This window comes from Sinohyriopsis cumingii, chromosome 6, assembly GCF_028554795.1.
Source record: "Sinohyriopsis cumingii isolate HCF-2022 chromosome 6, ASM2855479v2, whole genome shotgun sequence".
In the NCBI taxonomy this organism is placed as follows: Eukaryota; Metazoa; Mollusca; class Bivalvia; order Unionida; family Unionidae; genus Sinohyriopsis; species Sinohyriopsis cumingii.
In genome coordinates, this window is record NC_142966.1 from 37168299 (window position 1) to 37312477 (window position 144179).

Sequence of the window (144179 nt, forward strand, 5' to 3'; positions counted from 1 at the left end):
TATCCGAGAAAACGCTAAAATATTTTTGTTCTTCTGTGAAAGATTTTAAAATGAAAAATATTTAAATTAGTATCATTAGTAACTTTATACAACGTTAAATATATATGTTTCATGTTTCAAATTTAACCCAACTTAAAATTATTTTCCCATGCATGGCGTGCCTTAGAATGAATATTAGCAATCATATTGTGAGGATCAATTATCGCGACTAGTACTTCAACACCAAATCACTCCTGTGGGGATATGACATCACTCAAATGTTTTATCTTATTTTTTAAATCATAATGATACTTCGAGCAAATAGTAATGTTATATACCAGCCACTCGTGAATGGATTGGTTCATTCTTTGCTCAAAGCCATTCGCGTATACACACGGCAACACCAAATTAAAAAACTAGTTTCCGCGGCAGCAAGACCCAGGCATTTCTTTTTAAATTTTACTCCGACAAAAGATTCTCGATCTCATCGAACAAGGTGGCGCTATGTAAAGTTGTATACTATTTCTCAACCTATGGGATTAGTGACGCGTCACATTCCAGGAACTTTCTGACCAATAATACACAGCTATTGCATCAGCATATAATATGGAATCCTAGCAACAGCCAAGCTAGAAAGGATTCTTCTGGAGTATACATTCAAAACACAGTACAAAATATACGTTTCTGTATCAGTTATTTGTCAGTTAGCTTGGATCGGATTGTTGCGAACTGTATCGAATTCCGGCGTAGAATTTCTGAATCGATATTGCATTGAGTGAGTAATAGATTTTTTATCTTTTTTGAGATAGATGCAATGTGATTGATATTACTGAAAATACAGTGAAGAAATATTGATGCTTTTAAAGTATCAAAGAACAATATTTTACAACGCAGCGGAGTTTTCTGTGTAAATTGTTACATCATCACCCACCGGAAAAATCTATTGGAAAGTAGGTTATGTATTGACATATCGATGGCATGCGATTATTATTTGGCGCAAGAGTGTTTGGGTACACGTTAGAGAGAGAATGTGTGAGCCAATTTTAAGCTTGGTAAACAAGAGTTCACACAAAAAACAAAAAATGTTTGGTTTATCAAACAGTATAAATTCAATGCGTACGCTTAAACTATTTTGGGAGATAATAATCTCTTCAGCCATGCCAACATTCTAGCCTGGACACCTGATCATAACGGACACATGTTGTATAAATCTGACTGATATAATCTGCATGTTCCCGAGGTGTAGCGTGTGCAGCTGAACATCATTTTCTATAAAAGTTTTTTTATCTATCGATTGGCGTTAAATTTGTTGAGAGGTTCAAAGAAACAAATAAAGAAACCAAAATATCAGAACGTTCCAAATACCCATTACAAAATGCAACAGCTCAACAAAAAAATTATTCTGAATGAACTTCAGGCGCAATTGGACTAAAATGTAATAACCGTTGAAGCATTCAAGTTACTTTCAACTGAATCAGCACTGCTGCGAGAAAATTTGACACATTGTTCACAAACTATATAAGTAAGAGTCGGATTTGAACACATCTTTTGCTTTGAAACCAATCCAACAGAAAGGTATTAGAGCAAATTAATAATGATTTACAGCAAGTGTGGAAAGCATGGAAAGGAATTAGAAATCAAAGCAACAGAAAGGCCGAAATAGATTTCTGTTTTGGTGCGTTATAAATCGAAAACGTGTTGTCTGTTGGTATAACATACGCCATCCAGAAAGACAAAACTTCAGAAAATCTCAGTAACGCAGTGAAGACAAAAATAAATGAAATGATTAAGTCAGACACTTGTACTAATTAAGCCGACTGTGAAACCTAGTCTCGACTATTACATCTGGAAATCTCGTAAACTTCGCATGCATGGTTTACGTATGTTAGATAGCCTCGTGCTTACTCGATGTACCCTCAGTTACATTGTTCAAATCTTTTGATTTCTTGAAAAACGTATGTTATGTACATTAACTCGTGTGTGAATTAATTTCTTCTTAATTGCGATGTCGTTCCTATACCGAATGATACAATTGTATTTCTGTCCAATTTGGTGCAGAAGATAAGTGTTGTCTTGTGCAACCTATCCAGGAAAGCCTTTTGAATGACATGAAAATCACGAAACAGAAATGCCACAGCTAGCACTTGTATGTTACCTGTCTGGTAACCAATGACTTCCGACAGCTAACATTTGCATATTAACAATCGGTATGGTATGAAAATCTGGTCAAATCACCTATCACAGATAGCACTTCTATGTTAACTATCCGGTAATGCAATTATTCCACAGGGCCTGTCACACTAACATATGTGTGTGTGTGTGTGTGTATTTTTAACGTAGCTTTAACGGTCTCTCAGTCATATCGTTGCGAATGTCTGCAGTGTGGCAGTTGATAGCACTGGGGCATCATGGCGCAGACATGAAGCATGATGTCCCACCAAGTCACAGTGTCCTGACACCAGGCCGACCAGTCCTAACACAAAACTTTTAATGCGGAGTGCCTAGCGAGGCAGTTGTTAGTACCATTTTTACAAGTCTTTGGTATGATTCGGCCGGGGTTCGAATCTACGACATCCCGCGTCCGAGGTGAACGCTTTACCACTAGACCACCGGAGCGGTCCTAACGTTTGTAACAAACTAATATAAAAGTCATGTCATAGGGCTTTCCCCAGATGGCACTTATATGTTAACAATCCAGTGTGACAATCATGTCATAAGACCTGGAACAACTGGCACTTGTATATTAACTATTTTGTTTTCCATGACACCACGTTCCGGGCAATCATGCCAGTTGACTTCCACAACTAGAACGTTAGCTATTTTGTTTTGTCTCTGTCAACACATTCCGGCATGACAATCCTGCCAACTGTCTTCCCATAGCTGGTAATTGTATGTTAACTACTTTGTTTTGTCTCTGTCAAAAACTTTTGGGCATGACATTCATGCCAAATGATGTGCCACAACTTTCACTTGTATGGCCAACATGTTTCAAAACCAAGAATGGGCAACCATAATAGGTTTTCTATAGAGAAATTGTTATCGATGGTGCCAGTGATGCAAATAAAGACGATTACAACGATAAGTTTTAAGGGCTGCAGGAAAATACGTTAGAGAAACTTCTTAGGATCAAAGGTATCCGTGCATTACATTTACAGTGGATAATGCAAAACCAGCATTTTTAAGTGCATAACATAACCAAATGTGTCTAATCAAAGATACATCAAGAAACAAAAATGAAAATGCCAATAATTTTCACAAAATGACCACCTCAGTACCATAAGCCTTTGCCCCTGGACGTAATACATATGAAATAGACTACTTACCACCCACTGGGGGAAATCACATTTCCTTGTGCTGATTTTTTATTCCTACGCTGTTGCACTTCGTCCTCTCAATTAGGACTTTATATGTTGCTGGTTACACGCGGCTCTTAGTGCAAGTTACAGAGGAGACCAGCTCGTTGTCAGCGCCTTTCCGTATAACCTGTATATGTCATATCTCGCCTGGTGAATTTGAACCACCATAGTTGTAGCATTGTGTCAGTTCCATTTATCTCGGTAGCGATATTTCAAATTAAACGATAGTATGGTGTATTTCCTTAACAGACATTTTTTCAGGACCATATCTCAGAGAATCCATTAGTAAGGAAAGTGAGGCAACCATGAGTGCGTGTTTTTGCTTGTTATGCAGTAGCTGACAGTGCTGCGTATGCGGTACGGTTTACGAATGAGACAGTTGCCCTGGGCGCCAAGTTAAATGAGGCGCCAACTTTGAGGACAAATTGGGGGGGGGGGGGCAGCGTGCCCATTGCATGGTTCACCTGGTTGCTCGCAGCTATTCTAGGGCCGCCCTTGGAGAGATGTCTTTATAAATCAGTTTCACTGGAGGTAATAATTAAACAAAGGAAAGTAATTCGCAGAAAAGGGTCAATATAATAATTTATGAAAAAAATATTATTAACTTCATTCTACATATATAAGGTCCTCTTATAATTTCCATCCACATTTGTTTTTAATGCTTATTCCAGAATTAGTAGCAGTAGTAGTAACATACATACATACATACATACATACATATATGCATACATGCATACATACACACACACACACACACACACACACACACACACACACACACACACACACACATACATACATACATACATACATACATACAGTGGATCGGTGGTTCTTTCCGGGGTTTTCCCGGGTTCTTCCTCCACCATTGATACTGGCCGCCATGCATAGCCTATCGTGTGCTGAAAAATGGCGTTAAACCCTACACCAACAACATACATACATACACACACACACACACAAACACACATATACATACATACATACATACATACATACATATACATACATACATACATACATACACACAGTGATATATATATCCATACATACATCCATACAGACAGACAGACATACATACAGACATACATACATACATACATACAGACATACATACATACATACATACATACATACATACGTACACATATTTTTCTAAAACCTACAAAACGGGGACAATATGATTTTTACCATCAAAACGGGGACATTTTTATTTTAACAAATTGTGAGTGATACAGATCTATTTTAATATGCATTTGATTTATACATGTCATTTATAATTGATTTGTGGTTGATTTCCAATATACCCTGTATGAGAATCTTTACCATCAGAACAGGGACACACACATATACACAGTGTTAGAAATTATACAAGCAAATAAGGGACATTCAATAAGCATGTATTTTGATTCTAAATGGAAATCAATTCAATCTAAATACTGCAGTAATCTCACCTGATACACATAGTTCCCATCCATATTAATAAACTAAATTAAACTTATCATCATCTCTCAATTTGCTTGATTTGTTTACTGTTTAAAACTGGCTTGGTGTATAATTTTAAAAGTTCTACTGAGTGTGGCCACCACCATCACCAATTAAAATAGAAGAAAGGAACAGGAAAACAAGAGCAAAGAAATAATACCAAGAAGAGGAAACGATTAGCAAACCGCCAAGCCGTGAACTAAGAAACTGCACAGAACAAAGGAACTCTCAAACAAAGGAACGATAGGAACAAGTAACAGAAAACAAAGGAACAAAGGAGAGACTTCTAGCGGAGGAGCAGACTGGTTTAGGACAAAAACAAAAGATAAGTCATCATTCAATGCTATACGCAATTTAAATAGAAGAATGCAAACTAGGTCCAAACAAATGGCTCTATTCAATCCAAACACGCAAACACACAAACCATCAAACAACCCTCTCAATAAATCAGTAACAATATTGGATGTATCACAACTCCAAACAGCACCAATAAAGCATGTAAAACAAGCAAGATTAACGCAAGTCGTACCAACCACAGCAAACTCGAATTCAACCAACATCACACTGGGACCCCAAATTCTGGTCACAAACACAGACCAAACAAGCCACAAACCAGCAGACATAACTAACGCACCCCCACCCCACCAACAGAAACTACTAGAAATACAAAACTACACTCCAGGGAACAATATAAATACAATGCCAATACTATCGCCAATCCTCTTCAAGGAGCGGAAGAACCACACACAAATGAAGATATAGACACCACTATTCCAAACCTAACAAATGAATTTGACAGTAACCGACATACCTTAAACTCCCCACAATTAGACCACATAACCATAACCAGCACCCCAATATTCACCAAAAATGAAATAACCAATTCTAGAAACAAGCAAACAAACCAACAACAGGAAATCAAGCAAACAACAATAAATCAAAACATTAGGAAAGAAACTATACACTCAAGCCAAACTCCTGGACCATCTGGGATAATAACAGCAAGGGAACCACAAACCTATGGGAACAAATCCAATGAATTAGACACTACAAAACTACCCAGCAGCATCACTAATATGGCAACCCAAAGACCCCAAACAACCCAAAACACCCAAAACACATACCTAGGTAATGGCAATGGCCCGCTAAAACCACAAAAAAACCACAAGTAAGGTTAACTCAAAACAGGAAATAAAACAACAACATAACCCCCAAAACAAAATTTACAATTATCATTCCATCGAACACACCATATACATAAGCAGCAGGTGCAACAGAATTACTAGTCTAAGTACCAACAGTATTATGACAGCACTGGCCAAAATTCACACTGGACAATTCAAACTGATAAGACCATGGCGAAACTACCTGACTGTCCAATGCAGCACAATTCAACAGGTGGAAAAATTCATCCAAATTGAAACTATAGGCCCAATAAAGATCAAAGTAGAGAGACACCATATCACTCAGAGGAAAACACGAGTCACTTCGAACTCCAAACACAGTGAAACCACAACTAATCTGGCTGAACCCACTAAAACCACTATCTTTAAAACAGTAATAGCACTAAACGGATACAACAAGGACATAAGCAATGAACTCCTACTTCATAAACTCACAGCAAATGGAACACAGACCACCAAAGTATATCGTCCTAAAAATTACAAGGGACAAGGAACAAACAAAGCAGTTATAGAGGCTACCGAGCCAATACCCTCAATAATAAAACTAGGACAGTCAGGAGTGTGCCATAAGCTGGAAAACTACATAAATAGGCCAAGATTTTGCACCAAATGCCTGCACTGGGGACACTATGCCCTCAGATGTAGATTCAAACCAAGATGTAAGTACTGCGGAGGTCAACACAAAGGAGAATGCCACACAATTAAACAAAAATGTGCTTACTGTAAAGAAAACCATTATCCTAGATCGGCAGAATGCAGATTTGCAATAAAAGAGAAACAAATAGTGGACTTAATGAACGAAAAACACCTCACCTACCATTCTGCCGAAAACATTATTTGTAAAAACAACCCCAACACACCAAAATCTACCTCTGAAACAATCAATGAGCACCAAAACTCTCCACGCAGAATCAGAAGGGAAAACATTGCACCCCAAAACATACCCTCGAATCAAGAAACAAAAGAACCAAAAACTACAACCCACATCGTAACAAACCAAGACCACCCTGATAACACTCCAGATACAAACAAAACTGTCACCCCAAACATCCCGAAACCTAACACACACCCCAACACAGAATTAATACAGGAAGTAATGAACCTAACAACAGGAACCCTAATGCAAGATCTCAGTAGCATAATGAGAACCCTCAAAACCATTTTCACCATACTAGCTGATTGGACCACAAGACTAACAGATAAAGACAACGTCAAAAATGAATAGTACAAAAAATAATAAAATCACCATCTGGCAATGGAACTGCAGAGGACTCTTTAAAAACCTATCAGAACTGCAGAACAAACTGAATAATACGGCCGTAAAACCAGACGTAATCTGCCTACAGGAAACCCTCATAACACAAGAACACAAACGCCTGCCCAAACTACAAGGCTATACCCAGGGAATCTTAAAAACAGACCCATGGGGCAGAAAGGGGGTGGACTAGCAATTCTTTTAATAGATACACTAATCTACTGTGAAGTAATAGAAGTACCCCCTAACCTAAACATCAATAATAGCATCGAAATAATGTCAGTAATGATAAATATAGGAACCACAAACATTCAAATAATAAATGCATACGACCCAGGGGGTACCTTCTGCCCTACCATCCTAATCTCACTAAAGGCAATCACTAATAACAACAACAACAATCAAATGATCTGTGGCGACTTCAACGCACACAATGAATTATGGGGAGGTAAAAAGAAAGATCAAAGAGGGAAAATGGTTGAAAAATGGATAACTGAGAACAATCTGGTCATCTTAAATGACGGGTCGAACACTAGATTAAACCCTGAGGATGGCACTCTCTCAGCCATAGACCTAACCATCACTACCCTAAAATTGGCTCAAATCACAAATTGGTGGGTGGATCAGAAAGATACGTTAGGAAGTGACCATTTTCCCATCACAATCAATATTCAAACAAAAACTCAACACATTCCAAACGAAACCCCACCTTAATGGAGGTACCAACAGGCAGACTGGGACCAATTCCAATTATTACTGCTAGAGTAAATCCAGATAACTTAGAAACCCCAAGTATTGACATGTATTATGATAACATAACAGACACAACTATAGAAGCAGCTAACTGATGCATACCAAAGACAACTAATATCCAAAATAAAAACCCTGTACTATGGTGGACTCAACAGTGCACTATAGCACATAAAGACAAAAAAGGGCCTTAAATAAATATAAACGCACCACAAATTCTATCTACTTCCAGCAATATAAAGATAAAGAAAAAGCACTAAAACAAACTATAAAAACTGCTAAAATTAATCTATGGCAAACCTTTTGCTCTAAACTGAGTCTAAAATCAAACTCAAAACAAATATGGGACAAGATAAAAGCCATCAAAGGGAAAGCAACTACCTCAGCCCCAAAAATTAAAAATGCCATAACAAATAAAGATAAGGCAGACCTCCTAGCGAAGCATTTTTTGAACATGAGTAGCAACAATAATGACACCAAAAACTTTTAAGAACACAAAAAACTAATGGAGGGAACCCAACCTCAAATGTTTCAAGACCAAGGAACAAAAGAATCTCACCTAAATAGCGACATCACAGTACATGAATGGAAGATAGCCCTACGATCTAAAAACGAAACATCTCCTGGTAAGGATCAGTTAGGTTACATTATCTACAAAAAACTACCTATCAATATAACAATAGCCATAATCAAACTCTTTAATAGGATATGGGATAAATGCCAACTACCCACCAAATGGAAACAGGCCATAGTAATACCAATCCCCAAGCTAGGTAAAGATCCCAACAACATAAATTCGTACCGACCCATCTCCCTTACAAACAATATTTGCAAAATAATGGAGACAATAATCGCAAATAGGTTAAAACACCACCTAGAAACCAATAACCTACTCTCCATAAATCAATGTGGCTTTCGGAACAAACGGTCCACCACTGACCAACTTCTCAGATTAGAAACAGACATCAAACTCGCTTTTAACGCACATAGGAAAACCGATCGCAACCTCACAGCGGTTTTTTAGACCTAGAAAAAGCTTTCGACCTAGTATGGACCAATGGACTAATGGCCAAATTAAACCAATTTGGAATAACTCGACGCTTGTTCAACTGGATTGGCGATTTCCTCACAGGCCGGAAAATTACCACAAGAATAGGCAACACCCATTCGGAAGAATTTTCACTTGAAAATGGAACACCGCAAGGCAGCGTAATAAGTCCCTTACTATTTAACCTAATGGTAAACGACCTTGACCTCAATGCAGCCTCCACAAAAATAAACTTGTCACAATTTGCAGATGATAGTGGCATATGGAGGAATGGAAATCCTGCCAGTAACACAGTAGTTAAAGAAATCCAGCAGAGCCTAGACAACATAGGGAGATGGGCGGACAAATGGGGTTTCAAAATATCTCATGAAAAAACTGTGGCAATCATATTCACCCCCAAACGAAATAACAACCTAGTCTATCCAAACTTCTATATACAAAATCAATTAATCAAATACGTGACAGTAGTAAAATTCCTAGGAATGTTTTTTGACAACCACCTCACATGGAAACAGCACATTGAACAACTCACCCAGAATTGTAACAAAGATCTCAATTTACTCAGCAACATCACAGGGACTAACTGGGGATCCAACCAGGAAACCCTCCTCACGATATATAAAAGCCTAAATAGATCAAAACTGGATTACGGTTGCCAAGCATATAACTCGGCTAAGCAACCTGTACTATAAAAACTTGACACTATCCAGAGAAAAGCCTTACTATTATGCACAGGAACACTCCCCTCAACATCATTAGAAGAACTACAAACGCTAACAGGAGAACTACCCTTAAAATTACGTCGGCAAGAATTGCTCCTCCGATACTCCATTCGATTAGATACCCACCCAGACAACCATCCCACCAAAATAGCTATAAATAAGTGTAAAGTTGTCTTCAAACCCAAAATCATACCCATCACACCAAGTGGAAAAGTAATCCTTGAACTAAGAGAAAAGATACCTCTACTAAAAAAACAGGTAACAAACAATACAGACCAGAACAAATCACCATGGTTACAAAAACCACCAAGGATTAACATTGAAGCTACCAAATTAGGCAATAAAGAAGGACAAGAAAACTTACTAAAACCTGTACTGGTAATCGAAATCAACCAAAAATACCCAGACTATGTTAAAATATATACCGATGGATCAAAAACAAACAACCCACCAAGAACAGCAGCAGCAATAGTCATCCCTGAATTCAATATACAAACGGGATCCAGATTACCTGACTATTGTTCCATTTACACCACTGAATTCTGGGCTATACTTGAATCACTACAATGGATCAAAGACAACCAAATACCTAAAGCAGTCATTATAATCGATTCCCTAAGCGTTATCAAATCGATCCAAAATCGCAATACACACTCTAGGGAACAATTCCTCGAGAGAGCATGCCAATTAATCGACGATATCACCACAGCACATCAATTAGTCGAGCTCATGTGGATACCGTCGCACACTGGAATCTCTGGCAACGAAACAGCAGACAAAGTTGCAAAAACCAAACTAGGAGATCAAAACTCTATCAAGCTTAACTATAGCTCTACAGAAGCAATAAGCTTCGCACAAACATATATAGACCAAGCATGGCAAGAGTTTTGGAACTCCTCCACAAAAGGTAAAAAGCACCATGAAACCCCAAAAAACGTAGATAGGAACATACAGCTACCTAAGGGTACCTATTTAGAACAGAAAACCATAAACAGGATAATAACTGGAAAAACTAAACTGGCAAGCAGTTTTGGAAGGTTTACCCAAACCAGCAACCATTAACTGCTTTAATTGCCACACCACCGAAGATCTACACCACGTATTCAATATATGCCCAAAATATCAACCCGCTCGGAAAATATTTATCAAAAACCAAAAAGAGATTGGATCACCACACACATACCCAGAGTTACTTATGGACTTTAATAAAAATAAACAATCAGCATATAAAAATATAAATCAATTCATAGACTCAGCAGGACTTAGGAACAAAATATAATTACTATCCCCACAAAACCAAAAGACCCAGTAACTAGCTAAATAAATTTAGAAGCCACCACATAAAAACCCATAACATATCATTCAATTTTATAAAAGTATTAATAAATAATTCACTTACGAAGTACCTATAAAAAACTAAGGAAACAGCAAAATCGGATGTCCTAGATGTCCTAAACGAACCGTGTAATCAGCTAGGACTCCGGTCTCTTGCTAAATAAAGTATAAATAACATTCAATCTCTAAAAGCATTAATTAATAAATAACTTAAAGAGGTAATATCTAAAAACTTATAAATAACATAACGTAGGAAACACACCCTAAACACCTCGACTAGTAATACCATAATAACCTTGAAAATCTCTCTTCATACATGATTTCTACTAAGAACCTCTATAAACAGCATAGAACACCCCCCCCCTTTTAGAACATTTTGAAGAAAGAAAAAAAAACGAAATTTTTTTTTAAAAAATCAAAAAAAATCAAAAAAAATTTTAAAAAATCGCAAGAAACACCAGGCAAATGCAACAAGAAACCAGCGATGTAAAGCAAGCAGGACCGTTCCCGAGCTCTCCTTCCCACTAATGACAGCCAACCATTCAACTGTAGGGACCTTTATGAACCCACAGATTGAGGCCAAACTATCAGGGTTCCTTGAATCCATAAAAGCCTGGGGGAGGTGGCACCATCCCCTTCCCCAGGAACAGCTAGCAGACTGCAGTGCAGTCAGAAAAAAGTGGCACATGCACAATTGTGCGCACGCCACTATAATTAAACTCAACAACAACAACAAACTTATCATGTTGAATCTTTATATAACGTGTGTTGTATATATAAGTAAAAATGGTGTCCAGGAGTTTGAAGAAGTTGAATTGTCAGAATTGTGTGAAAATACAGAGAATGTGTTGCTTTTTCTAAAATGAAATAATCAAAGATCTGCTTGCCAATCATCAGTTAAAATAATTTTATTGGCAAGACTACGGATTGGAATTGACAATGTCCCACACAATAACACATTTTTAACTTTGGTGTACAAAAATTTGCCACTTTAGTCCACTCCCCTTCATTAATAAGCCAATGCATGATAAGATCTCTTCAATATAAAGCACACCAAAAGTTTATTTTGTATTATGGCATGGTTTAGTTTTAGTGAGCTCAGGTCAGAGCCGCATAAGTGTCCCTATCACCAAATAGTCCCTATTAAAATATAACTGTGTGGATTGATTGTGTGACGCCATGTGTAGTATTCATGATATAGTCTGGTAAATCGTACAGATGTATGATCGAGAAGGGACTGTCCCGTTATCTGGAGACGCCGTTTATTCTTATTATGATGGTAAATATTGTGTAGAGTTAGAGGCCAAATGAGGCTTAAAATCATAGTCTGACTGACTTCGGGGGTGCTCACCAGTTATAATGTACTTTTGAGAGAGTGACGTGTATAAGGTGAAGTTGTTTCCATTTAAAACATGCATCATGGAGAGAATGTTGGCACACCTCTATGCTACATTAATGTAGTGTGGATGATATTTCTTTGGATATTGTATTTTTGGAAGTTGTACATGGTCTAAGTACACTGCTAACTAAAATGACTGCTCCCTTTTGCTAAAAAATCAGCCTGAATTAGTCTAAAGTACACTATCCATATCAGCTATTAAAATAGGGAAAATGAATTTTTCCAGACTAGGCAATACCAGCTTCTGAAAGTGCAATGAATGAATTACCAAATATACAAAATGTAAAAAAAGTTATCGGCTCTTTTTTTATACAATTTACGTCTGAAGTTCAGGAAGTGAAAATGACCAAGTGGAGCTAGCACTTTTTGAAAGGTGCACATCTGGAGTAAGGCCAAGCTGTATATTCTATAACCCATATTACACCCATCAATCATACACCATAATAAAGGGAATTAAAGGTTCTTTGAACTATACCCAAGATATACAAGGTCTTTTTTAAATAGCCAGTATAACCAGTGAGGAAAGCCGGGATAAATTTTATCTTTAAAATGTTAAGCCCTATGTAAAATACGAAACTGTAGAGCGCCACCTTAAGGCAGCGTAGGACAAATCGTTCCCGGTATTTGGTGTTTGACTTGTGATTTGTATTTTATGGTAGTTAAGTACCGGCGCAACGTTACGGAAATGTATTAAGGAGAAACAATGCATTTTTTTAGGTAGGCAGGCAATTGTAATGTAAATGTGTAGTTGTGATATTGGTGGTCATGCATTAATTAGAGGAAAATTATTATAGTTTGTTTCATTCGTTCACTTAAAGAAACCTCTTGCATGTAACATTATTAATGTTTTGCCTTTCGCTTAATGAAATCAGTTGTGAATTTAAATGATTTAAATCTTGTTAGTTCTCCTTGATGTCATCTTCGGTCAGTAATTCGGAAGCAACGTGTGCAAGCCGACAGCACAACTGAATTTTTACCGCGTAAACGGGGACGCAGTTTTCCTACTGATACACACGGGGTTTTGAATCGAGTGGGACGTGTGTATTGTTGTGTGTAGCATGCTCAGATACGTTTATGTTAAGGTTTGTATCATTAAATAAGGCATTGGCATTCCATTTAAGCCGACATGACAAAACAGGGACGTGCCTCTTTAGAGGTGTGTCCCCGGTCTGTTGGTGTGTATTCACAGTGATGTCTCCGTTTCGCGCCTTTTACAAACGCATACATACATACATACATACATACATACATACATACATACATACCGTAAGATACACTATTGCATCACACGGATGAAACATATATTATACAAAATAGCAACTCGTGGCTTGCGGTTTTGTGGGCTTTACGCTATTGTTCAGCACATGGTACCCAGTATATTTCGTGGAAGAAGAACACGAGAAGACCGAATCTCATTTAACTGTAATAGGCATTTCATAAATAAGGACAACGATTTGCACCGCCATTTAACTTGGGACATTATAAACACTAACCACAACCGTTTCAATATTATTATTATTATTAGTAGTAGTAGTATTTAAGTGTTGTTGTTATCATTGTCCGAGCAGTCTATTGCTTGATTTCCATTTGTTAGCCTTATGCTTGCATTTGAAACTAAACATAAATAATGACTGTCCCAATATTTGTGTGTGTTTCTTTTTAATGTAGTCTTGGTTACAATAACCTTGTTACACGATATAAATGTGTCTTGTGTGACTACAAAAGGCTTGAAATAGTATCCTCTAGTACATCCCGTATTAGATCGCAACTTGCGTTTTACCTGATGCTAGTAACCTAATAGTTACAAATCTCACTCACAATTAACAGGTAAACAGTTGTAACATTATCACGGTCATATTCGAGTACACATTGCCATGATGTGCGCTGGAGCTTAGACTGTGAATAAAAGCCTGTTGAAATTCGTTCATGGTATATGGGGCAATGTACATGGCATACAGTATTCATCTGCATTATTCAGACCGTGTATTTGTAAGATAAATCGAGTCCAATGTCTTGAGAAGCTTCAGCGATTAACAAGTGCTGTGTTTACCTCATGGGCACAGACCATTACTTGGACCAAAGTGTAAGCATCCGGGCATTATTCTGCATTTAACAAGGTTAAACGAGGATCAACAAAATTCACTCACCATTGGACGTGAGGTAAGATTTGTAAACAATTATTAATAGTTCAAATGATTGTATTTATAGCATGCTGATTTTATTCTTTATCTCTTCTTTAATTTATAAGAATTGGTAATAAATTCACTGTCATTCAAAGATGTTTTCATAATATATCAGAGTGGATATAAGATACATTTCAGTTTATCATGTTAACATTGTTCTAAATGTGACTTCGTTTTCACTGTCAAGCTACAATTCATGTTGAAATGTTAAAACAAAATAAATCTTCTCTGTCTGTAGGTAAAATAGTGTCCACTATTAAATCATTTGGATTCATTACAACATTTATGTTTTTGGAAACCAATTAATTATTTGTTCAGTGTTTTATTTTGTTCTTTAATGCTTGGGTCTTTATGGTCATTTCAACATTTACAGATGCCCGAGAATGTACTGCGGAAGCATATGTAGCAGATAATATCACATTTGAAAATACATTTGAAAAATGTCATTCATTTGTTGTTTGAGTTGAGTACTGGGCCTTATGTAGGGTTTTAATGAAATCTCCTTGGAGTGGTCAGACGTTATGTGCCCAGCGGGAAGGTTGGCATCTATCATTGTATTCAATGCTGTGGGTTGAAAAGAGTGGGCAGTTTATCATGCAGAAATAAAGGCATTTCTGCATATGTCAGGCGTAACATTGCTAAATTGTCTCTGTCCAACACTTCTAGTGTTGTACAATATTTAACACAAATGGAAGTTTTCCAAAGCATTTTTATCGACGGGACAAAAGCGCGATTCCCCTTTGGAATTAATGCGTGTGATGTACTTCACTGAATTTACTGGACAGTTTTGACTTAATGCGTGTGAGGTAGTATTTCACTGACTTCACTGGGCAGTTTTGACTTAATGCGTGTGAGGTAGTATTTCACTGACTTCACTGGGCAGTTTTTACTTAATGCGTGTGAGGTAGCATTTCACTGACTTCACTGAGCAGTTTTGACTTAATGCGTGTCAGGTAGCATTTCACTGACTTCACTAGGCAGTTTTGACTTAATGCGTGTGAAGTAGTATTTCACTGACTTCACTGGGCAGTTGTGACTTAATGCGTGTGAGGTACCATTTCACTGACTTCACTGGGCAGTTTTTAATCAATGCGTGTGAGGTAGCATTTCACTGACTTCACTAGGCAGTTTTGACTTAATGCGTGTGAGGTAGCATTTCACTGACTTTACTGGGCAGTTTCGAATTAATGCGTGTGAGGTAGGATTTCACTGAATTCACCGGGCAGTTTTGACTTAATGCGTGTGAGGTAGCATTTCAATGACTTTACTGGGAAGTTTTGACTTTATGCGTGTGAGGTAGTATTTCACTGACTTCACTGGGCAGTTTTGATTTAATGCGTGTGAGGTAGCATTTCATTGACTTCACTGGGCAGTTTTGACTTAATGCGTGTGAGGTAGCATTTCACTGACTTCACTGGGCAGTTTTGACTTAATGCGTTTGAGGTAGCGTTTCACTGACTTCACTGGGCAGTTGTGACTTAATGCGTGTGAGGTAGCATTTCACTGACCTCACTAGGCAGTTTTGACTTAATGCGTGTGAGGTAGTATTTCATTGACTTCACTGGGCAGTTTTGACTTAATGCGTGTGAGGTAGCATTTCACTGACTTCACTGGGCAGTTTTGATTTAATGCGTGTGAGATAGCATTTCAATGACTTCACTGGGCAGTTTTGACTTAATGCGTGTGAGGTAGCATTTCACTGACTTCACTGGGCAGTTTTGAGTTAATGCGTGTGAGGTAGCATTTCACTGACTTCACTGGGCAGTTTTGACTTAATGCGTGTGAGGTAGCATTTCACTGACCTCACTAGGCAGTTTTGACTTAATGCGTGTGAGGTAGTATTTCACTAAATTCACTGGGCAGTTTTGAGTTAATGCGTGTGAGGTAGCTTTTCACTGACTTCACTGGGCAGTTTTGACTTAATGCATGTGAGGTAGCATTTGACTGACTTTACCAGGCAGTTTTGACTTAATGCGTGTGAAGTAGCATTTCAATGACTTCACTAGGCAGTTTTGACTTAATGCGTGTGAGTTAGTATTTCACTGACTTCACTGGGCAGTTTTGACTTAATGCGTGTGAGGTAGCTTTCAATGACTTTACTGGACAGTTTTGAAATAATGCGTGTGAGGTAGCATTTCACTGACTTTACTGGGCAGTTTTGACTTAATGCGTGTGAGGTAGTATTTCACTGACTTCACTGGGCAGTTTTTAATTAATGCGTGTGAGTTAACATTTGATTGACTTCACTGGGCAGTTGTGACTTAATGCGTGTGAGGTAGCATTTGACTGACTTTACCAGGCAGTTTCGACTTAATGCGTGTGAGGTTGCATTTCACTCACTTTAATGGGCAGTTTTGACTTAATGCGTGTGAGGTAGCATTTCACTGACTTCTGTGGGCAGTTTTTATTTGATGCGTGGTGTGAGGTAGCATTTCACTGACCTCACTGGGCAGTTTTGACTTAATGCGTGTGAGGTAGTATTTCACTGACTTCACTGAACAGTTTTGACTTAATGCGTGTGAGGTAGCATTTCACTAAATTCACTGGGCAGTTTTTAGTTAATACGTGTGAGGTAGCTTTTCACTGACTTCACTGGGCAGTTTTGACGTAATGCGTGTGAGGTAGCATTTCACTGACTTTACTGGGCAGTTTTGACTTAATGCGTGTGAGGTAGCATTTCATTAACTTCACTGAGCAGTTTTGTCTTAATGCGTGGTGTGAGGTAGCATTTTACTGACCTCACTAGACAGTTTTGACTTAATGCGTGTGAGGTAGTATTTCACTGACCTCACTGAACAGTTTTGACTTAATGCGTGTGAGGTAGCATTTCACTGACCTCACTGGGCAGTTTTGACTTAATGCGTGTGAGGTAGTATTTCACTGACCTCACTGAACAGTTTTGACTTAATGCGTGTGAGGCAGTACTTCACTGACTTCACTGGGCAGTTTTGACTTAATGCGTGTGAGGTAGCATTTCACTGACTTCACTGGGCAGTGTTGACTTAATGCGTGTGAGGTAGTATTTCACTGACCTGACTGGACAGTTTTGACCACCACTTACATGCACTCTCTTGCTAGATTTTTCCTCCATAGGGTTTAAGTCCCTCTTCCCCCACTACGATGATTTTGCTGCATAGTTTAATGGGTTAGTATGACATATTCAGCCTCTGTTTCATCAAACCTGAATTCAAGACTGATTGTGGAATTCTGATCCGCTAGCAAAATGGTGGCTAAACTCTATCTGAATGTGATAGGACGATCTTGCATCAGGTACCAGTTGATTCGCATGCATGTCAGATTGAGGAATAATGGCCCTGTGTTACGTTGATCTTGGCAAACCATTTATAGAGTTAAACTTTATTTTCCCATTTAAGGTGGAATTTGTCTTTCAAACTCGGGGTCTGTAAGATATATGATTAATGTTTAAAAAAAATGATAATTAAAAGCAAATTATGAAACAATGATATAAATTCTAAGATTAATTAGCTTTTTATTTGTATTACTATAAATAATTTTAAATGATTTCTGAATGAATATGAAAGAATGAATCTGCCTGTGAAAAGTGTTGTAGCCCTACTGCATGTTTTCTTGCTAGATTTTGAGAACCTCTGCTCAAAGATCAGAGGTGCTTAATATATCTTCCTCGTTCAGTGGGTTTTAAAGCGTTTTGGTTTGTGGTCATCCTATGATCAACTGGGAACTGAACTAGTATTGGCTCATTCAAGCTGCTTGACAACTCAGTTCGTGGTCATCATGATGATCAACTGGGAACTGAACTGGTGTTGGCTCATTCAAGCTGCTTGATAACTCAGTTTGTGGTCATCCTGGTGATCAACTGGGAACTGAACTGGTGTTGGCTCATTCAAGCTGCTTGATAACTCAGTTTGTGGTCATCCTGATGATCAACTGGGAACTGAACTGGTGTTGGCTCATTCAAGCTGCTTGATAACTCAGTTTGTGGTCATCCTGGTGATCAACTGGGAACTGAACAGGTGTTGGCTCATTCAAGCTGCTTGATAACTCAGTTTGTGATACTTATTCGACTTAAAAATGCTCGTCAATAATGGATTGGTCAACATTTTTAATATTCGTGCAGGAAATCTATCAGATAAGGCAAATTTAGCAAAAATTCTCAAAATTCTGATATTTCGTTTGCATCAGTTGGATAGCTATGAGACTGGAAACCTCCGACCTTGACCTAGCGCACTTCCAAGATTTTTGTTCAAATATTTTAAGAATGTCGATAAGGAAAGAATAAAATTGTTTCTCAAAAAAAAATTGAAAAGATTTGTTGCATTGGTTTTTCAAATTCAATTTATTCAATTTGTTCAAAATAACTGTACAATATTTCTTATGTTTTGAAGAATACAATATTTCTTATGTTTTGAAGAATACTCATTGTCTGTCTTCACTGACGTGGTTTACATGTAGTTTTACAGATTACTATTGATATTGTTGGTAATTTTAGAAAAGTAGTTCTCACAGTTTAGACAGAAATAAACACATCTCAACATGATTATATATATATATATATATATATATATATATATATATATATATATATATATATATATATATATATATATATATATATTTATATATATATATATATATATATATATATATATATATATATATATATATATATATATATATATATATATATATATATATATATATATATATATATATATATAATTTTTAACTGGACACGGATTCATTTGACAAAAAATCCGGATCTCGAGCATGAAATACAGAGGGAACAGAGGGATAACATTGCGCCTGCGTGCAAAAAGACAAACACAAAACAACCATTACCCCATCCCCACCCCCTTAAAAATATAATTTCGTTATCATTTCTACATCAGTAGTAGGTGCTGGTTGACAGATTTGAAAACAGCTGGTGCTGTCATTGAATTTTCAGGGAGTTGGTTTAGTGATACTAAACTCCGTCTGCTTAGTGTGACCCCATTGGATCAAAGTGTCAATATCCTTCAATTGGAACAGGTGATAATAGTGCATGTTGATCTATTGGTATATTACAGTCATCAGCGAAGGGCAGGAAGTTGCATATAGGTTGTCGACAATGTTATTAATGTAGTTCAGTTGAGCCAAGTGCGTTCCCTTGATAATACCATAAAGATCATGAATCGAGCTGGGCCACGTACTTTCCCCCGGGGAATATCATATGATACGCGAGCAGTTATAGATGTGGCTCAGTCTAATACGAACTGTTGCTTTCGGCCTGGTAGGGAAGAACCAATCACCTGTGAATGTTTTTTTTACGACTCCATAGTATGATAACTACATGTGTGACAATCTATGTTGTGGGACATTGTCAAAGGCGGCTTTGGGGAATATGGTCATAAAGACTTTGCTGCCATCATCTAAGTTTCTGGCAGTGACATTAGTGATCATGACGTGTATTTCACATGACCCTTGGCTCTGTATCCACTCTGGTTTTCATGCAAGGGGTTCTGGTGGTCTAGATAGTCCATTATATCAGAGACTATGGTGTGTTTCAGCATGTTTGATGCAGCTGCAGATAGTGATAAGGGGCCATCATTTTCTGGTTTCGATCTATCTCCTTTCTTGGTGATATTAACGATTTTAACATTGTTCCAGTCACATGGTGCCTCTCCGGTGTCAAAATACCACTTGCCGTTTTGTGAGTTCCACTCATGAAATATAAATATGAATCTTTGGAATGAACTCATATGGGGAATTACCTTTACTTGAGATGTTACGCATGCCCCATTGCAAAACCAGATGCAGATTGTTTATTCAACATTTTTGTCCTGTGCAGCTTCCGCTACTCTACCATTGGATTTTAAAGTTCATACGCTCATGTTGTCTAGCTTTCTGGATTGCATGTATTTTCCACCACCATTCTTCGAGTTACTGTCTAATTGGGGATCCAGTAGTTTATTTAGATACCTAAATTTAAATCACACACACACACACACACACACACACACACACACACACACCATCCATGAGACTCAAAATCAGCCTCGACCTAGATAATAACACCTCTACCACCATTATTCACCATCTCCTTTCTAAATTTCCATAATAATTAAACGTGTTCACTTGGGTTGTTGCTAAGAAAAATGTCAGCATCAAGATTATTTTTTATTAATGTGTGTTTCACACCCAATAATCACGTCCGATGACTTTAAGGCTTGTTATTCTTGTTACATTGAAAATGTCACCTAACAGCTGACGTTTTTGATGCCATATTACCGGAGGAATTGTTTATTCTTGGACAAGGCCATATTAGGGATGGCGGCATGGGTGGGTGGGTAGGGGCACGTACCCTTCCCCGCCCCGTCCCCAGTCACGGAGTCCTCTCTGACTGCCGTAGATGACATTACGTGCTAAATCAACCATATATAGGTCTAAACCATGTAATAATTAACCTAATATATCTGTAATAATTATACACATAAAGGACATATTAAGGACTGCTTTTAGTGTGTATTTGTATATCTAGAAGTCCCGCTCTATAGTAAGTGGTAAGTGCCCCCCCCCCTCCACCCCTAAAGCGCTAAAGGACTCACGGTACTAATTTATTTCCCATAGTAAACATATGCAAACACCATGATATTACAAATTCAACAACTTATAATTTCTGAGTGCTCATGATCAAACCTATATTTATCAGTATGGATGAAACCTGGATGTCAGCTTTTGTGTAGAGGAAAGAATACGAACCGCGGTATTTTCTGGACCTGCATGTGTTCGAAACACGGGCATTCACTTCCGCACCAAAACTCAGGTGCTAAATTTAGTAATGAGTGTTCCAAACTCAAGACTGTTAAAAGACTGAGATTCCATCAATAAAACAATGTCTCTATTTTGTTTTCACTTACAACTAGGATATGCTCTCAAATGATTATTTTCCCTAAAACATAACTTATCCTGAGCCACCTAACCTATATATATCCTACCAGGCTGGTTCCCGTTTTTCCATACAATTAGTACCGTGTGACCTAAATCAGCCCCGTCTGGCTGAGCTTGTGGATGTATTGTTGTTATGTTGCGTAATTCTTCAAGGTGGTTAGTTTAAGAGTATACACTGCTGACAGTTCATATGCGTTCACTGGCTGGACTAAATTCTTTGAATGAAAGTTATATATAGTTCGTGTCCTAGTGTTCCCGCATTCAAACCACAACTGTTGTTTGAACTTTAGCAACATGTACATATATGCCATAAACTGCACACACAGACACACACACACACACATATAGATATGTGTGTGTACAGACAATACTGTTCTCTATCCTTACCTACCTCGTTTTGTCTGTATGTTCCAGTTCTCTTATATATATATATATATATATATATATATATATATATATATATATATATATATATATATATATATATATATCGTTTAACATATACGCATTCAGCCCAATGACAGATTGTTGAGTTTTAAAATAATGTACGCTGAATCGAAGAGACACAGGAATAATAAATAAGTAATTTTTTTATCATCATCGTTGTTATTATTATTATTATTATTATTATTGTCCTCTCTCTTGATCCTTAAGTATGTGGACATAGTATGATAAAATGTATCATGTATATATCTGTCCGGCGATTAAAACAGCTTCTGTGTCACCTCTGAGTAGAAATGCTCAAAATTTTATATTTAAGTGGCATCAGTCTGCCTAAGGGGAGATATTTTTGGTTCCCTCCCTATATAACTAGGAGGGGGTTGAAAGTTAAAATTATGTAATTGATAATTACAAATATGTTGTAACCAAATTTCACTCCTGCAGTAGCAGTATGGAGACCCATCTGATATACAGCGTATTTTTCTCAATACAGTCTGGGTCATTATTTGGTAGGCATAATCGCCTTATTTTAAGGGAGGGTGGGAGTCAAAATACGCTGTAAAATGCGTTTGGATTTTCTATTGTGAGTTTTGGAAGTTTTATTAACGATTATTATTGTAATTCTTATTAGTAGTAGTAGTAGTAGTAGTAGTGGTAGTGGTAGTATTAGTAGTAGCAGTATTGGAAAGAACAAGACCGTAAAACAGTTACTATTTGCCGAAACAGTGATGGTGGCATAGTCAGTATTTAAGGTCATTATAAACATTTTTTATTGACATATGTTTAAATGAGAAATCTGGTTACAAAGTCAATTCATTCAGCGGCATGCTCCTCTTCTTGCTGGCATTGAGGTCATAGAATAGTTGTATTATCGTATTTGGCTTATGATTTTAATTTACTAAAATTTCTTTAATCTTTTTTCGAACTCTGTTGTTGCTTCATTCATTCTGCAACATACTTGTCCGTACCGCTCCGGTGAATTAAGTGGTTAGAGCGTCTGCCTCAGATGTTGGAGTTCGCGGATTCTAACTAGTGCCGAGTCAACCGAAACCTTATAAAATAGTACTAACAGCTGCCTCGCTAGGCGCTCATCATTAAGAGGTTAGTGTTCGGACTGGTCGGACTGGTTTCAGGATAATGTGACTGGGTGGGACCTGATGCTATATGCCTGCGGCATGATGCTCCAGTGCTAGACATCACTATAAACTGCCACAAAATCCAAATTGCAAACACAAACATACCAGTCCCGTTAGGTGTACAAAACGTAAGTTGGAAAACAACTTGTGCTTCGAAGACACTAAATGTTCAGTTCTGTATTCTTTGAGCTGGCAAAGATTTTCTCAATTTTTGTTTACACATGTACATACTTACACGCATACATATATGAGCCGGTATATGCGTGATCATAAACCCAGGTTTTTTTGTGCATAAAATCGTAAGTGATACCTACTTTACTTATGCGTGAGAAAATACATATACAACGTACTCGCCATATCGTGCCTTTATATGGGTTCTTACTGCGTACATTTTCGAGCAGGATAATTTAACCCCTTCTGTGCGTGTCTTTGTTAAATTTACCACATTACATTGAGAACTTATGATACGAAAAAAATCATGTACGAACAGGATGGAAACTTCCAATATTTTTTGTTTTGCATTAATATTTGAAGAAAAAACACCACACCTAATAACAGGTGCAAAGAGAAAACCGAAATTAAAATTTAACATTTAAAAGGGAGATAAATCAATATGTAATGGTTTCTTAACTATTAAAGTCTTCAATCAATGCTTACTGGTTGCTTAAATAGTAAGGTCTTAAATCAATACGTAATGGTTCCTTAAACAGTAAGGTCTTTAATCAATAGGTATATTTTGCTTAAATAGAAAAGTCTTTAATCTATATGTAATGGTTGCTTAAATATTAAGATCTTTAATCAATCTGTAATGGTTCCTTAAACAATAGTCTTTAATCGATACGTAATGGTTACTTAAATAGAAAGGCCTGTACTATATACATATATGCTGCTTAAATAGAAATGTATTCAGTCAATATATAGTGGTTGCTTAAACGATAAGGTATTCAATTAATGCGTAATGGTTGCTTAAATACAAAGGTCTTTAATCGATACGTAATGGTTGCTTAAATACAAAGGTCTTTAATCGATACGTAATGGTTGCTTAAATACAAAGGTCTTTAATCGATACGTAATGGTTGCTTAAACATTAAGGTCGTCACTCTCCACCAAATTCAGATATTTAATATTTTACACTAATTTCAGGCGTTGAATACATCTGTACATCCGCAGGTATATTTTGAGTTACGTGCCCGTCCGCACGTCCTTATGTTTGTGCATTCGTCCGTCTACACTTTTTAAGTTCAATCTATATCGATTACGAGGGCATGATCGTATTATGTACCCTTGGAGTGGAAAATGTGTGGGTCATTGATACCTTGGAGTGGAAAAAAGTATGGGTTAGTGGTAACTTTTCATAGTTAATGTAGACTAACTTATTACGTGTACTTGGTCTACACCGACTGAGGAAATGTAATCCGATCCGGTATGGTCTTCTAGGAATATCAGTATATGACACAAGCTTTCGAATCCTGAATGGAGAAGTGATGTGGGTGTAATGAACTGCGAAGGGAAACATAAATGAGATGTGCGAATGCATGCAATGGGTTTCTTCTCTAGTTAATTACTAAAACGTTTCATTCATTAAAAAATACAAATATCATTTCCAGATTTAAAAGGGCGCCATTGAGCAAGAAAAATGGGTGACACTGATACTACCAGCCCAAAAAAGAATGACCTTCCGTTGACATATTCAGAATTTTTAAAGGTATACGTAATATTTGTGGACTGAATTCTGTGTTTAATTTCCTGATTTGTCATTTGCATGCACTCGATGCAGTACATAACTGAGTTTTTTACTCGTATATGATTATCATATACGTATGAAAAAGCATAACCGATGCAGTCAATGTTAGTTTATAAGTGTTGGTGATTAAATTTTAATGCGCTATACTTAGTTAAGTAATGATCAGTATTACAATATTTATTTCGTATTAAGACATTAATCCAATTTAAATTATCTAACTGCTGACTCTAAATTTAATTGTTTTATTCGATACCGTTAGAAGGCGTACATGTTTATTCGATATCGTTAGAAGGCGTACATGTTTATTCGATATCGTTAGAAGGCGTACATGTTTATTCGATATCGTTAGAAGGCGTCCATGTTAACACTTTTGCACTGTTTGTATAGATTTTTCTTGAACACGAACTATTTTAGAACTCTGAAAATTGTTTTTCTAGCATATCGTTTTTGAATACCTATTTACCTGCTTGAAACTCCAACACAAGATCCTACTCTGTGATCAATAATTAATAAAGATTCCCTTCTGCTCATAATGCTGTCTGAAAACAAAAAATATTTGGACAAGGAGGCATTTGGTGCACGTAGCAAACTGATAGTTTTCAAGCTATTATTACAGACTTGTATTAATTAAATAACTGATTTCATACTACACTGTTAGAAGATATATTTATTTGTTGATTCATTGAATTATTCATTCATTTCAGCTTCAAGAGCTGTTGAAATGTCAGCGTATGTCAAGCGCCATGCACGGGACACCCGTACACGATGAACATCTATTCATCGTTACACATCAAGGTAACAATACGTAGACTGAGCATCAAAGAGAACGTTTTATAAAGCTTACTTAATCTTTTTACAGATCATATATGTTATATTTAAATCAGTTGGAGAAGTTAATATACGTATGATGCTTACAATTATATGGCATTTACTTTCTTCCAAATTTACTCCATATCTCTTGCATTTACCGCTTTGGTGGCCTAGTAGTTAGTGTCCGCCTCGGATGCGAGAGGTCTCGGGTTCGAACTCCGGCCGAGTCATACCAAGGACTTATACAATTGGTAGTAACAGCTGCCTTGCAAGCCGCTCAGTATTAAGTGGTTAGTGTTAGGACTGGTCGGCTTGGTGTCAGGATAATGTAGTGCTAGACATCACTATAAACTGCCACACTGCATACATCGTAGCGATATGACTAAAAATTATTTAAAGCTACGTTAAATCTCTCTCTCTCTCTCTCTCTCTCTCTCTCTCGCATGTAAAGGAGAACCCACATGCTTTCAATTGCATTTCATAAATCCGGTAAATTCTAGACATATGCCCCAAATAAACATTGTCTAAACATAGCAGCGACTGGCCACTTGTACCGAAATCTTCATTTCCCGAGACATACGGTTATCCCTGGGCAGTGAATGAAAACGTGTTTTATTATTTTTCAACAAACCGTCCCAATAATACATAAGGTCCAAAGTCTAACGTCACCGGCATGAGCAAATTGTACTTTACATGTCCCATCAAACGCTGAACACATGCTTACGCACGAACGAAAGGTTAAATAGAACCCCTATTCTTTTTGAAAAACTCGAGGAGAAAAATAATTAATAAATCGAGACATAAATTCACTATTAAAAGGATTTTTTGTTATAAATATGTGACTCATGGAATTTTTCCAATGATGCATTTCAGAGGAATACAAATATAGTCAAATACAAAATGCATGAAAGATAAATACTATGTCACTTAAACAAAATAAAACTTAAAACTGAGAAATTTTAACCATATCAAACCATATGTTTGACAAACATATTAAAAGCTATCATATGCTTTTCTGAACCATTCGAATAAAACATTTTTAGAAGAAAGAAAAAAAAACTTATTCATTGAAATTACAGATTTGTGATTTTTGTCTACATCGAACTAATATGAAAGTGTTGGATTCTTAATTAGTCCGTAAATCCGAATTGTAATACTAGACACATGCACTAAATTTATTCGAACCTTAAACGTTTGTTAACACGAAGCATATTTAAGCAACATAATGTTTCCTCTTCATTGAACATTTTAGAGGATTGTATTTCTTGATAAATTCTTCCAAACTCCATGGGTGTTGTTTCTTCTTCTCTTCCAGCTTACGAACTATGGTTTAAGCAAATTTTATTCGAGGTCGACTCTGTTCGAGAACTTTTCAGATCTCTGGTAAGTATCCCATCTGTTAGAGGTACAAAGTGTCTGGTAAGCGTCTATTAGAGGTACAAAGTGTATGGTAGGTGTCCCATCTATTAGAGGTACAAAGTTGGTAAGTGTCCCGTCTATTGGAGGTACAAAGTGTATGGTAAGTGTCCCATCTATTAGAGGTACAAAGTGTCTGGTAAGTGTCCCATCTATTAGAGGTACAAAGTGTCTGGTAGGAGTCTATTAGAGGTACAAAGTGTCTGGTAAGTGTCCCATCTATCAGAGGTACAAAGCTGTTTAGCAAACACTCTTTAGATATTGTAGTCTATATCCTTGTAGGGGCGTGATTCTGTTTAAACTGCAACGTTTTAAAGGTCAGTTTTTACAAAGTGAACTATGTTGACGTAACCTCCTGCTTTGTTCACTTGACGGTCAGTTAAATTTTCTTTGTAGTAATTGATGTATTGTTGTTAGGCCTTCGACCGATTGTGTAGTTAGATACGATTATTGCTTAATAGCGATTTGAAGTACAACAATGGAAAGGATAACTGCGTATGTAGCAATAATTCAAATAAGAACCTCTGTACCAGGGGTCGACAACCTATTTTGCATAGCGTGCCACTTTTTTCGAATTAATTACAAAATGAACGTGGGTCGGTGGTTCTTCCCGGTTTTTTTCCGGGTTCCGGGTTCTTCCTCCACCAATAATACTGGCCACCATGCATAGCCTATCATGTGCTGAAAAATGGCGTTAAACCCCACAACAACAACAACAACAATCAAACCTTTTGACGTGCTGTAGGTTGTCGACACCTGCTCTATACCGTCCAAAATTGAAATCCATTTGAGATTAGGTAGGATATGTATACAAGTGTAAATATGTCTTTGTTTACTCCAATAAGATATCAATGGGCAAAAAGGACAGCCTAATTTGAACTAATCACACGCTTTTTATGTCCAGCCACAAACAAAACATGTCGTTCAGTGTTTTTCTTCTTGTTATATTTGTCTTAATTCGTCACTATAGACTCGTGTTCCTTGAAAACAATTTGTTGTTGTTGTTGTTGTGGGGTTTAACGCCATTTTTCAGCACACGATAGGCTATGCATGGCGGCCAGTAATAATGGTGGAGGAAGAACCCGGGAAAACCCCGGAAAGAACCACCGACCCACGAGAAGCTACTGAAAAGCTTTCTCACATACCCACATTGGCCGAATCCTAGACTCGAACCGCTGTAGACAGAGGTGAGATGGCAGTGATCCGTAACGGAGAGCGCTTTAGACCACTCGGCCACTCGGGGCCCATGAAAACAATTTGTAATTAAGTTAGCTACCTTATAATATGCACTAATAATGGAGGAGGGTTGTTGTTGTTGTTGTTGTGGGGTTTAACGCCATTTTTCAGCACGATAGGCTATACATGGCAGCCAGTATTAATGGTGGAAGAAGAACCCGGGAAAACCCCTCAGAAAGAACCACCGACCCACGAGAAGCTACTGGCAAGCTTTCTCACATTCCCACATTGGCTGAATCCGAGACTCGAACCGCCGCAGACAGAGGTGATATGGCAGTGATCCGTAACGGAGAGCGCTTTAGACCACTCGGCCACTCGGGGCCCCCATGGAGGAGGGTAAGGGAGGACATATTTTCTATAAGACGAATATGGAAGCACATATTTAGAGTTCCAAAGCTTTCATAAATTCTATCTGCATCGTAGAAACAGAACGGATGAAGCATCTAGTGGCGACCCAGTCTCATTTTGTTGGATTCAGTTTCTAAATATTCAGGATTATCCACTACTAAAAAGCCATTTATGAGTCAAACGTATATGAACGGTCAGAGGTGCATCAAAGCCAAATTTGTAACTGAAATAAAATAAAAATTAGAAACAAACTTTAACTGATTGATATAAAAGTAATATCTAGTCTTAGATGTAAATGCAGCATTCTTAGTTGTCCTTTACATAGCACTTAATGATTCTTGTTTACTTTGTACATAAGGCATAGGTACAGAGACGTAGAAAAAAATTATGGGGCCCACCCTTGCACAAAAAAACTTAATTATGGACTATGAGACACCCTCCTCATCACAAATTTGTTTTTCGGTAATGGTGGTTCCCAAAGGGATAATATTATTTACTGACATAAATATGTATGGATGGATGGATGGATGAATGGATGGATGGATGGATGGATGGACGGACGGGTGGATGGATGGATGCATGTATGTTTGTAGTTTCTCACATACACAAAGAATTTGCATACAAGTTGAACTTGAACAGATTTCAGTTTTAAGGATTGCTTAAATGGTTGCTACGCCACTGCATAAGTACATAACATTTTCGATTGCTACTTTTGGTACATAGATAATATCATTGTAATTTGCTTGTAATAGCGAGATCATATCGACTTGTCAGCATCAGAAACTCCTGGTCATAACTTATATGCCTTTAAATTTTCATTTACTTTAATAAAATTCGTACACTTAACTGAAAATTGCTTCTCATTCAATGCGAACTATATTTTAAATTATTAACGGAATTATATTTTAATCAGCTGTGTATTTTAATATCAGTTTCTTTAATGCGATGCCTGAAAGAAGTCACTCGTTTCACTACTAACATTGTCAGTAACACGATTTTTTTCGATGTATGGGGGCAACAGACTCATATATTGTTTACATTTATTTTTGCAATTGTCAAATGGTTGCGGAAGATTTCACTAACTGAATGGGGGCCCCGAGTGGCCGAGTGGTCTAAAGCGTTCTCCGTTACGGATCACTGCCATCTCACCTCTGTCTGCGCCGGTTCGAGTCTCGGATTCAGCCAATGTGGGTATGTGAGAAAGCATGCCAGTAGCTTCTCGTGGATCGGTGGTTCTTTCTGGGGTTTTCCCGGGTTCTTCCTCCACCATTAATACTGGCCGCCATATATAGCCTATCGTGTGCTGAAAAATGGCGTTAAAACCCCATATCAACAACAACAACACTAACTGAATGACTTGAAATTCTCACTGTGGCCAGGCTGACAGGGAAAGAACTGTTTCTAGCGGAACATTGTGACGGGCCCCAGTGAGGACAGGGCATTGGAATGATAGACTTATTTCGACCATTATTCACAGCGGGATTGAACAAATTGTTGAAACATGATTATACATTTTTGCTGCAGAAAATGTCACTCGTTTCTATTTACGTGTCAAGAGAGGGTACGCCATAGTTCTTAACGCTTTTTGCATATTTTAGGGGCGCTGCTAAAGCAACGAGGAAGCCTCTAGAGAAAGCAGTATTAGTCTCGTTTGAGAGTATATTGATACGGAATCAGAAAGCGTCAGTATCGTTTTCATACTTTTAGAAAATGATGAAAACATGCTAAGTCTTTCTTGAGTAAAAAGCTGTTAGGTACAAAATAACAAAGAAATTAATTCAAAATGAAATCACCTTTTATTGTTGCAAACACATCATTTTTTTACAAGAAAGACCATTGGCCACAATTGCAACGAAAGTTATCAGAGGGTTACACATTTGTATTCACACAAATCTTTTTACACTACAACATTTATTTTCATTGTTTCAGGTTTTGGATGAAAGCAGGACCCTTTCCATTCTCAGCAGACTGAACCGTGTTGTTCTCATTTTTAAGGTAGGTTAGTTTTTTCCAATCTTTTTTATTTACTGAATTATTCTTCAATTATCAAACTATATGATGTTTCCAGTACCGGATCTATGTTGGAGGGGAGAGGGGGACAATGGAACCCAATTTTTAATTCAGAGAAGAACAAACGGACTATGTCATTATAGTCCAATAAAAACCCTGTGAAGTAATCACTGACCCGCCCTTGGCTTGTTTGAAAGATGATGTATTATAATTTATGGCTTTCCGAAGTTATCAACCCAATTGCAATGACAGCAGTTTAGCAGATAAACTAATTAAAGCGATGAACATCAATTTCTAGCTAGAAACTGTTTTCTTTTCTAAATTATTAATGTAGCTCCGTATATATTTCTTTAATGTTTCTACATTTTTAAATAAGTAATGCAGTAAATTAGTCGCCAGTTCAGAAGCAACTATCGTGCTTATGTTTGTCTCATGCCTGGACACAATATACGTACTTATGTTTGTCTCATACCTGGACACAATGTACGTACTTTGTCGTCCTACATACCTGGACACAATATACGTACTTTGTCGTCCAACATACCTGGACATACCTGGACACAATATACGTACTTTGTCGTCCTACATACCTGGACACAATATACGTACTTTGTCGTCCTACATACCTGGACATATCTGGACACAATATACGTACTTATGTTCGTCTCATACCTGGACACAATATACGTACTTATTATGTTCGCCTCATACCTGGACACAATATACGTACTTATGTTCGTCTCATACCTGGACACAATATACGTACTTATGTTCGTCTCATACCTGGACACAATATACGTACTTATGTTCGTCTCATACCTGGACACAATATACGTACTTTGTCGTCCTACATACCACGAGTGTCTTACTCATGCTAGTCAATAATAAACATTTTATTTTCTGTTTAGACTTTTATCCAGTTTTCAATTTATCTCAAGTAAAATCATCACTGGTTAGCAAATGTACTTGACAAAATCAGTGAACAAATTTTCATGAGGATGTAACAACAGTTGATAGGGTCTATAAGGGTAGTGGTATATTAATGGCCCTATAAGGGGAGTGATACACTCATGGCCCTATTAGGGGAGTGATACACTCATGGCCCTATAAGGGGAGTGATACACTCATGGCCCTATAAGGGTAGTGATACATCCATGGTTCTATAAGGATAGTGATACATTCATGTCCCTATATGAGGAGTGATACACTCATGGTCCTATAAGGGTAGTGATACACTCATGGCCCTATAAGGGTAGTGATACACTCATGGCCCTATAAGGGTAGTGATACATTCATGTCCCTATATGGTATATTAATGGCCCTATAAGAGTAGTGGTACACTCATGGCCCTATAAGGGTAGTGATACACGCATGGCCCTATAAGGGTAGTGATACACTCATGGCCCTATAAGAGTAGTGCTACACTCATGGCCCTATAAGAGTAGTGGTACACTCATGGCCCTATAAGGGTAGTGATACACTCATGGCCCTATAAGGGTAGTGATACACTCATGGCCCTATAAGGGTAGTGATACACTGATGGCCCTATAAGGGGAGTGACACACTCATGGCCCTATAAGAGTAGTGGTACACTCATGGCCCTATAAGGGTAGTGATGATACATCCATGGCTCTATAAGGATAGTGATACATTCATGTCCCTATATGGGGAGTGATACACTCATGGCCCTATAAGGGTAGTGATACATTCATGGCCCTATAAGGGTAGTGAAACATCCATGACCCTACAAGGGTAGTGATACATTCATGTCCCTATATGGATAGTGATACATTTATGTTCTTATAAGGGTAGTGATACATTCATGACCATTTGAGGTTAGTGATGCATCCATGGCCCTATATGGTTAGTGGTACATTCATGGCCCTATAAGGGTAGTAATACATCCATGGTCCTATAAGGGTAGTGATACACTCATGGCCCTATAAGGGTAGTCATACACTCATGGCCCTATAAGGGTAGTGATACATTCATGGCCCTATAAGGGTAGTGATACATCAATGACCCTATAAGGGTAGTGACACATTCATGGCCCTATAAGGGTAGTGAAACATCCATGACCCTACAAGGGTAGTGATACATTCATGTCCCTATATGGATAGTGATACATTTATGTTCTTATAAGGGTAGTGATACATTCATGACCATTTGAGGTTAGTGATGCATCCATGGCCCTATATGGTTAGTGGTACATCCATGGCCCTATAAGGGTAGTAATACATCCATGGCCCTATAAGGGTAGTGATACACTCATGGCCCTATAAGGGTAGTCATACACTCATGGCCCTATAAGGGTAGTGATACATTCATGGCCCTATAAGGGAAGTGATACATCAATGACCCTGTAAGGGTAGTGACACATTCATGGCCCTATAAGGGTAGTGAAACATCCATGACCCTACAAGGGTAGTGATACATTCATGTCCCTATATGGATAGTGATACATTTATGTTCTTATAAGGGTAGTGATACATTCATGACCATTTGAGGTTAGTGATGCATCCATGGCCCTATATGGTTAGTGGTACATCCATGGCCCTATAAGGGTAGTAATACATCCATGGCCCTATAAGGGTAGTGATACACTCATGGCCCTATAAGGGTAGTCATACACTCATGGCCCTATAAGGGTAGTGATACATTCATGGCCCTATAAGGGTAGTGATACATCAATGACCCTATAAGGGTAGTGACACATTCATGGCCCTATAAGGGTAGTGAAACATCCATGACCCTACAAGGGTAGTGATACATTCATGTCCCTATATGGATAGTGATACATTTATGTTCTTATAAGGGTAGTGATACATTCATGACCATTTGAGGTTAGTGATGCATCCATGGCCCTATATGGTTAGTGGTACATCCATGGCCCTATAAGGGTAGTAATACATCCATGGCCCTATAAGGGTAGTGATACACTCATGGCCCTATAAGGGTAGTCATACACTCATGGCCCTATAAGGGTAGTGATACATTCATGGCCCTATAAGGGTAGTGATACATTCATGGCCCTATAAGGGAAGTGATACATCAATGACCCTATAAGGGTAGTGACACATTCATGGCCCTATAAGGGTAGTGAAACATCCATGACCCTACAAGGCTAGTGATATATTCATGTCCCTATATGGATAGTGATACATTTATGTTCTTATAAGGGTAGTGATACATTCATGACCATATGAGGGTAGTGATGCGTCCATGGCCCTATAATGGTATTTATACATTCATGGCCCTACAAGTGTAGTGATACATTAATGGTCCTAAAAGGGTAGTGCTATATTCATGGCCCTACATGGATAATGATACATTCTTGGCCGTATATAGGTATTATATATATATATATATATATATATATATATATATATATATATATATATATATATATATATATATATATATATATATATATATATATATATATATATTGTGAAGTGGCAAATTTTATGTCCATCTAACAAGAATACATTAGTTGAGACCAGACAACCATTAATTAGATTTATTGAGACAGGCGCGTATCATATCGCCATACTACCGTGTACGGTAATGTCCTTTAGAGGGAGAATTCTGTTCCTAATTAAACATTTGTTTATACAGCAGCCAGGCGGACAATTTAGGACAAGGAAAACTTTATTTTTCATGGTAAAGTTGTCACAATTGAGAGAACGCAGAAACTCTGTTACTCAAACTACCAGGTCAAGCTGACCCTGACTTTGGCGTCTCTGGAAAAAGGCGGCAGAGATATTTGATTCTGATTGGTACGTTAAATGAGAGGGCGTGTTCCAACACAAAATTTCATAGGTTTTAATATCGCCCGCATCGAATTTTAATCAGTCTTAACTTTTCCTACGAGAGGAGACCCAAAAAGTACGACTCCGGAAATTTGCAAGAAATTTCCGTAAAACAACTGTTGTCCAAAAAGGGGACGATTGTCGAAAGGAACCGACGAACTAATTTACCGATTAGAGGGAGGAACGTTGAAAGCAAAGGTAGTGTGACAATTCCATGTAATTTGTTGATGCCATATGTAATGCTTTGCTGAAGTTATTTATTTGTATCTGCATGAGTCTTTTTTCTACATTCGTGTAATAATTTGCTTTATGAAGTATAACTGTGTTGAGTTTATGCATAGGAAGTTGTACATTAATCTTCTTTAGATAAGTTTGACGAATTGTTTGAATTTGTCGTCTTGTTTGCATAAGAATTATGTTCTAAGAATTTAATGCATTATATTAGTTAATATGATTACAAGAATCCGTGTGAATTTGCCGAATTTAGAAGATTTCACGTATGATTAAGAATAAGTGTGTATTGACGGAAATGATCTAGTAATTGATTGACGTGATGTATTCTATTTATTCGCTGTGTAAAAATTGAGGCTGGCTCAGAACCCCAGGCCTCGCGTATGTAGTAATGTGTAAGGTCAAGGCGTAACGAATTAGCCATTTGACTAACTAGGGTCATTATAGGACATGTGGAGTCGATTGATAGCCTTAGCATCTGTTTAGCACTGATAGTGAAATCTGATAACGAGGGAGAATAATGAAGAATTAACCGTTTCATAAATAACGGGAAATTTAGGTTGTCTCTATTTATATTTATCTAAAAGGGAGAAAATAGCTCCAGAGACGTATGGAACGAATGAGGGATGTTATTCTGAGACCTATACGGAGAAGCATAGAGAAGAGTGCAGTGAGACGTATAATCCTGTGACGCAATCCTGCGACGTATTAATTTCTGAAGACTTATTCTGAGTGTCCTGAGACGGATGGTAGAAAGTATCATCCTGAGATCCAAGGGTCTGAACAGCGACAGAGGAAGCAAAAACAGACTGAGGACGAGCAGGTTATGAAATCGTACAAGACGTTGACTTCGATTGTTCACTCGATCCTATGATGAACCAAATCTATCAGTAAACAGATCGGCTATTATATTTAAATCTATTTGCGTTTTCTTTGTATTTCGGTGAAAGTTAAATTTCTAAAAGCAGAGTACATTCCTGATGTAATGAATTTTCACAGTGTTTGTATGTAATTGATTAAATTGTTTGTTTACATTTACGGGGGCTCGTGTTGGTTTGTTTAATTTAATTTAATTTAATTTGGTTTGAGTAATTTACAATTACTCGATCCGGGCAATGACATCGAGGGCGGTCAACCCCTAGATAACGAAAACCAAATACGGAGGGATAATCACTCCCCCCCCGTGTAACATATATATATATATATATATATATATATATATATATATATATATATATATATGGCCATACAATGGTACTGATACATTCATGGTCCTAGAAGGGTAGTGATACATTCATGGCCTTGCAAGGGCAATGATACATTCATGGCCATATAAGGGTATGATACATATATTGCCTTATAAGGGTAGTGATACATTCATGACTCTAAAAAAGGTAGTGACACACTCATGGCCCTACAAGGGTAGTGATACATTCATGGCCCTACAAGGTTGCGATACATTCATGGCCCTATATGAATAGTGATACATTCATGGCCTTAGAAGGGTAGTGATACATCTATGGCCCTATTAGAGTAGTATACATTTATTCCCTTAAAAGGGTAGTATACATTCATGACTCTACAAGGGTAGTGATAGATTCATCGTCTTTTGAGTGTAGTGATACATGGAAGAGATGACAAAAGTACGGCTTTTTCAATAATTTTCCTTTTCCTCTGCCAGTAGCAACACTGATGAATACTTGTCAAGTTTGGTTGCATTTATTACAGTGTGTTTTCCCGAAAGTATAAATTATTTTTGAAGAAATGGGTTTGAGTGGAGGGTCAAGGGCGACAAAACGTGAGGTCCAAACGCATATTCGTTTATCGTCACCAGTTTTATTGATTTATAATTATGATGACCCCACCCGAAAGTTCAATATGGCAATTCTGATCTCACAGTGGAAGAATCTGAAGAATGTGAAGAATGTCAGTCACCTAAAATAAAGTATAAGAGTTATGCAGATCATGGATCATAGTGTAAAATACAAAGTGTTTAAATTTTAGTGACCTTTACGTTAGTATAAACACTTTGAAAGCAAAAGGTGCATCGTAAATTCATTTATGTGACTGTTAATTTCGATCTTTCAGAAGATATTTACGCTGTTGAAGATGGTAAATTTAAAACTCAAATGCCTATAGAGCTTTACGAGCTTATTTGCGTTCTCTTCCCAGCTTCTCGTAGATCAATTCCAGATACTAGAGACCATGACGCCTCTCGACTTCCTAGAATTTAGGTAAGTGTTTGACCGTCCTGTTACAGCAGTTTTGTATATATATATATATATATATATATATATATATATATATATATATATACTGTAAGACAGTGCACCCAATAAGATGTCTCATTTGGGATACACTTAGTATCTCTGTATACCAGGCAAAGGAACAACTCAGATGCAGATTTGAACGTTTTTTCTTTCTTTTCTTTTCTATCGTTCTTGTTTCGTTTTGGTTTGGTTTGGTTTTGTGCTCTGCTTCGTTCTTCCTTTGTTGTGGGGGTGATGGTGCACAGAAAGCCCAAGTTATTCAGGATTCGAGGTATCTACAGCCTTACAACTTTGATGTTATCCCTAAAGTCTTTCTATCATTAAAATTAGCTTTGTTTTCTCCTTTGCGAAAGCAAGTGGGACATATGTATCACTTCATCGTCAACGTCGTCAGCGTCGTCGGCATCATATCAAATCAGATTTGTGGTAACGTATTACGAACAAATTGTACTAATTTTGTTTTCGTAATCGAGATTATGGGAATCTGGAACTGTGACGTCAGAGCATATTGTCATGTCAGAGTATGATGTAATGTCAGGGTATATTGTCATGTCAGAGTATGATGTCGTGTCAGGGTATATTGTCATGTCAGAGTATGATGTCTTAACAGTATATTTATCAGTGTAGAGAAATAAATGCTCTAGACATGGAATCTTAATCAGAAATTAAACTGAATTAATGAAAGTTAGCGTGTCATAGTACTTACTCATCAACTAATAAGAACACAATATCATTCTTGGAAAATCAAATATGTACATGTTTAACTTTTAAAAAGATGTATTTGGAACAACAGGTTCCTGGCATCTGAGTCTTAAATAAATTACGCCTACAATGTCCCAAACCTATTTATTATCCTTATAATATGCCAATAGAGCGTGATATTTCTTATTAGCCGCATAACGAATGTGAACGCAACATGAAGCGTTTCATCGTCTATTCGAACGCGTATCACACATTGGTTAAATTGTGCTGTTATCTTTGTTTTGAACGTTTTGATGACGTAATGCTCAAGCAGAGAGGTAGTAGTGAGAATTTATGATCTATTAATACATCTCTGTTTTCATACTACAAGTTTGAAAATATAATGAAATATTGCTGTATGTCGATACTTTCTCAGGAATCATTTGGCCACAGCGTCTGGGTTTCAAAGTCTACAGTTTCGTCTGATTGAAAACATGCTTGGTCTGCAAGAGGTATGACTGGGGCAGAATTGCAAGGATTGTCTGAGATATGTATTTGTATATCATATAGTCTAAATCTCGACTCAAAATAATGCCATATTTATTCGATCATATTACAAACAGTAAAAAGAGTGATCTCATTTCTATGTGCATAATGTACAATTCAATTTTTATGTTTTGAGATGGACTGTGAAAAAAATTGTAATGGGTTCATCAGGTTTTCAAATGTGTTTTGTGAACAAGTTGAGTACGTAGATATTACGTTTTTCACATTTCGTCCCATAAAAATGACGTAAATTACAATAATGACTTAATCACAAAGTGTTGAGTTACAAAGATATTTTGAAAGCATAATTTATCCAGCTGAAGAACATCTATGATGATGATGCAAAAGCTCTTGAAATAATTAATGATGAAAATAACTGATATTATGCTGGATTTACAAATTTATTGTATATAAGATGCTATTCACTGATATATATATATATATATATAGGACCAGAGGGTGAAGTACAATCAACAACACTACATGAAGGTATTCAACGACCCAGAATCCATACAGCTATTGAAGGACTCGCTCATTCAACCGTCACTATTCTCGTTAATTGAGGTATGACTATGTTTATAATGTAGATGAAGTTTGTGGCAGCTTTTAAATCAGTAGTTCTAGGTCATGGGTGGCACTCTGGTCTAAGGCGCTCGCCTTTAAGTTTGCCTGTAGCTTCCCGTGCCGGTGGTTGTTCGCGGATTGTTCTTTAACCAGATACACTGGCATCCATGTATAGCTTATCATGTGCTGAAAAATGGCGTCCCACCCACAATGACAATATCATTAGCGCTAATAAAATATATCATTCGACATTCTATTATCTGGGTTTTGAGATCATTTGACGTAAGGATCATTCCCTATGAAACGAAGAAGAATAAGTCATTTGCAAACGTGAGATTTACCAAGAGCCAAAACAATATAAGCTCATCATGCTGTGCTTTATGTTACACAAGATATTACAAATCGTACGTAATGTAATCAAGTACTAGATATTACAAATCGTACGTTAGGTAATCAAGTACTAGATATTACAAATCGTATGTAATGTAATCAAGTACTAGATATCACAAAGCGTATGTAATGTAATCAAGTACTAGATATTACAAATCGTATGTAATGTAATCAAGTACTAGATATTACACATTGTATGTAATGTAATCAATTACTAGATATTACAAATCGTATGTAATGTAATAAATTACTAGATGTTATAAATCGTATGTAATGTAATCAAGTACTAGATATTACAAATCGTATGTAATGTAAGCATGTACTAGATATTACAGATCGTATGTAATGTAATCAAGTACTAGATATTACAAATCGTATGTAATGTAATCAAGTACTAGATATTACAAATCGTATGTAATGTAAGCAAGTACTAGATATTAAAAATCGTATGTAATGTAATCAAGTACTAGATATTACAAATCGTATGTAATGTAATCAAGTACTAGATATTACAAATCGTATGTAATGTAATCAAGTACTAGATATTACAAATCGTATGTAATGTGATCAACTGAAACAAGAGGACTGATTTACAGCAGATGAATTTTAGTGACGTTTTCATTTGTATTTTGTACATTTAAAGTTCTGTCGGTTGATGTCGTTTACAATAATTTAATTCCATATTTTGTCCTTATTTTATGTGTTTATTTGATATTTTTTAATAATAATAATAATAATAATAATAATAATAATAATAATAATAATAATAATGATAATAATAATAATAATAATAATAATAATAATGAGGACTTTGTATAGCACCTAATCTTTAGAAGCTCTAAGCACTTTACAACATTAGACAACACCTATAACATTAAAACATATATAATGATATGTTTACAAAACACAAACACCATGAAATTAGAAAACATAAAAACAAACTGAAAATATTTAAGGTAGGAAACATTATTAGGTCTTTAAATTTGTTCTTGCAGTCAAAATAGGTGAGTTTTAAGAGCACTCTTGAATGGGATGGCTGTGTCTTTGTGTCTACGTTCAGTGGGCAATTCATTCCACGTTGCTGGGCCCTGGTATGCAAAAGAACGCTGTCCATATGACTTCGTTTTCATAGTGGGAATAATGAGTATACGATTGTCAGAAGAGGAGCGTAAGTATCTTGCTGGTGTGTACACAATGGTGAGGTCGGATAGGTGTGTTGGAATGGAGTCCGTCCTTGATGTGAAGCACAGAGAACACACTTTGTGTTTGATTCTGGATCTAATGGATAGTCAGTGTAGGGTACAGAGCAGCGGGGAGGTGTGCTCTGATCGTGGTACTCTAAGTATGATCCGAGCAGCTGTGTTTTGAACTTTTAGAACCTTTGGAGTAGATATTGAGATGAACCGGACAGAACTGAGTTACAATAGTCCAGTCTTGAAAGTACTAATGAACACAAAAGTGTTTTAGTGGCATCAACTGAAAGATATTTGCGAATGGAGCTGATGCGTCTCGGCTCAAGATATGCAGCCTTGCATATGTTCATGATATGCTGGTGCAGTGTGAGAGTGCTGTCAAGTGTAACACCTAGGTTTCGTTCTGATTGTGTGAGTTTAATGTTGGTATTACTGATATTTATCGTTTGAGGTAAAGGATGTGAATGAGAAAGTCTTTGTGTGTTAATCAGAATGGCCTCCGTTTTATCATGATTCATCTGCAGCTTGTTACATGTCATCCATGAATTCACATCAGAAATGCACCTCTCAACACCTTGGATGGTAGCATCAACCTCTGTTGGGTGGCTAGATTTGTATATTTGGGTGACATCAGCGTACAATTGGTGAGACACTGGATGATGATCTATAACACGTGCCAGCGGTTGAGTGTATAGAATGAAGAGAACAGACCCCTGTGTGATCAACTGGGCTATAGTGTATTCCATTAGCAGACACAATTTGCGTCATGTTGACCAAGTAGGACTTAAACCACAGTAAGGCTGTATCATGAATGCCAGATACATGCTGGAGACGGTGAAGCAATATATTATAGACTATTGTGTCAAACGCTGCAGACAAGTCAAGGAGGGTGAGGATTGTAATCTTTCCGCTATCCAAAGCCGACAGAATGTCATTACTTACTTTTAGAAGAGTAGTTTTAGTACTGTGGCATGGGCGATAAGCAGACTGTACATTGCTAAAAAGACTGTTTGAATGCAGATGAGATAAAAGTTGGGATAAAACAACTTTTTTCTAAGATTAGAAACTGGGCGGTATTTCTTTAAATCGTTATGGTCGAGTGTTGATTTCTTCAGCAGAGGCTTTACAATGGCAGTTTTGAAAAGTGATGGGAATTCCCCGGATGTGAGAGGCATGAATAACATCATTTAGTGTAGGCAATACTGGATCTAAGCACTCAAGCAGCAGTGATGTTGGAATTGGATCAAGTTCACATGACTTTGGTGCACTCTTCATCACGACTGTACGTACTAAATCCATAGAGATAGGTTCAAATGGTGCTAACGGTTGCCGCTGAAATTCTGTATCGCAACTGTATGGTGACGACGAGTCAATTGAAATTGTGTTGTCAAACTTATCTCTAATGGTTTGTACTTTGTCACGGAAGAAATCTGCAAACAGGTCCTGAAGGTCGACTGGAGAGAAGGTACTTGGAAGTGGTGTACATTTGTTCCTTGACATTAGCTTGTTAGTAATCTCGAAGAGCTCTTTGCAGCTGGAACTTTCCATGATCTTAGTAGCGTAGTGGGCTGATTTCGCTGCATGGACTATATTTGTGACGTTCTTCTTATCGGCTTCATAGATTTGCTTATTAATAGTGAGTCTGGTGGAAAGCCAAAGCCTCTCAGCTTTACGGCGATCTCTTTTAGCGGTGCGAAGCTAGTCCCTAACACTCTTAAATTGATACTCTTCGCTTGGTGGCTGGAGCATGTTTATCGAGGAATGAACGCAGGCAGTTATCGAGTTGTTCTGCTGTAGGAGGTAAGCAAGTAGTTGGCTTTGCTTGGATGTCATGCATTAGTTTGGTTCTTTTTACCATACGGAGGTTTCTCTTAGTAGCAAATAAAAGTGGAGAGTTAGAGACTGATACGTCAAGGTGGCATATAATGCAGAGGTGATTTGAAGCAAGTTCGTGGGATACCAGGGAGGACCGTATAATATTATCATCAGGTCTGTGAATAATCCAGTCTAAAATGTGACCTTGTTTATGGGTGGATTGGTTAACAGATTGTTTGAGTTTGAAAACATTAATGGAATCTATGAGTTTTGATGTGTACAGATTTTCAGAGAAGTCAAAGTGAAAGTTGAAATCTATCGAATTTCCTTATGGCTTCCGTTTACATTTAAGAAATGATGAATGTAGTCCCAGTTCGTTTAGTCTAGAGCACAATGTAGTGTGGAGAGCCAATGAGTGTTCATTTCAAGCAATTAATGAGGGTCCATCATAGCATAAACGGGTTGACTGGCGAGTATCACGTGATGGCGGTTTGTTCAACAACAAAGGACGCTGAAGCAGTGGAGCAATACAGCTGAGAAATTGTCTAATTGTTCTCGGTTTCAAAACAAGGAGATGAAGAAACACATAAAAACTGAACAGCCAATGCATGCTGTACACAATAGCATAGACGAAGACATACAACAAGCACGTATATCTTGAAAAACGGCCCCCCAAAAAAACGGAACAGCTGCTACAAGCGGGTTAAGCTATAGCGGCCATCTTAACAAATAGCAGAACAATGTTGTCACTGCGTCAAAACGATGTCCATCATCTCCCACAGCCAGTAGTCCTAACTGTAATGAAGAGTAATAACTTTGTCGCAAGAACGGATTGATAAAGTGATCGCGAGCGGTTCAGTAAGCATGATATTGCCATCCGCAAATATCCTTAAGTTCAATTCTAATGCAATAAAATAGACAAACACGATGAAAGTCTTTGCAGTTGGTAAAGCACAAATGGACTTACAGTAAACGTATTATAACCTTTAAACTGTACATGTTTTCATTTAAAATACTATATTATATCTACAACAAAATAAGCATGATAAAAATGTATTCATGAAAAAGGCGAGGTTTCTTTTTTAAATAATTACCTATCATAACAAGTTATAATACACACTTCCTCGTAATTACAACCCTCTCAAGGTAAAAGGGATAAACGCCAGATATTTAGGCTTTATTTAGCAATAAATGTGATAAATGTTGTCTGCTTGCCGCGACGGAAATCATTGGAGAGTAATCACCTCTTGTACAGACGGATTGGCTCCACGTCGTGTCGACGGCCAGTTAATCCTACTGCTCGTGCTTGGTTAGTACGCTCTCGTAGAAGGCCTTGCAAATACCGCCCAGACTGCACTTTTTCACTAGTGTGAGAGACTCTTCCGAGTTGTTTTCATTACGAAAACTTGTTCCATCTATTTTCTTAAATTTCTCCGTACCATCACTGTAAACTAAACCGCTCCGATGGCCTAGTGGTTAGAGCATACGCTTCGGATGATGGAGGTCGCGGGTTCTATTCCCGGTCGTATCATACCAAAGACCTATACCGCTTCGGTGGCCTAGTGGTTATAGTGTCCGCCTCAGATACGGAAGCTCGTGGGTTCGATCCCCGGCCGAGTCATACTAAAGACTTACAACAATGTTACTAACAGCTTCCTCGCTTGGCGCTCAACATTACGAGGTTAGTGTTAGGACTGGTCGGCCTGGTGTCAGGATAATGTGACAGGCTGGGACATCACGCTACATGTCTGCGACATGATGCCGCAGTGCTAGACATCACTATAAACTGCCACCCTGCAGACATCGTAGTGATATGACTGAATTTTTTTTAAAACTACGTTAAAAAGTCCAAATCACACACACACACACACACACACACACACACCCCCACCCCAAAGACCTATACAAATGGTACTAACAGCTCTCATTTTGGCGCTCAGCATTAAGGGGTTAGCGTTAGGACTGGTCGACCTGGTGTCAGGATAATGTGGCTGGGTGTGACATCATGCTACATGTCTGCGGCATAATGCCCCAATGCTAGACATCACTATAAACTGCCACACTGCTGACATTGTAGTATGAATGACAAATTGTTAAAGCTACGTTAACAATCCAAATCAAACACATACAAACACCACACACACAGACACACACACACACACACACACACACACTGTAAACTAACATATATGCACGTCAATTGTCTCCTTCGTCGTACGAGAGGTTAATCGGCGTAATCTGAAACTGTCTGCCCTCCTATTTATTCATTACTCAAACATTTTGGATATTATATCGAACACATTATCATGTATTCTTAGAAATAGATAATTTCAGTATTTGTTTAGCATTCATCTTAAATAAAAGGGTCCACATGACAGTAAGCTTAGCGCAACCTTTGACATATTTTTGTTACCTTTATAAGTCTCTTTTGCTCTCTCTATCCAGTTGTAATAATGGGCACAGTTAAGCGTGTGATCTGTAAGGAATTCAAGATTGTTGAAGAATCATCTCATATGTCTCAGATATATATATATATATATATATATATATATATATATATATATATATATATATATATATATATATATATATATATATATATATATATATATATATATATATATATATATATGTATACGGGGTATCGATCGAGCAGTGCTTGTGATATGATCTCAAGATAAATGGTTACGATCAAACAGATCACCAGGGCAATTGAGAGCGCCAAACAATTTGAACTATTCGTGTAAAATTCTGACCATTATCGGACTACATTATTTTCCAAAACCACAAATGTTTATTCACAGAAACGACTGTGCGACTTATTCTTTCTTCGTGGAGAGATCAGACATGACCCATCATGAGAATACTAACAGATAATGAACTTTAATGTTGATTGAGAAGAAAAACAAATTGGAAGAAAAAGATTAGGGAAACATTCGTCATCGCAGGTAGTTTGATTCCCATACACTCTCTATTAATCGGAGGTGACTATGATTAAGGGAGTGCTCTGGAGCAGAAATATTTTGAATTGTTGATTTATTGTGCATTGGTTCACTTGGTTATTATGAAAAGAAAAATATTCAAGTTTAGAAGTTATCGGAACCAAGGTGATCAGAACAGTTTAATGGTAATATATATATATATATATATATATATATATATATATATATATATATATATATATATATATATATATATATATATATATATATATATATATATATATATATATATATATATATATATATGTATATATATATATATATGTATGTATATATATATATATATATATATATATATATATATATATATATATATATATATATATATATATATATATATATATATATATATATCCGAGCTGAACTCCAGTGTCATTATATCATATTACATAAAACAAGATTTGACAGCACTTTTCCAGCATAATTACGATTAATATACCGGGGTCAACATTTTCGTTCGGGGTCAATGAAAATATAGTTCGTGACTATATCTTACACCAACTTTACATGTGCACTTCCGACCACACAACTTTTACACCGATAATAAAATAAATTTGAAGAAAAAGTTCGTTTCCAATCATTCCATGGTAAAAATCAGTAATTAATGTTTGACAATGAAAGGCACAGCTAAATAAAACGTTTACATTTAGATTTGAGCCACTTAGTTAGGTACTGACCTGGAAGCCTTTTACCCTAGTATGACCACAAATAACATAGCATAGTGCACATCCACCATAAGCTATACAAAAGGACAAATAACCCTATTATACCTGTTGCTAAAAGACCTCCGTCTTAGGAGGTCACCCTTTCTTCCTGCAAATATGTTACATCACCAGTTTTATGAAAATTACTGAGCCTAGCACTATTCGAGATTCTTTAAAATTTTTAGAAAGAGACGTGTATGCTCGAGTTACATGATTGAAAAAGAGACAGGTATAGTCCTCTTAAATTGGAAAGATGCCTGGGTGTTTATAATCGAAATTAGCCATAATCAGTAAAGAAAGCGCGAGGAAAAGAAATTTTTAAAAAATCCGATATGGTCAGTCTTTGACGTACTATAAAATATTACTAATTGTATATGCCATTAATATGGCATTTAACCACCTCTATCCATAGTATGTTGTTGATAGTGTATGCATGTAATCGAACATTTGAATGCATGATATTCCTCTTGTATTTCGAACATTCTGTACATGATTTAAATAATGTGTGAAACTCACACACATACACACACATCCTTAATCTTCAGAATGTATGTTTAATCGGAAATTATGTTGTTTATTGTAGAAATGGTTAGAACGGACGCCTGGACTTCAGGTCAACGAGTTCAACTTCTGGCCAAAATACCAGGTGGCTGTGAGCATTTACCTGAACGAAAATTATCTCTATCCAGCTCAGGTATTCCTCCTCTTCCTCCTGCACGATGTTCATTTCTTACTATATTCTTTTCTTCCGTCATTTCTTGATTAATTGATTGATCAATTGATTACTCTATCCCTATTTTCGTGTATTACATTGATTTAAATATTGTTCACCTTCCATCCCCTATGTGCAGACTAATCATAATTGATCTTGAATGATGTTATGCGGCAAAATAACGTTTTTAAATTAATATTTCAAGCACTTAGAACCTTTTATTTTCATGTAATTTGCTTAATGTACGCTTTCATAGATTTTAAAAACGTTTTGCCACTAGTCTTACCAAAACTCATTGTTCATTTTTAATCACCTTTACTTCTGTTACAAGCCATTTTTTGTGATCTTTGAAAATTGCAGGCTTTTCTGTTCTTCATATCAAATTGGGTGTGTTGTAGTCGTTACTGTCAATTGAGTATCACGGGGTTTGAAATTACATTGATTAAGAAACAGCTGAATTAATTTCAGAAGAGCTTTTCATAGTCTTATTTTACGAGTATGTGAAGGGAAATAACTCTTACTTCTAAAATCAAATCCGCAGTTCTTATGCTCTTTATTACGACGTGACACCAGGCTTCGATGGCGAGTCTCTTTAGGACATACTTAACAAAGAGACATATGCAAATGTATACCATTAAGACATTTTAGAGGTTGTCTTCTTTGAATTATTTTCTCCAGTGTATATACAACTGTGAGAATGGGTTTTCACTTTTGGAATTAATTATGAAGTTTAATAGACGATTCGTCGAATATTTTTTTATTTCTTTACAGAAGGAAACCGATAAAACGCAACAAGAAACAATGATGGCAGAATACCAGAAGTTGGTGGTATGCATTCTTCATGTATATCGCTTCTACTAAATATTATTAGTTAGGAATACCGTATTCACTACGTGTATAACGTGTTCCTAACTACGACTAACTTGAATCCAGATGTAAACTCATGATATGTTGGAGATTAGAATTTTCAGTTCATTTGTTTGAATTATCAGTATAGAAAACAATGTACACCTTGATCTGCTGGCTCATTATGCTACGGAAGATCTCGATTATTATCTCTAAGCCAAATCTCCCGCGTAGTTCCATTAAACGAGTTTCGGCCAAACGAGGGTCTTGTAAACAAAGATAAATGTTTCCCGTATAATGCCTGGACGAGACTTTTGAACATGGAAATAAGATTTCATTGGCTGATGAGATGAAATGACGTAATATGTCATGATGATAATGGCATGATGTAATAGATAGTTTTATTGCCTGTGTGAGATACATATGCATCGGCGTCTGTTTACAAGTGATGCGTAATATTGTACTTTTAAAATCATGTCAATTTGACTAGAAAGATTGCGAAAAGTATTCCTTATAAATGTTTAGAAATATAATTTTAGTTTCGTTTCGACAAGTTTTAACTGAAGCATCTTCTATCGGTAACCGCGATCAAATAAAGTATTTTTGTAGACTCAAGTATGATTGGTAACCCACAAAGCCATGCGCGAGTCTGGTTGAAAGAGACTAGCAAGGATAACGTCAAACTGCTCTCCGGTGACGTTGGTAAACAAAGCCATTGCCTGCACAGACCATTGACCCGTGGGTCAGTCTCGTTTTTATGTGTCATTTCAGTAATTTTTTCGTCGCTTTTTGTCGTAAAATAATTATTAACAATAACAGACTCGATGAGCTGGTTAAAATTTGGAAATTTCTGTATTTTCCATTAATTTGTGATAATCCTTTGCAAAATGAGATAAAAGCAAGTGCAATCGTATCTGATAGTATCTGGCCGATTTCAGCTCTAGAAGACCGTGGCATTTGGAGATAAGCAAGAAGTCTGCAATGGGAGCAGTTTAGTTTAATATTGTTTACACGATCCTTCTTGCATTTCTTCATGTCGTGAAATATCCTCGGAAGTACTTCTAAAATAAGACATTAGTGGAATGTGTCGGTGATTCACTTACGGCTGAGTCCACCACATATGTTATGACACCAAAAGCTAAGAATATTCCGACTGTGACATGTCTCCTTCCGCCGCCATTCTGTTGCATGTGAACGAAAGTAGTACAGAATATAGCTCTCAAAAACAACAAAGATATGCCCGAGCCTTAATTCTCCGTATAACGGAAAAGGTCGCGAATGATCCAACTAGCTTCTGACAGTACATCAGAACGTACTTGTCTCGTTCCGGCGCGAGTCGCATAACTGAGTTGGCTAACTTCAGCTCTATGAAAGAAACTCGGACGAAAACGTAGTGATACATCCCAAATTTAGCCCTTTTGGGGCGGATGAACATCCAGTTAAATGTGTGTGGAATAAATAAATCATCAGCAAAGAATTTATGTTTAAATTAACACTTTACAGTGTCTTTTTCTCAATCTAAACTTGCTTGAACTTTTCAGTTGCATGTTGTCCCTCGAGTACCTTTCTGGGAGTCGAAGTTACTTGACTCGCTTCGGAGAAATATGAGATCTTTCAAAATAGTCTTTCTTTTCTAGCAAGTTTTAAAAACAATGCCAGAGAACGGTTTTTGTTTGTTTGTCTGCGTGTGTGTGTGTGTGTGTGAGAGAGAGAGAGAGAGAGAGAGAGAGAGAGAGAGAGGTTTCCTTCACACACAAAATTCAAAATAGTTTATAGAATGAGTTTCATCTTTATGTGGGTTGTTATACGCAATTGTGAATTTTCTCCGTTTCGCCTTAAATGTTGACTCAAGATCGATAGTTATACTCAACCATTAAGTTTTCTCTGCATCGCCCGGACGTGGATAAATGCAATCACACTGGATTATCTCGATATCGGGGAGTGGGAATGGAACATAAATATTACCATGCCTTAAATATTTTGTTCTTAAATGAATACAAGCCTTAAAAGACTCCTTCCGTCAACAACACTATCGATGGCCACAGAAACCAGCACATCCTTAAAAGTGTATGATGTTGCCTTGAAGTCTTGCAGACAAATACTTATAACAAGTGAATCACATGACAGCTGAAATTCAGTTTCTAGAGTCACAGATGAAACGAAAACCGCTTAGCCTCATTTCAAACTTAATAAGACCCAAAATAGAATTAAAATGGTGTGTGGTTTTGAAGATATAGCAAGAATAGATTGAATAAGGTAAAACCTTTTACTGATTTAAATGAACAGGGTAATGATAACATCCACTGAATCTTGAACATATTGAATCTTTTCAATGTGATATTAATATAACAACTCCAAATCTGCTGTAATGTCTTTCTCCTTCATTCTTTTTCAGGACACTTTTCAATCTGTATTTAACCCTGCAACCCACCAGACATTCCTAGATAGAGGTAAGCCTAGAGTAGGTAAAACAACGTATGACGTACGAAATGTATGTGATAATCAGGCTTTTGTTATCTTTAATATCGTCCCTTATATCGTCCGTGTTTATGTGCGTGCAGATAATAGTGTGTGCGTTGGATTTTTCTACATAAAGAGTATAGATTTAAAACTGAAGATTCATTTGTAAACGTATACAACGGTTTTAAAATCTAAATCCTCTTTGTAGAATTTTATGTGGGATTAGGCCAGGGATGTGGAGGTCCTAAGCACAGCGAATTGGTCCAGCGATTTTAAAGTCCAATGTTAAGGATTCGGGGGATGGGCCCAGGGATGTTCCGACCAGCATTGCATGGGAAATTCCTAATGTTCTGGACTCAGATTGATATAAATATGTTGTTTACAAAGCCAAAATCAATTAGTCAGGTCCAGTAGAAAATGAGCATGATTTTGGATAAGGTAAAGCCAAAAATACAATTATCCATAGCATATAACGAATACAAAACTAACAAACAATGCAAATTAAACATACATTACATTCGTAATGACGGAGGATTTGGGGTCAGATGGGGCCTAAGATGTTAGAGTCCTAATGTTAAGGAGAAAATAAGTAACTTATACAAACGTTTAGTTTATACTCATTTGTTGCAGGTTTTGTGTTTCGTGTCGTTTTCTCTGTTATAAAAATTTCCACGTTTACGCTTAATCCGGTTGTGTATATTTGTGTTTATCAGTTGATTTACTGTTTCACGTACTTTCTCTTCAACCATTTTTCTTAAATTTACCATTACATAGATCAATTTTTTATAACATTTATCTGCCTTAGATAAACCGCTTCGAAAAGACTTAACGTATATTCGAATAGCACTGCTCCATCATGTCACGACGATAAAATAAAACGTAAATCACTGTGTCTGTTACACCAGGTGAGCGTCGCCTTAGCCACAAAGCGTTCCAGGGACTGCTGATGATTTCGTTGTACAGGGACGAGCCTCGTTTTAACCAGCCCTTCCAGCTGCTGACCCTACTCATGGACATTGAGTCTCTCATGACTAAGTGGAGATGCAAGTTACATACTGAATATTTGTATAGTGTTACCCTTGTCCATGCATATGTTTCAATTGTGCATATCTATCATATATTGTCAGGCACTGGGGCGGTACATCCATGTTCCATGAGCACATTTCTAGTTCCTCTTTCTGATATTAGTAACTGCTTCTTCTGTTTTCTATAATCATAAACCTTACAAATTTTGTTTATATGGGACTCGGAAATCATCCTATCGCTTGAGAATGAATATTTCCTTCCATTTTTTATGTGTTTTAGTCTTTGAAAAAAATTATATCTGCCTAGTAACCGTAATATTCATTTCATCTTTCTCTAGTTAAAGTAAATGTTATATATATATATATATATATATATATATATATATATATATATATATATATATATATATATATATATATATATATATATATATATATATATATATATATTGGAAAGTCTGCCATATTTCTCAAAGTAACTTGCTGCGTGACAGTCGCCTTGTACACTTTGAGACCTTCGTAACACATGCCTAGCTGTTATCTTTTGATGTCTCTTTCTTGTTCTTTTATCTTCTCATACGACATCAAATGCTAATAATATTTATTATCAACTGACGTTTAGGAGAAGTTTATTTTACAAAATATAGAAAATTATTAGAAAGAAATCGTGCCGTTTCTTAGAAATTTAATCTTTGGTAAGAAAAAGGACATTGCATTATATCGAAATGTAATATAGTTGTTCTGGAAAAAATATTACCATAGTTCAATGTGTAATTATTTCTTCATTTCTGGGGCAGGCGTAGAAGTATACATGGGTGGTTGGATTATCTAAAATACTTTAGTTTTGTTAAAAGAAAGCAACCCAATATTCATCGAGCTCACAGTTTATTAATATTTTTCTGAACCATTTTTTTTAGCGCTTCACAAGTTTTTAAATGGTTCAGGATGCAAAAGATATTTCACTTTAAATGTATCTGTTAACGGTGCGTTTCGCTAAACACAGACTGAGGTTTAAACGTTTTATAAAGCGCCAAGCTTTCTAGTTACTTGTGTACAGGTCATTTCATGAAGCATTATGAAGTTCCTTGTCTTTCATACCACATAGACTCTTCATAACGAATTATTGTTACCTATTAATTTGATAAATACTTAACCCACCCATATATATACACACATACATGCATATATTCTTTTTAATCCTTTTTGTGTTGAGTCCGAGGTTAAGCAGGAATGAAAATTACATCTGCAATCTAGTTTAGTTATTTAATTTTGATGGCTCCAGTATCCTTTGAGAGTTAACTTCATTACACGTTGCATAAGCGACTTTATATCTGTCTATTACTAAACATAACACTTTCTTTGTGAAGATAACCATGTCCAGATGGTACAGCGCATGATCGGAGGTAAAGTGGGCACAGGAGGATCTTCCGGTTACCAGTATTTGAGATCCACCATAAGGTAGGATTTTATCTTTCCTCTAACAGTTTCGCCACCTTATGATTATTGCTTGGATATACAATTCCTTCCTTGTTTATGAACTGCATCCATTAAACCACTGTGATAATAATGTTTAAAGTTATACAAGTCTACTTCCTGCTAGTCACCTTTTATACAATTTATAGCTTAGTATATCATAATGTTGTATTATTAGATGCTAAAGTGTCCGCTTTATTAAATTTCCTTGTAGGCGGATGTGTGTTTTGGGACTGCGTTTTCTTTATGTAGAAGAGTATTTCCTTTGTTGATCTGTCTTTCTATTACTTTCATGAAGGAAAATCAAGGGAGCCCACAGAATTTTTCTTGGGGAGGGTGGGGGCAGACATGTAGTTGTCAGCTATTAAGTTTAACGGATACAGGCCAAAACATGTTTAGAGGGGAAATCGGTGTGGGGGGTGTGGCATGTTCCCCCACACACTTGCCCCTATGTGCGGCACATATGAAAAGAATATAATATAATAAATGCACTCACTAACCGTCGCACACCCCGTAAATTGAATAGAGTATCCTACAGATATAGAATAATTCATATCCCAGTGTGTGAAACAACGGGATTTCTTTTCGGAATGCCAATTTTCATGCATGCGCTTAACTGCATTAAGTGAGCTAAGACGTTTCGTGCAAAGTGAAAGTAAAATTATAGACGCCAGTGGAAGCGATATACGTAAATACGAGTTCTTTCTTATTTACTGGTGGAACATACATAAAAAATAGAGACGACAGTGTTATTTCCATTTAAATATTGATAATCGATTTAATATAGTGAAAGGAAAATTATATAATTAGAAACTGTCAGAAATGTATGACAGTATCCAAACGATTAATCTATATATTCCATTACGGAATAAATATTGAATTATGCACCTTTTGTAAAATTATTTACAAAGTTTTAAGATTGTAAAGTTTTAAAACACCAGATTTTAACATTTATAATTGTGAGGTTATTTGGATAAATAATTAGTTTAAAATAAAGACCAATGATCTGACGATATATGTTTAAGTTGCACAATACTTTTGTTTCATATTTTTGTCTTTTTTGCGAATAATAAATACAATTATAAAATTTAAGTTCCATCGTGATTTGTGAGGCTGTTTTCATTATATTGTAACAAGCAAAAGGGGTTACTTGACCGAGCGATGTCAAACCCTGGACGATTCTGCTAGAAGTCATAAGTTTCCCTTAATTCCAGAGACCCATATACAGCTACTGCTATAAACTGGAAAGTCCAACGTGTCCATTCTGACAATAATTTTACTCTAATTAATACAAGATAACAGATCTCACAACTTCCCAATTGTCTATGAACCGCACAACTGCTTGGTTTCTCTTCATTAACTTTCCGTAACGTACTGTCAGCATTTCACGCACTAAAACTATACTTTTGAAGCCACCGAATACAGGGAACTACTTTTACTACGCCACCTTAGGCCAGTCAAATCATGGTTTCCAGCCACATTTCGCCCATAACTTTGATTACATTTACCACCATGGCAACAATAAACGGTTCCTGCCGACGAAGGAACAGTCCCTTCTCGTTTATTCAGTTATGTAATTTACAGTTATGTAATTTACCAGTTTCTGATCATAAATACTGCACCTGGAGTTACACGATTAATGTACACAATTAGATTTTAATATGGACTATTGAGCTACAGGGATACTCGTGCGGCTTTTACCTGAATTCATCAGCTGTTAACGATGGCATCATAGAAACTCACTAATACTTCACTCCGGGACGTTTTCTCGTAGTAATTGGCTGATTATTTGGGTCTGATGAATATTTCCCCAGGACCGACTTCCCATAATCAAACATGTAATCACAAACATCATAAAATTCCTTAAAACGAAGCGCTACAAACGAATGCACATGCTCCAACTTTGTTGTAACATAAACAGCAGCTGGGGAAAAGAAAAAAGGCTGCTGTATGTATGAAGAAAGTTGCCGTTGAGAGATAGAAGGGGGCGCTCATCAGTTGTTATGTACTTTTGAGAGAGTGACGTATGTGAAGTGAAGTTGTTTGCATTTAAAACATGCATAATGGAGAGAATGTTGATATACCTCTATGCTACATTAATGTAATGTGGATGATATTTCTTTGGATATTGTACTTTTGGAAATTGTACTCGATCTAAGCACACTGGTAACTAAATAGACTGCTCCCTTGTGCTAAAAAATCAGCCTGAATTAGTATAAAGTACACTATGTATAGCAGCTATTAAAATATGGAAAATGAATTTTGCCAGACTAGACAATACCAGCTTCTGAAAGTACAATGAATGAATTACCAAATATATAAAATGTAAAAACGTTATCGACTCTTTTCTATACAATTTACCTCTGACGTTCAGGAAATGAAAATTACCAAGTGGAGCTAGCAATATTTTTTGAAAGGTGCATATCTGGAGTAAGGCCAAGCTAAATACTCTATAACCCATGTTACACCCATCAATCATATACCAAACTAAAGGGAAGTAAATGTTTTTTGAATTATGCCTAAGATATACAAGGTTTTTTTTTTTTAAATAGCCAGTATAACCAATGAGGAAAGCCGGAGAAATTACTTGTCTTTCAAATTATAACCCCCATATGCAAAATGCGAAACTGTAGAGCGCCACCGAAATGACGAAATTACCAAAAAATATGTAAGCAAAAGACTTTATGCCTTGCCCAAAGTAAACAATATTTTGAGAGTGTTTCTCTGACTAAAGAAGGTGGTGGTTTTGTTTTAAACATATCGATATTATGTGTATATTATTGAAGATATACGTAAATATGACCAAAACATTATGCAACCCCTCCCCAGTAACAAAACAGCGGAGTTGTAAGTTCCCGTTGAGAAGTAGAAATATCCCTAAAATAGTGTAGGCAAAACACTTTAAAGCGGGTTCAAGCCAACCAAACCAGCTACTGATAATGTTTCTGACCCACACCATAACGATAGAAGTGACGAAGTACAATAAAATTTGTCGGACGTGTTCATATATACCTATAGAATTCAAACCTATTGGATAGGTGGTGGAATCTTATAACAGACGTTCCATTTCCAAATTAACAGCGTCAGTTAACCTTAAATGAAAAATCATCTAAATTATGGAATCCGTCATTAAGGTGTTTAGAGACGTGATATTAAGATCATTAATCAATACATTTACTTATGTCAAATCATGTATATTCATGCGTTGTGATACTAGCTGACAAGTTATCAAATAAATAATATTAGATGTCAGAGTTAGTATTATAATGTAACACCGGTGTATTTTGTTTACTTCTGCTTCTATCATACATTTTTGATGCGAGTATAAAACTTTCTCGTATACGCTGTCACATATAAGACTTTTCTGTCCTATACAAAACAGCGCCATTACTTTGTTTACAAAAGAATGTTAAAAACTGTCAAACAAACATGTAACAGAAAATTATATACATCAGACAAACAAAATTCCTTCCTCTTCACACATTTCATGCAAAAATGACCGCAGTTACAATTTTTTTTACGTGTCATCACTTTTGTCTTCTTCTAATGTACCAACCGTATTCTTGTTCGCTTTAAAAAAAAAAGTAGGTTATATATTATTTCCTTTCATCTTATCAGACTTAATTTTCAATTTCCATATATATTAAGACTTGTACATCAGATACCCCTTTATCACTTAAATTTTACTGTTATGTTATCATCTTGAACTTAAGCAAGCGTTGTGTATTTTTCAATACTCCAGCTGGCAACATGAAATAATTGTTAGCCCTCGATTTAGTTGTTTGCTTACAAGCCTTATAAAACTGAAACAACTTAATCATATTGATTTGGGCCCGATACACTAATGTGTTTTAATAGTTTGTAGAACTTAAATGATAAATATAAAAAACATCATATGAATCGGTCGAAAAAATATTATTTTCAAAATGATTGTACTGTTCCAATGGAATTTTATCATTCTGAAATAAAAGGTTGTTTTAAAGTTTAAAACTTTCAAAACCTTTGTTTGTTGGGGGGGGGGGAGCTGGGGGGGGGGGGAATAAAAATCATAAGATTATTTTTCAAGTAATTACGACTACTATATGAAAACCGTATGCAAACGTTACTAACAGCTGCCTCGCTTGGTTCTCATCATTAAGAGGTTAGTGTTAGAACCGGTCGGTCTGGTGTCAGGATAATGTGACTGGGTGGGACATCGTGCTACATGTCTGCGGCATGATGTCTCGGTGCTAGACATCACTATAAACTGCCACACTGCAGACATCGTAGCGACATGACTGATATATTGTTAAAGCTACGTTAAAAATCCTAATCACACACACGCAATTACTGTTCATTTAATTGAAATGGAGCAAGACATTTCATTAAAAGAAGTTGTCCAGGTTTAGCTTGCAGAGGAATTCTGAAAATTTACAAATTATCAGCAAAAGGAAAAGAGACTGACATGCCTCAGTAATTGACATTCGATAATTTTCATGGTTTTATGTTTTTCTTAAAAATGTAAAATGTACTTACTATAAAATAATATTTTGATGAGAAAAATTCGTTGATGTGTATGTTAACTTGTATTATTCGTAAAATAAGCAATTTGTGAAAAGAAACATTTTTATTTGAGACTGTTTATGCCAAGTTAAGGTGTTTTCACCTTTATAATTGCTAATTGAATATATTAATTCTATTGCAAAAGAGGGAAGGGTCCTACAGATGTAAACGAAGTCTTTGAAAGTCTCTTCGTTTGTTGCTTAAGTATTTCTGGCATTTGCAAATTTAACATCAACACAGACAATATAATTTAATTTATTGATCATTTAATGAAAGTTGTTTTGCTTAAATTAATAATTATTTAATTCATTAATCTGTGTGTTTATTTGTTGGTATATTTAATTTAGTTATGCACATACAGATGTGATATTCTCACAAACGTATGAGAATAAGGGAACCAAAACAAAGTATACGAGTGACAGTGAAGGTATTAAAATTGTTACCTGTTTTAATTAATGTGTTTGATAAGGACCAAAAAATTAAAATGAAAAAGAGTTTTCTTAAAAACAATTTGATAAAATAATTCAAACAATGAAATAAAAAACTGACAAACAAAAATTATACCATGAATTACAATATTTGGATAAACATAAACTAAAAATAAAATTGCACAGGAAATGTTAAAAATTAAAACAGAAATTAAAACTTTGGGCCATCAATTCGCTAAATATTTTTCTCACTGGGATGCACTGTCAACCTAAATGCTTGAGCAAGTAAATGATATTTGCAGTAAATGTATGAATAAAGCTTCCACAGTCAAGAACACTGGGCTTTATCAGCACTGTGAATGCGGGAATGTCACGTGCTACTCATTAACACTAAAAAGGGAAAGGTGTACTAGTTTATTGCTTACAATTGCGGCTGTTATAATATTCAGAGGTGGCCAGCTAGAGAAGAATTTTAAGAGTGATCAAATCCTTTATGTAACTGTGAAATAGTTGACAGATTGATACTTCACTGATCAAAGTTTTGCTGTATTATTATTATTATTATTATTATTGCTATTATCGTTCAGTGACCGCTACAAGGTTTTCCTGGACCTGTTCAACCTTTCCACGTTCCTGATTCCTCGAAAATACATCCCTCCTCTGACAACATCCATGAAAAGAACGCTCAGTGTCCTCTCCAACGAACAGAACACCACGTGTGACGATGGCACCAGCACGGAAGAAGAAAACGAACATCCACCAAAACCAAATGGGGAGCAGGAGAAAGAAAATGTCTTATTTACGTGAAAGAGGAAATAATCCCTGATCGTAAAAGACGGCTATTAGAATTTTTTTTTCTTTTTTTGCCATTGTAAAGTTGCTGTCTGCTAAAGCATTATAAGTTCATTTTAGATTTGGCCAACCTGAAGAAAACAACAACATTGTTCACCATCTATTTTGAAACCTTCTATATCATTATGGATTCCAATGATGTTTCATATTATTAGCTTGTTATTCTAGATCCACATATATACTCATTATACTGTATTATGCTATATTTGGAGTAAACACTTTTGTAAAGAACTTGTATAGAATTCATACAGGTTTGATTGACTCTCTTCAGGGTGCATTGTTAACAGGACGATATATAAAGTAATTTTGTCCAGTGGATTCTTGGTTTTGTCATCATGTTGAATTGTTTTGTCATCACGTTGAAACAGAGTACGATACTTAAAATGAACTACATTGTTTGCATCCAGTATAATTACGGGCTGAATATATATATATATATATATATATATATATATATATATATATATATATATATATATATATATATATATATATATATATATATATATATATATATATATATATATATATATATTTGCATTCACCGTTCCTGTGGTCTAGTGGTTAGAGCGTCCTTCTCGGAAGCGGGAGGTCGAGGGTTCGAACCCCGGCCGAGTCATACCAGACTTACAAAAATGGTACCCACAGCTGCCTCGCTAGGCGCTCAGCATTAAGAGCTAGTGTTAAGACTGGTCGGCCTGGTGTCAGGATAATTTTACTGGGTGGGACATCATGCTACATGTCTGCGGCATGATGCCCCACTGCTAGACACCACTATAAACTGCCACACTGCAGATAGCGATATGACTGAAAAATAGCGACCGATTATGGTACGTGTTGTGTTGTATTTGACCAACGCGTTGACCCGCATTCGACCGAAATGGCGGTAAACATTCCATCGAAAGCTACACCGCTAAGTAAAACCAGGGTTGGCGCGTACTTTTAGTTAATGAATGCGATATATCGCATTAATACCGTCTTAGTCAAATAGCAGTCTCCTGTTAATAATTTCTGGGTCGAATGTGAAATTTTCATATTGACATACAGTGGCGTCGCTGGGGGGGAGGGGGGGGTGCGGACCGCACCGGGTGACATCATCTCAGAGGGGTGACACCAAAAAGAAAAGTTGCAAATTTTACAGAGCACACACTGCTCGGTCTAGTCGGATTTCATAAGCGGATAACCGATCATAGTTAAATACATGACTAGCAGGCACAGGGTGCCACTATGCAGTCTGCAGAGCGTCTGGTGCCTATTTTTATATTATACTATGGACTTATTTTAAGAAGAAATCCATGGTGGAAGTCTGGAGGGGTGACACCATGAGTTTACCGCGCTGGGTGACAGCAACCCAGTGACGCCGCTGTTAAGATATACTCCCTAATGATCATCGATGCATAACACTGCCATATACCGTATGTAATCTCTTATAAGTAAAGTTCAACTGCAAAGTTTACGTACCCATATATTCGTCGCATAATGCGCTGACGGATCTGGATACGCAGTTCGTTAGATGTGTTCACTAAAACAAACAGCATTGACCCGGATCTGATGCGATGGCAGATCGGAGAGTATGTTATTTGCAGTTGGACTGGACTTACACGAGAGTATATTCGGTAGCCTTTGATGTATGATGAATATATCACCTTTGCCTTGCTTTAATTTAAGCTACATAAAGGCATTCAGATTTTTAGAAAGTAAATCTACGCTTGAGGCACAGCCGTCCTTGCTCTACAGTTTGGACGCTAACTGTGACGTTTAGCAAAATGACACATCATTCCTTCCTCTACATTTCGCGGACTACGTGTGACGTTTAGCAGAACAGCACATGATTCGTACCTCCACATTTCGTACAGTACGTGTGGCGTTTAGCAAAATGACACATGTGTCCTACCTCTACAGCACGGACACTACGTGTGACTTTACGCAAAATGACACATTATTCCTTCCTCTACAGTTCCGGGACGACGTGTGACGTTTAGCAGAACAGCACATGATTCCTACCTCCACATTTCGGACAGTACGTGTGGCGTTTAGCAAAATGACACATGATTCCTACCTCTACAGCACGGGCACTACATGTGACTTTACGCAAAATGACACATTATTCCTTCCTTTACAGTACGGGCACTACGTGTGACTTTCAGCAAAATGACACATGATTCCTACCTCCACAGTTTGGACACAACGTGTGACGTTTAGCAGAATAGCACATGACTCCTACCTCCACAGTTCGGACACTACATCTGACGTTTAGCACACTGACACGTGATTCCTACCTTTATAGTTCGGACATTAAAAGAATTATCTTGAAGTTATTGAACATTAATCGACCACCTAAACATTTTCCTTAAAAATGTGATCATGGGGTCATTAAGCATTAATCGACCCATCGAAACAATTTCCTTAAGAATGTGATCTGAGGTTATTTAGGATTAATCCATGATCGAAACATATTCTTTAAAAATGTGGTCTTCAGGTTATTGAGCATTAATCGACACACCCAAAGGGGATGTCCATTAATTATGTCAACAATTTTTAGGCAATTTTTTACCCCCCTCCTCGCCCCCCCCCCCTTGTCAAAAACTGTCAAACTTTCAGTGACCACCCTAATAAAATTTTACCACCACCCCCCAAACTAACAATATTTTATACGGCTGGCTTTTATGCTAAAAATAGAATTATAGAAATTAAAAGGTCTACAAATAAATTTTAATACATTGTTTTTTACTTGTTTAACAGATTTCAAATTGACTATAACACTTTGAATTCATGAAAAATCGAGAGTTTATATTCTAGCTTATATCATCTTCCCATGGGGAAGCCAAATGTTCCTCAATTGTTATAATGGGCATAGTGGCTGATTCATTAATTTCTTGTGGACCCGATACACCCGACAAGTCAACATCATCTTCATCTAACCATTCTGCGCTTAACATCTCTCCATGAGCAATAATTGCCATCAGCTCTCTCTGTCTTTTGGCAGCCACTCGTATTGGCCGACTTCTTTGCGGTTGAGGAGCATGTGGTAATTGTCTAGGCCCAAGATCGCGTTGTCGGTGCTGTTGAACATGCTTCTTCAACATGACTTGCGAAGCAACATAGAGGTGACAGATTCTGCAGATCCGTTCAAGCAACGACAAATGAATGGAAGGACAATATAGATCATAGGGAAGAATTTTGAATGCCTTTGCCGATCGAGGTAGCATGTTATCAACTTTCAAAGACTGACTGAAGAAAAGAGATGGAAATCTGTTTTAGTCGCTCTCAGATGCATCTGGTGCTTTAAGGCCTTCACTAGTTTGGCAGACTGGAATTGGTGGTGGAATGAATCTATCAGCGATAATCTCAAAGTACGAGCTTCGAATCGGTTGGCAACAATTTACATCATGGTATTTTACAATTTGCAAAAATTATTGACTTGTTCTTACTTTTTTTTCGGGGGTGGGGCAATGTTAATTTTTGTATATAGGCTACAGCAATTTTACAGCACATGCAAATGGGGGGGGGGGGGGGGGCATTTGCCTGAAATGAACAAGAGTCTGTTTATCAAAGTGTACAATATTTGTAAGGCATTAAGGTTACTGCATCTGGTTGAAGAAGTTGTATGCTTGTGTAGGCTACATAATTTATTTTATGTATTATGTTAAAGATGACTGTATAATAGTCAAGCTCTCATGTTTCCTAGGCTCAGTTATCCATCCTTGGAGGGATAGCTCATGGACTTCAAAATACATAGCATCTATACATATAACATAGATGCTATTTAATAGAAGTCCATAGATAGCTATACTATTTAGATGGCTATGGCTCAGTGCAGTCTTTGAATTTAGCAACAGCTTCCCTTAAAAATCTGTCTACAGTCTACAATCTACATTGAATAAAAACAAATATGATGATGCAAGACTATGACTTCCTTGGCAAGAGCTCAACCGGTTTAGGATTAAACTGGTGGACTGTTGACGGGCGAGCGAGTGTGTGCCATACCAACGCACCGACTAATTTCCTATTTTTTGATTTATTAAATTTATTGTAAAAAATAACATCGTTGACGTCAATTTATCTTGAACTCCCCCCTCCCCCATGTCAACAATTGTCAAACTTCTTCAACCCCACCCCCATTTTGTTGACATAATTAATGGACGACCCCAAACATATTTCTTGGAAATGTGGTCTTCAGGTTATTGAGTATTAATCGACACACCCAAACATATTACTTGGAAATGTGGTCTTCAGGTTATTGAGTATTAATCGACACACCCAAACATATTACTTGGAAATGTGGTCTTCATGTTATTGAGCATTAATCGACACACCCAAGCATATTACTTGGAAATGTGGTCTTCATGTTATTGAGCATTAATCGACACACCCAAGCACATTACTTGGAAATGTGGTCTTCATGTTATTGAGCATTAATCGACACACCCAAACATATTACTTGGAAAGGTCTTCAGGTTATTGAGCATTAATCGACACACCCAAGCACATTACTTGGAAATGTGGTCTTCATGTTATTGAGCATTAATCGACACACCCAAACATATTACTTGGAAAGATCTTCAGGTTATTGAGCATTAATCGACACACCCAAACATATTACTTGGAAATGTGGTCTTCATGTTATTGAGCATTAATCGACACACCCAAACATATTACTTGGAAATGTGGTCTTCATGTTATTGGGCATTAATCGACACACCCAAACATATTACTTGGAAATGTGGTCTTCAGGTTATTGAGCATTAATCGACACACCCAAGCACATTACTTGGAAATGTGGTCTTCATGTCATTGAGCATTAATCGACACACCCAAACATATTACTTGGAAATGTGGTCTTCATGTTATTGAGCATTAATCGACACACCCAAACATATTACTTGGAAATGTGGTCTTCATGTTATTGAGCATTAATCGACACACCCAAACATATTACTTGGAAATGTGGTCTTCAGGTTATTGAGTATTAATCGACACACCCAAACATATTACTTGGAAATGTGGTCTTCATGTTATTGAGCATTAATCGACACACCCAAGCATATTGCTTGGAAATGTGGTCTTCATGTTATTGAGCATTAATCGACACACCCAAGCACATTACTTGGAAATGTGGTCTTCATGTTATTGAGCATTAATCGACACACCCAAACATATTACTTGGAAATGTGGTCTTCATGTTATTGATCATTAATCGACACACCCAAACATATTACTTGGAAATGTGGTCTTCATGTTATTGAGCATTAATCGACACACCCAAACATATTACTTGGAAATGTGGTCTTCAGGTTATTGAGCATTAATCGACACACCCAAGCACATTACTTGGAAATGTGGTCTTCATGTTATTGAGCATTAATCGACACACCCAAACATATTGCTTGAAAATGTGGTCTTCATGTTATTGAGCATTAATCGACACACCCAAACATATTACTTGAAAATGTGGTCTTCAGGTTATTGAGTATTAATCGACACACCCAAACATATTACTTGGAAATGTGATATTGAGCTTGTTTAGCATCCTAAGTAGACGCTTGTATTCTTTACACAAATGTCTTTTGATCCAACCAGGTTGAAATGTTTTATTAGGCCAGACAAGAAAATTCTCTTTGCTATCATATCATTTGTATGTGATATCAGTGGAATTTTCTTTCTTGTTATCCTTTTGTATTCAGGATTATGCGAAAATGAAACATCCATTTCATATGCAATTTTTCTGATTTGTTTAATTTGTTTCATTTATTTGCTATTTTTTAAACATCTACATTGAAGGATGATATTCTAGTAATTTCCGGAGAAAGATAATGAGTAGACTATTTGGTATCCAATTTTAAATATAAAATAGTTGGTAGTAGTAGTAAGTATTGGAGAGTAAACGTTGGACAATTATATACACTAATATCCATCTATTTTGTTGTTGTTGTTTTATCATACTTCATAGGACGAAACGAGAGCATTAAAAGCCAAAGTTAACATTTATTGAACAAGCAAGTGGTCGGGGTGTTGCGAAAATCATTTTAAAAAATTGGAAAACTCATACCTTGTTTATCCACATCTATCATTTAAAAACAAGAACACCATGTAATTACTACCGCACTGGCCAGACTTGTGGATGCTGTTTCACAAATTAAAAAAAAACAACAAAAAAACACTTGACTAGTTATATCATACAGGTACATAGTAAAAGCGTCAGAACATAGCAAAAGCACGATGAATAATGACACAAACCTACATTACATTGAATCCAACAACTCTTTGGCGAGTGATAGAAATATTTCATGAGTGAACATGAAAGCACTGATGTCGATAACAAGATATGATACTAGCTTGCTTTTACAAGTTTGGAGGATAAAAACGTGTTATCAAAGCAAGTTGCGTTACGGAATTGCATTCAAGAGAATAAAAATGTCAAGCATTAAAAAAGAATTCACTCCTATGTTACAGACATAATGAGGAAAACACTGAAATAAGTAGCATCAACCCTGATATCAAAATGGTTTAAACAGTTCAGTACGAAGAAGGAATACATTACGTAATTGATGTGCGCAAATAGACAAATTAGAATTCAGATAAATATTAGATACAGTGTAACTCGAAGGTCTCGTAAACATTGCAGGATCACTTTACAACGATTCGACAAAACATATATATTTTTTTAAAAACAAAGACCGATTTAAAGCAACAAATTTGTACTTGGTGTGTGAAGTAAAACTGTTTTAGATCATAGCAATGGAATGGTCAAATGTGATGTAAATCTTAAATCACTCATACTTTTAAAAGAACTGAAGAAACATTAAAATTGTTGAAAATAAAGCTACATGTTTTAACCAGCGGTCTTGTCCGCTTGTTTATAACACATAAAAGAAAATTGATCAAGAACAAAGTTTCACTGGATGTTTCACGCCATTTTATATGATTAAAAAAAGCAGTATTTAATGCCTCTTTAGTGCGACCATGCAAGTACAGTTGTAACAAATATTAATCAGTTGTGAGAATAAATTACATGTGAAAACAGATATAAATTGAATTTTTAAAACAAATGCTTAACTGAATAGTCTGCTTACATATTGCAAAATCAAGCAAGGGACACAAATCCATACACAAGAGTCTGTCATGTCCGTTACAAGTGGCGGAGATGGACAGCGATTTCTACTTATTTGTTTTCGAAATATGTTTGAGTATAAAGGATAAAAAAGTTAGATGACACATAATATAGAGAAATATTCAAAGAGAGAAAGCATACAAGGTATAGTTTCATAAAGAGACACATTTTAAAATAATATTTGAATGTTTCGAGGAAAACAAACAATTATTTTGAATCTACCCCAGGCAAATACCATCTGTGGAAAATGTTTCACAGATGTTTAATGACTAGAAGGTGTGTGTATTCCACTAACAATGAAGCCGGAAAAAGGCTGAAGTATTTCCAGATTTAATTTAGGGATAAGATAGACTCTGCTTGCAAAATGAAATCAGATAAAACCTATCGTTCAATATATTTGGTACAGGAGAATCAATACATTTGGAAGAAGTAAGTTTATAATGTTTGAAACCGATTTTTTAAAACGTATTCTTTGTTATAAATTGGCTACTTTTCTCACTTTACCTATAGTTTTAGTAATTACGGAAAAGTCGCGCGAGATTGATGTTTAAGTCATCAAAGTTTTACTGCATTATTTTTATTATTCGCATTAGTAGTAGTATCAGTATTAGTGGTAGTAGTAGCAGTTGTAGTAGTAGTAGTAGTAGTTTAGGGGGAGCTCACGAGTTATTATGTACTTTTGACAGAGTGACGTATGTAAGGTGAAGTTGTTTGCATTTAAAACATGCACAATGGAGAGAATGTTGGCATACCACATAATCATACACCAAAAATAAAGGGAATTAAAGGTTCTTTCATTTATACCTAAGATATACAAGGTTATTTTTAAATAGCCAGTATAACCAGTGAGGAAAGCTGGGGAAATTCTCTTTCTTTATAATTCTTACCCCCATATTCAAAATACGAAACTGTAGAGCGCCACCTTAATTATTGAAGGTAGACAGTGTAGAGACAATCTTTTACGAGCAGGTATTATCTCTATACGAGAAACAAGATGACATATACAAAGTTGAAAACAATATGAAAAAATGAGCCCTAAAATATTTTGTACATGACAACTATGAAGTATGAAATGAAACTTGAAATAAAGAAATGCAGGATATCTGAATTTGTGTTTTATAGGTAAAACATAAAATACTTCCCAAAACATCACAGGTAAATAAACAAATGGTACACAAAGAAAATGTGATAATGCAACCAAATTCTTGGCAGTATCCTCTCAGCACAGCAACTGACAGGGCTTAAAAACGAAACGAGATTACATTAAAAATATGATGTTCACTGAAACTAGTGAAAGAAAGTGAAATTATATACACTGTTAAAGACTACAAGTTGGTCAAAAACATTTTGACCAAAATTAAAGGAAATGAGAATTATATATAAAGAGTTGATGCAATTACGTAACAGTTAACCTTCTGAAATTTCATTCATTGAAGATTTAGCAACAGTGACAACGGTTATGCAATCAACAGTGCATATTTTTCCAGGACACGATATTTTCCATGTTCTCTTTTAAAACATCCATAAAACCTTTAAGTTACAAAAATTAGCCATAAACTTAAGCACACCCTTTTGATATGTGAAGGCATTTTGCATCACAAGAATGATGTAACATCCACTTTATTTTTCACAATATGTAGACTTACATATTTTGAAGACATAAGTTTCACATAGCTTTTTCTTAACATCTTCTCGTAACTGAAATTAAATTTTAAAATTAAATGGAAGTTAACACTGGATATTTGGAACGAAAATGTTACAATTGCAACAGCCGATTACGTACTGATAGGGAAATGATAAAAAACTATACCCAAAATACCAGAGACGTTATGAGTGTATAAAATCAACATAATTGCCAGAGTCTGATAAGAAAAGATTACAGAAGAAATCTATAACAATTACATGTAAATGTTGTAACACAGTATATAAAAGCTATATGTATTTTCAACAGAAGAGTCAATTTTAGATTATCTTTTTAAAATTATCTTTATATTGGGATTAACGTAAAAATATTTCCACCATATTGCGTAGACCTCAGAAGAACATTCGAGTCTCCTAAAGTAATCGCCTCAGTATCTAATTAAATATGCTCACGTTCTAATGTGATGGAATTAAGATCTGAGAAGAAAGACATACCTAGCAAGATCGGTGCCTTATCCTTGTGTTGCAGCTCAGTTTAATTTATTATAATGGAAATATTAATATACATCTGTCAACAATGAAGCAAACACTTTAACTCAATAAAAATTAACTACACTACAATGTTTCACATGCAAACTGTTATGCATTTTTTCATTTTCAAAATCAAAACAAGAGAAGATTTGAATATACATAGAATACCACGTGACGTAACATTTTTACAAACTTCAATTAACTGTGCAGAATGGATAGCAACAAATGGTTGTGGAATGTCTAATATATCCACTGTATCTGACTGAATGTAGTTTACAAATTTCACGTTTTATATCCAGGTTAAAACGATTTCCTGTAAGTAAAATACTTTTACCTCGTAAGGATATTTTTATTCCATAGATATGAAATAGTTGAACTTAACCTGCAACAATTTTAACATTGCACCAAATGATGACCGAGGAGACCTCATGACTGGAATAAAGTGAATCCTGATGATAAAATATATCCAGTATTTAAAGAACATTACGAAAAAAGATTCCCGAGTTGCTGACGATTCCTTATGATACCGAAACAGGTTAACTGGAGATGTATGGATTTCGATGGCCGTGGGATTACGAAGTACTTATGAATGAGAGGCAACATGTTAGAAATAATGCTTTCTGCAAGATACAGTGATTGAAAGATTAATTAATATTACGACCCATTTAGTTTATAGTTCTTATATATTTTTACATCGTAGGTAAACAATTTATGCACAGAGCATATTTTACACAAAACTACCCATACAGTGCCAAAACGTATTGAGTTCTTCAGGATGGAACTAATGCTTATCATAGTAATGGAATTAATATGAGCCATTGCAATAAGTGGTGAAGGTATCTTTATGTATTTGGTGTTATTGGATATAATAGCAATATACAGAAATTCAGTAACTCGGTTACATTAGGTTTAAGCTCAACCATTAATACTGATATGGTTACTGAAAGGTATTCAAAAGACAAATAAACATTGCTTTCGAAGAAAACTCCCCGATAGTGTTAGATAATGAGGTCATTGTGCCCTTATTATTTAAACTTCTTCAAGCAGTTCTTTCGATACGACCTCTTGTTATGATATATTTGTTTTCTAATCTCGTTCGTCAACTCGTAAAACTGTTTGCTAGACGTTTCAACAATTTTCGTAAAATTCTAATATATTTTTACAGTATCTGCAACACTGCATGACCTTTTCTTCTCTTGCCACTTGTGTCATGAATAAAAATGCATTGCATTTCGAAGCTCTCGCCTTATAATAATTTCGTGATATTCGTCAAGTAGTGTTAAAAACGAATCAAATAAGAAGTGTATTCTTTCAGTATTGAATACCCCTTCTGCTCGTATTGAAGTACTCACACTATTTGAGATCTAACCTGCAATAGCAAGATAAAAAAGGAGGTAAATGTCCATGCTAATATTTTGTTTTATATGTGGAACATTTTAAATTTTAAGATTCTAGATTTCATGACGTTTTGATGATTTTATTTAGATGTATGAACATAACTTTGTTCCATATGATTTCGCAAACGTTACAATTATACTGCTCCTGAAAAGCAAAAATTGGTAACCTGACAGCCAAAAATAACTTGAGATATATAGCTCTTAAGAGAACTATTTCGAAAATATTTGAAGGCTCTATGCTACAAAGATGTAAAGTCACAAACTCCGATAATCAGTTTGGTTTCAAAAAACAACATTCAACAGATTAATGTCTCTACGCCTTTAAGGAAGCTTTCAGCTATTATGTAGAACATGACAGCCTAGTGTTTGCAAGATTTGGATGCTAGTAAGGCATTTGATAATGTCAATCATTGGACACTCTAAAAGTTGCTTGATATTCAAATACCCGTCTAATAGTTCATACACTAGTTAACTGGTATTGCAATCAGCCACGCTATGTTCGCTAGGAAAGTGTAACATCCTGCTCTTTCAATGTAAGAATGTGTTGTTTCCCCTTTGTTATTTAATATATACATAGACGAGTTAAATCGTAAACTGGGTCAGAGTCACGTGGAGTTACCTCTGTCACCAAATGTGTTATTTCTTAACAAGATTTTATTATCCTGATTATACGTCTTTGATAAGTCCTTCTATCGCAGGTTTAAGGAAATTATTGCAGATATGTGAAAAACACGCATTAGAGAATGCTATAATTTATAATACACAAAAATCGGTATCCATGGTTTTGAAGTCAACTTCTTTCACAAATTACCATCTCCATCCCCTGTACATCTTAACCGCAATGCTCTTACGTATGTCACTAGCTGTACGTATTTGGGTCACATTTTAAAATCCAATCGGTCAGATGATGAAGATATGATGAGACATTACAGATTTTTGTGTACTCGAACAAACATGCTTCCACGTAAATTCAGGAATTGTTCATTGAGTATCAAAATTAGAGTATTCAGATCTTACTGCTGCACTATGTGTTGTGCTCCTCTGTGGACAAACTTAAGTGAATGTATGAAAAAAACTAGTTATTGGTACGAATAATAGTCTTCGTTTTTATTAAGCCTTCCAAAATGGAAGGTGCCTCTAACATGTTTGTAAATTATAATGTATTCCGGTCTGATGAAGAAATGAGAAAGTATGTGTTCTCAGTGATAACAAGAACATCAAATAGTAAGAATTGTATCTTGAAGTCTCTGTGCAACTATGACATTTATTTAAATTCACGCAGTATAAGTAGATGGAAATCATTTTATTCTTAGCAATGCAGGTCACAGACAATTGCTGTGGATGTGTCTGTATACTTGTACATAAGATATATATGATCTTTTATGCTTAAAATACATTTTCTTAAGATCTATATTTTAATTTAGATGTATGGACTATGTAGCGAAAAAAGAAACGTTGTTTCAAAGCTGGCCGGCGTAGAACAGGAAGAAGAATTCCAGTTATCTCCCTTATTACGGCACAAACATTTAAAAAAAATTCGACCGTTAATTTAGATAACCTAATTCAAATCCCAATTAATTCGTCAACCTTTATGTCAACTATCCAAGAAATACCTCTGCGCATTGCATTATTCAATGCCCAGTCAGTAGGACCACCGGAAAAGCGCACAGAAATAGTTAATTTTATCAACGACGAAAATGTTGACATAATATTTTTGACACAAACAATGCTAAAAACATCAGGCGATGAGCCCAAGTGTGCGGATCTAACACCCACTGGTTACTCCATCAAGTCGTTCCCCCGTAATTCTCGCGGAGGTGGAATTGCTGTCATCACAAAGAATTCTATCATAAAACGTCTGAACTACACCACAACATTCAGTTTCGACCACACATCGTTTGAACTAGTCCAAACCACACTCACACTGGAGTAAAGGTCAGTCCATTTTTTCTGCCTATACCGCCCTCCTCCTAGTAGAAAAAACAAGCTGGCTGACTCTCTCTTTTTGGAGCAGTTTCCGAATCTCCTGGACTATGGAAATTCGATAGGTGGCAACCTGATTATCCTTGGAGATTTCAACTTTTACTTTGACTGTCCCGGAAACTCAAATACATCAAAACTCATAGATTCCATTACTGTTTTCAACCTCAAACAGTCAGTTCACCAACCCACCCATAAACATGGTCACCTTTTAGACTGGATTCTTCATAGACCTGATGATAAAATTCTACGGTCCTCCCTGGTATCCCATGACCTTGCATCAGATCACCTCTGCATTATATGCCATCTTGACGTATCAGTCCCTAACCCTCCACCTTTATCTGCTACTAAGAGAAACCTCCGTATGATAAATAGAACCAAATTAATGCACGACATCCAAGCTAACCTAACAACTTGCTTACCTTTTACCGCAGAACAACTCGATAACATTCTGCGTTCATTACTTGACAAACATGCCCCAGCTACCAAGTGTAGAGTATCAATTCAAAGGTGTTCTCCATGGTATAGCAGTGTTAGGGACCAGCTTCGCACTGCTAAAAGAGACCGCCGTAAAGCTGAGAGGCTCTGGCTTTCCACCAGACTCACTATTCAAAAGCAAATCTATGAAGTCGCTAAGAAGAATGTCACAAATATAGTCCATGCAGCGAAATTAGCCCACTACACTACTAAGATCGTGGAAAGTCCCAGCTGAAAAGGCTCTTCGAGATTACTAACAAGCTAATGTCAAGGAACAAATCAACACCACTTCCAACTACCTCCTCTCCAGTCGACCTTCCGGACATGTTTGCAAATTTTTTCCGTGACAAAGTACAAACCATTAGAGATAAGCTTGACACCAAAATTTCAATTGACTCGTCACCATACAGATGGGATACAGAATTTGAGCGGCAGCCATTAGCAGCATTTGAACCTGTCTCTATGGATTTCGTACGTACAATCGTGATGAAGAGTGCACCAAAGTCATGTGAACTTGATCCAGTTCCAACATCACTGCTGCTTGAGTGCTTTGATCCAGTATTGCCTTCACTAACTGATGTTATTAATACCTCTCTCTCATCTGGGGAATTCCATCATTTTTCAAAACTGCCATTGTAAAGCCTCTGCTGAAGAAACCAACACTAGACCATAACGATTTAAAGAACTACCGCCCAGGTTCGAATCTCCCATTCATTTCAAAAATCTTAGAAAAGGTTGTTCTATCCCAGCTTGTATCTCATCTAAATTCAAACAGTCTTTTTAGCAATGTACAATCTGCATATCGCCCTTGCCACAGTACTGAAACTACTCTTCTAAAAGTAGTTAATGACATTCTCTCTGCATTGGATAGCGGAAAGATTACAGTCCTCACCCTCCTTGATTTGTCTGCAGCATTTGACACAATATACCATGATATATTACTTCACCGTCTCCAGAATGTATTTGACATTCATGATACAGCCTAACTGTGGTTCAAGTCCTACTTGGTCAACAGGACACAAATTGTATCTGCAAATGGAATACACTCCAGCCCAGTTGATCTATGTTGTGGTGTTCCACAGGGGCCTGTTCTTGGACCAGTTCTCTTCGTTCTGTACACTCATTCGCTCTCAAGTGTCATAGATCATCATCCAGTGTCTCATCAATTGTACGCTGATGACACGCAAATATACAAATCTAGCCACCCAACTGAAGTTGATGCTACCATCCAAGGTGTAGAGAGGTGCATTTCTGATGTGAAATCATGGATGACTTGTAACAAGCTGCGGATGAATGATGATAAAACTGAGGCCATTCTGATCACAACACAAAGACTTTCTCATTCACATCCTTTACCTCAAACAATAAATATCAGCAACGCCAACATTAAATTCACACAATCAGTACGAAACCTAGGTGTTACTCTGGACAGTACTCTCACATTGCACTAACATGTCATGAACATATGCAAGGCTGCATATCTTGAGCTGAGACGCATCAGCTCAATTCGCAAATATTTTTCAGTTGATGCCACTAAAACACTTGTGTGTTCATTAGTACTTTCAAGACTGGACTATTGTAATTCAATTCTGTCTGGTTCATCTCAATATCTACTCCAGAAACTTCAAAAAGTTCAAAACACAGCTGGTCGGATCATACTTAGAGTACCACGATCAGAGCAAACTTCCCCGCTGCTCTGTACCCTACACTGGCTATCCATTCGATCCAGAATCAAACACAAAATTTGTTCTCTGTGCTACATTTCACTGTCGGACTCTAGTCCAACATACCTATCTGACCTCACCCACGTGTACACACCAGCAAGATACTTACGCTCCTCTTCTGACAATCGTATGCTCATTATTCCAAGTATGAAAACAAAGTCATATGGACAGCGTTCTTTTGCATACCAGGGCCCAGCAACGTGGAATGAATTGCCCACTGAACTTAGACACAAAGACACAGTGATCCCATTCAAGAGGGCTATCAAAACTCACTTATTTCGACAGCAAGAACAAACTTAAAGTCCTAATAATGTTTCCTACCTGAAATATTCTCAGCATGTTTTTTATTTTTTTAATATTTTTCTAATTTCATGTTGTTTGTTTTTGTAATAATATTATTATGTTTCTTATCTTATAGGTGTTGTCTAAAGCTGTAAAGCGCTTACAGCTTCTAAAGATTAGGCGCTATACAAAGTCCTCATTATTATTATTATTATTATTATTATTAGCTTTATACCGTTGATAATGTCTTACAGGGAAAATTTATTGGAAAACACCTGTTCAGAATTGCCTCAAAATGAGGATAGACATCTTGAATAATTCAACTTGTTTTGCTCTACCACTTCGCTTTGGATGAATTCTTTAGTAAGAACATACCGAAATGTAATTGATATGTTATACATTTGTGTCTCTGTTTCATCTACTCTATTAGTTTTAATGTAGCATAGTTCAAACCATTTCTTTTACGTTACCAAAACTATCAGATTGCTTTATAAATGTCACTATACCCTCTAATTTACCCGAATCTTTCCAAGTAATGACTGGATCTGCTCAAGTTGTATTTTGTGTCCTATCGGATTCCAGAGCAAAAAATCACTTTCTAACGTCGTTATTGTTTATACTAATGCAAATGTTTTGATTTTTAATCCATTCAGGGATATCTATAAATGTCTTTCCTCTGTGCACTTGACACCTTTATATGTGCACTGTTAAATATTCAGTCCAGTAATTATAGGTTACTGCATTTGTATGGGAAAATATGAACGAGTTTTGGGATGGAATGCTGCATGACCTTGGGAGTGCAGTATATCCTTCCGTCAAAACGAGTTCATATTTTCCCATAAAAATGCAGTAACCTGTCTATTATATGCTCATTTTTTTATTCTACCTAAGGTTTAGTTATATAAACAAAATACACTACAAGAAACAACGTAAATGAATGAATGCCGTATTCCAAACTAAATACACAAGCGCATATTTGTCATTACACAATGACATCATTATTAATACGCACATAACTCCGCCCAGATAAATTTGAACTTAGTCGCGCGCTCGACATAACTTTCGAAAGAAAATGGCGTGTCTAGTTAAAATTGAAATTTGCAGTCATATTGTGAACGAATGCGCAATGCAACAACTTTTCCATTTGATCTGGAATGAATATATTTTGGTATTTTGTTTCGATTCGACGAAAGTTTGTGATTTTGGACTGGATTCATCTGTGCAAATTATACATGAAATACATCGGATTGAAGTGGCGCGGGAGAAGCGTATTTAAGTCTGCAAATGTGTTTCTGTTTCTGTCCTTGAATGTTTGAAATCGTAACGTGGAGTGGCAAATTTTATGTCGATCTAACAAGAATACATTAGTTGAGACCAGACAAACATTAATTAGATTTATGGAGACAAGCGCGTATCATATCGCCATGCTACCGTGTACGGTAATGTCCTTTAGAGGGAGAATTTCGTTCCTAATTAAACATTTGTTTATACAGCAGCCAGGCGGACAATTTAGGACAAGGAAAACTTCATTTTCATGGTAAAGTTTCTGCATAGGAAGTTGTGTATTAATCTTCTTCTTGAGTTTCTGCATAGGAAGTTGTGTATTAATCTTCTTTAGATAAGTTTGACGAATTGTTGTCACAAATTGAGAGATCGCAGAAACTCTGTTACTCAAACTACCAGGGTCAAGTTGACCCTGACTTTGGAGCCTCTGGAAAAAGGCGGCAGAGATATTTGATTCTGATTGGTTACGTTAAATGAGAGGGCGTGTTCCAACACAAAATTTCATAGGTTTTAATATCGCCCGCATCGAATTTTAATCAGTCTAAGCTTTTCCTACAAGAGGGGACCCAAAGGTTACGACTCCGGGAATTTGCAAGAAATTTCCGTAAAACTGTTGTCCAAAAAGGGGACGATTGTCGAAAGGAACCGACGAACTAATTTACCGATTAGAGGGAGGAACGTTGAAAGCAAAGGTAGTGTGACAATTCCATGTAATTTGTTGATGCCATATATAATGCTTTGCTGAAGTTATTTATTTGTATCTGCATGAATCTTTTATTTCTACATTCGTGTAATAATTTGCTTTATGAAGTATAACTGTGTTGAGTTTCTGCATAGGAAGTTGTGTATTAATCTTCTTTAGATAAGTTTGACGAATTGTTTGAATTGTTGTCTTGTTTACATAGGAATTATGTTCTAAGAATTTAATACATTATATTAGTTAATATGATTACAAGAATCCGTGTGAATTCGCCGAATTTAGAAGATTTCACGTATGATTAAGAATAAGTGTGTATTGACGGAAATGATCTAGTAATTAATTGACGTGATGTATCCTATTTATTCATTGTGTAAATTGAGGCTGGCTCAGAACCCCAGGCCTCGCGTATGTGTTAATGTGTAAGGTCAAGGCGTAACGAATTAGCCATTTGACTAACTAGGGTCATTATAGAACATGTGGAGTCGATTGATAGCCTTAGCGTCTGTTTAGCACTGATAGTGAAATCTGATAACGAGGGAGAATAATGAAGAATTAACCGTTTCATAAATAACGGGAAATTTAGGTTGTCTCTATTTATATTTATCTAAAAGGGAGAAAATAGCTCCAGAGACGTATGGAACGAATGAGGTGGTGTTATTCTGAGACCTATACGGAGAAGCATAGAGAAGAGTGCAGTGAGACGTTTTATCCTGTGATGCAATCCTGCGACGTATTAATTTCTGAAGATGAATTCTGAGAGTATCGTGAGACGGGTGGTAGAAAGTATCATCCTGAGATCCAAGGGTCTCAACAGCGACAGAGGAAGCAAAAACAGACTGAGGACGAGCAGGTTATGAAATCGTACAAGACGTTGACTTCGATTGTTCACTCGATCCTATGATGAACTAAATCTATCAGTAAACAGATCGACTATTTTATTTAAATCTATTTGCGTTTTCTTTGTATTTCGGTGAAAGTTAAATTCCTAAAAGCAGAGTACATTCCTGATGTAATGAATTTTCACAGTGTTTGTATGTAATTGATTAAATTGTTTGTTCACATGTACGGGGGCTCGTGTTGGTTTGTTCTATATACCTGCTCAGATCTCTATCTATTTCACCTATAAGTTTCACCACTTATATTTACAATTACTCGAACCGGGCAATAACATCGAGGGCGGTCAACCCCTAGATAACGAAAACCAAATACGGAGGGACAATCACTCACCCCCCCCCCCGTGTAACAAATTGCAATTATCAAAAAGACGCTATGGAATTTAATGCTTATTTCATTTTGAGTGCAGTAAGGAGGATGCAATAGCACTTATCATCGAAATTACAGCACAGTTTCGAAATGTGTAATCCAGATTCAAAACCTATGACATGGCTCATTTAATTCGGGTTTGCAGAATTAAGAAAATACATTTTGAGGAAATTCAGGATGTAAAACTGTAAGTATATTTTATTTTGCCATTCTTATCACCAGCTAAAGAAGAGAGTATATGCCTTGTCACTTGTATGTTACTTGTAAGGACCTAATCTTCCGCCTTTTATATAATGTAGCTAGCCTAAATCTGTAACATTGTATCAACGCGGAATGTGCCAAAACAGCTTGGTTTTTTTGCAGTCCACGAAACAACTTGTAGTTCATTCAGAAACAAAATTTAAACAACCACAACGTAAAGAGCCTCTTACGCGAGTGTATATGATTTGTTTACAAATCAAAAGTGCGTCTGCGTCATTGTTTGTTTACAATAGAAAGTAGTTCCTTTATTCACGTGATTGCTATTTGTGTATTGTCGCGCGCGTTCAGTATCGGGGAATATTGAACGATTCTGACATTGTAAAGTTAACGGGGAAAAAAATGAGCGTATAATAGCATTATCTATTCCATATCCGATCATTCTGTAAAGAACCTGCGTTCTAATATATAAATTATACACTCGGCGTGCTCTACCGTCTGGTTGGGATTTCATACATTCTAATATTTAAATCAAGCGGTACTTTCACAAAACCTAATGGCTGAATGTTTGGAAACAGAATCTTCTTTAAATATGACTCAATATCATTGAAAGTTCATACAAATCATTGCTGTACAAACACAAAATTCATTACTAATGCAAGTACATATACGTCATCGTTTAAAGAACAGAAATCCTGAAAATGTGTAAACAGTTTACTCAATCTAGAAATATATTATTATCGAACTCTTTTATCTAGAAAAAAATTATTTTTGTCGTCTATCTAGTTTTAGAGAGCAGACAGTGTAAGCAGTGGTCATATTGTCAATACAATCGCCATACGTTCTTGCTTATAAACCCATGCATGCTGTCAAGTCCTAACTGACGACATTTTATGAGCTCTACTGTAGTCTGACTGTTCTCGTATGTTTTACATTTGTATTTAGTTAACTTTCTTACACCTGTAGGTGATGATCATTAAAAAAACATAATTATTAGTGGTCTAATTATTTTGAACGATTTTCAAAAGCAAAAACTATGTGTGTGTGTGCTCAAGAAACTGTAACATATTTACTAATAAGTTTTTCAGCTTAACCACGACGATTGTCCTCGCTATTGTTTGTAAGGTGATTTCCTTAGCATCGTTAGTCACATGCGTCATCAATGTGCTATATATATATATATATATATATATATATATATATATATATATATATATATATATATATGCATTAACTTTTAATCGCTAACAGTTTAATAAAGCATGATATAGTAACACTCTTCAGGTACATCACGGAATGTGTTGTGTATGGAAAAATCAAGGAATAAACAAAGACTCGCATCATTGTCGTCCGTATATAATGATCCCTAATGCGTTCGGCATGGACTCGTATATGCCTTTGCGTACTGCGCAAAGTTATCGGAGTTTGCGATGTTCTCTTGAAATTATTTATTTTACAAACATCACAGACCCGTATGTATCAACGCATTATAGAATCACATGCCATGTCGTGATGAAAATGTTCAGCAAAAAATGTAACTCGGATTAAAAGCTTCAAAATACAAAAAAATTCAAAATACAGTAATCATACTTTGTGTCCTTCAATTTGGAATGTAAAAAGAAATATTTATAATACGACAACCCCATAGTTTACGTGGCTAAAACCTTACTTGGAGCGAAGTTATTCAGTATGGCTTTTATATAAAAAATTTGAGCATCGGTTCAATTATTTTTTTTTTTTTTTTTTTTTTTTTGCTTAGGCTCTTTCGTGAATGTGGGGCCAGTCGCCCTACCCACGAAACTGTCTGAACACAAATTTTGTTTTCAGGCTGTGTTGTCATTGCGTGATCAGGCCCTGGAGTCATAATCTGTCTGAGCACAAACACGGACTTCAGACTGTTTTGTGAATGTGGAGTCTGGCCCTGTAGCCAAGAAATTACCTGAGCGCAAACAATGAATTCAGACACTGAACTCCAAAATCAAAATTGCATATTAGATTTACAGTTGTTCAGTTGCATTCAAAATTGACTTATATGTAGAAACGCAAACAATTAGAAAGTCTCTAATTGTTAATTATTCTAGCCTTGCTCAGATAAAATATAATACCACAAAATGTTGTGCTCAGACAGATTTGTGGCTACAGTGTCTAGTCTGGGTCTATACTTTCGTGACCATTTCGCCCTGATCTGGGTCTTTACTGTTCATGACTACAGGACCTAGTCCGGCCTACACTGTTCGTGACTAAACGGCCTGATCGAGGTCTATACTGTTCGCAGCTACATGCAGGACCTGATCTGGGTGAATAATGTTGGTGACTACATGCTCTGGTCTGTGACTATACTGTTCGTGACTTCAGGGACTTATCCGAGTCTATACTGCTCATGACTACAGACAGGGCCTTATCTGAGTACGCACTTTTCGTGATTAAAGCGTCTGCTCTGTGTCTATACTGTTCGTGGCCACTGGGTCTGATGTAGGTCCTTTCTGTTCCTGGCTGTGTTCTGTTCGTGACTACAGGGTCTCTGCTCTGTATATATACTGTTGGTGACTACAGGGTCTGGTCTGGTCAATACTGATCGTGACCATAGGCAGGGCCTGATCTGTTTATAGTGTTCGTGATCACAGGGTGTGATCTAGGTCTCTTCTGTTCACAACTGTATATACATAATGCGCGGTTAAATACATTCTATTTGAAGGCTACACGGAAGTTGCTGAGGCAGGAAATTTCATTCTATACAGCTTTGAATTAAAATAATATAAACAAAAGGGTCTAATTTTTAAAATGTGTGCCCAGCCTTTATGCTTGAATTCAGCCTCTCACAAGAGAATTTTATAATACTACTACCCTAGATTGTTTCCGAATTTAAACACTGAATCGAAAGCAAGGAGGCCATTAAAAAGCATGCGTTTCTTTATCTACTTTGGAAAACAGATTAATAAACTTAAAGAGAGGTTATTTGCTTGAAATGACTGAAGACGGCTATATTTCATCGAGTGGGTAAAATTATACGCAAGAGATGAAATATATCCGTTATTAACTCGGATCAAGCTGATATTCTTGTAATGTTCTGACGTATTGGCTAGCAATATGTATAGCATACTGATGTAGCATATTTCTGACTGTATCCCGCGTGTTAGTGTCAGCGGTTTGCAATTTATGTTCTGCTGTGTTTTGTGCATATTCTCACTGTAAATAATTATCCTTCAAAATTCAAGGTAAAGCAGCGCATAAAACAAAACAACAAAATTAAGAGAAAAAAAGTAGTTGCACATCGTTGTTTGAGCCTGGGACTCGAGTATGCGAAGCATCCACGTTTACCACTAAATAGTTTCAAAATATCTATTGATCGGCAGTGAAAAAATATTAATTGTATTTCACACCAGTCAAGTTATATTTCTCAGAAATTCAAAAAATTCACGACCTAGCATAAAATTAAATAATAGACTTGAGGTTGATATATGTAGTTTGTTAGTTTTTGGTAAATTAAGGTTGTAATTAAATTGTGCACATCATTTATGTCCGTACGATAAAGTGAGCTGAATCAAATCGAATAGAATTAAATTAGAGAAGAAAATTTGCCCAGTCAGTTGCCTAAAATTGGCCCTTTCGTGTATAAGAGAGAAATTTTCTCATTGATGATAGGTTTGGGTGTGTTTTCAAATTATCTTCATATTTTAACAGTAGATGTTCAAATATGAATGTTGAATTATTTCGAAAAGAAAGTTGACATAACATTCAAAAGAAATAGATTTTTCTCTTATGTTGTACATTTGTGTTGCTTTGGAATCGTGCACCGTTCTTAAGGATGTGCGTACGATAAGTGAATATAATTTCATCGAGTCGAATTGAATTCCCCAAGAACTCCAGTAATCTGATTGTAGCAAGGCAATGTCTACTGGTACGAAAACAATGTAATAAATTTAAATGTAGGAAAGTTAATAAATTCATTTTAACGTTTATACTATGCTATAGAAAGTCTTGGCTAACTTTCATTGACGTATTTACTATAGATGAACGGCAAGATAATCTTACGAAATAAATCATTCTTCTTACTTAGTTTGTAAAACTAATGCACTATTCTGATTTTAATAGAAATATGATCACAGATAGTACTTATTGTTGATAATTAATTATAACGTTTTGTATATGCTTATTTATATAATCGATCCATGCATCTACATTGAGAGATAGATGGATAATTTCTGAAATGTAAATTTTAACACTTTTTCACTTGCTGCAAAAAATATAAATACACACCAGTTCATTTGAGGGGGATATTTGTAGGTGTTTCGCCATACATTGTTTTCATACTAACAACATGTATTCATCAATACCTCCAGCATGCTATTTATATAAAGTACCCATCAACCTATATATACACGTAGCAGGCAATCTTTCTATCAAGCCGGTTTTCTTGCTAGTGGTCACGTGATATTTTTTACTGTCTTTGCACATGCGTGAATCTATCCTAACCTGCATATTCTAAATGTAAATAATAAACAATAAAAAAATGTTTCAACTAGTTTATTTCAAATGTATCTAAAAACGTTTATTTCTTTTTACATAATTTAGGAACGTGACAAAACACACAGCAAATATACAAATCCAAAACAATACACCATATAACAAGTGTAAGAAAAAGTATGCATAAGCTTTCTCGAATTTTCTCTGGTAAGTGACCAATACTTCAGTGCATCTTACGGACCTCAAATATCAATCTTAAGGTGATTATAAAACAATTAAAAAGTAAACTAATAGCAAATTTATATTTAATGAAACAATATTAATAATAATTTTCATCTAAATTACATCTAGTCATTGCATTATATGTATTAAGTTCTCATTAAAGTTTTTAGAGTTGCATAATTCATAAGGTACGAGAAAATATATCTTCATTACCTCTACACTGCTATACTACTTGGAGGTAAGGTGCGATGATATATACCGTCTTTGCTTCTGCAAAGCAACAAAACACAGGTAAGGAAAAATGATATACCTTCATTGCTTCTACACAGCATCACCACAATTACAAGTTAGGTAAGATGGTAAATACCTTCGTTGCTTCAACACAACATTTCACTTACTGGTCAGGTACGATAATATATAACGTCATTACTTCTATACATCAACACAGTACTTACACGTTAGGTACGATGATATATATATATATATATATATATATATATATATATATATATATATATATATATATATATATATATATATATATATATATATATATATATATTCATTACTTATACACAGCATCGCTACACTTCTAGGTAAGGTACAATTATATATCTTCACTCAACACTGTATCACTAAACTTATTGGTAAGGCAGGATGATATATGCCTTTGTTGCTTCAACACAGTACACTTACACGTAAGGTACGATTGAATACAGCTACACAGCATCTCTACACTAACAGGTAAGGTACAACGATGTTTTATTTTACACAGTATCACTACATTTACATATAAGCTAAGATGATGTATGCCTTCATTACTTCAACATAGTATCACTACACGTACCATTCAGGTACAACTACACAGTGTCACTACACATACCGGTACGGTCCGATTACACAGTATCACTACATGTATCGGTAAGGTACGATGATATCTACCTTCATTACTTCTATTTACTTATATGCAGTATCAGTACACTTACGGGTAAGGTACGAATATATATGCCTTCATTATTTCAACAAAGCATCAGATCACTAATTATGTTTCTGATATATGTCCCTCATATATATTCTCTTTTGATGAAATCCAGTACATTAGTCAAATACACAGAGACTTTAATACTAATGCCTGGTGCTAAACTGGGAATATAAAACGTAAGCTGGCTGAACTCAATAAACATTGTATTTTCTGCTTAGGCTTTCATATCGTTTTTTAGGTAATACAAGCCCAGTTCTTCACTTGACAGCAGATCCCCAAGAAATATTGAGGGGAAAAAATTAATGTTGCAATCATTTTCTTAGGAACTACCATAGGATGCAATTCATTCTGCCTGGCTCATTTAGTGAAGTGATGCCCAATATAACTTATCTCAGATGCCTAATTCATGTGCTCACTAAAATCAGCAGAGAAAACAAAACATTATTTGAGAGAACATTTCTTGACAAATGAAAGCTACTGAAAGGATTATGTGGCATCATAGATCTGGCCATTGCTATAGGACTGTATATTGAACACGAGTTAACCAAGGACATGATCTGATGTTTTACTGAGTGTGAGTTTTAGCTGAACAAGATCTTTCTGTTCGACAAAATAATTAGAGGCTAAACAAGTGTGATATCAAGAAGCATGAAAATAACCGTGAAGTAATTTTTGAAGGGGAAATTTGTAACCAGTTAAGATATATGTAACAGGAAATTGTAACAAATTAAGATATCTTATTTTAGCGATTACTCGTTAACAACGTCAGATAACGACTGCCAATTATTTTACCAATATCTCTTTAACAACATAAGATAATGACAGCCAAGTGTTTTAGCAATTACTCTTTAACAACGACAGATAAAGACATTCAATTGTTTTAGCAATTACTCTTTAACAACGTCAGATAAAGACAGGCAATTGTTTTAGCAATTACTCTTTAAAACCGCCAGATAACGACAGTCTATTGCTTTAGCAACTCTTTAAAACTGTCTGATAACGACAGCCAATTGTTTAAGCAATTACTCTGTAAAGCCTTCAGATAAAGACATCCATTTGTTTTAGCAATTACTCTTTAAAAGCGTCAGACAAAGGCATGCAATTGTGTTTGAAATTACTCTTTAAAACCGTCAGTCAAAGGCATGCAATTGTGTTTGAAATTACTCTTTAAACCGTCAGACAAAGGCATGCAATTGTGTTTGAAATTACTCTTTAAACCGTCAGTCAAAGGCATGCAATTGTGTTTGAAATTACTCTTTAAACCGTCAGTCAAAGGCATGCAATTGTGTTTGAAATTACTCTTTAAACCGTCAGACAAAGGCATGCAATTGTGTTTGAAATTACTCTTTAAACCGTCAGACAAAGGCATGTAATTGTGTTTGAAATTACTCTTTAAACCGTCAGACAAAGGCATGTAATTGTGTTTGAAATTACTCTTTAAACCGTCAGACAAAGGTAATTGTGTTTGAAATTACTCTTTAAACCGTCAGACAAAGGTAATTGTGTTTGAAATTACTCTTTAAACCGGCAGTTAAAGACATCTAATTGTTTTAGAAGTTACTCTTCAACCACTTCAGATAAAGACAGGCAGTTGTTTTAGCACTTACTCTTCAACCACGTCAGATAAAGACAGGCAGTTGTTTTAGCACTTACTCTTCAACCACGTCAGATAAAGACATCCAGTTGTTTTAGCACTTACTCTTCAACCACGTCAGATAAAGACAGGCAGTTGTTTTAGCACTTACTCTTCAACCACGTCAGATAAAGACAGGCAGTTGTTTTAGCACTTACTCTTTAAAACCGTCAGATAACGACAGCCAGCTGTTTTAGCAATTATTCGTTAAAAATGTCAGATAAAGGTATCCAATTGTTTAGCAATTACTCTTTAAAACCGTCAGATAAAGACATCCAGTTGTTTTAGCAATTACTCTTTAATAACGTTAGATAAAGACAGCCAATTGTTACGACTTACATGTTGGATAATGCGGTCAGTAAGAAAGAAACTATTGCGTAACAAATACTCGTGAAAGAGGATGCAGAACATTAAGATCCATCTGATGGATACTTTTACTAGCCCTTTAGAAATAAAACGTATAATGTGACATTCGAATCGTTTTCCTTTGACTTGGAAGAAACATGCCATTCAGATTCGCTGAAACTGTGATATATTCTCTGGCTGGCTCGAGCTATCGGAATCACCGGAACTAGATGCAACTGTGCGAGTTTTACCGCGCAGCTGTTCCCAGCATTCATTAATATTTGTATTTTAGTTATCGTCATAATCATCACAAAACTTTCCATCATGGACAAATAGTTTATCAAACGCATCCTACGTGATCTGTACTTATACAGGTTTAGGTCACATTATTTTTTTTATTCGTTCTTTATAATTCTCGGACGATACGATTTCTTAATATTATAAGTAAAGTTGACCCTAATTTAACTTCTCTAATAATAGAACCATCTACAAATCTGAACCTCATGATAATCCTGGAAGGTGTGCATCATTTTCTGTTTACACAGAATTCACCCAAACATCTAACTTATAAGGTCGACGTTTCTTCCATGTCGACCCAGAAAACCAAATAGCACGAGCTCGTATTTGTTTGAAACATTATAGAAACTGAACATCACGTTTATATAGTTTATCACTAAACATTGGTCACAGGAGACTTTTCGTCCACGTCCGCCACACTTTTCAATACAATAGCATTTGCGTTCTTTTGATTATGAGGGCTCTTTGTCCTGCTATATTTGCTTTTACGATATTGTCGTATTATTTTCAAAACTTCCTCACTAGGTGGCGCTATAATGACGATAAGTGCCATAACTAATGCCCATACCTGACTGAAACCGACCCAGACCGTGAATTGGGTCTCGTCCATTATGGGGTATGATGCCATGATACCTGGGATAACTAAAGAAAACAAAGATATGCAACAGGCACCACCAATGTAAGCTGATAACTTTGCCTTTCTGAACGTGAACGCCATCTGCTCGAAAGACGGCTTGCCATCGTATTGGAGCCCTTTTAACTCTTCCCTGTAATTCAGCTCCCAAGGATTTAATGGATTTTCGATATCGTACATTTTCTGCCATTCTTCGTTTTCATCATTGTTGTTCCTGATTGTATGTGTGAAGTATGACACTATAAGACAAACAATCAAACTAGCACCAAAGCTGGAGCAGGTGCCCGCCAAAATAGCATAGTCCTGCACGGTGTTCTGCAGAAAATTGTTCAAACCTCCTTCGTACATGGTAGCAGAAACTAATAGAGCCGTGATGCCGCAGATTAGACCAGCAATACCGCCTGAAACAAAGACTGTAAATTCATCGAAAGCTTGACTGAAACAAAATAAATACATGTCATGATACAACTTTAATGACCCCAGACCAAATCATTTCTGCACTAATATCATGTCAAGACCATTTTAACAGCAGCAAAAATAATATTTCATACATATGTTCTTTATTCATATCAATCTTTTGAAAAACCATATCGTAAGAAATTCATATAAACTTGTTCATCAATTCTTACTACCGACAGTGCAGAAAGTTTTTCTTTTCGTGTAACATATTACACTTCTTTAGTTTCATCCATGAATACAACTTTAGGAAATAGGACAGAGAGAAAAAAAAGTCTGGGTCAGAACTGTACAAGAATGTGGTGATTTATTTGTTTATATTTGTTTATGATCATACCTGACTACGGATTTCATTCACTTGTTTGATGGTGATTATTTTTACTATTGTTGTTATTGTTATTATTATTATTATTATTATTATTATTATCATTCATGAGGGTCACTTTGTCGATGAAGATGATTGCTAAATAATTGTTTGTGTAAGCAAGTAAATCTGCATCTTCTCTTCCGCTTTGTCAATCTATGCTGAAAGGGGTGAGTGCGTTGTGTGATTCGAGGTCGAGTTACTGGACACGTGATGATCAGAACCAAAAACTTGCTTGCATTTTTGAAAGGAGCATAGACTCTGATACTAAATATCATCTTCTATATCATAGTTTGTTCTTTTCAGAAGCGATGACCAATTTGAAAGCATTACTTAACTCTCGAGTCCAGTTTTCTGTTTCAAGATAGTTACATTAAAATACGGTTAGTACATGGATTCACAAACATCGTCATGCATGCCATCGTTCTTTACTTGACTTTTGACATACTCTCAATCTTGTTTTCAATTGCTTACTTTACATACTGCCATCCAGGGTCAGATGCTATGTATAATCATGTGCTAGTCAGTGCATTTGCATTGCCTCAGTACCAACTAGCCTTTCGTGTGTTGATGTGTCATTAAATACCAAACTAGCAAATGCAGCACAGAGGTAAATGACATACAGATATATTACACACATTTTCAAAGTAGAAAAAGCAAAACGGAAGCTTAGAAAGAAATGAAAGAGTATAATAACCTGCAATCAGTCCTTTCCCTGTTGCTTTGACCCACAATATGGAAAGCATAACTGGCGGAAAACAGGGGATGGTGACGATTGCTCCCACATAAAATATCCAGTTGAGATCGATCCCTGTCTCAAAAACTATCAGGCCCAAAGGAATGATACCTAGCGTTACCAGCACGATGCACCAGTCTTTAAAACCAATGAGGCTATCCTGATATTCCCTGTAACGTCCATGGATTTGGCACTGATAAGGCTGCCCGATTCCGATCATATTTGAAGTCTCACGAGGTTTCAGATCCTCCTCGCACGACTGGCACCATGAGACATCCGGACACTGACACCTGACATCTGTTGCACTGGTTGGACCATCACTCTTAGCAACGATGTCTTTCTTCTTTTTTCCACAAAGTACGCAGTCGACTTCAGTCAATCCCTTCCTGATTAAACAGATAATTAATTTTGGTACTTTTGATCTTAATGCATTAATTATTGTGTGTCAATGTGAATGTAATAATTGACGAAAGCTTAACTGTTCAATCCTCAAACAAACAAATAAAGAAAAGATGAATTATCTTGCCATAAATATCGCCTTGTACTTAACCTAAATGAACCAATATGAATAAACAATCAATTAAATTGTATTGGCATGTATATTTAAAAACTTAAGCAATTTAGCGTAGGTTTTATAATTCTGAATATTGCTTCTGAGGATTGAAGTTAGTTTGTTTTATTAATTTCCTGTACAATTATTACATTCCAATCTGTTAGCCTACCTACTAATTTTACGATGTGATCTAGATGCCTTTCCTTCATTCGTCATCATGAATTTCCAAAACTGAACCATCCTGTGTAAAATTATTCGAAACTGTTTCTGCAAAATTTTCTCTCTTTTCTAAATAATAATCGTCAAACAAAATCTTTCCGACTGAGTTAAGAATTTAAGCAATGCATTCTCTTCATAATGTTTGAAAACAGGAATGCAATATTTGATTATGAAAGTCAATGCTTTCTCAATTTCTACCACAAAAGGAAAGAAATGGAACAACTCTTAAGAATGGGGCATGATATGCGCGTTAAATTGTGGAGAAAAAAAACCCAACAGTAATACACTTCTGTACTTGTAGCATCTGTATTATAAAAAAATAAGCAACACAGATAGTGGAGCTGTGTAGTATTGTGTTGAATTCATAAAGGCTAAGGTAGTTCTATAAAAGGGAACTGATTGCCGTTTTTATTTCGTCCGAATTCGGCTGTTGCTGAGAACAATTTCTTCTTTATTGATCTAACTTGGCTGTTAAAGATTGGAAACTACCTGGCACAGTGATTAACAAATGAAGGTTAACATCTAATTGACCACTAGTCAATGGTAATTGGCCATTGAGAGATGTTACTTAATCTACTATTCAGCACACCACAAGACTGAACAATAGATATTTTCTTATTATACCTTTTTTTGGTACGCTTAATAAAACTTAGTAAACCTGCTCGACCAACACCGATTTATACGTAACTCACATTTCTTACTCCTTGATATTCACTGACAGGTTTCGAAGTCCAGACTTTAAAAAACAAACACGTTTAACAGCATCAGCAAATTCTCTGGACGAGGATCAATGTAATTGAATTATTAAATTTCAATTTAAATGGCACCGGCGTTCTTGGTCTGTCAATATTTTGCCAGATTTGTGCAGAAGGATAATACATGCTAAATGCTGTCAGGCATGTCTGAAATCTTGACAGGTGGTGAAGACCTCGAAATTTCAATGCAGTGCAACGTGCGCTGGAACGTATTCTTATTCAAGATTTGGCCCCACAACTTCTATATTGCAATTTTTGTTATGTGCATTGTTACTGGAAACAGTTTGAAAATAATTAGCTGATTTTGATATAGGAGACAGTTTGAAAATAGTTAACTGATTTTTTTATTGTGTAAGAGGCGTGCAAAGAAATACGACGTTGAAGGACGATTAAATTTTCCATTCCACAGAACTTTCTACGTCTCATATCATGTTTCGAAATCACTAAGTATTGCTTTTCAATAAAATATGGAGAAGCGTGAATAAATATTGTTTCTGGAATTCAGCGTCTGCCTTTGAGGAGATAAAATATATGAATGTATTTGATTAAATGAATTGCGTGACCTCAGGTTAACGTAATCAGTCTTCATTGACAGTCTATTCAGCAAATCGTACGTTTGCGACTCATTCACTGTCAATGTTAAATCCTACTAGGATTACTGACGGATGATCTATCTATCTACTTCGAATATATTTATTTTCGTAAGTATAAAATGTAGTGCTTTGAGAAAAATTATATTACAGTTGTTACTTAAATTCGTGGATTTGGGAGGAAGTCCTTTTTCCATTTGTTTCCCCACAAAAAGGGCATTGTTCGTTTGGTCTTGATTGTCTTGGATCGAAGCCTTCAATAAGTATACAAAATTCGACACATCAGGAGAAATAGTGAATTCACAGTATTAATCCAGGGCGGATAAGATAAAGTGTTTTGGGAGGTTATCAAAATTTCAAAAGATCCTGACTTTCCTCGAGAGGGCTGTAAAGCAAAAGTCTTTGTGTAGATTTACTCAAAGTATGCATAATACCCAATGAACGTGCGCAACAATAAAACGATGGTCAAAATTCAAGTGCCAGGTAACTGTACGTTTGTGTGTGTACGTTATTTAAGCGGGAGGGGGGATTTCATGAAATATCCCTCTGATCTGGCCCTGCAATCTACCTCTCATTCTATCTAAGACTTGGGTAACGTCAAGAGCACACATGCCCATCGATCAGTTGTTGACTAAATGTATCGCCTTTATTTTAAATCAGTTATCGTTAAATATTGAATAGCCAATCTTTAATACTTTTTCTTCAGACATATACGTGTATTTTGTACCCTTAAATTTCGAAGTATATGAAACATCCCACTGCACAAAAATTTAATTTCAACAAGAGATATCTGTCAGACTGCCGGAAAATTAAATCTCTAACAGTGTTAAACTCGGTAGAGTTGTCTTTTGAAACCGTCTAGCATACATTTGTGTTGAATCCATTTGTCTCTTAAGGAAATCATTCATTTCCCGAAAAAAAGGATGTCTTACTATCATACGTGTCAACGAGATTACTCGGTTTAAAACTTTAGTTAACACTTCTCTTGTAAAATAATTTTGTCATAACAAGGAAAGGAAATAAACAACTAATACAACTACGATTTTTTACAAAGCGTGCTCTGAGTTAATTGAGACTAGGAATAAAGCGATAAAGTTATTATTATCGACCTCTTTGTTAATGGCACCATAAACACGTGATGTATGTTGATAGAACTGCCATTTGACCAGGGTAAAACTAATAGGGAAGTAAAATATGCGACCGCAGCAGTGAAATTGATCGGGAAGAAATTAAAGATGCGTGACTGCATGTGTTTCTATCTGTGAGCATGTAAGAGGGGGGGGGGGAGATTGCAGGGCCCAAACTCGACAACTCGAGGATTGATCTTCGTACCGGTAAAAAGAAACGGTGGAAATAAACGTCTTTATCTAGTTTAATTATCGTTCTAATGTAAAGTATGAGTATCGTTATTAACACTACAAGGATCGTTGTTTTGCTAGCAGCATTACAATGTTCAACAAATAAGCTTATCCTATCCTTGAACCTAATTCAGACATTTTACGAATTTTTGGTAAGCAGTGTGGAATCTCTCTCTCTCTCTCTCTCTCTCTCTCTCTCATGGTTGTGTGTAAACACCCCTTTTCCTTCAAATTTGGACACCAGACCAATGATATCGTCATGTTATCCAAGTGTATCAAATCAGATGCAACATCTTTATTGTATACACCAATTTACAAAGTTGTATTGAAATTGGTAGAGAAATATAGTCTCTAGGTTTAGAAAAGTAGCACGTTCAGTCAACCAGATGCAAAGTCACATTATTCATATACGGAGATTTCGCTTACAAAAGAACATGTTGAATGTTGACCAAAATCTCTAAACGTACCGAGCTACGTACCAGGTATACCGCGATTATATTAGGGACCAATAACTCAATGTTCTCCGTCAAGAGCCTGACACCTTTAATTTCTGTCTGACAATAGCTAGCAAAAATATCTTGCCCTGATTTATAGCAGAATAACACCATATTATTTCGATGATATTTTGGACTGACATATTAATTATCTTCAGGTAAAAGAAAAAAAAAAAAAGATTAACTGGAAGTGTTGATACTGAAGTCTACAATTTACGGCTACGCTATCGATATAATAGGCAAAGAAACATTGAATGGGATGCCAACAACCGGGCAAGATATTTATCAGAGAGGTCCAGCAACAATAATACAAACATGCTCCACAAACGAAAAAATATTCAGCCAACTTGAGAAATTACGCAAAGTTCAAGCAAATAACAAATGCGCTCCTGAAAATCGTAGGAAGATTCTCAGTCGTAGAAAGGAATATATATATATATATATACTTATTTCACATCAGCTGATAACTAAATAACTAAGCACCACTAGGAACAAAGCACCGCGGTAAACAGGTATAGCGGTAATACCGCACGCCTCTAGTATTTACCCATTAAGAGCAACAACTGAATGAGGTTAGGGCTTAGGAATGGTAACAAACTACGCCAATCAGATACAAGATTTAATTACCTCATTAAATATGCGTGGGTCTTGATTACAATCAAACTCGTCGTACATGGTTTATGACTATTTAACAATTATGATGAAATATCGGATTGGAAACAGAGTTGCTAGGATGTCGACAAACAAAGTAAATCATATGCACGGTCACCTCATTAATGCGAATAAATCTCACTCATAATCAAATTCATACGAGATATTGACGATAATACCCTTTTAACAAGTCTGATCAAATCAAAATCCTATCTAAACTCAGTCTCTAGAGTGGTAGACAACTCAGCTAATTAAATGCCAGATCAAGTCATAAATAAACATAGGCCTTTGTTCATAATAAAATTCGTCCAAAATCATAATGTTTTATTAGCCTATTTACCAGGCTAGATTATAATCGGGCCAGAAATAATCTCAATCAATAAGAATATCGGCCATTCAGATACAACATGACTTAATTATTATATGTAGATTTCTCTCATAATACAATGTACTGGATATAATTAAGACAATTTAGCAAATTTGATTAAAAACAACAAAAAATATCAGAACTGAGAATCTCAGCCAATCAGATGCAAGATCACTTTATGAATATTCATATCAATATGGTCTAATTACATTTATCACGTTAGATGAAACGCGGATCAATCATACAGTCTCTTTACTGATAATAAAACCAATCTAATCTAATACAAAATCACCTCTTTAGCATGTGTGGATCTCGGTAATTATAAATCACATGCTAGATCTTAATCAAGTCAAGCACTATTTCAACTTTTTTCAAACTTTAAATAGAAATATGGATTAAAGAGTGACAACAGTAGCTGCCCTATCAAATGCAAGAGAACATGTCTTTAGCATGAGTGGATCTCTCTCACTATGGATTTCGTCTGACACACTGACGAAAGAAGCCATATTCCAAGTTTGATCAACATCAAAACAAATGCTACAATACTGGTAACATGCGGAGACAATCAAATGCAGCTGGCTCATTATCAAACTCATATTGCAAATATTATCAAATCGTATCATAAATATGGTCTCCATAGAGATAATCAGTTGCAAGATTGCCTCAATCACTACTGGACTCGACCGAGATCTTGTTAGTATTAACTTCATGTTGAAACTTTGAAGAAAAAAACTCAGATCATAAATATAGCCTTCGGATTGGTAAGATCCAATTGTTGACCGTCAACAGACGACACGCGACGGACTCAGGGCCATACATGAAGCTCACGTTCCTTTACGGTCATGGGAAGTAACATTTGGCAGGAAGAATTTTTTTTTAAAGATAACAGATATTGACATAGCATAAGGAAAAATTAAAAGAATTATCAACTTCCATCGAAGATTGAACATTACAGCATCAACATTACAAACCAAAGTTCTGAGGCGTAGTACGTTGTAACCTGCATATTTCCTTGAAAATATTAATTATTGTCAGCAAAGATTGCCAGGTGGTTTCAATTAGCAACCAACTAGAAATCCGGTTGATATATGACTATGACGTTTGCTGCATCTACTATAAAACTTTCAAACCATAGTATATTTTTAACAATTCAGTTTAATGTTTTTATTGCTGATGCATGTCTAAATATTGTTCTCCTCCTCCTCCTCATCTTCGTTTTTATCTCTCAAAGTCTTCTTCTTCATTGTCTACTTCTTCACAAATTATGCAAATAATATTTATATTGCACAAACATAACGCTTGACAAAATCGGGAAATTCAGAGCAAATAAGATTAAATGTATAAGAATATTCTTGATTTGACTCCCTTATTGCGATGTCTTTAAATGTCACGTGTGGTACCTGAAAGGATGCACGTATGTCTGGTAGATGTCGTACACGACGATAGAGGATATAGCCATAACCTCTCCGGATCCTGTGGACATGAGTGCCATAGCTCCCATCGTTAGCACCAAGATACCTCCCGCGGACCCCAACAATTTCTCGGCAATCAGAGGGGTTACCAGGCCTATAAATATTAAGGAAACAGCACAATATTAATAAAAACGTTGGGTGAAGAACGATGTTGGACTCTGGTCAAACATTAATGATTCCTTTTGACTTTTGAAAGGAATTTAATGATTTATGTGTGTAAGATAAGATATTCTCTAGTTTAATGCGTATGGATGGAATAAACATATAAATAATTTTAGGTCGAAATCTTAACGTCTAAACAGAGATCAAATCTTTAATAAAATTATTTAAAACTAGAAACAGGAGAATGAAGGCAAGAAATAATGAACATGTTAATGTCATTTTGTAACAGGTTACTATCGACCTTAATCATGATTTTTGTTTTGACAGTAAAAGCAAATATATTTTAGTGCAAACAATTTTCAACTTCCTTAATAGACAATACTTGATATCTTTATAGAAAGAAACCATTGTTCAAACAAATTCACTTTTCTACGAAATAAATACTTCTGATGGCATTTATGAGAAGAATGTGCTATCGATGCTTGATGAAATTATTGCCTGGTACCATTAACGACACAGAAACCACCGTCGTTCTTGCACAGCACAAAATAAAAGACAAATGTTAATTAAAAGATTAATGATTGTTATATCAAACATTTGACAATTAATTTGAAGAATATAAACTGTGTGTTTAATATTCTAACAAAAATCAGAAAGCAAGTTGAAATTACCTTTTTGCGTCTTAATCATATTTAGAGATATAAAATAGTTTCCATCTAATTGATAATTGCTAACGGCCCTGAGAAACAGATCTGCGCGCTATTTGCAAGCCATAAAAGTCAATTTTATATATATATATATATATATATATATATATATATATATATATATATATATATATATATATATATATATATATATATATATATATATATATATATATATATATATATATATATATATATATATATGTGTGTGTGTGTGTGTGTGTGTGTATATATAGATATATATATATATATATCTGTATATATATATATATATATATATATATATATATATATATATATATATATATATATATATATATATATATATGAGCTGTTGGTGTTCACTAAAACGCAAATTTACGATACACTAGAAGCATTTGTGATTTATTTCTATTTAACTAAAATAGGTTATGTTGAGATAATAAGCATTTCCTTAAGTGGTGTTACCAAGTATGGCAGAGACATGAAAAGTGCTTTTTGAAAAGAAACTGTCAAATCTTGTGTTACGATTGAGAACATACAGATATCATGGAATGCATTTCCATTTCGACCCACGTCTTTGTCCCACAATTCCTAAATTCCAAAGGGAATAATGTATTGTTTAGTTTTTAAGTGGATCAAGCAGTAAATTCTGACTCTCTAGCCTTGTTGTACCAGATGACCCTGTCGACAATAACCAATACAAGCCTGTATATACTGAAACTTCACTATTCATTCAAGAATTTAAAATTATCTTTGGTTGTTGTTAACAAGTCTTTATTACTCTAGTACTTTGGGTGTAACATAATTTGTTAATTCCAGGATACCTTTCTAGCAAATAGCCTACAAACATTAGAAATAAAATGTATACGCAGATGCTAACTCTTTAATCTTTACAGCACAGAGAAAGCGGTTCTTGAATCACATCTTCCTAAAATAAACAAAAACACATGACTATGGTAATTTCCCATTATAATAGGACAGGATGGCATTAAATGCTTTCATTGGCTGATATTTTAATAGCCAGGGTTAGGGAACAGATGTGAGATCTGAATTTTAAAATAGGAGTCATGCCATATGATGACAAACAGGGCCGGCCTTAGGACAATTGGCTCCGTGCTCACAGGAGCAACGCGCGTTAGTAATTTAAAAAAAATATATATATATATAGAGAGAGAAAGTTATCTTAAAGCGATGGAAGAAAATTTTAAATTCAATATCAGATAAAACTAGCTTACAAGTTTATTTCCAAATGACTTGCTCACAGGGGTCCTCGCCAAAATAATGCAAATAGGGCCAAGTGTTTGCTAAGGCTGGTGAGGAGACAAATCAAACATAGAAGCCGTTCATTGTTTTATAATAGCATTTATCTTTTGTGTGCCTTGTAAATGTCTCGACGTAGACTTGCATACCACCTGTTGAATATCACATAAATTACTTCCTAATACCTCGAACAGTTTCCAATATTTTTAAATATATAAATCTTTTAAATTTAGTTCAAGCTATAAACGGACAGTCGTTTTATGGTAATTATTGCTACCAGGAATAATGAGGAAACAGAGAAAAATGATTTAAAAAATTGTATTTTATTTCCACATTTGCCATCATCACTGATGACCTCATTTCTTGGATGCAACATCAAAATTGAATGTGATTAATGCAATCAACGCCTGCGCCTTGTAAAAGAAAAAGAGAGTAACACAGGAAAAGTGTGCTTGCTAACAATATTTTTGTACTAATATATACATATGGAAGCTTACTTTTTCTGTGGCTATGATTTTCTTAAAGACGTTATGTTTAAACAGCCATGGTAACGAGGGGCGTACCTAAAGTATTTAGCACCCGGGGCGGATCCCACAAATAATTTTAAAATGTAAACATCCAGAAAAATATAGTTTGTTTGCAAGCAGATTTTTAAACAGTACAGAGCTGTCCTACGCAAATTGGAAATAACCATTACTTTGGCGAATTTTTCATCAAACTATTCCGATGGTATCCCTCCCCTTCTGGCTGTCACCCTTCGCACGCACACACACACCTCTTAGTACGCTCATTTCATTAAATCTAGAACAGGAAGACACGTACTTGCTGCAGGCAACCAGACTTTTCTCTTTAGTTCATTCCTTTATCAGGACTTAAATTGTCAGCAAACGTTCTGTATACTATCTAACTTTGGAATAACGTGCATTTAATTACCAGAAAATGACCGCTCCGCCTCAGATGCGGGAGGTCGTGTGTTCGATCCCCCCAAAAAATGGTACAAAAATGGTAACAACAGCTGCGTCGCTTGGCGCTCAGCATTAATAGCTTAGTGTTAGGACTGGTCGGCCTGGTGTCAGGATAATGTGAATGGGTGGGACATCATACTACATGTCTGCGGCATGATGTCCGGGTGCTAGACATCACTATAAACTGCCACACTGCAGACACCGTAGCGATATGACTGAAACATTGTTAAAGCTAAAATAAAACATAGCAATCACACACACACACACACACACACACACACACACACATTACCAGAAATGCAAAAATGGAAAGCGGGTCCCAAGTTTTACTTTCCTATTCATATGCATTCAGGTGAGATTGCAGTGCACTAACTGAAACGAGATTACAATATATCTACCTACTTCAATTCCCTGTAATGTAGTTAACAAACGTTCCTATGCCTAGCATGACTACATGATGACTGATATTTTATTTTCATAAAATGGAGAAAAAAGCGGTGCCAATTGCTCGAAAATATATCTGCTCGCACTCTTGTAATGTTTTTAGAACAATTTAAGATTCTGCATATGACGGTGTATATTAATAAGACTTGTATACATCAGACTATTTAAATTGTATACATAGGATTATTTAACTTGTATACAATAGACTATTTAATTTTATAAATCAAACAATTGAACTTGTCTACATCGGATTATTTAACTTGTATACATCAGTCTATTTAACTTGTCTACATCAGACTATTCAACATCTATACATCAGACTATTCAATTTGTCTTCATTAGACTTGTTAACTTGTCTACATCAGACTACTCAACTTGTATAGATCAGACTATTCAACTTGTATAGATCAGACTATTTAACTTGTATACATCAGACTATTTAAATTGTCTACATCAGACAATTTAACATGTATACATCAGACTATTTAAATTGTCTACATCAGACTATTCAACTTGCATACATCAGACTATTCAACTTGTCTAAATTAGACTTTTTAACTTGTCTACATCAGACTATTTAACTTGTCTACATCAGACTATTTAACTTGTCTACATCAGACTATTTAAGACTATTTAACTTGTCAACATCAGACTATTTAACTTGTCTACATCAGACTATTTAAGACTATTTAACTTGTCTACATCAGACTATTTAACTTGTATACATCGGACTATTCAACCTGTCTACATCAGACCATTTAACATTGCGATTTACATAAAATTCCTCCACCACAGTAGTTTCAGTAATCTAATGTTTTTTTATTGGAAAAGGTGTCGCTAAGGCTTCGGAGCATCAATGAAAAGAGGGTGACTCGATTTGCTAAATACAAATTCATTCAAATTTACATATCTGTATAATATTTCATATAGATATTGTCCTCAAACGATACGTTCTTACCAATAAACGCTGCTATATGAGTATTAAATATGTTGGAGGCTTCTAGTGTTGATTTACTGCATGTTTATGGCAATTACGTAAATAATAATTAAATATATATTTCATCGTTTGCTTTTCATGATCGTTGCGATACCTTGTTGTTTATCATTCTTATGCAAGACAGAGTGTCATTCGCATCATGATATCACGTGATTGGATCACTCAAAGATATAAGCATCAATTCAGAACGTTGTCTTGGATATTGTAAGGTCTATATATGTCTCTGTCTATACAGAATGACCTTTATTGAGATACAAATGAATGAACTTGAACGCAAAGATGAATGGTTTCACAGAACCGTTTTTGTTTTTAATAGTCTAAACATGATGATCCATTTCAGATTCCTATCACAATGCAGCTAAATGTTTGAGACTGGGATTTTAATGTAATGTGGTAGTCTCATGTTTCACTGGGTGTTTTGTTGGGGGGTGGGGTGTTCTTGTTTCTTTTTAACTTAACTGACCTTTGACCTAATTGTGATCCTCGAGAGACAAATCTCAGGTAGAATCCCAGTGTAAGTGTATTCAAGTAGTGTATATTTCATCTTAAACATTGATTTTATCCTTTACATGTGTTCTGAAAAGTTTCGTTGATTTTAATTCGTCTGGTAAAGACTAAACATTCCAAATTCAGTCATGGGACTAGCATTTAAAGAACAGTACTTTGGAACATTCTAAAACTCGCGGCTTACTTTTAAACACCGCAAACAGAAATCGGTTCGTGAAAAGATTATTCTGAAAATGAGAACCGATATCATTTGATAGATATTTTAATTATATGGTGAATGATTTAAATTATCTTTCAGCAATTTACATTATGAAACAGTTTTTTTTAACAAACCTAAGATATCATCTTAAGATTAGAAGATTTGTGTAGATGTGAAAGAATGTTTTGCTCCATCATTTTCATCAGCAAGAGGCTGGAAGTTACTTAAAACATATCTCGAAAATTTGGAGGACTTTTCTTCCACCTCTTCATTTTTTATAACTTTTTTCTGTTCTAATGGAACGTCTAAATTTTGTGTATTGCTACTTTCTCGAGTGTTATGTTACAAAAAACAAACAAATATTTTGCGTTATACAAAAAGTACATTTCATGGGAAATATGGGTTATAGAACAAAAACTGAACGTATATTATGATGTACAATACACGCAATACTAAGACGTAAAACACATAATGGACACAATGTTGTGACGTAAAACGAATTAAATTATGACGTACAACACTAACTGGACACAATGTTATGACGTAAAACACATAGTGGACACAAACAATGTTGATATTCTCCAAAGAGAAATGAGTAGTGGGCATTTATAATTTTATATCCTATATGGCTGTTCCTGGATCTAACATCAAAGTTTTACATTTTGTAGTGTAATTATTTGCATAGCCATAAGTAGGATGAAAAGGGGAGCAGAAAATATGAGTATACCTGCGTCTATTTGCCCAGGTTCCAACATATGTGTACTATTTGTGGCACTGAGAGCAATGTATGCCATCCCTGTAGTTGTTGCCATTGTGGATGGAATAGTAAACCACATGAGTCCGGCTAGAAGGAATCCAAATACTCCCTGCATAGGCTTGGCAGCAATTCTGCTCTGCCATGACGCCTGATCACAATATGTCACAGCAGACGACACGAATATCTCAATCACACCATACAGAAGAGAAACGCCAGACCGAAAAGTGAGGTAGCTATAGCCGACATTTTCTACTGGTCCTTTCACACAGGAAATGACGTTGAACATTTTCTCTACATTCCCAATGATTTCGTATTCTGTGTTACCCGTGTGCCAAATTTTCACCACGAAGACAATTAGTAAAATAAATACGAGACAAGCATTAAAGTAAGACACGTAGAACGTAGTTCCGAGTCCGCCAATTAAAGAGTACGAACCAAATAATATCGCCATGACGATGAGCGTGAATTCATCTGAGGCATTCTTCGTTAGTGACTGAATTGTGGCTTTTCCTGCCAGTATAATACCAATTGTAATCACCAAGTTTGTTAGTAAAGCAAAACAACAGAAAACAACGTGAGATGATCTCCCAAATCTGGCGTGGATAACCTAAAATTAAACATCAGAAATGTAATGATGAAATAAAAATCATTTGTGATTGATTTAAATCTTGCTTCATGCAAAATATTCAACATGACAAAAAATTATAGGACCTTCGTACCAGTTCAGGCATTGGTAGATTTTTGTTAGCTATGTCTAAGCACTTTAGCCAATAAACAACTACAAACATACCCTAATTAACTCGTTCCATCTTCAAGATAGATAGTGAATATTGAAAAGTTTCATTAGTTAAGTATTTAATTTCGTAAAGTGCCTCAAAACGGCATGTGAGTTAAGAAAATTTATCTCAAGAAAATATGTTCATGTAATCTTCATATTTAGAACGAAACAATGAAGAACAAATGTTTGATACTGATATAATACGATTCTAGATAAATCGCGCCGGAACGATATGAGGAGTGACGTAAACAATATTTTGATTGACAAGAAGGTGTAAAACCTGTACGTTCTCTAATTTACTTATTGGGTGGGTTGAAGATAATGTATTTGAAGGGATGTATTTGAATGGATGGCAATCACAATTGATACAGGGTTAATGCCATTCTATGTTAAAGATACAGAAAGAACAAGGTTGGACATCACCCTAAAAAGATAACTTTGCTTATTTCAAAGAATATCAAAGTACCATCCTTGAACGACATATCTGTTTTCGGTTTATTAGCTACAACTAACTGCAAAAAAATAGAGTGAATCAGAGTATAGTAGACAATGAAACAACAATAAATATGGGTGGTCTTGTTCCGCTAAATGCTTGTGATAATTGTTACTGCAATTTAAAATTCCTATCAATCACAATTACATGAGAGAGTCATTTCGAGTTCTCTATGATGCGATTATTTTCCCTTGTGTACGTAAAGGTATCCTCATACACTCGGGAAGGCTAGCACCTGTTCTGTGTCTGCAGATTTTGGAATAATGGAATCTGTTGAACCGGAATGTTGGAGAAAATGATATATAGATAGCATCATGAAGCAAAGAAAGATGGTTTACAGAAACTCTCGCCTTGTTTTGTATGAGACCCCATAGATTAGAAATACAAGGTTGAACATAAGTTCTTGGTTAAGCAGAATGGGAAAGCATTAATTAACGTTTTGTGCGATCTAACCTCGCAAAAGACCAACTACTTGAAGAAGATAAACATACAGTGGAGGCATCTTGGCGTTGAATAATGTTCTTATCCGCTATAAACAAGGACAAAAATGATTTGCCTTTCCTGTAGACAGCAGAAAAAATGAAAACCTGTAATATATACTATCTCCAATCCTCAATGTTTTTTCTGAATGACGCTAACGTGCCTCCTTTGTCTCATTACGTTGAAATTTCTGTTTATAAATTAGTCAACATGAAGAAAAATGATCGGTGTATGAATCTTCTTTGGGGGTTGTGTGTGTGTGTGTGTGTGTGTGTAGTGACACTTAGTTTACATTTAACTGCAAACATACATCGTCCTTACTTGATCGATAGTCATCTTAGTTATACAAGAATAGTTTGATTTTATGTCATATGTTACAGTTGAGAAGGTTGTATCGTGCACAGTTACTTGCATGCATGAAGTTTATATGATATTTTTGTACGAAAGTGAAAATGTTTTGGCAGTTAAGAACTTACATCGCAATTTTGATTTCGGTTTTGCATTTACATTGTCAAAAATTGCTTTTAATGAAACTAAGTTGGTTCCTTGGATCAAAGCTTGAAGTTACCTGTAAGTAAGTCTTTGCCCCCGGTGCTCTAGTTTTGAACTGGACGGAGAAGATAGGAAAAATGAAGATGTTGATCATGATCCCCACTGCATACCAAAAAGGTCCTGCAATGCCGTTCTGAAATTAGTACAAGAAGAATGAGTTGAGGTTACAAGAATGTATAACATTTTGATTCAACAATACATTTATAACAGGTATATAAGCCGTTATTTGATTTTCCAGAGTCATACACACACACGCACACACATTTATATATCTTGAGATCTAACATCTATAACAATGATGTTAGTCACATGGAAACCAACCTGGATTCAGGTCAACAAAATGAGGATGAACCGACTTTGGCGTATGAAGAAGCGGGACAAAGCAAAACGTATCTTCGTATAATAGAAAAAATAAAATCTTTAACAAATCTTTTCCTGGACATTTTTCCATTACCGAAAATCACGAATTTTAGTGCTAACTACAGGAATATTAAGACATGTGAATTGACAGGGAATAACTTTGAAAAGCACAACTTTCAACGATAGTGTTACAGATCGCCGGTCTGTAGTAGGAGATCGGGCTACATAGGGGCCACTCTGTAGTAGGAGATCGGGCTACATAGGGGCCACTCCGTAGTAGGAGATCGGGCTACATAGGGGCCACTCCGTAGTAGGAGATTGGGCTACATAGGGGCCACTCTGTAGTAGGAGATCGGGCTACATAGGGGCCACTCTGTAGTAGGAGATCGGGCTACATAGGGGCCATTCCGTAGTAGGAGATCGGGCTACATAGAGGCCACTCCGTAGTAGGAGATCGGGCTACATAGGAGCCACTCTGTAGTAGGAGATCGGGCTACATAGGGGCCACTCTGTAGTAGGAGATCGGGCTACATAGGGGCCACTCTGTAGTAGGAGATCGGGCTACATAGGGGCCACTCTGTAGTAGGAGATCGGGTTACATAGGGGCCACTCTTTAGTAGAAGGTCGGATTATAAAGGGGACAGTCTGCAGCAGGAAGTCGGATTAAAGACTACATAGTTTGGGGATGTTTCACTGTATTTTCATACCTAATTTGAAAATGTACCGTATTTGGTAAAAGAGTAAATCGCAAACGTAACATACCTAAACCATTACTAGTATTACGGACCAATAAAGAATGGATAGTAATAATGATTAAAAAGTGATAATTACTGAGAAAAGAAATAACTATTTCATACATATCTTGAAACAATGTTATCCATCGAGACATCCATTCATCCATCCTTCCATCCACCTACTGACCCACCCACCGACCCACCCACCCATCCATCCATCCATTCATCCATCCATCTATCTATCTATCCATCCATCCATCCATCCATCCATCCATCTATCTATCTATCTATCTATCTATCTATCTATCTATCTATCTATCTATCTATCTATCTATCTATCAATCTATCGATCTAACTATCTGACAATAAGCACACCATTAAATGCTGCATTAATGTGCATAGACTGATTATATCAACGCAGTATAGATAAACACTTATGAACATAAATATAGTATCGTCTTCAGACGAATTAAAATGATACAGTTAGGGGGAAGAAATAAAAGTACGTCACTGATACTAGCATGACTGTATTTAGAATATTTACTTAAATGACATAGCAACACAAAATGTGAATGTTGGGAAGTTCGGGAAATAGTACATCTTCATGAATGTTGTATTTGCCGTAGAGCAAGTATCGTGTTATTCATTAACATCACACACACACACACACACACGCAAACACACGCGCACGCGCTCGCACGTACCCACCCACCCCCCATTTTTTAACGCTGTTTCTTATATCTAAGGGTTCTAAAACATGTATACATGTCAAAATATTATAACAATCAATTTATTTCACATAAGCCGCAGAAGTTCAGATGGGAGAGCATCTGACTCGTAATCCAAAGTCCGCGGTTCGATGCCGACCCAGGCCAACTGCATCAGTCTGTAATTGGGAAACGAACAATATTCTCGACATTATATAACCACTAAAGTGATAAGGTGCCCTTACACCACCGATTACAAACTTAACAACAAGCTTTTACATTACAATCTGAGATCGATAACCAATTTCTAAATCATACCTTTGCCGTAAGTGTAGCACTGTGCAGAATATCTCCTGGCCAGAACAGCTGGGAGGCTACCGTTACCGCCGTCAAGCTGAGGCTGACGTTACCGCCAGCGTCAAAAGTCGTGTCCAAATTGTGCTCGTCATGGAAGATGTACTTTCGGACAGCGTTGTGAAGGAGTGCCAGGATAATGGAGAAACCCCCAAACCCAAGAATCAGCAGGAGAGCTGACTCATATTTGTCCAGCACAGCAGTCACTCTGGAAATACGGATTTGCACAACATGATTTAGGATGCCTTTTTGGTGTTATGACATTTCAATATGCATAGTGTAAGCTTTAGTTTTTGTATCAGACATTGTGACAAAAAATGCAAGAGAACTTTAGTTTGTATCGTCACGTTTGATTGGCTGAAAATGAACATAAAACTTGAGCTTAGATTTAGTGATCTCCGACCGGTTTCTATTTTGGGAGCATTAGGTTCTTTCTTCTTTCCTCTTCCTTCACCGTGGATTCATCTCCATTAGCTCTGCAAGCTGCATTTTCGTAAAATTCATCAAATGTTATATCAACCCTGACATGAAAAATCAATGGGTTTTATAACTTAATAATTCCAATTTTTATAATTTGACTGCGTTTTCTATGTTTTGATTGAATGTAAACGGTCACGTGATACTGATCTGGAATTTTATTACACATCGATAAATTATGCGGACTACTTTGGTTCCCCGTTACCAGATCATTTGATGTGAAGTTTTATCTATATCATCGCCTTACACCCTAATAATAATAATAATAATAATAATAACAATCTCCCCCCCCCCACTCCTGTGATTTCCGATCAAAAATGACAAGCCACAACTAAAAATCGACCATTAGAAGTTAAAACAATGTAATTGCACACACCTTCCTGTACTCCAACACTCACCCCTTTCGCCAAAGAAGGTATACAGCAGCGGTAAAGAAACGTCAGGGACATTATGTCAACCAAAGGATTTCACTAAAAGTGGACACGATTGTGCTTTTGAAGATCGAAATGAGTAGAAAGTAACAACGACGTTCCTATAACAACACTTGCCTTACCCAATCGTAATTTCAGAAAAATAAAGGAATATTCATAGTTTAACAGCATTAACCATTTTTTATATATAATATTCAAATAAAATAATGATCATAACAATATATCACTGTCATGACCCACTATGACATTCTACCCCGTATCACTGTATAAAGAATCGATGAATCTTGGCTAGCGAAGATAGTGTTATGTATTGTATCGCAGTTAAGAGGCTAATGAAAGAAATGTCGATGTATATAAAAGTGAATGTTTTGTTTATTAAATCTGCTGATCTGATGTTAGAAAGGAAGTAAATTAGAATTGTAAGAATGAAATGATCATGGGTGGGTATTTATCGATGTGTAAATTTTACCTGATCACTCACAACGTTTACATAAAGTCCTTCGGACATTATTTACATTGTGAGTGATTAGGTAAAATTTACACATCGATAAATACCCAACCATGATCATTTAATCCTATAATCAATACAAGATAGTTGAGAACATAAACATAAAATCTAACGTATTATAATGATCCTGTTCGCAAAGAAGCTCAGTTTCAAAGCAGTCCTCGATATAAACTGAAGGCATACTATATTAAAATGCTTCAATATACAAACTTGACCATATAAAGATCAGGCGTCAAAATACCAAAAGAATCTTTACAAAAATACAAATGACAAGTTATGTCAGAAAATATAACCAGAGTAAAAAATGTGAACTCCCGAAATGTGATTAGTAATTCAAGCGTTAGTCATTGTCAGGGTTATATGAGACTAAAGAATACGATTGACTTATTTGAGGATGGTGAACCACAAAAGTAAGAAGACAAATACTAAAGGAATGTAGTACTGACGAAACTAAAAAAATATATTTTGAATTATAGTTCCAGCAACGGAAGAATGAGTGTAATTGTTCTTGTTTATGACTTCGAAATAAAATGATCTTACATTTTGTATTATGTTTTTTGGCTTTTTTTACGTATTCAGGTTTAGTGTTCCTCTGTATGCATAAATGATCAGAAATACATGTTAAGATGAAAGAAAGACCTAAAGCCGAAATCTTTATAAAACATATTTTTCAGTATTTCTTTCAATTTTCCAGAATATATACAAATGTAATATGGTTATGACGCTAATCAACAACTTTCTTTGGTAAAAAGAAATTTAAAAGCTAGTTTTTACACCAAATTATCATACAAATTAATGACTGTACAGGCAAAATATGCAGAGATGAAATACTACATAAGCAGAATATTTTGGTTTGAGTGTGCACTCTTCTTAAATCGTGTGTGGTTTGGCAGTTTCACTATTAATTTGGTGGTTGAAAACGAAATTTAGCGATTGTATCGTTTGAAAGTTTGGTAAAATTAGCTACGTTTTTAGGTCAATATGAAGTAATCTAGCGTAAGGATGTTATACATCAATGGCCAGTTTATGCCTTGAATCTGGACCTAGCGCCTGTGCAAGAAATAATCGATTTTAGAAATTTAAATATGTCACTGATTTGCTGAGTGGCCATTGTGCCATTGTAACCTAATTGTTAAAATGTACGTGTGTGATGTATGATGTGGATTTTAAACGTAGCTTTAAAAAAATTCAGTCATATCGCTACGATGTCTGCAGTGTGGCATTTTATAGTGATGTCTAGCACTGGAGCACCATGTCCCACCCAGATACATTATCCTGACACCAGGCCGACCAGTCCTAATACTAACTTCTTAATGCTGAGCGCCAAGTGAGGCAGCTGTTGGTACCATTTTATATAAGTCTCCGGTATGACTCGGCCTGGGTTCGAACCCGCAACCTCCCACATCCCATGCGGACGCTCTAAGCACTTGGCCACCGGAGCGGTCCACCAAACTTGTAATGAACAATTATTTTGTTATTGAGTTTTGGTGGTCATTTGCAGATTGAAAAATAAGTGAAAATAAAACTACTGCAAATGTTATCGATTCAAAACAACATTGGGTGAATAAAATGTACTGGTCCTTTTCCAAAGTGTCGTAATAGAAGCAAGTCTTTTCTCAAACAAAAGACAAGGAATAAAGGTAGGATCCAAGTATATGTTTTTATCAAAATATTGTGTGGTCATTGATATATATATATATATATATATATATATATATATATATATATATATATATATATATATATATATATATATATATATATATATATACACACAGGGGGTGTAAGCCGTCGTTCCCCCCCCCCCGCTCTCATGTCTCTCACATAGCGCATGTTATACCAGACACTTTGAAAGTAATAAAAACTGCTCAGGCACCACGATCCCCATTTCTCTTTATTGCATATACAGAAGAAAGGATAGCTCCTATCGTTAGACACGACAGAAAATCGGAAACTGGCATTTACCGTTTTATATTCAAGATTTTGAATTATATGTAGAATTTCTTGAAGACGGTAGTCAATTAATTCGATGGTTTCTTCAGTTCCTAAGTCTGATAAATGGGCACTTGCAGTGACGCTGATACCCAATAGCTATCTTAGAATTTTGAGCTGAGAACTTATCAGGTTCTCTCACGCAATGACAAAATGCATCCGTTGAAAACATAGTCCAATTAAATTGTTCCTTATTCCAATTAATTCACTCTAATCATTTATTCAGAAGAGAGCTCTGCGTATAAAGATAAGTTTGGTGATAATGCTATAAATTAGGAATTGATAGTCTTCATCTGTTTGGCAAGTACTTGCTAAGCTCCTTGTCAGGTTTAAGTGTTTCACCGGTGCCTCTTCTATACTGGTGCGCCTGTGCGATTTATGGAACTTGATTAAGAGCTTTACGAAAATCAATTCATCAATTATAACAAGCGGCCTGCTGAGGGAAGAATTCCGAGGAGGTCTGATTATAAGGCCCAAATTAGACAGATTTTATTGAAATGTAAATAGTATCTTTTTCTTGAGATAAGTTGTCACCTAAAATAAAAATGTTTCTATTTTAGATGCTGATGATTCTCGAATAGGATAAATCAATCCACTGTCTCTGTGCATGGCACTCATATGGTGACATTCTGTGCATGGCACTCATATGGTGACATTCGGCTTTCTTGTTGATTAAGATACATATTCAGTTACAGTATTAAAACAAAATATGCATAGATTTCATTGGAATAATTTTATCTGCATGTAACACAATTGATTTTATTTGTCTACTTGCAGTAAAATTAGCTGTCAAAAATAAACGGAATGCTATCTAACTTGGCTTCGTTAATTCAAGGTAAATAATTTAATTTATACGAAATGTTTTTATAAATAGAAACTATTCACAAATCCCTTACTCAAACATTAAACGATTATACCAAAAATTTACAGTCAGTGACGAAACTGAGAATTATTGCGACTCCCACCTCGACGCAAGCGTACTAAGCACTGAAGACTATCGGGCAGTTCACTTAGTGCTTTTTGAAGTCTGGATCATGTCAGACAGACTAGAACATAAACAAAACAAAAGAAAACACATGTGCCAGTTGCAGGGGAGTATATTTGCCCGCTGCATATTCTTATATGTATCTGAGCAACGTACATTGGAAAATAATATATCAGTTTATCTCGAAATAATATTTGATTTTCTACGAAATTTTATGTAGCAATGTTATGTACAACCCATGTAATCTCAGAATAAACCTGAAGCACAAGCTGCAAATTCAGTAAAACTTATATTCTTTAGCTGAAATCAGGAAGAATGGTATAATGTCAGAGAATCTTCTCTTCCACGCTTTCTAAAAGAGCAAGCTGAAAATTAGGTACTTGGATATGCTCAGTGAATCTTGAGTGATATGTGGATATGTTCAATGTATCATGACTGATAAGGGAATATGCACAATGTATCATGACTAATATGGGGATATGCTAAATGTATCAGGACTAATATCATGATGACCAGTATGGGGATTTGCTAAATGCATCGTAACTAAAATCGGGATTTTGAGCACGAGTTTCAATTTCATTGTCAGCACTTTTTAGTATTACTGTGTCTAAATTTATGAGAGACAGGGGTGGGGTGAAGCTGTTAAAGCAAGAATGCAAACGTATTTGCTCATGGCGAACTTATGTTCAAGTAAATATGAGGACAAATACCTGTATATGAATTAAACTAATTGCTCCCTTTGTATTGTGACTCCCTAATGATGATGTCCATCGTATCGGAGTAGAATATATCAAGTTGTCATGATCCAAATCCGTTTCATATTTTTTTAAATACTTGTATTCAGGTATGTTCCCTTTATCATCTGGTAGATCACCTAACAAGAGGTCAAGCTGGGCTCGATATCGCTCACCTGTCTTACGTAACTAAAAGTGGACAATTTTACAAAGACTGGCTTATGTTGTATTGTAAGAAAACAACTTATGTGTATCTTCCAAACTTTATAATGTCTATTTTACTTACAATACCAAGGTCTAGTAAAAGACATTTCCAGACATAAAAACACAATTAATGCATATAGTTTCTTGTTTATGACAGAGGTCATCTAGTGTCTTGAGGATATCAACCTACTAACCAAATTCGCATCGAAATACAAATTACACAGCGATCTCCAACCTTCAAGAGCACTTGATGTAGCAAGAGATGGTGACTATCAGCGACTGATTAACACAAATGCCAACTCTGAGAACGTATACTAGTTTATAAGCTGAGCAGTCTTTGCCGAAATGCAATCACAGAACATACAAATAAGACAAAAACAATAAACCATAAAAGACAGTGCTGTGTGCACGAAAGTTTATATTTGTACATGTCTAATGGAAGCGTTATTTGAAAGTGTTAGCTGTCACGCCTTATTCATTTGAACTTCAATGACAGTGAGGAATAGCAGTATTATGTCTAATGTGATTCGTATTTTAGAAGCACAAACACAACACATTGTTTCACAGTTCAAGACACTGCTTAAGAATTATTTGGAAATTAACGTTGGTTAAACAATGTTATAACTCAGATAAATACACCACGATAGGATTTCAGCAAATATGTTTGTGATTAAAAGTTAGACTAGAAATGCTTTTCGTGGTGGCGATTAATACCTATGACAGCAACAAGTTTATTTTAAACGTCATTCAATCATTCAATAACCTTAACCGATGACATCTCAAAATTTTAACATATAGTATGCATCTGATACGCCTTTAAGAGTGACCATCGGTAATAAAGTGACCCAATACTGTATCTAAAGATATTTCATGCTATCATCAAGAAGTTGAAAATTCCAGAATGTCTGTCGTATGTCGCTGTACAGGAGTTTTTATGAAAATGTTGGGTACGTAGTTCATACAGGTCAAAATAAATATGCATTGCGTGAGTAGACACAGCAAACCTTTCAACAGGATAGCTCAAGTAAACGTCTTAATATAGACCTTTCATAAATTACATTAAATTTTCTAACGGTACTTGCATTTGTCATTTACCAAACAAAAATGAAAGATATTAACGAATATGCGTCAGCAAAGTAACTACTAAATTCAATACAGTCATGAATTCAGTTTATATCATGCGAGAAGCCAAAAGAGGAGGAATGGTACTAATTTGTTCATGTCTTCCTGTGTTCTCTCAGCTTTCTTTTCATATTTTCATGTACGTTTTGTTTTCCATTGTTATTATATTGTTGTAACTTTCAATGTCTTTCTGTATTTCGATTTAAATGTGTATTTATTATTCACTTTTGCTATCAAGAGGGATGCCATAAAGAATCTACGCTCAGCTCTTAGTGCGTATGTGCAGTCATTGCATAGTTTATGCATCTGTACCATGTTTTCCTTATTTTTTGCTGTCTTCTTTACTCCGTTGTTGCTCTCACTTACTTCCACTTTTTTTACATGTTAATTTCTGAATATTCTAAAATTGAAATCCTTTACTTCAGTTAAAATTCATCGAGTTCTCTTACTTGGTGTTTTGTTTTTATGTGCTCATATTGTTTACCCAATAGTTTACAAATATTAAAGTAGTGCATGTACAAAAAATGACCTAGCTTGATTCTACCTTTATTTTTGTGTGTTTTCTTTGAGTTTACATATTTTGTTTAGGAATCACCCATTTTCATACTACTCCTTCTTTGAAAAGTTCAATTTGGTATAGGTTGTATATAACCCGCAGTTTGAATATTACTAGTAATATATTCACAAATTCTTAATGGTGAAACTGTGTTAATGAGAATATTTCTTTTTATATTTAGACTAACGTTAGAAGATAAAACTGGCAAATGCAATAATTTCAGCCCAATTTACTGTAAACGTCACGTCAACCTGTCGTTTCTGATAATGTTTTTATAATACATGTTTCAAAATATAGGTTCAAAGCATTTTCAGTTGACAAATGTTTCAGTCAACTAGTTAGTGGCTAATTCCATTTTTGGTGTGTGTGTGTTGTTTTATTTGTATTTTTTATTTGTTTATTTATTTTTTAACAGTAAACTACTCTGAATTTGTTCATTGGTGCCTTGGGACCACCTAAGCGCATTCCGACAGAGTGATAGAGCATAGCATACAATTCTTCTTTTTATTTATTTATTTTGTTTTTTTATAAAAATGTGTGGGAAAATATCAGTTGTCTTCAGCAGACTGCTAAAGATTGCCTGAGAACGAAAAGTCCTCAAAATTTTGCATTTGAAACTATAAACAAAACAAGCTTAATCAATTATTTCATACTGCACATAATTTTTCTGCTTCTTGACGTGCAGCAAATAATATCTATTTAAACCTTTGATACTAGTAACCATAAATGACTGAGTCGGTTACGCTGATTTGACTTATCCACTCTTCTTGCGTCAGCTTTACCCAAACATCGAAATTTAATTTGCTGCTTGGCGGAATTTTTATAAAACTAATTTTTGCAGGTGCATGGTTCATAATGTATAAGAGCAGCGATAATACACAGTTTGTTGTATGCATAGGTTTGAGTCAGCACCCAGCAAAGATTGTGAACTCCTTGACTCAATACTCCTCTCTTGCGCACAGACAGACAGTACCGGATTAAACCCTATGGAGGCTCTTTCGCCCTTAGTAGTCGAAATCTTGATCCCTAGGCCGGTGCCTACTCTGCCTATTGGGTAATCCAGCACTGCCGGCAGACGTTTCTATACATCAAACCTGTATTTTCAATATAATGATATACGTTGATCGAGATTTTATTGTCTCAGTGGCGTTATTACAAAATTCATCTGCAAGCAGTTTGAATTCGATGGAGTAGCAAAATAAAAAATATATACAGTATTTGAATTCACGAGTTTATTCCCAGCGGGTAGGAACTACAAATAAATCCTTTATCCTTGCAAAACTCTATAAATGTTTTTAAAGTCTTTAAAAAATAAATATATCTCTATCTTTACATTTCAAAGATTTATTAATTTTTTTAACCGTGTCCCTTGCCTTCGCTGTCTTTTTACCAAAATTCCGACTGCTGCTCCTTCTGCAAATTATTTGTTACTATTTTGTGCCATAATTTCCATCGCTCTGTCCTGGATGCCCGGATCAATGCCCATAGTATAGCATAATTAATGTGGTCTCAATAGTAACGGTATTTAACTCAGCTTCAATTACAAAGGACAAGGCATTGCAGAATATGTATGTTGATTTAATAACCATCACAATGTTGAAGTAAATTTAACCAAGGCCATTCAAAGGCTCTTTTGAGCTCCGCATCCTCTTTATTCGCTGCTCTTAAATACATCTGACTCCAGTTTCAGAACATAGAAAACTTACCAACTGAAAAGAACAACCCTTCTCTTGTGTCTTTTCCATTGTAAATAATGCGTGTTAACGATAAGCATTCTGTAAGACGAATAATAATTACTTGTTTATAAACTTGTTTGTTTTTATGACTTTAAATGAACGTGTTTTGAAACGATACATATATATTATATTGTGATAGATTGGTTGCAAAATTAGCAAAGATCGCTTTAAATTGATGCATATTTTAATTTTTAAATTCCTTGAGGTACATTTGCATATTATTGAAAGAGTGAGAAATTTATCTGGAAGTGATGATAAAACAATCGAGAATGTGTCATAAAGAAGATGCTAAGAATGCACAACAGACACAATTTATTCTGAATACAACTTGAGCTCTTAAGTTATTAAGTCCATCATATCCTTGTAAGACATATTTCATTGACCATTTCCAGGTATCATGTTTCATGTTGGGGTTTGAGCTAGAGCTTCAATTTCTTGCCTGGCCTGGAAATCATAAAGTTCTTAAGCATGAGTCTAAGCTTGGGTTTTCATTATCAACCAATGAGACAAAACCTTTCAGATGTACTATCATTTGTGATTGGTTAAATCAAAATTTTAAGATCCTGAAACTATAATAATAAAATATGTTGTCGATTTTGTGTACTTCATGAAATGTGTCATTTATAATTTTTTGAATAGGTAAATAAAAGATTTATTCCTGAAGGAAAATTCATCTACGTGTTGAAATTAAATTGATGTAGCATAGTAATGTTCAAATAGTTTTGTGTAGCATGTTGAAAATTCACTTGATTAGCGTGACCAGGTACAGTTATATTTTTGCGTGTGGTGTTGTATGTTGTAGTGCACTTACATTTTAGCGTACGGTTTAGCATCATAAAGTGATTTATATAATGTATGGTCGGTCTAGCATGATAAAATACAGCTATATTTGGTGCATGGTTTACCGTGATAAGTACATCTGTATCTCAGCATATTGGGCAAAATTATATTTTAACGTACGATGTAGCATGACGAAATACAGCCATATTTTAGCATATAGGGTAGCATACTGAAGTCCAGTAACATCCTAGCGTATGATGGTAAGGTCAAGTTATATTTTATGTGTAGCATGATGAAAGTACATGTATATTTTAGAGCAGGGTGTAGTAGCGCATGCTGTGGCTCAGTGAAAGTACAGGTATGTTTAGCGTATAGTGTGGCATGATGAAAGTAGCGTATTGTATCGTGTTGTATGTCCTGATGAAAGTACAGGCATTTTTTAAAGTACAGGTATGTTTTAGCGTATTGTGTAGCTTGTTGAAAGTAGCGTATAGTGTGACATGATGAAAGTACAGGTATGTTTTAGCGTATGGTGTGGCATGATGAAAGTAGCGTATGGTGTGACTTGATGAAAGTACATGTATGTTTTAGCGTATTGTGTAGCTTGTTGAAAGTAGCGTATGGTGTGACTTGATGAAAATACAGGTATGTTTTAGCGTATGGTGTGGCATGATGAAAGTACAGGTATGTTTTAGCGTATTGTGTAGCTTGTTGAAAGTAGCGCATGATTTGACTTGATGAAAGTACAGGTATGTTTTAGCGTATGGTGTTGCATGATGAAAGTAGCGTATGGTGTGACTTGATGAAAGTACAGGTATATTTTAGCGTATGGAGTGGCTTAATTAAAGTACAGGTATGTTTTAGCGTATGGTGTAGCTTGTTGAAAGTAGCGTATGGTGTGACTTGATGAAAGTACAGGTATGTTTTAGCGTACCGTGGGGCATGATGAAAGTACAGGTATGTTTTAGCGTATGGAGTGGCTTAATTAAAGTACAGGTATGTTTTAGCGTATGGTGTAGCTTGTTGAAAGTAGCGTATGGTGTGACTTGATGAAAGTACAGGTATGTTTTAGCGTATGGTGTGACTTGATGAAAGTACAGGCATGTTTTAGCGTATGGTGTTGTATGATGAAAGTAGCGTATGGTGTGACTTGATGAAAGTACAGGTATGTTTTAGCGTATGGAGTGGCTTAATTAAAGTACAGGTATGTTTTAGCGTATGGTGTGGCTTAATTAAAGTACAGTTATATGTTAACGTATGGTGTGTCATCATCATTTGCACTTACATTTTAGGGTATCGTGGGGAATGATGAAAGTACAGTTATATTTTAACGTATTGTGTGACATGATGAAATTACAGTTATGTTTTACCGTATCGTGTGACATGATGAAAGTACAGTTATGTTTTTACGTATGGTGTGAGTTGATGATGTGCACTTACATTTTAAAGTATTTTGGGGAATGATAAAGAAGACTTATATTTTAGTCTTTGATCTGGCATGATGAAGTACGCATTTTTAGCGTGTTCATCACTATGCTTGTTTTTTCACAAAAATTGCCCCCCTTTGTGCAAAGAATGTAATCAAAATTTTCAACCAACATAAAACATGATAGTGATGTTGGAACAGCATGTTTTAGTCGTTGATATTATCTAACACAATACGATTTAGGCACTGACAAATGAGAGGCACAGGAGATGTTTCGTTTTTCATATTTTCACGTCCACAACTTATTTGTTGCCATTAAATCTGCTATATAAAAAGAACAAATTGTGTCCAGATAGGTATGTAATATTCACATATATAATGTGTCATCATTATATATTATGATATCATCGAAAGTGTACAGCATATACATGTTATTGCACCATTGTATAGCACATACATGTTACTGTACCACTGTACAGCATATATATGCTATTGCACCACTGTACAGCATATACATGCTATTGCACCATTGTACAGCATATACATGCAATTGCACCATTGTACAGCATATACATGTCATTGCACCATTGTTCAGAATATACATGCTATTGCACCAATGTACAGCATATACATGTTATTGCACCATTGTACATCATATACATGTTATTGCACCATTGTACAGCATATACATGTTATTGCACCATTGTACAGCATATACATGTTATTGCACCTTTGTACAGCATATACATGTTATTGCACCATTGTACAGCATATACATGTTATTGCACCATTGTACAGCATACACATGTTATTGCACCATTGTACAGCATATACATGTTATTGCACCATTGTACAGCATATACATGTTATTGCACCATTGTACAGCATATACATGTTATTGCACCATTGTACAGCATATACATGTTATTGCACCACTGTACAGCATATGCATGTTTTGTATGTTTTATACATCATATGCATGTTCTTCTATACCTTTGTACATCATATACACGCTCCTTTGTACGTTTTGTGCTAGAGTCGTCTCTCATAACAGTTTAAGATCTAAAATGGTCTGAAATGTCTGTAAAATAATATTGTTTTTCCACTTCGTATCATGACATTATTCCATAAAAAAGTCTGAGCTTCTCTTACTGATGTAACTTGGTTATGAACACCATTCCGCCACTGCATAATAGCCAAATCCTACTAGATATCGATTTAAGGTAATGATTGAAGAGTAATTAGGAGATACCTTATTAAAATATACGTTCCTACTATTTAAAATATTGCGTGAATTATCCCTCACCCACCCCACTCCAAGGTATGCACAATGGAAGGCAAATTCAAATGCTAGAGATCTGAACTAGTTCGAGTTAAATGCCACAAATTTTGTGATGCCAGTCTTTTGTATTACTCTTTACGCACCTTGATAATGCCTCTTCCCTTAAGAATAAACATCCAAAAGACATAACTGAACGTTCAGGTTTGTATTTATTTAGTTTTCAATTAGATGATTTAATAGTCCAATAAGTTAAAGATATGCATTATTCATTCAACGCGTTGTGCTGATCATACATCAAAGATCCTTAAATCTATGCCGTCTGATAGAATCTTAAAATGAAGTTATAGAGCTTACTTTGATAAAGTGATGTGCACTATATCTAATACTAGGTATTTTCTAGCATTGGACTTCTGACTGTTAAATTGCATTTACGCCGACATACAGAATTCTTATACAATACGTTCAAAGGCGCAATAATAAAACTGTGCAAAGTTATAGCAACAACCACAGATCTTCCTAGACTGTAACGTGTTTCAACGTTTTAAATGCAATATTGATGGAGGGAAGTTTTATTTTCAGATATAGGTTTTTTCACGTTACGTTTGGTACAGTACTTTTCGAATTAAGGCATAGTTATGCAATTGTTTTCGAATAGGAGATACATTTAATGGAGTGATAAAATAGAGTCTGAAATATTTTCAATAAATGCATTCTACAAAATGTACAATTAGTTTTATTGCAATACTTACTGGCAGATAATTTATAGAACAGTCATGTAGCTGCAGGTAAATTGGAAGTTGTCGAGTAAAAAATATCGGCAGATGTTTGATTAGAACTCAGTGCCATACATAATAACAACTTTAACGATGTTTAAATTCTACTTTTTAATTTATCATTAATTACAAATGACATGATTGTATCTTCATTAACACACGACTAGATGTTTTGACTTTAACATTATTAGACTATTTCATCTGTACCGAGAAAGAGTGAGAGTATTGCTAAATAACATCAAAATAAAAGTGAACATACACTTCCACGAGTTCGAAATTCAAAGTAAAGACCTTAAACTTCTTCAAAAAGTCATTAAAATAATAGAAAAAGATATTAAACCTCTTCAAGTGTTTTTCAAATGAAAGGTAAAGGTATTACAAATAAAGATAAGGATTGAGCAACATACTTAATTTAAAATACATACCCGGCACGATTAAAACCCAATGACATGTTAAGAACTTTAACGATGTCTACATTCTGCATTTTAATTTAGCATTGATTATGAATGACATCATTGTATCTTCATTAACACCCGACTTCGCGTTCATATGAAAGTCTAAGCTTTACACTAGTGGTATATCATCCAAAAGCTTATAGCCCAGGTGAAAATTAAACACAAGAAACAAAAAAGTATTTGTCTCACCAGCACTGAAGTTGTTCAAGGATGCTGTTAGCATCCGAAACCTCTGTGGTCATAAGATAAACATAGCAGCTTAGCAAAAACCAACAAAAGGTGAGATGTATGTCGCTGTGAACTTTGTGTATCTTAAAGGTGTGTTACAAACGAAGTTGAATTGAAAACCCTTAGTGTATGTCATGAACACGTAAACTGGCAGTTGTTGTATCGACAATTGTTTTCTTCACCTGGTTCGGAATGTAGTAAACATGCAGTTTATAATGCTATGACCAAATGGATTCTTAGTACATATGACAAAAGGGATTTTAGTGTGGGAAAATGTAAAATATACAGCAGTACCAATATCAGGTTTTTAACTAGTAATTATAGGTTACTGCATCTGCATGGGAAAATATGAACGAGTTTTGGGATGGAATACTGCACGACCTTGAAAGTGCAGTATATCCTACCGACAAAACGAGTTCATATTTTCCCATACAAATGCAGAAACCTTTTTATTATATGCTCATTTTTTTAATTCTACTTAAGGTTTAATTATATAAACACAATACACTACAAGAAACAACGTAAATGAATGTATGCCGCATTCCAAACTAATATGTGTAAATTGCATATTCATCATTACACAAATCAACATTATCACTGCGCACATAACTCCGCCCAGATAAATTTGAACTTAGTCGCGCGCTCGACATTACTTTCGAAAGAAAATGGCGTGTCTAGTTAAAATTGAAAATTGGAGTCATATTGTGAATGAATGTGCATTGCAACAGCTTTTCCATTTAATCTGGAATGAATAGATTTTGGTATTTTTCTCGATTCTAGGAAATTTAGTGTTTATGGACTGGATTTGCATGTGACGATTCCATTTGAAATGCATGAGATTTAATAAGCTAGGGAGAAGCGTGTTGACATCTGCAAATGTGTTTCTGTTTTTGTCATTGAATGTTTGAAATCATAATGTGGGAAAAATATGAAGTCTTTCAATTGCAATTATCAAAAAGACGCTATGGAATTTAATGCTTATTTCATTTTGAGTGCAGTAAGGTGGATGCAATTGCTCTTATCATCGAAATTACAGCACAATTTTGAAATGTGTAATCCAGATTGAAAACCTATGACATGGCTCATGTAATTCAGATTTGCAGAATTAAGAAAATACATTTTGAGGAAATTCAGGATGTAAAACTGTAAATATATTTTATTTTGCGATTCTTATCACCAGCTAAAGAAGAGAGTATATTACTTGTCACTTGTATGTTATTTGTAAGGACCTTATCTTGCGTCTGTTATATACTGTAGCTAGCCTATATCCGTAACATTGTGCCAACGCGGAATGTGGCAAAACAGCTGGTATGTGGCAGTCAGCGAAACATCTGTTTTAGTTCATTCAGAAACAAATTTAAACAACCACAACGTAAAGAGCCTCTTACTTGAGTGTACATGATTTGTGTACAAATCAAAAGTGCTGGCGTTTGCATCCATTTTTTGTTTACAACAGAAAGTAGTTCCTTAGTAGTGAAGGGGGATATTATAGCGTCAATGGGACTTATCATTAAAAATACCCCTGGGAACATATAGCGTCAAGGGAAATTTAACATGGAGAAAAATCGTGGGAACATATAGCGTCAAGGGAAATTAACATGGAGAAAAATCGTGGGACTGTTGAGCGTCAAGGGGATTTGAACATGGGAATAGGGGACTGTATAGCGTCAAAGGAATTTAAACAGGGTGGGACTGTATAGCGTCAAGGGAAATGGAACATGGGATTTTTTTAAAAAAAATTTAAAAAAAAAAAAAAAATAAGAAAGGGGTAGGCAATTCAAAGGCTATCTCTTTTCGAGAAATATGGCTGGCCCTGAAAAGGGCCTTTGGGTTTATGTTAATGTATTCATTAACATAAAGGGCACCGTATTGGTCTTCTTCTTGTCCTTAGGCTGCGTCTCACTGTTGGCCCGTAAACCAGCACTCTTTTCAGGCATCCTTGTCTTTCAACGTAGATCCTACGTATCCACAGGCTGGTGTTTGTCCTGTGGACAACGGTCCACTTGGATCGGACATACATAAGCAAGTCTGTCCGAAACATCATGGAAGACACAAGGGTAGATGACTCAACTGTGGTCCACATCTTGAAGCGACGAGAACAGGTGAATCAATGCACTGAACTGCGCTTATTTATAGGTACAGGTAGGATTGAAACGGATTGAGTTCATTCACCAATCCGAACACGCGTTACAAAATTCAGTCAGCCCGCATCCAATCCGAAGAGAGCAGTCTGTGACGTCACGTAGTCTATATAGATTCGCTAGCGCTTGTGTGCAGTCAATCTATGCGACAGTGATTCAACATGACGGAAACTCAGAAAACGATCCAATGGGGTGCACCAACAGGGGAGACCTCCCAAGGGAACCCGGACTTACTTTCAGAAGAGGTGAATTGGGATTTTGTGGATTTTCTCTCCTCGCAAGAATTTGTTCCGGAACCTTCGTTACCTTCTTTATTACCGCAAGTGGAGAATTTTAGACAGAGACAGAAAGAAGAATTGGAGAAATTTATACAACGACAAAAGGAAGCGGAACAGGCTTTTCTCCTACAGCAACAGCAACAAGAAGAAGAGGTAAGAAGAAAACAACAGCAACAACAGCAAGAAGTAGCAGCAAAGAAACAAGAGGGTGAAAATCAAACGGTCACGGTACTGTTGGACATTTTAGCGGAGTTAAGAAGTCTGAAACAAATGTATCAGACTTCTTTATCACGACCGAAGAGAATACGACCTTCCCGAGCTAAACACGTCAACCCTGGGACTAAGCCTACCGTACCACCCTTAGTGATTTCAACCCAATCATCATCAACATTACGCAGTTCAGAAGTAGGCCTTGGCCGTGGCAAAGGCATAAGGCAGTTAAAGTTGATTGCTTAAACTCACCCCTACACCATAAAGAGAAAAAAGGCCCTTTTCAGGGCCACCCACATTTCTCGAAAAGAAATACAATTTCAATTTGCCAATAACTCAAAAAAAAAAAAAAACCACCCATTTTACCTTTATAGTACGTGTCTGTGTATGAGTGCGTGAGTGTACGTTCTTATTTTAAAATCAAAACTAAAAGACTCTTACCTTATATCATTCATTTATTCTTTTATCCATTTTTTTACAATCCAATTCACAATTCACAACACAACACTTTAATAAAAAAGTTCATTGACTTCTTCTTTCTCCTTGTTTAGTCTCTCTGTTTTTTGAATTTCTTCACCGTCTTTTCCTCATTTTCTTCCCTTCTTCTTTTCTTTTTCTCCTGTTTCTTTGCCTCTTGTAAATAGAATTGTCTTTTTTCTTCCTCTTCTTCTGAAGAATTCCTCTCTTCATCCGAAGAATCCCTCTCTTCTTCTGAAGAATCCCTCTTTTCTTCTGACTCCTCTTGTTTCTTTTTTGGGCAATCTGGAGACCAATGTCCTTTTTCTTTACAATAATAACAGGTATCTTGACTTTTGTCTTTTTTAGTCCCTGTTTTTGTTCTTTTTTGACGGTCTGGACACTCTGAAGACCAATGCCCTTTCTTCTGACAGATATAGCAAGTATCTTGACTTTTATCTCTAAAGGAAGGAGAGTAGTCCGTAGGCTGGTCTGAAGAGAATTTTCTAATGACCCCTCGCAAAGCTCTGACGAAACGTTCCATCTGGTTAGTCTCTTCCATCGTTGTGCTCGGCTTGAGAGTGAAATGAATAGTGAAAGGACAAGACACACACCCTTTTATATACGCTGGTATGCTATGACTATAAAGTAGTTCATGGTGTTTGAACTTGAGTCATTTGACTTTTTGCTTTCAAGATGAAACGATCTAATTCATTCGAGAAGAAAGAAGAAGAAAGAAGTAAGAGGCAGAAACGTGATCTATCGCCTCGTACCAGGGCTGAAATCTTGGCACAAATTCATGCCAGTGATTTTGAAGAGGACATGAGTGAACCAGAATCAGAACCCTCTAAACAAATTTCACCACCCTTAGTTAACCCTGAAAAGTACTATTCCATTCGAGAGACGGAAAAGCGCTCCTCTAGAAAATTTAGAACTACGGCTTACAAATACACGGTGAAGTTTAAAGATTTCAAGGCTGAAGTGCCGTTAGAGAAAGCAGAAGTGTTTATCACTGGGGTGTGGGATTCTTTGCTCACTGCACTCAAGCAACAATGTCAACCCAAAGAAGACGATCGCTTGAGACTTTCCATACAACACGACGGTTTGAAATCCCCTGTTTGGATCGAGTTTAGCACCCCTGCAGAATTGACCGCTTCCAAAGTCATGGACAAGATTCAAAACGTGCAACAATCTAATGACCAGTTTGACATCACCGATGGAAAAGCCACATTGGACATGACCCACGTCTCTCCTCCTCAAGGGACCGGACGCAAAAAGATGTTATTGGTGAACGACCTTCGCAGCATTAAGCGTAGCCTTGTCCAAATTCACAACCCTCATGATCAGATGTGTTTAGCCCGTGCCATCGTGGTGGGACGAACCTATGCCAACAAGAACGACACGGTAGAATGGAAAAGAACCTGGAAAACTATTCAACAATCCGACCGAGCCAAACAACGAAACGAAGCAGAACTTCTGTTACAACAAGCCGGACTGTCCAAAGACACACCCTGTGGCATTCCTGAGATGCAAAAATTGCAAGATGCCCTAGCTCCACGTTACACCTTGAAAGTGCACCCTCAAGAAGTGCGCGGGTCTTTGTTGTTTCGAGGGCAAGACTTTAAGGACGGAAAATACATTCATGTTTATTATCACGATGACCATTTCGATACCATTACCACTATCACCGGATTCCTGGGATACGGTTATTACTGTGAGAAATGTGACCATGGTTATAATAATCGAGAGCAACACAAGCATTGTGGATCGAAATGCTCAGGATGTTTGGCCTCTTCACCCTGTCTGAGCGAAGAACCAGTGCCTTGTTCAACTTGTCTGCGCACGTTTGTTAGCCCTACCTGTTACCAACAACATCTGAAGACGCAAGGTTCACAGAAGAAATGTGCTTGTCAACTTCTGAGATTGTGCCCTACGTGTGAACAAGTCATACGTACCAATAATACCAAGGCACACGTATGTTCAGGAAAGAAAAAATGTCACATTTGTCACCACATCGTGGACTTGGAACACGAATGTTACGTGCAAAAATACCAACCCCCACCAGAGAAAGAGGACGGTCACAAGAAGAAAGGCAATTTCATCTTTTTCGATTTCGAATGCATGCAAGAAACCGGCATTCACATTCCTAATTTCTGCGTGGCTCATCGAGCGTGCGAGAAGTGCATTCAAGAACCTATCTTCAGTCATTGCCCTCACTGCAGCAAGATTCCTGGAGGACGTGAAAAAATCTTTCGGGGACGGAACACGCTAGCCGATTTTGCCCAATGGGTCTTAGACCCCGTCGACAAGACGTGAAGTCAAGAGGACATCGAACGTTACGGAGATTGTCATCGTCATGCCACGGTGATGGCTCACAATTTCTCCGGATACGATGGACAGTTTCTTTTGAGGTACTATACGGAACAAGGCACCGAGCGTCCTAAAGTGACTTTGAACGGAGCCAAAATCATTTTCATGCAAGTGGGACAAGTGCAGTTTAAAGATTCGATGAGCTATTTGGCCATGCCTTTGAGTCGAATGCCTAAAACGTTTGGAATGACAGAAATGGCTAAAGGTTATTTTCCACACTTTTTCAATACGGAAGCCAATCAACATGCCGTTCTACCCCATTTACCCGAGGCTCACTATTACGACCCCGACAACATGCGTACCGAACAACGAGAAGCTTTCTACGCTTGGTACCAGGCTCACGCCTCGGACCCTTTCGACTTTCAGGAAGAAATGCTAAAGTATTGTCGTTCCGACGTGGACATTTTACGGCGTTGCTGTGGAAAATTTCGAGAACTGTTCATGGAACACGGAGGGGTCGATCCTTTGAAAGAAGCTTGCACCATTGCCAAAGCGTGTTCCTTAGTGTATCGACAACGATTCATGCCTGAAAACACCGTGGCTGTCATCAGTCCTCAAACGACCCACTATGTCAAACGTCAATACTCGGTCAAAGCCCTACGTTGGTTACATTACTTGTGCGACAAGGAAGACAAGTGGATTCAGCATGCCCGCAACGGAGGGGGCGAAAAGACCATCGGAACGTATTCGGTCGATGGCTGGGACTTAGAAAACCCCAAGATCGTGTACGAGTTTAACGGTTGCTTATTTCACGGATGTCCCGTCTGTTACCCTGACCGTGGCACTAAAAATCAGTTTTTGCAACGAACCATGGAAGACTTGTACCAGGACACTTGTCAGCGGCGCCTAAAGTTAGAACAGCAAGGATACCAAGTGGTGGAAATGTGGGAACACGAGTACGATCACCGTATGAAAACCGATCCCGAGTTTAAACGCCTTGTGGAAAGTTACCAGTTCATGGATCCGCTGAACCCGAGGGATAGTTTGTACGGAGGAAGGACCAATGCCACCTGTTTGCTGTACCAAGCCGACGAAGAGAAAGGAGAAGAAATCAAATACTTGGACGTGTGTTCGCTGTATCCCTACGTGTGCAAATATTGTCGCTTTCCTGTAGGGCACCCGCAATTGTTCACGGAACACATCGACCTGAAAAACATTCGACAATACGAAGGCTTGATCAAGTGCAAAGTTTTGCCTCCCACGAACCTATACCATCCCGTCTTACCTCACCATTGTCAAGGCAAACTGATGTTTCCATTGTGCCGTACTTGTGCCGAAACGTGCAACCAAGACCAACCTTGCCATCACAGCCAGGAAGAACGTGCCTTGACGGGAACCTGGGTCAGCGTGGAATTGTTCAAAGCTCTGGACATGGGATACCAACGGTTAGAAGTGTACGAAATTTGTCACTTTCCCAAGACACAGCAATACCGCAAGGGTGACCCCACGCAGAAAGGCATTTTCGCCGACTACGTGGATGCCTTTTTGAAACTGAAGCAAGAAGCCAGCGGCTATCCTTCCTGGTGTCACACTCCCGAAGACCAAATACAATTCAAAGAGAAATACTACGAACAAGAAGGCATCACTTTAGACCACATCGAGAAAAACGAAGGCAGGCGATCGTTTGCCAAAGTGATGTTAAATTGCTTGTGGGGTAAAATGGCACAACGACCGTGTTTACCCAAGACGGAATATTTGACAGAACCTTCCCGCTACTTCCAGATGATTCACGACAAAACCAAATACATGAAACACGTGGACGTCGTTCGAGAGAATTTGATCTTGGTCAATTACGAAGAAGATCTGGACTTTGTACAAGACGACCCTTTTGGAAATGTCATCATTGCGGCTTACGTGACAGCCCATGCTCGCTTAAAATTGTACGAAGCTTTAGAACTGTTAGGGGAACGCGTCCTGTACTTTGACACGGACAGTTGCATTTACATCCATCACCCGATTCAACATCACCCTAACATTGAAGGAGACCGTTTAGGAGCCTGGACAGACGAGCATCCCGACGACAAGATTTTAAGTTTCGTCAGTGGCGGTCCCAAAAATTACGGCTACGAATACCGGGACAAACAAGGAGAAGTGCACACGACGTGCAAAGTGAAAGGACTGACTGTGAATTATCGTACCAGTCGTGTGGTCAACTTTGGGGTATTGAAAGAAGCCTTGCAATCGGGAGAGGATGGAAACTTTAAAGTGACCACCTATCAACCGAACAAAATTGTACGTTTACCCACTCACCACATCGTCAGTCGACCCTTGGAAAAAGTCTATCAAATCGTGTACCAGAAGCGAGTTCGACTTCCCAATCATTTCACCTTACCGTATGGACACGTTGGTATAAAACATTGGTTGTAAGAGGATAGCCACCCACTAGAAAGATGACTTCGCCACAGCAAGAATCGAGTGAGAAACCCGATGAGAACTCCAAGTTCAAACCCTACCATTTTCCAGTCTTCTTACCTGACTATTGTGATTGTGCCCGTCGATTGGACACGTTTCAGAAATGGCCTACGGATAGGGAAGGATTACCTTCTTCGCATGTTTTAGCTAGAACAGGATTTGTCTACTTGGGACCTGAGTCAGGATTGGGATACGAGGTACAGTGTTTCGCTTGCGGACTGAAGTTACGAATGGATCTATGTATCTATAAAGATTCAGCTATTCTGGAACATACTCGATGGTCTCCGCACTGCCCTTACCTTTCTATGGCCTTTCCACCCATTACACTACGGTACAATGTTGACGGTACCTTAGAGACGGTACCTTCCGAAACAAGACATAAGAAACGTAAAAAAGGAAAGATGTACAAGCTGGAGACTGCATTGCGACTAGTATAAAAAAGGGCTATGGTCAAGATCAATAGTTCATTGTGACTACCAAGACCGAGCGAACAAGATGAATACTTTAAAAGAGACATCGTTCCAGTTTGGGGATTGTAAAAAAGTTGTATCTTCCTCTAGTGTGACTAATACTGGATGGATAAGACCCAGGCATTGCGACGGAAAATGTCCGGAAGGAAACTGCGATTGTCCATGTGGTTACCATTGTAATTGCGTAACGGAGTTTGCAGACGAGTGCGATTGTGAGCCTTGCGATGGATACGATGCTGTACCTTGTGACCTGAGCGATGCCGTAAAGCATCATGGGAACTTTAGTGCCCCTACCCCTATCATGGAAAGTGATGCTGTGCGTGTCAAACCTGTGGGATGCGAAAGCGATGCTGCTCGTCCTCTTGGACATTTTACTGGGTTTCGTTTTAAAGGGGAATGTTCATCTTCACGTCTACCCCCCTACGGATGTCATCCAGCCCTGAGCAAACTCCTACCCATGTCACTCAACCCTCATCGAAACGAGCCTGTGAAAGACGAATATTCGTTTCCTGTGCGTTTGTCGGAATACTGCGACTTTGAAAATCGTCTTCAATCGTTCAAAGGAAAATGGCCAAAGTATCTGGGAGGACCGACCCCCGAAGAATTAGCCAGAGCCGGATTTTTCTACTTGGGCGAAGGAGATAAAGTCAAGTGCTTCAGTTGCGGTGTGTTACTTCACCACTGGGAACCGCAAGATTCGGCCTACGTAGAACATGCTCGATGGTCACCGAATTGTCATTACTTACCCTTAGTGGGACCGAGACATTGAAGTAACTTCTTACCATAATAATCTGTTCATGGATACTTTACAAGAGAACATTCGTGCTTTGCCTGTGGAGTTGAGAGAATGCATTTACCGAGAGCTGGTCAAAATACAAGTGAAACGTAAAGAACAATTGCATCCGTTACGTCACCGGTGTTTGAACCACTGGTACCTTCAGGCTATACAAGGACTGATTGAGTTGAAAGTGTTCAATTGGACAGACATTGATCAACGACCTCCTGGTTATAAAAAGGAATGGTTTGGTATTGACGATTCTATCTACTACATTGTAAACGTACTGCATCGAATTCCAGAGGAAGAGTTAACGAATTACCAACATCTTTCACGCAATGTCAACTTGGTGAAAGAGGAAACTTCTGAACGAATTGTAATGTGTAGATTAGTGGTGAAACGATTTAGATTCGACAATGAATTAAAACCATGTTTGTGCAAACAGTACATTTCTTGTGTCAGACCAAAGAGGATTTAGTATGACCTATTCATGGATACTTTACAAGAGAACATTCGTGCCTTGCCTGTGGAATTGAGAGAATACATTTACCGAGAGCTGGTCAAAATACAAGTCAAACGTAAAGAACAATTGCATCCGATACGTCACCAGATCTTTAACCACTGGTACCTGAATGGTATAAGAGAACTGATTCGTCAGAAATTCTTTCAATGGTCAGACATTGTTCAAAACTTTGAGGTCGCTAATGATCGACATGTTCATGATTATGGTTACTTCGAGATTCACCTAGTGCAACGCATTGAGGAAGACAAGTTAAAGGATTACAAACATATTTACGTGGAATCTGCTTAGCGGAAGAGGAAACACCTAAACGAACTCTGACGTTTCGGTTACAGTATGCAAGATTTAGATTCCCTACTGGAGAACGAAGATCTCTGGCTAGAAAGTACGTGTATTGCATCCGAAAAAAAGAGAATATAAAAACAGGCTGCCATGCCACGGTTTATGTCACATGTCATCCAACAGATTCCGTGGAAGGAACTCAATGACCATATTCAAACCGTGGATCATTACCATCAATTATTACAAGAATTGTATCCATTCAATTTGGGACGACAAGTGGTGTGTGTCTTAGTGACTTGTTTTCTGGGATTTCGTTTACCAGCCGATTCTTTGTGGACTCTTTACGCTCAGTACTTACCACCTCCATGGCCTTAAATGGTCACGAAAAACTCCTTTTGCTCAAAGCCTTGCGTTTTCATCTGGATACTTCTCGACCTCAACAGGAAAAAAAGATTCGTCAACTTTTAGCTACCCAAGACGTGTATAACGATGTGTGTGTAGCTTGTGACTTACATCCCCATTGGACAGATGTCCGTGCCTGGAAAGAATGGGGTTTTGAGGCTTGGACCCAAGAAGTGGCCCAGTATGCACGAGAGTTGTTCAAGGAAAAAAGTTACTTTTCAACCCGTGTTAGTGACGGTGCCAGAAGAACCCGTCACCCAGGACAGGACTGTCGTGGACAGGCCTGAAAGACCCTTTCGGGAGGACACTTGTGTGACCTTACCCCCTGTTGAACTGGTTAGAACATTACCCAAAACATGTGGTTGTTGTACAGACACTTGTGTTTATTCCACATTCATAGTTATCATGTGCCTTTTATCCTTGTACTTAAGCCTTTGGCTTTTATGTATTTTTGTCTTTCGTATTCATGTTTGAAAAAAAAAACATTCAATAAACGTGTTCTGAAAAAGTATATAAACTCTTGTCTTGTTTGTTTTTCGTGTCACAAGTGACATTTCTCACACCATGGCTACCTCTACTGTCTCTGCTCCCTCTTCCTCTACTGTCAAAGTCATCGACGAACACTTAGATCGTGCCAGTTGGGAGGCTTTGTATCTTCGCCATCCCTTTAACATGCTCATTGCTGGACCTAGCGGTTCAGGCAAAACCGAATTCGTCAAACGTTTGATCGAACATAAACATCATTTGATCGATCGGCCCCCTCAACGGATCGTGTGGTGTTACAAAGAGTGGCAATCGGCGTACAGCCTCTTGACAGAAAGTCAAGGCGATTCCATCGTGTTTGTGGAAGGCATTCCTAAAGAAGACGACGGCATCGTCTCTGACTCCCGTCAAACCCATTTGGTCATTTTCGACGACATGTTAGGAGAAGACGAAGAAGAAATTAAATTGTGGTTCACGCGCAAAGGGCATCACCGTAATGCCAGTGTCGTTTACATCACCCAAAATTTGTTTCAACAAAGTAAAGCCCATCGCACCATCAGTCTCAATGCGCATTACGTGGTCTTGTTTAAAAGCCCTCGAGATAAATCGCAAGTGCAAGTCTTAGCCAAACAGTTAGGAACGCCTTGGCTGACTCAGGCGTACGACGATGCCACTCAAACACCACACGCCTATTTACTCGTCGATTTGAAACCTACGACCCCCGAGGATTTGCGATTTCGTACCCACTTGTTTCACCACTGGTGCCAAGACGGAGGGCCTGTCCTGTACACGTCTCCGTCCTCGACTTCATTTCACTCCCCATGAAAAAAAAATCTATAAAAACCTCAGACCCTTTTTCGTCTGTCTCACACAGTGTGAACATGACGTCCCTTCAGTCGCATCTTCCCGTCAAATTGATTCGTGCCTTGTATGGCATCAGTCGAGAAAAAGATCCACAAACACGAGCTCGTGTCTTAGAAGCTAGTCTCAAAGAAGTCTTACGATGGTTCACGGTGACGGCACGTCAATTACTCCAAGGAATCATTCAGATTCCTCATCAAACCAAACGCTTTTTCGATCGAAACAAAGTCGCTTTGGTCCAACTGGCCGATCCCCGCATCGACACTCAAACCAAAAAACAAATCATTTTGAAACCTGGAGGGAGCGGTACTCTAGGAGGGGTCATCATTCGCTCACTCTTAAGATGGGATCCTAATGCCCCCAAAGTTATCCCCAAGACCAAAGTCCAACGAAGCCCCAAGAAGAAAAAGAAAAAGACCAGGTCCCCAAGAAGAATAACTTCTCCAGTGGCAGGACCCTCCTCTGACCAGACACCACCACCACCACCCCGGAAAAAGAAAAGAAGCCCCCAGAAAAAGAAACAGAGAAAAAGTCCCCAGAAAAAGAAAAGTCCACAGAAGAAGAAAACTAGTCGCAAGAGAGGCACTTCGGCCAGGACGCAACCTTACACTCGCAAACCACGACCTGCCACGGCAATGACTGCGTCTCCGGCAGCCTCACGTTTGTCCACTTCTCCGTTGATGTCACCAGGAACTGAAGAGTACTTGGAGACGTTGATCACACCAAGAACTTCTCCGTTGATGACCCCCAAAAGAACTTCCCCAGTGGCAGGACCCTCCAATTTAGCGGCAGTGGCTGCTGCTCACAAAGTACCTTCTCCCAAAATCAAAGTCCATGAAAGATCGGGCATGTTACAAAGTTTACTGGATTTGTCCAAGCAAGAACTGGCTCGATTTAGTCCGTTACGTACCCCTGCACGACGTGTCATGCCTGTCCTCAAACTAATACGCCGTAAAGACAATCAGTGGCGACGCGTTCCAGTATAAAAAAGGCCAGTGACCGAATAGGGTATCAGTGTTTTTAGGTGCTCCTAAAGACTCAAAGATGTCACCCTCCAGAAAACCCCAAGGAAAGAAAAGGAAAGGACTGCCACCACGTTTAGCCAAACATGGGGACCTGTTATCTGTCCTGTCCAAAGCTTCTCCACCCCTACGAAAAAAACTCATTCAAACGGCCTCCAAAGAGGTCATCGATACCGTGTGCGAATGTTGTTTGAACGTTTTGAAAGGCACGATCCCTTTGTCCAAACACCAGAAACAATGCTTAGGCAAACATCGTCACGTTCTTCGGAAAATGGTTCAAAAGAAAATTCCCATTCGTCAAAAAAAGAAGATGTTGGTCCAACGTGGAGGCATTTTACCTCTCTTGTTAGGCCCCATACTGAAAGGAGTCTTGGGAACCATGTTGGGAGGACTGGTGGGAGCAAGATAAAAAGGCCTTCGGAAGTCCCAAGATCTCAGAATTGACCCCTGACAACCCCATGGAAGGACGAAAACTAGCTTTAGTGCCTTACAAACGATGGATGGAATACCATCGGTGGCAAGAACAACGCACCCCGCATTTACCACCCAATCCCAATTTGAGCGAGATGTCCCAGTTACGACACGAATTGCAATCCTTGATGGATCGCCAAGATTTGTCCGAAACAGAAAAATCGCAAAAGTACGGTCAACTCTTGCAAAGACTGCAACTCTTTCACCAGAAAGCTTTAGACGAAACAGCTTTACCCACTCTAAAAGATTTTAAGACCTTGATGAAAAGTCCAGCACCATCACCAGTACCAGTACCAGTACCAGTACCACCAGTACCCGTGACCAAGACAGAAAAAGGAGAAGAAGAGGAAGGGTTTCAAACTCCACCAGAAAAAGTACGCAAGTTAACAACACCACCTACCTCCAGAATTGGATGGATTAAAAAGATGATGGCCACCCCTTCTTCCTCACAAGAGAAAAAGAAAGTGAAGACAGAAGTGAAGACAGAAGTGAAACAAGAACCGATATCCCCCGCTCAGACATCCTCCTCCTCCTCTTCGACACCTATTGCCGGCCGCACACGCAAAGCCTTGCAATCCAAGAAAATACCCCAAGAGAAAAAGAGTAGCATCCTCCAAGAGTGGGTGTCTTATTAACACACCAACCAACACAAAAAATGGAAAAAGTCTTAGCCAGCATTTACTACGATCCCTCCCATCCTGCAGGTTACGCAGGAGTTCAAAAATTGTATCGTGCTGCCAAAACGCGACTGAAAAGTCTCCGTTTACCTCAAGTGCAACGATGGTTACAAGAACAAGCTACCTACACTTTACACAAACCCATTCGACGCAAGTTTGCCAGAAGTCGCACCCGAGTGGAAGGCATCGATCATCAATGGCAAGCCGATTTAGCCGATGTCTCTCATTTGGCCAGCTACAATCGTGGTTACAAATATTTGTTTTGTGTCATCGACGTCTTTTCCAAATTTGCCTGGGTCGTGCCCTTGACTTCCAAATCGAGCAGCGAGTTAGTGCGAGCCCTGCAACGGGTGTTGAAACAAAGCGGTCGTCACCCTCTTCGATGGCAAACGGACAAAGGCACCGAATTTCTGAACCAAGCTTTCCAAAAAGAATTAAAGAAACGTGACATTCATTTTTTTACCACCGAGAATCCCGAAACCAAAGCCAGCATCGTGGAACGTTTTCAACGCACTTTGAAAGAACGCATGTGGAAATATTTTACGCATCACCACACTCTGAAGTACATCGACATCTTACCGCACCTGGTGCAAGCGTACAACCAATCTTACCATCGAAGCATCGGACGTGCCCCGCAAGACGTGACCCCCGAGAACGAAGTGTTGGTGTTTGAGCGCCTGTTTGGTACGTCCCGGACGAGGGCTGTCCCCAAGAAAAGTGGAGAGTTGACCGCAGGAGATTGGGTGCGCATTGGCAAAACCAAACGCACTTTCGACAAAGGTTACTTACCTAAATGGACGACCGAATTGTTTCGCGTCACTGGACGAGTGCATGGCCGTCATCCTGCCGTCTATAAATTGGAAGACATGAACGGAGAAGTGCTCAAAGGAACGTTTTATTTACCCGAGTTACAACGTGTCACCAAAAAAGAAGACGACGTGTACGACATCGAAAGCATTCTCGAACGCAGAACCCGTAAAGTGGGCAAACGACGTGTCAAAGAAGTCAAAGTACGTTGGAAAGGATATCCACCCAGTTTCGATTCTTGGATCGACGCTTCGCAAGTCATGGACTATAAAAAGAAGTGACCATCATGCCCTTTCACACAGCAGACGCAGCTACGTCGACCACTCCTTCTTCCCCTAGTTCTTCTGTGCAAGATTTACAAAAACAACCCTTGTGGGTGTGGTGTGGAGAACGTGTGCCTAAAACGCAAATCGTCTTTTTCTGCCAAATCTTCGTGGTGTATTGTGTCATCGGGGCAGCCATTGCCAATTTGAGTTTGCAACAAGGAGACAAACAATTGTGGACCATTTTATTGAGCAGTTGCATCGGTTACCTGCTTCCTAATCCCTCCCTGAAATTCTCCTCGAACGGGAACCTTGTGTCCAGTGCCAGTGTCAGTCACCAGTCCAACCACAACCAGAACCCCATTTTGGGCGGAGACACGCCTCTGACATCCACTAACCCCTCGGACAGCCACAGAACTCTGGAATTATGAGTCACCAAAACCAATTTTACTTAACCTTACCCAGTGACAGTTCCATGGAGGTGTTTCCCAATAACACGTTGTGCTGTTACACGGCCAAATTACCTCAAGCCATCCCCTTAGATCACGAAGCCCATTGGGAACTGGCTTTAGTAGAAATGATTCACCCGACCCAAGTCCTCAATGTCCTTCCCAATCAAAATAAATTTGATGTGGAAGTTTATGACGAACAAATACAACAGTGGATGGATACTTATAGCAAATATGACAAGAAAACCCCTAACAAAGAAAATCCAAAGTGGACCACCTATCAGTTGTTCATTCCCCCAGGCTATTATTTTAGTGGTCAACATTTGGTCAGCACCATAGCCACCAAGTTTAATGGCGTGTTTGGGGAAGCTTTTAAGAATGTCAAGAACAAAACTGTCACCCTGGAATACCACAAAACAGCTCGTCGCTTCCTGATGAAATTTCCTGAGGGGGATAAAATCATGGGTTTCTATTTTTATGATGAATTGTTTGACATGTTGGGCGGTGACATAAAGATGAGGAAGAAAGTAGAACTACAAACACGACCCCAAAAAACCATCATTTTCAGCAACGAGTCTTTTGGCCAGTATTTTCGTACCCCGGTAGAACTGAACCAAGGACTGAATTTGATGTTTGTGTACTCCGATGTGGTGGAATACAACGTGGTGGGACACACCTCCGTACCGTTACTGCGTGTCATTCCTTTCAAAGTGGATTCTGCCGCAAACCCTGACGAGGAAGGTGGAAACACTTACCACGTCCACCGCGAATTTGTCCATCCTCACTATTTGCCTGTCACCAAGTCGTATTTGGACACGGTCAACATTACTATAAAAGGAGATTTGGGACAAAATATTCCATTCACCAAAGGAAAAGTCACGGTGAAACTCCATTTTCGAAAACGGTTCTCTCACGATTCGTAAGCAAGTCATGTATCCAGTGTACCGAGGGGTTGCTCGACAACGAGGACACGGTTTGGGAGATATGTTAAAATCGGCCTTTCGTTCGGTGGCCTCAGTCTTGAAACCGATGGTGACACGCGGATTGCACGCCTTGAAAGATGCGGCACTGACGCAAGGCAAAGAATTTCTCCAAAATGTCATCATCGACAAACAAAACCCTAAAGAAGCCTTCATGAGGGCAGGCAAAAATGTCTTGCTGCAAACGGGCAAAGACCTTTTGGGTCGACGAGAGACACCTATAAATGCCCTGCACGCTACCGAGTCAGGCATTCAGCAAGGACAAGGCAGAAAGAGACGACGCAGAAAACACCCTTTCACCAGACTTCAAGCTAGAAAGGCCAAGAAAAGAAAAACCGTTCGAGACTTAGACGTTTTCGATTATTGAGACACAGAAAAAAAATGATGCACCGAGAGTCATGTGCTTGTTCCAAGACGGAACTGGATATGTTTGCCATGCCCCCCACCATGATGACCATGCAAGAATCCCAGTGGGTGGAATTTCACCCGGTCTCCTCATTGACCGATTCCGCTCCCATCGAGTTTGAAATCAAAGGACAGCCCGAAGATTACATCGATCTGAATAACAGTTACCTATACTTAAAAGTGAAAGTGATCGAACCACCCAACGCTGACCTAGCCGATGATGATGTAGTAGCTCCCGTCAATAATTTCATGCATTCCTTGTTTAGCGAAGTGGACTTGTACTTGAATAACAAACTGGTCAGCAGCAGCATGGATACTTACCCTTATCGAGCCTACCTGGAAAATCTCTTGACGTACGGAAAAGAAGCCAAGAACACTCATCTGGATGCTTGCGTGGTATGGAAACCTGACCAAGCGACTAGGTTCAACAGCATTACAGTTGCTGGGGATGCTCAAAATCTATCGGGATTTGTAGAACGAAGAGCGAAAATTGCTAGAAGTCGTGTTTTAGAACTGATGGATCGCTTGCATTTGGACATGTGGTTACAAGAAAAGTATTTGCTGAACGGGGTGGATATCCGTCTGAGACTGAATCGGAGCAGTGCCGCTTTCCATTTGATGGCTGCTAATGATGCCACTTACAAAACCATCATCCAAGAAGCCAGACTCTACGTGCGTCGTGTGGAAGTGTTGCCTAAAGTGGGAAACGACATCAGTCAAACGTTGAGCAGAACGACCGCCAAGTATCCGATCCGACGCGTGGAAGTCAAAACCTTCACCATTCCCAAGGGACAGCGATCCATGATCGAAGATCATCTGTTCCAAGGACAGTTACCCAAACGTTTGATTATTGGTATCGTCAAGAATTCAGCTTTCAATGGAGTCTACAACGAAAATCCTTTCTACTTTAATCATTACAATGTGTCCAAGATTGAAGTCAGTCGCGATGGCAAGACCTTGTGTACCCGACCTTTTGAGCCTAACTTTGGTGCCGCGAAGAATTATTTGAGATCGTACTTGTCCCTGTACGAAGCCACCGGACAGTTAGGAACCAACACCAGTCACGGCATTACGTACGACGATTATGCAGGAGGCTACGCTTTGTGGGCTTTCGATTTCACTCCAGACCAAGGCAGCGACGAGGGACATTTCCACCCTATAAAATCCGGCCAGATTCGTGTGGAAATTCAGTTTGCGAGTCCACTGGATGCAGGGAACACAGTGAACGTCATCCTGTATGCAGAATTCGATAATACCATAGAAATCAACAGTTTGAGAGAAGTCATTCTAGACTATTAGAAGCTATGGAAGACTGTTATCCCTCTTTACAAAGTGGAGAAACTTTGAAGATGGAATGTGAGGAGACCGTGGAAGGAGAAGAATCTCAAGATAAAGACGAAGAAGATATCATGATGAAGTCGAGATGGCCAGAACAAGAAGCCCATTTAGTCTCCTGTTTTGCCAAACACTTGGTCGACAAAATAACAGAATTGATCAAGAAAAATTGTTATGGATGTCAAAACGATCATCCCAGTCAAATTCAACACGATAAATGCCTGATGTTAAGTCAAGAAGAAAAATTGGACGAGTATCTGGACGAAGCTTGGAGCCTCATCTCGAACAAAGACGTGTTGCACCAGTGGTGTAAAGACTTGCGTGAACATTCTTGTCCACCATTAACCACTCAAGAGATCCATCGTATCGAAGCTCTCCTGAATCAGAGTGAGGAAACAGAACGAATAACCGTTTATTCGTCAGACATTTTCAAGCAAAAAGTCAGAATCGAATTGACAACGTATTATTACCTGTGAAGAAGAAGAAAAAACACAAAACAATGGATACCTGGGAACTTTATTACCTTTTGAACCACAGTTCGTATACGGCTTCTTGGAATCCTGTCGTCTGTGCTAAAGATGAACTCCCTCATCGCAAACCTAAAAACCATCAAGCTTACGTGATCAACACGGACGACAGTCATCTCCCAGGAACCCACTGGGTAGCCGTTTACTTTCCTCAAGAAGGATGTGTGGAATATTTCGATTCGTACGGATTGCCCCCTTTGGAAGACGATATCATCGACTTTATGAGAAGAAATGCTCAAACCACCCGATTCAATAATGTGAAATTACAAGGCACAGATTCCTTGGTGTGTGGACAGTACTGTGTGTATTTTCTGCATCATCGCAGCCTGGGCTATTCCTTAGAACATTTAGTGACTCATTTCGATCCTCGTTCTTCTGCTAGAAACGATGTGAAAGTAGATCGATGGTTTTGTGACCATTATGCTTATCTTTTGTCTCAAGCTAGGAAACGTAGTGTCCATCAATGGCCTAATGACTTCCAACAGTGGAAATCACAATTTCATTCACAACGTTGTCAGCCCTGTTCAAAGTAGATTGTAGATTGAGAAAAAAATGTTTGTGATTTGAAAAAATTGTTTGATGTTATAGTGTTGGATTATTGTTAAAAAATGCTAGAAATGTTGTTGTTTAGTGTTAAGTGATTTTTGAATAAAAAATGTTGTGTTTGGAAAAAAATGCCTTTGTCTTTTGTTTAACTATAAGAATGTTGGATTGATGCTCTTTCATTTCTTACTATCCCTCTCATGACACTCACTGAACGTTGCGACTCGAAAACCGTGTGGGGATGTTTTCCTTCACGTCCGCGCTTTGACTTTAAGAACCGGGGTTGTTCCCAGTCTAACCATCCATTGTCGACTCATCCTCCTAAGAAGATGTGTTCCAAACTAGCTAAGCTCAACGAAGCCTACGTGAATTTGCATAGGGTCAGACACAGTCTGATACCGAAGCCAGAAGAAATAGAGAATGTGAGAATGTTAAAAATCACTGAAGACCTGATAGAAGAGCTCTTCAGAGAAGAAATGAACAGGGAAAAAGAAGAATGGACAGAGAAGTACAGACTTCAGAGACAGCAGCAACAGCAGCAACAACAGCAACAGCAGCAGCAACCTGAAGCTGACAGAGGCTTTGTCGATTGCCGTATCGACACCAAAGAGTTCTTCTTCTCTTTCCGAAGAAGCAGACCTATCGCCAGAAAGTCTATCCTCAGAGGACATCGCATTCTTAGAAACTAAAAAAGAATGCCATAGCAAAACAAAAAAAACAGCCCTTTTCAGGGCTACCCAATACTCTAGAAAAGAAATAACCATCAATTTGCCAATGTGTGTAGATAGAGTAGTGTGAAAATAAACACTAACTCTTTTTCAAAAAATGTGAGGGTATGTGTTTGTGTATAGGATTGTGTGTTTGTGTGTTTGTAAGTGATAAAGTAGGTTGGTGTGGATAGTAGATTAAAATGATGTTTGTTTTTTTTTTTTGGCTGTTAGAGGTGTATATTTGGAGTTAGATTGGATTGCTTTGCGTATGTGGATAGTCTATTGAAGTGATTTATAAAAAATTTTACAATAGTGATGGGTAGCATAAAAAAGTGAGTGAGTGTTTCTTTTAGGTCCGCGCGTTGCTGTTTTTTTGGGTCACGATCTAGGTAAGATCAATTTTATGTTATTAGGGGATGTTTTCCATCACGTCCGCGCTTTCACTATAAATTGAAACTCGCTGGGCAGTCTAGCTACCCTTGTTGATTGATCAACACCAAAAATGAACACGAGACTGGAGAAACTGTTGGAACTTCATGTGCATCTGGAATATGCCAGGCGCGTATTAAATGAACTGGCCGCGGAAGCCATTGTCGAGGAGGGAAGGATAAGAGAGGAGGAAAGAAGAAACAAAGAAGAGGAGGAGAGAAGATATAAAGAAGAAGAGGAAAGAAGATACAAAGAGGAGGAGAGAAGATACAAAGAAGAGGAGGAGGAGGAAAAGGAGAGAAGAAAAAATTTCAGAATCCCAGAGAGCGAAAATTTGGATTCTGAAGCGACATATCCTGCCTCTGCTCTCTCCCCCCAAAAGGTAAAAGGTAACTGGGGGATAAGATGTGTATGTGGTGCCAGGCCTGGAAGGTGCCACCATTAACCAGGTGTCCATGAAGTTCCAAACAAAACAGCCCTTTTCAGGGCTACCCAATACTCTAGAAAAGAAATAACGATCGATTTGCCAATGTGTGTAGGTAGAGTAGTGTGAATATAAACACTAACTCTTTTTAAAAGATGTGAGGGTATGTGTTTGTGTGTTTGCGTGTTTGTAAGAGCTCAGGTATGTTTGTGTGAATAGTAGATTATGGGTTTCTTAGCGTATGTGGAGAGTATAGTTTGGGTTATATTATATGAAATGAAAAAGTAGGGGGATGTTTTCCTTCACGTTCGCGCGTTGTTGGGTCATGATCTAGGTAAGATCCATTTTATGTTTTTAGGGGGATGTTTTCCTTCACGTACGCGCTTTAAGTATAAGAACCCACAGTATTCGTCGTTCAAACCATTCTTCATAGAAGATGGCTTCAAACCACCTGGATAAATTTCAATCATTGCAAGACGTCCTTGACAATTTGGGAATGATGGAACAAATGCTCGTACGACTAGTTGAAGATCACTATTCTTATAGTCCGCATAGAGTAAAAATGGAAATTAATAATTTAAGAAAAGCAAAGGATATGATAAGTGGTGTGATGAAGGAAATAAAGGAGGAGAAGGAGGATGAAGAGGAAAGGACAAGGATGAGAGCATGGAATGAAAAAATTGAAAAAGAAGAAGAAAATGAGAAGAGGAAGAAAGAAGAAGAGGAGGAAGAGAAGAAAGAAGAGGAGGAGAAAAAAAAGAAGAAAAAGAGTGTAGGTGAGAAAATAAGAAGTTGGTGGAGGAAAAGAAGAAATTAGAAGCAGAAGAAGAAAACCCAAAGGCCCTTTTCAGGGCCAGCCATATTTCTCGAAAAGAGATAGCCTTTGAATTGCCTACCCTTTCTTATTTTTTTAAATTTTTTTTAAAAAAAAATCCCATGTTCCATTTCCCTTGACGCTATACAGTCCCACCCTGTTTAAATTCCTTTGACGCTATACAGTCCCCTATTCCCATGTTCAAATCCCCTTGACGCTCAACAGTCCCACGATTTTTCTCCATGTTAATTTCCCTTGACGCTATATGTTCCCACGATTTTTCTCCATGTTAAATTTCCCTTGACGCTACATGTTCCCAGGGGTATTTTTAATGATAAGTCCCATTGACGCTATAATATCCCCCTTCACTACTTTCCTTTATGCACGTGAATGATATATGTGTATTGTCGCGCGAGTTCAGTATCGGGTAATACTGAACGATTCTGACAATGTAAAGTTAACGGGAAAAAATGAGCATATAATAATACGTGAGATGTGTGAATATGGGAATTTCAGAGACAAGTGTGATGGACGCATATTCTGTATGTGGGGAAAGGGTGTGGAATTACGATATGTGTATATAGAGAGATACAAGGTATAGTGGGGGTAGAGAAAACAGAAGAAGGCAGAAGGACACAATGCAGAAAGGAAAGCAGAAACCGGGCAGAGGAAGAAAAAGAGACAGTAGAGATAAGATGTAGTTGGAAATAAGAATCAGACAGAGATATACAAGATGGGGAGTTAAGAGAAAGGATACCTAATAGGCATAATGGAGCGATAGATGGATATTCTGAGTGGACACATATAGTGAGAAACAATGTAGATAAACATTAGTGTAGAATTTGGAGAGGTGGACAGAACATAGTGTGTATATTGGATATAAACAGTAGATTACAATATGACTTAGTGATTTAATTAGTATATCCCTGGTCCCCGCCTCACACCGAAGTCAACAGGAAGACCCAATAGGTCAGACAGTCCACGCTTAACGGGTCAGACTCCTATCCAGCTAACACACGACATTGCTTCTGTATGAGCGCGCGAGTCTTGATTAGATGTGGAAATAACGTAGATGCAATGTTTCTATTATTACATATGTTTATATTTTGTAACTTCCCCCACTTTTCATCTTTGATTTATTTGTATCACTGTATTTCTTGGGAAAGGGATTGTCTAATATTCTAAGAAGGTGTAGCTCGACCCCGTGTGTGTGTGTGTGTGTGTGTGTGTGTGATTTGGAGTTTTAACGTAGCTTTAACAATGTTTCTGTCATATCGCTACGATGTCCGCAGTGTTGCAGTTTATAGTGATGTCTAGCACTGGGGCATCATACCGTAGACATGTAGCATGATGTTCCACCCCGTCACATTATCCTGACGCCAAGCCGACCAGTCCTTACACTAACCTATTCATGCTGAGCGCCAAGCTAGACAACTGTAAGTACCATTTTTATAAGTCTTTGGTATGACTCGGCCGGGGTTCGAACCCACGACCTTCCGCATCCGAGGCAGACGCTCAAACCACTAGGCCACCGGTGCGGTCGACCCCTTTTTCATAATTTAGCAAATAAAATATGTTTATGCAGATATTTCCATCCTCTGACTGTGAAGGCATATGGCACGAGCTGTGTAGACAACCCATGGCATCGGCTCAGTAGCAGTAGAAACTGATGGCCATGCACTCCATCCGGACGTGTCTCCACACGTTTCGACACTGTAGTGCCACTTGATTCAGGCAGACCCAGGCGAATAAGTGTGACTCTGCACAACTTTCCACACACTTAAATCCAACTCATGCGCAATGCATGACACTATTACCCTCCCGCTCAGACCTGCGGATAGGTGGATCAGGGCATAAGGTAGTTTTTTACTGGACCGAGGAAACAGCGAAACTCGGCAGCTCCCTGGGTGACTGAGATGCCCTTTTTACTCTTCATCTCCAAATCATGAAGAAGGAGTTGGAAAAGGTACCCCAAATGTGGTCTGCCTCACTTTAACCCTTGTCAACACCGTGGCTGACGGTGATCCTATTCGGGCGGTCAAAAACCAAGCAAGAATGATCGGTGCAGGGGGACGTACGCACGCTAATGAGCAGTACATCAGCAGATAGAACAGAGAGAAGAACGTCTCTAGTGTACATAATTTAAGCAAAATTGAAATTAAAACATAAATGAAAACTGTATTCTCAGTTTTGCAATGAATAGCGGTAAGTTCGGAAGGTTGAGCTGACGCAAAGGATGGCATAAACACGTCACATTTAACTTTTCGTCTATAATGGTGGACTCTGCTGGTTTGTCTTTTAAAACGACATCATGAGGAGCATCAAGTACATTTATGAATTTAAAGGAGAAAAATGTCGATAAATATAGTGAAGTGATAAGATGACCATTTTGATATAGATAACTAAAGAAGTATGGCTTAGCCATTACCTTCATTAAGTAAGATAAATATTCTCTCTCTCTTTCACATACACACACACGCACACACACACACACACACACATACACACACACACACATGCATATTCAATATTACCAATATGACAAGTCATTTTTGCCCGATATATTTTTGGTCATTGTATTGCAGAACCATTTTCGCATGAGCTGCCTGAAGACACTGATGACGGGGTTTCAGAAACTGAGGATCTCACACGAGGAGGAATGTCAAGCATTCTCGTTGTAATGAAGAAAGGACGGTTGACTTGGGCTGTCAGGATGTCAGAAGAGTGTGTACTAAACAAGATCCTCTACGGCGAACTGAAGCAGGGAAAGCGATCTCAGGGTGGTCAGAAGAAACGCGTAAAAATCTCTTATGTTATACTTGAAACACTTCAATATTGACCGCGACTATTGGCTAGATTTCACACATGATCGCACCAAGAAATCTCATCAATACTGGAGCCTCTGATCTTAAAAGGAGGAGAACTGCACAGGCAGTGTAGATGCGTGAGAAGCATATAGCTCTGACAAACAGCACACTGATCACTCAAACACAAGCGGCATCTCCTATTTACTTTGCCAAAGACAGTTCAGAGCACAGTTGGCCTGATCGCCATTGACACACTCAAAGAAATCAAAGGGGTCAAGGATGTCGTGGTCATCTTCGAACTCGAAGGACAAACAAACATATCCCCAACAAAGTGGAAAGTGGTTTCCTGGACCCTACAGAAGTATGCGTGATAATATGATTTGAAATTATATATAGAGAAGGAGTATTGCCATATGGATTTGAGACTGTTTAATCCACCTAAGATATTCGAACCCGGGTTCGAACCCAGGTCCGCGGGTTACGACAGCAACAGCCCTCATTGCATGCACCAGCTACATACCCTCTCGACTAGCGCACGTCACCTTAAAATAGCGTGGAATATGCACCTCACACACATGTTATATACTTAGTGTAACAGTGCAAAATTTTACAGCCCATTTGCCGCGGTCACTGTGAAACTTAACAAATTCAACTGACGAATGGATCTAGGCACCGTTGTTTTAATATCCATGTTTGGGACTTGATTCCTTTATCTTATTTGACATTCTGACAGGTCTAGTCAAATTCTTGATATCATCTCTCAGTACTGGTCTGTGATCCATATATATCGACGCTTGTTGTTTGTGTGACATATTGCACTATATTAACATCTGAGCACACACACGTTCTGTGTTTAAACTGTTAAGGCCCGGCCTCATAAATTTTGTCGTCATTTTCATTTTGCAGGGTAATGCGAGTCCACATTGTCTACGATATTCTGTTGTCCACAGCGTCCATATTTTTTTCAGTAGTTTTGTGGCCATAGCTTGTTTTTATAGTTCAATCTATATATGTGATGGAACAGACAATACTTAACAAATGATGTATTAACTGGATAATTGTAAAACAGTCGTCCTTTGATTCCGGAAATGGTCAAGTGGGATGGAAGGCGAACCACGATTGCGTCTGAAAGCACAAACCATCCGAGTCTGAAGTATTCATGAACTCCCTAGTAATGTTTGTCTTCAATTTCGTTTTGCAAGATAAAGGGATTCCCAGCTGTCCACGATGGCTCATGTCTACAGTTTCCATGTTATTGTCAATAGACATGTATGTCCTCAGCTTCAATTGATAGTACATGTTATATAATCATACAATACTCTCCACGTCAGGTCACCGTCTACTATAAACTTTAATTCTTTTCATTTTATAATAGCTAGAACAAATGTTCTCTGCACGGGATTTCATATCTGAGTCCTCAATATGCACCAAATACAAGTATGTATGCATGTATGTATGTATGTATGTATGTATGTATGTATGTATGTATGTATGTATGTATGTATGTATGTATGTGTATGTATCTGTGTGTGTGTGTGTAAGTATGTATGCGTGTGTGCATGTGCGCGGGCGCGCGGGCGTGCGTACGTGCGTGTGTGTACAGGGATTACTGGCATATCAAGACAATTCTGGCTAAATAATGACGAAGAAAAATAGGGGTATATAAATATAAGAGAGCAGACAGGGAGCACCTAAGTAACGAAATAATATCATGAAAATCAAAAAGAGGAATTTAATTTACTACAGTTAAAGAAAGGCAAACCAAAATCGATATTATTACAAGACAGCTGGATACGGGTCGCTTTCATGTGGGTTATTTGCATTCCTAAGTATAGTTAGGTTGCTAATAAACCTTAAATTCAATGTTTGACTCTGCTCAGGAAGTACAAAGAATCATGGGTAGAATAGTTGATGAGATTTCAATTACCAACATACAGACAGTGAATATTGTCCCTTTGATCAAGGCAGACGTCTGAGGTGAAACATAAAACTGACACATTCATTAATATAAAAAGGGAACAATTTTGCACGCGACATTGTACCCCTAGTTGTCGATAATAAGCACAGATTTTATATTGAAATCCTTAACGTTTATGGTTAGCAAATCTCTAATAATGTGGAAATTCCATTTTGTATTTGAGCTGAAGACAAAACATATATCGAATAAGTTCCGGTATTTTAGTGTACTTATCCAGGCAATGCTCATAACCATTTGCTAACCAGTAGTTCTTGATTACCATTAAGTATTCAGACTTCAATAATTGTCAACATAAAAAAGTTTTATTTGTCGACATCAAAGATTTTTTATATGTACCCTGCA

At 37.1% G+C, this 144179-nt stretch overlaps 2 protein-coding genes across 2 annotated transcripts in view; one reads left to right on the forward strand and one right to left on the reverse strand.

Moving 5' to 3' along the window:
• Positions 1 to 14370: 14370 nt before the first annotated feature.
• Positions 14371 to 58605, forward strand: LOC149796724 (tryptophan 2,3-dioxygenase-like). The gene is made up of 14 exons (XM_089961370.1): positions 14371 to 14673; positions 24787 to 24884; positions 25628 to 25718; positions 27049 to 27116; positions 30663 to 30728; positions 36959 to 37020; positions 38174 to 38249; positions 38734 to 38847; positions 46535 to 46645; positions 47435 to 47491; positions 49905 to 49959; positions 50875 to 51012; positions 52362 to 52452; positions 58025 to 58605. Exons 2-14 carry the CDS (start codon positions 24816 to 24818, stop codon positions 58242 to 58244), a joined length of 1218 nt encoding a protein of 405 aa, XP_089817496.1. The 5' UTR covers positions 14371 to 14673; positions 24787 to 24815; the 3' UTR covers positions 58245 to 58605.
• Positions 58606 to 81386: 22781 nt separating this feature from the next.
• The window catches only part of LOC149796725 (uncharacterized), a 66559-nt gene continuing 3766 nt past the window's right edge, over positions 81387 to 144179 (reverse strand). The window contains exons 2-7 of the mRNA XM_089961371.1: positions 103812 to 104055; positions 101709 to 101825; positions 99360 to 99996; positions 93398 to 93563; positions 86972 to 87396; positions 81387 to 85855 (exon numbers count right to left, since the gene is read on the reverse strand). Coding sequence (XP_089817497.1) covers positions 85197 to 85855; positions 86972 to 87396; positions 93398 to 93563; positions 99360 to 99996; positions 101709 to 101825; positions 103812 to 104055 — 2248 coding nt within the window. The 3' untranslated portion in view covers positions 81387 to 85196. The remainder of the gene's footprint in view (positions 85856 to 86971; positions 87397 to 93397; positions 93564 to 99359; positions 99997 to 101708; positions 101826 to 103811; positions 104056 to 144179) is intronic.

Bases quoted from the DNA above. Each gene is read 5' to 3' on its own strand.
- LOC149796724 (XM_089961370.1), top strand. From the start codon at position 24,816: ATGGGTGACACTGATACTACCAGCCCAAAAAAGAATGACCTTCCGTTG. The intron at 27,117-30,662 runs GTAAGTATCCCA...TCATTGTTTCAG, and splicing joins GAGAACTTTTCAGATCTCTG to GTTTTGGATGAAAGCAGGAC. The intron at 46,646-47,434 runs GTATTCCTCCTC...ATTTCTTTACAG, and splicing joins ATTATCTCTATCCAGCTCAG to AAGGAAACCGATAAAACGCA.